The 144,179-nt window shown below is 41.5% G+C and overlaps 1 protein-coding gene across 2 annotated transcripts; it reads left to right on the top strand.

Moving 5' to 3' along the window:
• The first annotated feature begins 43,639 nt into the window (after window positions 1-43,639).
• Window positions 43,640-137,961, top strand: Eea1 (early endosome antigen 1). 2 transcript variants are annotated; one of them, XM_041666936.1, is made up of 30 exons: window positions 43,640-43,883; window positions 69,210-69,293; window positions 73,855-73,941; window positions 77,602-77,729; window positions 78,583-78,637; window positions 78,725-78,790; window positions 82,035-82,074; window positions 83,280-83,393; window positions 83,954-84,075; window positions 85,225-85,380; window positions 90,630-90,746; window positions 96,635-96,973; window positions 97,703-97,852; window positions 98,825-98,944; window positions 107,523-107,726; window positions 108,613-108,813; window positions 110,046-110,159; window positions 112,907-113,062; window positions 114,921-115,060; window positions 117,106-117,436; window positions 117,599-117,700; window positions 118,598-118,792; window positions 125,164-125,346; window positions 128,283-128,468; window positions 129,205-129,336; window positions 130,632-130,817; window positions 131,643-131,881; window positions 132,361-132,481; window positions 133,205-133,303; window positions 134,329-137,961. In XM_041666936.1, the coding sequence occupies exons 1-30, from the start codon at window positions 43,860-43,862 to the stop codon at window positions 134,449-134,451; spliced, it is 4,314 nt and encodes a 1,437-aa protein (XP_041522870.1). In that variant the 5' UTR covers window positions 43,640-43,859; the 3' UTR covers window positions 134,452-137,961. The 2 variants fall into 2 exon arrangements, with proteins under 2 accessions (XP_041522870.1, XP_041522876.1); XM_041666942.1 differs by lacking the exon at window positions 73,855-73,941 and having other exon boundaries at window positions 134,329-137,960.
• The last annotated feature ends 6,218 nt before the right edge of the window (window positions 137,962-144,179 follow it).

Below are 144,179 nucleotides of genomic sequence, written 5' to 3'. Positions count from 1 at the left end.
TCCTTCTCAATTGAGAATTCCACCTCAAGCAACTACATCTTCATTTACACCATGTTAAGGCCTAAAAGAAGAGGATTTAGAGAAGATGACAGACCCATAATAGTTACGACATAGTCAAAGAGAGTTGTTTCAAGTGGCTGTTTGTGATAGCTTATTATACAAGAGCAAACAAACACAGGGTCCTGGGGAGGCAGCCCAGTTGGCAAAAAGCTTGTTGCTTCACAAGCGTGAGGATCTGAGTTTAATTACTAGAACCAACATGAAATCGCTAAGTACTGTGCTGTGCCCTTGTGATCCCAGCACTGAGGAGGCAGAGACAGGAGGATTCCTAGGACTTGCTGGCTGGCCAGCCTAGCCTAATTGGTGAGCTTCAGACAAGGTATTCTTTCAAGATTTTCTGAGGCTATCCTCTGGCCTCCACACTCACAGACATGCGCAAACACATGCATGCACCCACTCAGATACATACCCAGCACAAGAGGTGCACATACATACATGCATTAAAAAAAAGAAGACAAAAACCAGACCCTCAGTTTAAACACAAACCCACACCCACACCTGATTTGTTACATTAGGTGGGAACTAGTGTTCCAAGGAGGGCACAGAACCGGTGACATCAGTTCATGAGGTTCCTCCTCCATAAGACATGCGGAGACTTTTTTCCCTGTTCCACCCTCCCTTCTTCTCTGTCCAGCCCTGACATGCTCAGCTGGCTTCGTAAATCTGTTGTCAGACTTTCAGTAGAGTTCAGCAATGGAGGGGGTAGCATAGACTCCTGGAGTTAACAAACTCTATTACACACACACACACACACACGCGCACACACACTCACACGCACACACACTCACACACACATACACACACACTCACACACACACACTCACACACACACATACACACACTCACACACTCACACACACACATACACACACACACTCACACATGCACACACACACATACACACACACACACACACACACACACACAAAACAAAAAGCAGAAACAAAAGCCAACAAAATGGAAACAAAAACCCATGGATCCCTTATTTGTGTCTTTTGTGCATTATTAGGCCAGGAGATTCTGTTTGTGTGGATTTGTTACCGGAGTGCCCTTTCTTTTATTTTAGTTGGCGTGGACCAGGGTCTGAAAGACATCTCAGTGGTCTGCCTCACCTCCAGAAATGAGAGAAAGGAAGAAAGCTCCTCTAATCAGACAAGGTTTCCTGCTGCTGGGAGCGGGGAAACTGTAGGCTAAAGGCTAAATTCCTTTGGTTGCGATATAACAATAAAGCTTTTTCTAAAAAAGATAAAGAACCAAGGTTGTACTTAAATGAATTGCATGGGTTGATTACGGTCCTGTGCCCCCTCGCTGTGCCGCTGTGTTTGTGCTGGCTGCAGCCTGAAGGGCTCCAGTGCTGGGTCTCAAGGGGATTGGGGCGGAGAGCTGATTCTGGGCCAAGAGGGCAGAGGACAGACAGACAGACAACATTCCAGGTCCCTCCCCACAAACCAAACAACCCTCCTGCCACTCCTTCTCCCTGGGCTCGGCTGAAGGGTACGAGGGTGTGGGCTTTCCAGGCTCTTCAGCCAGGGGGAAAGGAGGCAAAGGTGGCCTTCCTGGATGTTTAGTTGATGACTTTGCAGTGAGCAGCTTCACCTGTCAAAACACGATGACGTGGTGGAAAGAGACCAAAGGAGAACGAGGCTGAAACCATCGGGACAATGATGTGAACTGAACGAGGGCCCAAAACCCAGTGTGAAATGTCTGAGTGTATCTCATTGTGTGTCTGCTTTTCTCCTCTGTGCGGTGTGTGTGTGTGTGGTGTGTGTGTGTATGCACGCATGTGTGTGTATATGTGTGTAGGGTGTATGTGTGTGATGCCTGTGTGTTGTGTGTGCATGTGCTTATGCATGTTTATATTTATCTTCTACAACTAGCAAGGAAATGTGATTTGTAGATTAACGTATATGCCTCATATAGATACAATCATAAGTAACTAATTTCTACACATTAGAGATCAAACAAATTGGCGTGGATTGAATGTGTCTCCTGAAAGCCCAAATCTTAGAAGCTTAACCCCCAGATGGGGCCTATGAGAAATAATTCCGACTCCGTGAGCTCTTGATGTGAGGCCCCCGGGATGGCAGAGCAGCACTGTAAAGAGAGTTCTGAGTTAGCAGGCTCTATCTGACCCTGGGATGACCTCCATCCCATCCGGATGCAGCAAGAGGGCCCTCCTTCCTGGGACCACAGTGAGCTACGAACCAAATACATTTTTATTTTTTATAAAGTAACCTTTATACCTGTGAAACCCAGTTATAGCAACAAAGAGTTCCTCAAGATATGTACTAACTTGCTTCGCATGGTGTCTTCCATTATTATATTTAATGAACGATTTCCAGTTTTTTTAGATACAGTTTTGGACCAGTAAGATGGCTCAGTGGGTAGAAGGACTTGCTGCCCAAGTCTGGAGACTTGAGTTCAATCCTGTGGTAATTTGATTGTAATTGGCCCCCATTATCTCATGGGGGAGAGGCACTATGAGGAGGTGTGGCTTTGTTGGAAGGGGTATGGCCTTTGTTGGAGGAAGTGTTTCAGTTGATGTCCTGTTTCCTGCAAGATGTAGGAATCTCAGCTACTAGTCCAGCACCAAACTTGCCTGTATACCACCATGTTCCCTATCATGATGACAATGGACTGAACCACTGCAAGTATAAACGAGCCACACTAATGAGATGTTCTTCTATATAGGAGTTGCTGTGATAATGGTGTCTCTTCACAGCAATAGAAATCCTCAGATAGATCCCTAGAACCAGAATAAAGGTGCAGAAAACCAAGTTCACACAAGTGCCATGGAGATTGTACCCACCCCCATACACACACACACACACACACACACACACACACACCATACCACACCACACATGCACACCACATATACCTATACCCCCACCACATGTATACACACAATCCGAAAATTTAAAATAGAGCTGTATAAATGCAATACTTTTAAAATATCTTTCTCATCTAGTGGCCTGGACATTTGCTAATTTTTTTCTCTCTGGGGACCTGCAGAATTTTCACTTTTTTTTTTTTTACATTTTATTTATTTTAAGACAAGGGCTTGATGTGTATCCCAAGCTGATCTGAAACTGACCATGTAGCTGGCCTTGAACGTGCAATCAACCTGCTTCTATGTTTTCGGTGCTGGGATTACTGGTCATGTGCCATCAGGACAAGCTAGGGAGAAAGTGTTTGCTTTACATCAGAAAGTCTGATGTTGTAGGGAATAACTCCCAGCTGCCCTATAGAGGGCAGGGAAGCCGTCATGATGTTGCCTTGAAGGCGGGAACCAGCAGTAAGGGCTTGTTTCTGGCCTGCCTCTGCTTACCTTCCTACCTGCCAAGTAAGGAAAAAGGCTTGGGGTCATGTTGTCCCTTAGTGTCTCAGCTTGTCTTGACTGTTTCAAGTGTATTAAAACAGTCACGGTTTTCTCAGTGTTCAGTAAGTAGAGCATCAGCCCCTAGTGTCAAGACTAGCATTCTTACTCTTGCTCACATCTAGTAGGGAACAGAAGGCTTTTCTTTGTGCACATGTGTATGTACAGAGTGACCACATTAGGGAACAGAATGTTTTTCTTTGTGCACATGTGTATGTACAGAGTGGACACATTAGGGAACAGAAGGCTTTTCTTTGTGCACATGTGTATGTACAGAGTGACCACATTAGGGAACAGAATGCTTTTCTTTGTGCACATGTGTATGTACAGAGTGACCACATTAGGGAACAGAATGCTTTTCTTTGTGCACATGTGTATGTACAGAGTGACCACATTAGGGAACAGAATGCTTTTCTTTGTGCACATGTGTATGTACAAGAGTGAGCACATTTGGGGAGACACATGCATACATGTATGCGTGTGCATGTGAAGGCCAGAGTCAATAGTGTGTATCTTCCTCAATTAATCTCCATCTTTTTTCCTTTTTCTTTTATTTCACTTTCCTGATTGATTTATTTCTGGGACACGGTCTCACAATGTAGCCTTGGCTGGAATGGCATTCACTATACACACTATGAAAGGCTGGCTTTCAACTCATAGCGCTCCAACCCTGCCTCTGACTCTGGAGTGTTAGGATTAAAGGCATGTGTCGCCCCGTCCCGTTGTCTTGTTTTATTATTATTATTTTTAAACTAACATACAGACTATTAGATATCATGCCAGTTTAGAAGGAAGCATGTTTTCATGCATTCTCCTTTCTCCCACTCCTCTCCCTTCCCTCTGTTACTCCTAAGCCCCCTGGGTAGTCTCCCCCAGTCTCTTTTTCTCTTTTATGTCCATGGATCCAACTCAGTTCCAGATGCTGCATTGCAGGCACCTCACCCCTGAGACATCTTCCCAGGCCCTGAGAGATAAGGCTAAAATATCAGAGCGAGTTGCACTTTAGATCTTTGTAAGTTCAAATACCAGTGTCAAATGCACACTGTGCTATAAGATTAAGGGGAAATTTATACCAAGGAAATGTAACACAGACTGTGTTATTAAATGCAATTTAGCGCTGTAAATGTTTCTGTATTTGGATGAAACTATAAACATATTATTTTGAGTTCTCTGCGGTTAACAAATGCATTTCTTGGGAAGAGCTCCCTTTTGTTTTGAGTTAGGAACTTCCCCTTTTGTTAGTGTTGAAATATCCTTTCCTCTCTGAAATGGTCCTTTTGTTATTGTTATTTTTGGCAAAATGAATACTTTGGCAACTCTGGGGGCTCTCTCAAGTGCTCTGGGAATTTTTACTCTCCCCAAAAAGTGAAGCCTGGGAACCAATAGCCTAAGAATGCAGTCATTCCAAAATACAGGATAAAGAATACACGGTACAAACTCAGAAACCTTGTTAATATTTGTTGGTGTCTCACATATTCAATGTGTAAAATTTTGCTTTCTTTATCTACTTTCTTGCTAAGTTACTTTATAAGCACCAAATCTAAATAGAAAAATAAATCGCGGAAGTTAGAATTACATTGCTGGGTGGTACCAAATATCAAAATGCTTTAGAATGTGTTTTTTCATCCATTTATACGCTGTGGAGTTCTTGGTTGTAGTTGTTTTCCATCGTGTTGCTGGTCTGTGCCTCTGTTAGTACTGATATTTTTGCTCCTGCCATCTCCTGGACACGTTACATTAGTGAAAGCTGCAAGCGGTTTAAGAGTTCAGAGCTGCTGTGGGATACTCCTTTTGTACACTGTGAAGAAGTGTCTCTGCCAAGACCCCTGATGATTTGTTTAATACAGAGCTGAATGGCCATTCAGGTGGTAGAGGAGAGGCGGTACTTCCGGACTCAGAGGACGAATCTGAGAGGCAGGGATTGACTACCCAGACACAGAGGAAGTAGGAAGAAGAGGAAGTACTATGCTCAGGAGAGGTAACAAGCCAGCTGCGTGGTAGCGCGTAGATTAATATAAACAGGTTAATTTAAGTTGTGAGAGCTATTTGAGAACAAGCCTAAGCTAAGGCCAAGTTTTCATACTTAATACGGAGTCTCTTTATCATTATCTGGGAGTTGGTGGTCCAGGAAAGTTCGTCTACGCAGATGGTTCTGAATTCACGGGAATGCGCTACAGTTACTGTGTTCCTTCCTGTACGTTGTGTTTCGAAAGGGAGCCATTCCATTGATGTGTGAAGATAATTTCCTTGTGAATTGTGTGTCCTAGTTGCAAATTTTTGAACATATGTGCAATTCATTCTGCTCTAGCGCTTTCTAAGATGTAAAACAGGCACAGATTAGATCTTCCCCTCCTTTCAGCCCTTACCCCAATTTAGGTACGCCTGATTTAGCCTCGTTGGGAAGCAGATTCCTTTTCTGGGTCCATGCTGTCTCTCCTGTCTTAACGAGCTGTAGTGGATAAACAATCCCCTGACTCTCAGAGTTTCAGCCTTAGTAGGGTTTGTATCAGGGTGTTAGGAGCAAAAGTGGAAGCAGCTTCTGAGTATTCTGCACTTAGCCTGCCAACTGGAAGGCGTGATATTGAGTACGTCTCGAAACTTCTTTCCCTGTGGCTAGCTTTGGCATTCCACCTTTATTTAGAGCAGAAATTTTGCTCGTGGTATTTGGAGGTTTGTCACGGGTGGGTACCTAGCTAAACTACTGAACAGCTGTTTTAACTTAATCATGGCAGTTTAATTTTTTTTTTTTTGGGTTGGTCTGTTTGCTTGTTTGTGTGAGACAAGGTGTTGTTTAGGCTAACCTCTAACCTGTGAAATTTCAGCTTTAACCTCCTGGGTTTAAAGCTAGGAGCATAGGTGTGCCCCAGCACAACAGGGCTGGCATTCTCCATCTTCCCCTTCCCCTACCCCCCTCATGTGTATGTCGTATTTGTTTGTTTGTTTGTTTGTTTTGTTTTTACCATGCTGGTCTTAAACATTCTTTAACCAGACATGTCTTGAAATGGAATTCCCCTGACTCAGCCTCCCAAGTAATTGGAATTACAGGCCCCGTATCAAGTCCAACTTTTTGAGGGAGGGAAGATGGGAAAGAAAGATGGAGCAAGAAAGCGAAGGCGGGGTGGAGGGAAAGAGAGAGAGAGAGACTCAAATTGGAACCATGCCAAGCTTTAGACTCTCAAATAATGAAAGCCTTGTCCACAATTTCTTTGCAGGAACTATGGAAGTGTTGGTGAGGACACAATAGTGGAAAAGGCGACAGCCATAAACAAAAATGTAGCGTCGTGGGCATTCAAAGAAGGAGGAGGGAACGGAGATGGGAAACAAACGCTCAGAAATGATCTTCATCCCCAACTTCCCCAGTACGTACGGCCGAAGTGGCATGTGTTCATGCATTCATTATATTTACGTATTCAGTCCCTGATGAAGAGAAGAGGTTAATCTTTTTTTTTTTTCAGGAAGAAACCATTAGCTAATCCGCAAATCATACTTTTATTTATTCTTCCATTGTGAGGGGATACACGTTTGTTAGCTTAAGTGAGATCTCCTGCCTGACACAGTCTCCCTGTGGAAAAAACAATATTGACCAAGTCTCTGATCTTGCCCGACGTGAAATTGATACACACTCGGAATCATGGAAATTTTCACCGGAAAGTACCTTTGGGGGGAATTGAGAGGCATTGAAACCAATCGCGACCTTCATATTCGTTGTCATTTATGGAAGTGGGAATCCATGCAACGAAGATAGAATGTTTACACAGTTACCTTGATTGGCAACGTAAATGAGGTCCCGGTGACCGTGTCCGAGATGGCAGTCTGGCTCCAAAACTCTGCACAGCTGAGGAACTGAGACTAAAAACAGGATTGTTGGCAGCGCAGAGATTATGCAGTCCTTTGGGAACACAACTGAGTTCGGCACATACCCACAAAAATGATAAGTGTTCTGCAGACAGAATGTTGAGGACTCATTTCAGAGAAACAGACTTTTGCCAGAGTAGCTGCAGAGGAAGGGAGGAGAAAGAATTGGAAAACACTGAGGTAAAGTACAGGTGGAATCTTCTGTTCTACCAGCCCGCTCCCAAATAACCACACAGAGACTCACTATTGAGTATAAACGCTCAGTTGATAGCTTAGGCTTGCTACTAACTAGCTCTTACAACTTAACTAGCCCATCATTCTTATCTATGCCCTACCACGTGGCAGTACCTTTGTCAACACAGCATCTTCATCTTGCTTCTTCCTGGGTCTCCTGGCAACTCCACCCTTCTTCATCCCCATGCTCGCTCTCTGTCCACAAGTCCCGACTAACCTCTTCCTGCCTAGCTATTGGTCAGGTAGCTCTTTATTAAACAAAATCTTCCCCTTCCCACCCGTCCAATATATACACAGGCTACCAAAGAGAACCAAGCTTAACTACTAAAGGCACCTTGACACTGGGTGTGAGGACGTTCATCTGTAATCCCAGAGTTGCAAAGTCATCTGCAGACCACTTGTGGGTTTTAAGGCCAGCCTGAGCTGCATGAGACTCTATCTTAAGAATACAGATTCACCAACTTTGCTAAATGACTTTAATTCAACAGTTGTTTGCTTTTCCCATGTAACTTCCATTGATGGGCGAAATAATTTCCCGAAGCCTAGCGAGAATTCTCTTCTGGCAGGTACTGGCTCGGTTGCTGCCACTAAAGGTAGCTTTAACTAAATTTCTATCAGTATATTTATGAATAAGATTAGAGATTTGAATGTTGGGGTAAAAAACTGCTAGCGCAGAAAGGCTGGGTTGCAACTAGTTAATCTTTCCTTGTTGACATCACTGAAAGACCTGTGTTTCTGCTTTGCCAAACCAGAAAAAGCTGCACGACTCCAAATCCCTGTCAGCTACTTTCTGGAAGCCTTCTGTTGCTCTGTGATCACTTTCTGTTGCTAATGCCTCCTGACCCAACGTTAATTTTATTTAATTAACGCAAATGCAAACTTGGGATTCACAATGTAATCAAATATTCCCCAATATAACAGTAGCAAAATTACAGTTATGAAGTAGCAACCAAATAATTTTATGGTTGGGAGTCACCACATCATGAGGAACTGTATTAAAGGGTCATAGCAATAGGAAGGTTGAGAACCACTGCTTTAAGAGGTGGAGTCTGGCTAGAGGAAGTACATCACTGGGGAAAGCTGTGAGGTTTGGTAACTTCACCCCACTTCCTGTTCTATTTCCTGTGTGCAGCTAAAATGTCATCTCTCTGTTTTCTGATTACCCAGTCAGCCTCTTGTTCCCATGCCTGTCCCACCAAGATGGACTGTATCCATTCCAAAACTATAAGATGCTGTAAACCCTTTCCCTGCCTAAGTTGCTTCTGGCCATGGTACTTATAGCAACAGGAAACTACCTAATACAGTGTGTGGTACAGCAGGGTAGAAAAGTGGGCTTAGTTCATTCACAGATTTTATGGCTTAGTGTGTTATTGTTGAAATGACTCTGTTATTAAGTTGCGGAAATTTGAATGTAATTGGCCCCCATAAGCGCATAGGGAGTGTTGCTATTTGGAGGTGTGGCCTTGTTGGAGTAGGTGTGACCTTGTTGGAGGAAGTGTGTCACCAGGCTTTGGGGTCTTCTCTGCTCAAGCTATGCTCAGGGTGGTAGACAGTTCACCTCCTGTTGTCTGCAGCTCAAGATGGGTCAACTCTCAGCTTCTTCTCCAGCACCATGTCTGCTTGAATGCTGCCATGTTCTGCCATGATGATCATGGACGAAACCTCTGAAACTGTGAGTCACCCAACTAAATGTTTTCCATTATAAAGGTTGCTGTGGTTAGGGTGTCTCCTCTCATGCTGTGTCTAGCACATTTGCTCCTTTTCACCATGCTATGAGGCAGGAAAAGGATCCTCACTGGAGGCTGGCCCCAGACCCTTTGCTTTTTCAGATTAAAAAAACAAAAACAAACAACAAATAAAACTTTAATTGTTGTTGGTACTGCCTGGCCTCGCAGCTTCTATCATGGTTGCAGAAAACAGACTAAGACAACAACAAACTTACATTGAGGAAAGACTTCCCAGTTTGATAGTTGAGGATTGCTAAAATCCGGGCAGTTCCAGAATCTAATTCTCACAGCTGTTTAAAGCTGCAAACACTCTCCTGGCTCACCCTCAAGTCCAAGCTCTCTCAGCATAGCCGCCAACGCCCTTCAGAGCACGGCCTTTCTGTGTTGTCCCACCAGCCCTGGCTTGTTCTCATTGCCAGGTCAGCAACTGAAGCACCTGGGGCTGTTTTTCCTCCTTCCCACTGAGTGTGTCCTCCAACCTGCACCTCCACTCAGGTGATTGCTCTAACCTTTCTTGCCCACTTGACTTCTGTTTACCAGGAAGTGTTCTCTGCAGGAATCCCTGCCCTTCAAGTCAGCCTCCACAAATGATGATTCAGGCTCCACTCCCCCCTTGTTGACTCTGAGTTAGGGACCCATTGCATTCAGTGCCTATCTTTGAAAATCCGTCATTGTCATGAATGAGTCCTTTGAGCTATGCCTCAGGGTCTATGAGCTTTCCTGCAAGATTCCCCCAACTCTTCCTCTGAGTACTATGTACCCCTTGCGTTGCTGTGTATGCCATTATTTGTTTAGGTCTTCTGCATGAGCAAGACAAGGGTATACATCTCCTTGGCCTAAGAACCTCAAACGTGGAAGTGCTTGACACATAGGTCAAGGATGATGATGCTGAGCTCGGTCTTCACTCTAGGTCTTACCCACTTCCCAGAAAATCCACTCATCCTTAAGGGCCACCTTTTCGGGGTCCTGTAGTGTTTTGTGTGTGTGTGTGTGTGTGTGTATGACACACACAGTCATACCATTTAAACTGTTCTGTGTATGTGCATTTTGATTATGTAAGTTGTCTCTCTCTCTTTTTTTTAATCAAAAAAAATTGTCATGCCTGCAACCCTAACAGCATTTGGAAGACTGAATCAGGATTGCAGTGAGTTCCAGGCCAGCTTTGGCTATATAGCAAGAGCCTGATTCAAACAAGAGACAAAACAAAAGCCTTGTCTGTGCCTTTTTACTCTTTTAAATACATCCTTTCCCTGATGAGCAAAGTCATCTTCCATCTTAAGCCTACCAGGTTTGAATAGTGTTGTCTGGAGAGTGACCATAAAAACAAAAACAACAAAACAAACAAACAAAAAAAATTATGCATCCGAATTTAATGAAGGAACATTTTAAGTAATTATTATAGCTATTGTCTTCATGAGAACACTTCAGGAAACTGATATAAAATTAGTCAAAGATAGGAGGACAGAATATCCCTTTTCCTGGAGAAGGCAGTGTTGTGTATGATGGTTAGAAATTTGGCATCGACTCAAGAGTCTCTTCTGTGTTACCCTAATCACTAGGGGATCCAGGCAATAGAGAATCCTGTCCACCTTCAGCTCTGGGAACAAGGAGTCTGAGACTACTTACTACCTAGGGCTAGTGTCATGACAACAAAGACCGGAAGCTAGCTCAGCTAAATCAAGACTGGGGCCAATCAGCAATTGATGACATTTGTAATATGAAGCAAGGATTATATATTTGACATCTAGACTTCAATCTCATTTCTGCCCTTTATTAAACAGACCCTATGAAAGCTCCACTTTCCACAGTTATAAAATGTTGGGTGCTAGTATTTAAGAGAACTTCTGGGAAACATAGGAAATGCAAAGTACTGAACACACAGCACAGTTTGCTTTGTACAGTACTTGCTCAGTGTTATTAACAAACACTTGGCATTGTTTACATGCTTCCCTCCCTCCTCCCTCCCCTCTCTCCTTCCTTCCCTCCCTCCCTCCCTCCCTCCCTCCCTCCCTTCCTTCCTTCCTCCTTCCGTCTGTCTGTCTTTTGAGATGGTGTCATGTGGCCAAGTAGCTTCAACCTTGCTATGTAGTTGAGGGTGACCCTGAATTTCTGTTTCTCCTCTCTCCCTGTTCCATGCCCGGATTAGAGGTGTGCACCACCGTTGGTACTCAGCAACTCTTCTTTCTTGCTCCTCAAATTCAACCAGTTCCTCCTCTCTAAGGGTCATGACCCCACCCATGCAGCATCCCTTGCCCTCAGCTGCTCCTCTCTTTGTCCTGCCACAGAATACAGCACAGTGGCTGATAATTGATGACCGCCAGGTGCAAATATCTTGACTGCCACAAAAGCAGTTCCCCTCCACTCCTTTCAGTTCTGCGCCCATCCTCTCCCTTCCTGAGCTCCGAGGGAACTAGATCCCCTCTGGTGGAGCCTTCTGGGCTGTGTACCATTCGACTCATTCCCTAGACAGCGCCGTGACGACAGCGCCGTGACGAATGTGCGCATGACAAGATGACTCAGACCCACTTTCTGCAAGATTCCTCCCTTTGCAGTACTAGTATCCACATTTAATTTGTTGCCTGGCTCAAAAAAACAAACAAACAAACAAACAAACAAAAAAAAACAAAAAACCTCAAAAGAGAACATTTCCCGTGGGGGAAAAACTTGTCAACTAAATTGGTTTTGCTTTCCTAATCCCACGTTATGTGTCCACTATTAGCTCAGGTTTGCTATTTGCAGAGGGCTGTGGGTGTAAGGCGTTCAGAGTATTGTCCGGGTTATGAGATCTCAGTAGCTAACGCCCCTGTGATTAGATTTTCCACAACTGTGCTATTGGTGGTTCACGGATCAACAACTGTGGGCTTTTGCCACCTCTGCGCTCAGGGCTAAATATCCACCGCAAGCATTTTCCTTGACTGGGGGCCTGGGGGACGGATGGGGAGGGGGGGGACGGACACGCAACAAGCCCAGCACTGAAGCCCTGAATGAATGGCTGGCAGGGAGTTTCAGAGATGATTTCATCTACCCTCCTTTTGGACACAGCCCTGCTTAGGCTATTTCAAATAAATAAATCTGTGTGCTGTCCGAGTGGGTTTTAATCAGCAACAGTCTTTGAAAATGTCCCAGTCCTTTAGACAAGGGACTGGTCCTCCCCAAGCAGCCTGTGCAGTGGTGTGGGAAACCCCTCTGTGTGCCCTGAAAATGTTTATCACCATTGGCTAATAAAGAAGCTGCTTCGGCCTATAGCAGAGCAGAATATAGCCAGGCTGGAGGAGAGAGAGGAGGTAGGGGGAGGGAGAGAGACAGAGAGACAGAGAGAGAGAGAGAGAGAGACAGAGAGAGAGAGAGAGAGAGAGAGAGAGAGAAATAAGGCTTCCCAGACTGTGCAGGGGTAAGCCAGAGGTTCCAACCGAACTGTAACGACAGCAGAGGTTAGGATATAGATCTTTGATAATAACATTGAGCTGTGGGGTCTGCCCCACCTGAAGCTACCACCCCACTTCCTGTTACATTATATAGTAAAATCCTCTTATTTTTAATAGATTGGTGACTAAATTGGTGATTTTCATCCATTTTTTCTCCCCTAAAGACTGACATTGAACTCCACATAACCAGGTGAAGCCTGGGTAATGGAGCAGTATCTCACATGTGAGCACATAGTTCAACGAAAACAGTAGCATCTCCTTTGTAATCGCTGAAACCTCCCCCCAAGCCAAGAGTCGCATTTTATTCCTGAGGATTAGTAGATTCCATGTTAGGGAAAGCAGACCTCAAACATCAGGCGTTAGCAAACACCTGATAAAATCACTTGTGATGTTTTTAGTCAACAAGATGAGAAACTGTTGAGAGGAGATGTAGCGATGGAGAAAAACAAGAAGCCGGGGAACGAAGGAACTAGCTGACAAGCATGGCGTTTCAAGGGTTCTGCGACAACCTTAGGAAGAGATTCTGCCGCTTGTGATCGTACAGATGGCACTGGAGACGGAAAGAAATCATAGAAGTGAAAGAAGCCAAGCACACAGGGATAGCGTGTGGGGAGCCTGGCACACTCAGCTGCACACACAGAGAGGGGAATGGCGGTTAGGAAAGGCCGAGAGTTCAATGCCCAGACAATGGTCAGTGTTAAATCTGCAAATCAGGCTTATTCTTGGGTCTTACCTCTTCGTTGCAGAGTTAGGCTGCAAGAGCACCAGTGTGCCCACTGTAATGGTTTATTGTGGTTGTCAATCCAGTGGGACCTGGGATCAATTGAAAGACATATTTCTGAGTGTGTGTGAAGGTATTTCCTGGGAGGGTTAACTGAGAAATGACCACCCCTCTCCCTGAGTGGGCAGCACCTCCCAGCTGGTAGTCTAGATAGGAAGACAGCTGAGGGAAAGCTATTGCTTTTCATTGAGTGTCTCCCTTCTGGGGATTGTAATCTACTCTGTTCCTGCCACCACTGCTGCCACCAACCTTTGCTGACCTCAAAACCCAGTCTGTGCAGCCTTTCACTGTAGACCAAATCCTCCCAGGCCTCCAGTACCACACCTGAGGCTAAGAACTGAGGGTTGATCAGTCCCTGAGGCTGATGCTCAGTTCTTAGCCTCTGGTGTGCACATGCGGGCATAGGGGGGCAATTGTCCTTCTCTTCAATTCAGACAGCAGAAGCTGATCTGGTGCATCTCCTCTGTATGCCTTCTACCATCCACTCTGTCCTCTAGAGACCCCGACTAATACACTTGTAATCCTAGCCCTTGCGGAAGCAGGGAGACTGGAAGGTCAAGGTCAACCTTCCTTACACAGCAAGTTCAGCAGGGTTGAGGCCAGCATAAGACCCTGTCTCAAAATTAATGAATGAATGACTGAATGGACAGATAAATAAACTATGAGGTAGGAATAAATGTCAACTATTTTCCTCTAGAAAAAGAGTACATATTGGCGCTGATGACTGTGACAATTAACTTATCCTACTTCATATTCATAAAGTATCGTGACCCTTTGTACTGCATAAATATGTACAGTTACACATTGTTACTAATGATGATGCTATAATAGAGATATTGTGACACATCTCAGTAGATAGTGGGGCACAAAACACAGACGATGGAGGGAAGGGAAGGGTGTAATAAAAATGTTGGGACATAACGGAAACATGGTTGGCGTGGCTAGAATCAGCTGCAAATGACAGTGAGGGGCCGGGGTGACAGCTGACAGTACAGAAAAACCACTAATTTTACCAGCTCCTAAAGCAGTGGTTCTCAACCTTCCCAATGCTGCGACCCTTTAATACAGGTCCTCGTGTTGTGGTGACCCCCAACCACATAATTATTTCCATTATTACTACTTCATAACTGTAATTTTGCTACTGTTATGAATCCTAATGTAAATATCTGTGTTTTCCGACGTTCTTAGGTGACCTCTGCGAAAGGGTCATTTGACCTCCCTGAGGGGTCGTGACTCAAGGGTTGAGGAACGCTGTTCTAATGTTTGTACTGTAACCAAGGAGGTTACAATTTAAAGTACATTAAAAGACGTCAAGCTTGAACACCTTTTAGTGTGCTCCGGCTGAAAGATAGATAACAAGGCTTAAAGGGGATAGAGTAATTGAAAGAAGGGCTCCATGTCAAGAACTTGGTTCTTAGCTCTTGCATGAGGCTCCCTGGTGTCTTGAGTGGGGGGTAATGACCTAAGGCTGAGTTCTAGAGTTGTGTGGGGAGACCTTCAAATTCCTGGTATTGTTCCTGCGTGTGCGTAGGAGGCCAACTCCATAAATGGAGGTTAGGTGACCTCAGCTACACAGTAGGGATACAAAGGGAAGGAACCAGGAAATATCTTACCCAAACACTCTGGTTTAATCAGCGAGACAGTGTCAGTTCAGTGGAAAAAAGTTTTTAATTATTTGTGTGACGGTTTTCTCCATGACCCCAACTTATCCAAATATTTTCACTATGAACTTAAATGAAAGCAAAGATTATGGTAACCAGATTTGTAGCAACAGACTCGGTGGAGGGGAGAAACAGGTCCAGCAATAATAAGTTGGAAGGAGTGAAGCCTGTGGTCTTTCTCCAACTTCATAATAAAACACTTACGAAGAAATAAAAAGTCTTGACAGTTTTCAGTACCCTGTCCTGGGACCAGGGACAAAGACTGGTCTATCGTGAGAACCTCGGGGATGTTCTTATGAATGACTAAGATATGGGAACAGAAGGAAAGTGCGCGGCTTGTGTCCTGTGTAGGAAGCCGACCTGCTCTACCGGGCTTGCAGTTGCTCTGCTCTCTGTATCTGGATTAGCATCGAATCCCGCGAGAAACAGACCACACTGCAAACTTCTCTTCCCTTCCCCCCATGTTCCTGGGGAATTGAATCCAGGACTTAGTAACTGCCACACACGAGGCAGGCACTGGACCACTGAGCTATACCCCCAGCCTTCCTTTTGCTATTTGCTATATCTAAGTCTGCTGGCTGGTCTTAAAGTCACTCTGTGGCCCACACAGACTTGGACTTCTGACTGTCCTGTCTAAACCTCCAGGGGGGATGACAGGCTTGTCCTGTGGTTTTTGATAGATAAAATGCCTGTCAATAGATACATTATAACAAATTATGTCTAAACTGCCTTTTATTGGCAGTTTCAAGAATCAGGCAACACACAGTATAAAATAAACTGTATTCCCATGGACTGAGTGGAGGTTGGCTTTTACTGAAGGAAAGCGACTAGGGAACAAAACTGGAGAGATGGCTCAGAGGTTAAGAGCACTGGCTGATCTTTCAGAGGACCTGAGTTCAACTCCCAGAAACCACGTAGTGGCTCACAACCGATCTACATGGGATCTGGTGCCCTCTTCTGGCATATGGGCATAATGCAGGCAGAAGACTGTATACATAATAAATAAGTCTTAAAAAATGGAGCGTTCAAGCTTATTTCTCTCTTCAGGTTAAAGAGGCTTCCTCATTCTGGCCATAAGACTGCCTCCTTTGGTGGGCGGTCCTGGAGCAACCAGGGAACCCTGATTGCTCTTCGAGCTGATGAGGGAGAGGGACTTGATGGGGAGGGGGAGGGAAATGGGAGGCGGTGGCGGGGAGGAGGCAGAAATCCTTAATAAATAAATAAATTTAAAAAAAAGACTGCCTCCTTTGGGGATTTGGCTGCTGCTGCTCGCTCTCCTTGTTTCTCAGAAGGTCAGATAAAGGGCTCAGTTTGGGTTTGGTGCCCTGGGACCCCTGCCCCAGTAGCCCCACTTGGTTTCTGTTGAGGTTGGGGTGTGAGCTCCATTCAAACTAAGAGTGCCTATGAGTTTCCTCCCACTGCGTCTTAATATGTGTGGCAGTTTGACTGTGATTTGCTTGAATCATCCCACAAGGAGTGGTACTACTAGGGGGTGGGGCTTTGTTGGAGTGGGTGTGGCCTTGTTGGGGGGTGGGCTTGGAGACTTCCTGTGTTCAGTGTCTCAGTCCACTTCCTGTTGATTTCAAACTTCAGCAACCCTTCTGCATCTGCCCCAGAAAGCTGGCTTTAGAAGCATGAGCCTCCATGCCCTGCTCACCTGAGAAGACCTAAATGTCCACCCTTGGGCTCTGTTCAACCCTAGAACCACTGGACCAACACTTGCTTGTAAACAGCATCCCCATGTGGTTTATGTATCTATTAATATCCCTATGTGATTTGTGTGTATATTAAAATTGGGGGAATAGTATAGAATCTGTTTCATTTTTTGTTGCTTGTTTGTTCTTTGTGATGGGGTATTGGTAGGTAACTCACACACTGGTTTTGAATTCTCTCTGCAGCCCATGCTGGCTTTGAACTTGCAATTACCCATTCAGAGGGCAGAGATGATAGGTGTCCGCCCAGAACCATGCCTGTTGTTTCCACAAAATTTTAAAGAATTTCTTTTACCCCAAGAACTTGGCACATTTTTGTTCTTTTAATTCCTAGGTTAACAGAATCTATCCAAGCTCAAGTCCTCTTGCTAAATTACTTCAAACAACCTTTCTGTTAAATCTCTTGAACTTCCTGTGAATATATACATTACCCATAAATAATAACTTATGGGGTTGAGGCAGGCAAGCATAGGGAATAGCTTAGCAACCTGGGACACTTATATACAATTGGGCGTACTTATGATTCAACTTAGATGCATCAAGGAAGGCTCATATACAGCAGAAAAGGGGTTTATAAAATCTACATTTGACAATCAAAACAGAGAACCACCCGAACTGTACCTCTTCATAACCAAACCCCTCCATCTCTTAAACCCTATACCAGGAAGCCCCAAACCTATACCAGGACCCTCGTGCAGGTAGCATAAAGTCGCTCCTGACAATGTATTTCTTTCTGGTCTGTACTGTCACCTTGCTTTTGAATAGTTTTGACTCGTTTCCTTGCTACTTTGTAATCTGTGTGCTCTTATCCCAGCTGCTTGAATAAGCTGCCAGGAACCTGGAAAGGCACAGCCCAGCCCCTGGCTATTGTTAACAGGCTCCTCCTCCCATTATTCCAATAGCTATACTTCTTTTTCTTCTTTTGTTGGTAGAGACTTCTCATAGCACGTGGAAACAAGGGTCATTTAAAGGCACCCTCCTTTTACATTCAACCTTAAGTAAGAGGTTCTCATAAAGATCACATTTCTTTCTCATTTTAATCAAGTTTTTAAAAAGTGTTCCTCTTTTTCTCTTTTCCTACCTTTCCTTTCTTTTCTTTTTCCTCTTCCTTTTCCTTTCTTCCAATCCTGGGAATAGACTCTCTTGTAAGTGGAAGGCAAGCAAGAACTCTATCAAGGAGCTACATTCTCTCCTCCCCCCTTTTGTCTTTAGATAGGGTTTTCCTACAGTGCTGAGGTTGGCCTGGGGCTGGAGATTGTCCTGCTTCAAGTTCCACTGCAGCAAGCATGCATCTCTGCACTCAGCTTTTTAGAGTCTGCTATGGGTGCAAATACGGCTTCCTCTGTGTGTCGGAGAAAACCATGGGACTTTATCCTCTGGCTCATTAGTGTCGTGGATTGCGGTGCTCTACTTCCCGACTGTAAATGCTTCTCACGTCCCCGAAATGAACTTCAGGCTGTCCTCGTCTCCCTGGGATGCTGTTTCTTCCTAGACGATGCAAGACAAAGCATGCAGCTGATTATATCCATCTAATTATGGGAGCAAAAGTGCAACTGAATATTACTCAGAGAGTACTCTGGGGTCAGGGAGATGGCTCAGCAGATAGAGGCGACGCGTGCCACACCTGCTGACTTGAGTTGCATCTCCAGGTCCCACACGATGGAATGAAGGAACCATCTCCTGCAAGTTCTGGACATCCACACGTTCACTTCGGCACGTGTGCCTGTGCTCATGCTCGGACATGCGCACTGAATAAATAAGTTTCTCCTCCTAATTAGAACATGGAAAAATCACAAAACTCTCTGAAGGGGAAATTCCTTTTATGGGTAACGTCGATAAATACTTGTAGTAAAAGAATATATACCTTGCCGTTTTCTCCATGTCTCTCACACACAGCTACTTCCAGGGTTGGACACAGTCAAACTCTGCCTTTGTTCCTTATACCTGGAGACGATTCCCTTCACTCCAGTCCCTGTCTCCGTGTTCTTGCAGGGGAAGAAGACCCAAGTACAACAATCTTTTGGTATATTTTTACATGGTCCTAGTGTGGGTCATAGGTTATGTGTTGTGGACTGAAGCCCCCACTTCAAGATACCCCATTGCTGATGTGTAATGTGGTCAGTCCAGATCACACTTACCCTCGATGCAAAACATCAAGTATTCAGAGTCTATTCTGTGACTGATAATAACGGTGCTGCTCCTTGATCCCCAGTGTGAATGTCTGCTTTATACACTTGTTCCTAACCTTGCAAGTATTCGCTGTGAACTGTGGAGAAGGAGAAGAAGAACAAATTTGCATTTCCCCAAAGCACACAGACTTCCAAAGTCATCATACCTTAGTTACATTTCTCATTTTTTTAAATATTTATTTATTTATTTATTTATTTATTATGTATACAATATTCTGTCTGTGTCTATGCCTGCAGGCCAGAAGAGGGCACCGGACCCCATTACAGATGGTTGTGAGCCACCATGTGGTTGCTGGGAATTGAACTCAGGACCTTTGGAAGAGCAGGCAATGCTCTTAACCTCTGAGCCATCTCTCCAGCCCCACATTTCTCATTATTGAGGTCAACGACTTGACAACAGGCAGCTCAAGTGGGGCGGGGTGTACTTTGGGTCCCAGCTCAGGGGATGCAATCCCTAGTGCCGGGGAAAGGATGGCAGCAGGAAAGGCTGTTTTGGTAGGAACATTCCCACATCGGGGTGGACCAGACATTGAGAGAGGAAGATCCAATATCTCTGGCATTTGTAGGAATCTAAACACACACACACACACACACACGCACGCACGCACGCACACTAAAAATAAAAAGCTTTAAAAAAAATAAAGTAATGGCCGAGGTTGAAATATATTTTGTTTTTAACAGAAAGTCCTTTGTTGATAGGTAGATATCAGATAGTGGGTAATTTACTGGAATCATTGTAATTTATACTGATAAGTGGTCTACCAGGAAGACCTCCTGTGCGTTCAGACCCACAGAGAACAATTTTGCTTGTTGGGTTTGTTATTTTAAACTTTCAGAAATATATTGGTCAAAAAACCAAACCAAACTAAAACAAAACAAAAAGCTAGGTGGTGGCAGTGCATGCCTTTAATTACAGGACTCGGGACGCAGAGGCAGGCAGATATCTGTGAGTTCGAGGCCAGCTTGGTCTACAGAGCAAGTTCCGGGACTGGCTCCCTGGCTCAAAAAAACCAAAAAAAAAAAAAAAAAAATTAAAAAAAAGAATATATTGGCTAACTGTCTGTGTGGCACTTTCATATCCTCTTCAAAAACGGCATCCAATTGTTTGGAATGTAAGAAAGGGAAAACCAATTCTGAGTTGATACGACAGAAATAAACTCCAGTTCAACCAAGGGACATCTGATGAGAAGGTGAGGGACACCAGTCCTTCTTGTGACCAGCATCCTTACACAGAATGCCACCACTGATGTAAACATAACAAATACTACCCCACAGGTCACATCCACCTAACAATTAGGATGGGAGTATTAAGCAGCCAATAATGAAAAGAAAAGGCGTCATTTCTCGCTGGCTCACGGCTGCTGATTTTTGGAACTTTTTATTGCTTTCTTGATGGCTTGAAATGGCCACGGATCTTTTGTCCCATGTTTCTTCCTGGCTACCTCATCCTGAACTGGCCCCACACATTCCCAGAGTCTTTGGGGACCAGAGATGACCAGCCTCTGTTACACCTGCTTCCTTGACCTGGGTGGGGTTCATTCCAGGAAACCAGACCATGCCAGCTTCTTTGTTTCTCTCTTTCTACTGACGTAAGACTCACCATCTCAGGTGTATGGTTTTGATTGTGTGTGTGTGTCTGTGTGTGGTGTGTGTTCTGGAAGATTCCCCATTTGACTTAATGTCCCAGTAGTTTACTGACGATAACGGCCAAAGAACCCATCCTTGGCATGATTATCTGAACAGCTTGTTCTAAATAATCAAACAAAATGTCTGTCAGTCAGGCTAGTCAGCTTCCCGCTTCCCCAGGGGCCTTCAGCTTGGGCACACCCTGAGCCAGCAGGCAATTATTAAGGACCTTCCCTGTAAACAAGCTGACCTTCAGTAAAACATTCTCTGATCTTTCTTCCCTCCTGTCAGGTTACACTCCCAGCCTCTCCACCTCTCCACACCCACTTCTTGTTTATTCCACTTTGAAAGAAGAAAGTGTCTGCCTGCTCTCTCTCTCTCTCTCTCTCTCTCTCTCTCTCTCTCTCTCTCTCTCAGTATATGCATGTGTGTATGTATATTGAGTGTATTGAGAGCAGAGGCCAATGTTGAGTGTCTTCCTTTACCACACTCTCCAGCCTCCAGCCTGCCTCTTTTGTTGCCTGTCTCATCTGCAGCCTCATGTTGGTCCTCATGTCGTCCATGGTGGACAGCACGCAAGTGCTTCTCATGTAGCTGTTGAGCCTGGTAGAGGCAGGTAGGGTAGCTGATTCCGTTGTGGTGGGGCATGGTGGCAGACATGCCTCTAAGAGAAGGAAGGCAAGGCAGGGAGCTCTCATTACATGAGGGCCTTCAGAACTGAAGATCTCAGAAAATCTTAGAGAAAATTGCTCCTGTGTCTAGATCATACATGTTTGTGTGTGTATGTGTGCTCGTGCGCGCGCGCGCGCGCACACACACACACACACACACACACACACACGGCTATAGTGTAGAATTGACAGCAGTGTAGAAATGTATTGGTCCGACCTGGAAGAAACCCAAGAAGGTCTGTCCATTCTGACATTTCTTGGTCCCTTTGAGTGGCATTCCTTCCTGCTGGGTGTAGGGCATGACCCCTTGGGGACCTACTCAAAGACATGATAGGTTGGAGAATTCCTTTATTCAGCTTCTGTGCAGCAAGGTGGAGGAAGGTCCAAGTTGTACTTCTGTGCTTTGCATCTGCCTTGGAGGAGAGGGCTCTTCCAGGGTCTGTGGCCTTCATTTGTAAGAAGGAAGGAAAGGGGAAGGACGAGGGGGAAACCCTTGAGGCCTTTGGGGGGCAGGCAAAGTTCCAGGTGCTGAGCAAGCCAAACCAATGGCTTACTTTGGGGTCTTGTTGTTTTGTTTTTGGAGTATTAATGTTATTCAAAGACAGTAAAGTGTGCTCCCAAGAGACTGGGTGGTGATTCTACTTGTTGGTATTGGGGGTGGGGGCAGTGGGCTTCCATGGACTCAAGCATTTCTGTTTAGTGTTTTGAATACTTTGAAAGATGGTGGTTTAAATACAAAGGGAAGACTAGCTGAACTCCTGAAATGAAGTTGAATCCTTAAGGGAAAGAGAAGCTGAGAGGTCTTGAGAAGAAAGAATCTCGAGAACATATTTGAAAGGTAAACTTCAAACATGGTGTATGCGAGGGGACGTATGCGCACTAGACAAGAACTTTGGTGTCTTGTTTCACCTCCTGATTCCTTTGGTACAGGGTCTCTCGCTGTAGCTAGGCTGGAAGTCTCTCAGCCTGGTGGTCCTTCTGTCTCTGCCATTCAGTGTTGGGCTTACAGGTGTGCACAGTCAGGCTTGGCTTTTTATGTTAGCGTTATGTTATGTTATATTGGGATCCAGACTTAGGCATTTTCGCTTATACAGCAAATGGTCTTATTCACTGAGCCCTGAAAGATATTTTTTTTTTTCCTGTAGGAGTAAAATTTTAGGCTATTGTTTTATCTTCAAACAACCAGTTTAGCCACGGCAGTGCGTTGGGAAAATAGATGTTTTCCTACTCTGTAACAAAAGATGTGTTCTGTTGATTTTACAGGCAGCTGAGGGAGGTGACTGATGGTTTTAACGAAAACATTCTTTGACCTTCATGGCATTTTTTTTTTTTTTAACCTATCCGCCTATTTATTCTGTGGGTGGGTAGGGTGTTGGGGTGGGTGTGCAGGCCAGTGGAAGTCAGGGGACAGCCTGTGAGAGCTGCTGTCCTCCCTTTACTACCTGCATTCCAGGGATTCGACTCCGGTTGTCGCGCTTGGCAGCAAATTCGTTTACCTGTGAAGCTGCTCTGTTTCCCCATCTACAATTTACTGATTTTTGTTTAAAGTTTGGCCACCTGAGCTTCACAACAAAATGACTGCCACCATGCACGACAAAGTCAGCAAGCAACAGTCCCTGTGGTGATGAGACGCCTCACAGCTTTAGGGTTGTTTGCCTCGAACTTTCCCCGGGAAGGATGACTGTCACCCTGCACTGGGAAGGCTGGAGCGCATTTCCTAGTATGCCACTTGCTTCATTTCCTGAGAGGCATCCCCTCCCCTCTGTAGATCCAGACATCACAGAACCAGTTTGTCCACCATCACAAGCTCCCCATCCCTTCTGTGACAAACTGTTCAACTAATCCCCTCCCTCTGCCCCAGCTGTGGATGAGGCACAAGCCCTAGCAGAAGCCAAGCGTTGACTTCAGGGATGATAGTCTGTCTGAGCTGCAGCTAGCGCACTCCCTGTTCACAGGCATCTCACACTTGGTTCTGAAGTTCCCAAGGTCCCCATTTCCCAGCTTTACATAAGGATGGAATGGATATCGCAGAGACATGGCAACCCCTCTCTCTCCAGAACCTACATCGTCTCGGGCCTCAGTCTTAATGTTCACCGAGTACTTGCCTCCTCTCGGCTGTCTTCTCTTCTTCTGGCTTCTCCTTGCATTGAAAGACCAGACCCCATGCCATTGCTTTTCCCCAGGAGAGGGCTTCATGTGTCTCTAACATCTTCACGAATGGATGAATGGATTTATTATGTTAGTCTTTCATTCACTTTGTTTTTAAAGCAAACCATGTGAAACTGTAAACCTTCCTTCAGTTGTCACAGCTCTCTGATTGCCTCGGTCTCTCTTCCCAGGCTCCGGGGACAGCTCTTTCAGATTTTGTTCTTTTGAAGTGAGCTAGCACCCTCTGTAGGCCAACCTTTACAGAACATCTCCAAAAAAGTTGGGGTGGCGTTTCTAACGCCAAGAGTCTACAGCCAACGGATCCCATTTGTCAAACAACTCCAGCAGAATCCATTCAATGACTGAGGGACATCGAAGCAGAGAATTAGCTCTTTTGGTTCAGTTGCTGCATCCTTCTTGGGACAGTGGACCATTAGTGGAAAAGAAGATTGAACAAAGGTGCAGCCCCCGCCCCCACTCTATCTCTGTTCACAACCACGTGTTCTTCATTCCACGTTCAAATTCATTCATTCGGCAGCACCAGCCTCCACCATGAACTCCACCGTGGAGAAATAGATCCTGTTTCATTCTAATGAACAGGCAAGAGCATTAGATTTTAGATTTTAAAAAACCAATCCGTGGTTGGAGACAGTGTTGCCATAAAACTCTTCCTTGGCATGCATGGGGGTTAGATTTGATCTGTAGTTTCACACACACACACACACGCACACACACACACACAAATCAAAAATAAAATTAATAAGTTCTCTAGAAATATGAAACGGGTGATGTAGAGATTGCAGGTCGTCAGGGTTGTCACAGTGGAACTCTAGAGGGCGATGCTGAACAGAGATCTGGATGAAGAACGGACAAAGCTATCAGCAGCCTGCAGTCTTGTGACCCTGAGTCCAACCACCCCCAACTCCTAACCTCTGTGCTTACTCAGCTGCATCCTATAAATTGTGTGTTGAGCTACCCCGCAAGGACTCTAAAGGAGGAGGTAAGTTGTTGCAGCTGCCCACCCTAGCCTTTTTAGGACTTTGGAGATGGCAGGCTGGAAATCTGATCAACTGGAGGCCATGTGGCACGGTGGCACTGTGGTGGGGTGTTGTGTTGTTTCCTTACTGTGTGGAAGTGTTCCTGCTGTTCACCACTGACTAGAGAAGCAAGGAAATGGATTCGCTGTGCGAACAGTTCTGGGGGATTGAACCCAGGGCTTTGCATATGATCAGAGACTACCGTCCTCACCTGTCATGGCAGAACGACTGATGCTGGATTTAGTCCCTGTATTGTGAAAGGAATTTGGTTATATATTTATATATAGATACCTTTAAACTTATTTATTTCTTCCATTGTTTATTTAATCTTTTGTTTAGTTCTGAGACAGTATTTTTTTTTTTTTGAGCTCAGTCTGGCCTGAAACTCTCTATGCAGGTTGATCTTGAACTAAAAATGCAATCCTCCTACTTAAGCCTCTCAAGGGTTGGGATGATAGACATCAACCATTATGTATATCTATCATCTGTCTACCTTTCTCTTCATCTCTTCATGCATCTACCCACTGATCTGTCCACCCATCATCTTTTTACCCATTATCTATCTATCTATCTATCTATCTATCTATCTTCTATCTATCCATCCATCCATCTATCTATCATCTATCTATCTCTGTCTATCTATCTCTGTCTATCTATATCTATCTATATCTATCTATCTATCTATCTATCTATCCTCCCTAATAGCTCAGGCTGACCTCAGTCATGATCTTCTATCCTTAGCCTCCCAAATGCTGGGAGTAGGTATATGTACTGCCATGCCTGGCTTGGTTAAATTTGGAGTAAAAGGAACTGCTTTGACTATTAGGGAAGAGACTGAGAATACCATTCCCTACAGTCTCATTCTGTTTGAACTGCTGTTTGAAAGGTGATAGGAAACTCCTGAACAACGAAAGGGGCTGCGTGGTGTGGAGAACACGCCAAACCTGGTTTCTCCAAGATACTGCTAGTCCTAGGGCAGTAGATGGGGGCAGTGTTCCGAAGAGACATTGCTATCGATTGGATGTGGAATGTCCGCCAGTATCTACATGTTAAAGATTTGATCCCCACAGTGGCACTAGTAGGAGGTGGGATCTGGTAGGAAATCCTTAGGTCAAGGTGAGCTTGAAGGGGATTGTGGGACCCCAGGTCCTTCTTGACTTTCTAGCTTGCAGTGAGAAAATTTGCTGTTCCACGTCTTTTCTACACATGCCATCCATCAAGCCCAGCGGATCTACCGGATTTTGTACCAGAACCTTAACGTGAGCTTTATCAGTTAATTATTTCCTTCTTCTCAAGTTATTTATTACAATAATGGAAATCTGGGTAACCCTGGGGTCATCATTTGGGAATAAGGGGTACAGAGATAGAAAAGAGAGAAAACACTTGGTAGATCAAATGGGTCTTGGAGAGCTCATTTCCGTGCTCAGACGTGCTCGTTGCTATTATATGATAAAATTCATGCAGTCTCAAAAGACAGAGTGATAGAGCAATGCTAGATACATCATAGCTGACTAACAAATGACGAACTAAGATGACGGAAGCAAAGGGAACTGGAAATAGTCTCTGGGTCATTTTAGGCCATGCGTCCCGATTTCCAAAGGGTGTTTTGAAGTCATGCTTTAATGTTCATCAAAGTAAGAGCATAGTAGTGGTTTGAAACTGTGTTCCCAGGGGGCAGAGAGCTACTTCTGAGGCCCAGAGAGCATCTTCAAAGCAGCATCTATGCCTGGAAGGTGTTTTGGTATTTTTCCATACTTCACAACACATTTTTGAGATTATTTTTATCTGAGGATTTCTTCAACTTCTGGTGATGAAATTGCAAATTCACCCCTGACCTCATGTGAATTAGTATAATAGCTGATTATTCCTAATGACTAATAAATTCTATGCTGTAGAACAAACTGTATCATAATACTTAACTACAGTACCAAAATTATCTATCTATCTATCTATCTATCTATCTATCATCTGTCTATTTTTTTATCTATCGACCTACCCTTCTTTTTAGTCCTTGACTTCACTGATCAGGTATATTTCCCTGATTTGATTATTCTGCTTTTGTACAATCTTTTCCTGAGCATTTTTGATCTGTATTTGTATTTTTCCAGCAGCTGAACTGAACCCTGGTTGTCCAGAGTGTTAATATTCATATGGAAACTATATTATTGCTGACTGTATGAAAAATATAGGTAGGAATTGCCACCATGGCAAATTGGCATATCTTAAAATTGGTTATCCCTTATAGACTAAACAGAGACTTTGGTAGTATTTATTTATTTGTTTGTTGTTGTTTATTGATTCTGGGGATTGAATTTAGGGCCTTGCCTGTGCTAGGCAACCTATTAGAGTTACAACCCTAACTATTCAGTGGTAATTTAATAGTAAAGAGAACAAACCATGCCATTGAGTCATCTAAAAATGTTCTTACTTGTCATTTTTTGTTTATAATTTGCTTAAAACTGAACTTCTAGATACAATAAAATACTAAATACCCAGTTGAATTTGAATTTCCAAAGAAAAATATATGACATATTCATGCAAAACATTTACTTATTGTTCACTGAATTAAATGTTATCCAGTTGAGAGTATGCTGTCCATGATTTCTAACCTAGCAATTCTACCTTTAAAACAATCGGTTATTGAGGTCAGTGAGGCGATTCAGTGGGTACAGACCCTTGCCACCATGTCCAATGACCTGAGTTGGCCAACAAGTTGTCTTCTTACTCCTGCATACACCATGACACACCTGTGCCCTTCTCTCCACATACATAAAATAAGCAAATTAATTCATAACGCCAGCATTAAAGACAAAACCCAGACATGGCCCTCTGCAACAGTCCTGGAATGGACAACACCATGGCCCCAGGTGACAGTGGAGACCATTCAGATCCACTTGGCCTTGGTGGAGGCATGACTTTCAGGCACCAACATAGCTATTGGTTGTGGTCTACATCCCTGGCATCCATATGGCCTTTGGTAACAACATAGGCCACAGACATGATTACAAACCCCCACTGTGGTAGGACCATGGACCCGACATGGTCCTAGGAAGCAGCCTGGGCTCGCGTGTCACCATGGCTCCAGGTGACAGTGCTGGCTATTCAAATCAGCATGGTACCAGCAGCACAACCCCCTGACACCACCACGTCACAGATTGAGGACTGGATCCTGGGATTCCATGGGGCCTTCGGTGGCAACATGAGCCACTGGACATCAACACAGAACCCTGCTGTGACAGGACCATGACCCCAGACATGGTCCTTGGTAGCTGCCCAGGTCCAGATGTCATTGTGGCCCAGGTGGGAGTGCATGCCACTCAAATTGGCATGGTCCCCATGGCAGTGTGGCCCTTGGATACCAACATGGCTCCAGGTGGTAACCCAGATTGCAGGTCTTTGCTTGGTCCTCAGTGGTAAGAGAGGCCATAGTCTTCATCTCAGGCCCCCTTGGTTGCTTCATGGCCTAGGGCCAAGACTTGGCTCTTGGCTATAATCACCTTGGACTTGGGCAGCAAGCAGGCCGTTCATGTTGGCCCACACCTCTTCCGATCTGTCTCTCACCGGAGCCCATGAAATACTCTCTCTTCCTCCTTCCAACTCTGTACTTACTTACCATAATGGGGGCCTAAAGTCTGCTCACAGACCCAGGGCAGCAAGTGTTCTTAACCACTGATCCAACTCTCCAGTCTTCCACGCATTCTTATATTTTCTCCTTGGGTTCAGCTTACTATAATAATCTCTACTCCTCATCCAGGTCTCTGGTCATTTATCCAAGCATATTGTTTCATCCCCTGTAGCTATTGCCGTATTGTCTCCTTCCTCTCTGGCTGAGGCCCAAATAAATTTTTTTTTTTTTCTGACAGCTCTTCAGTAAGCCTGCAGAGCCTCTTTTCATCTACCTTACTCTGGTTCTCCTTAAGGCCCCAGCAAGCAGATCTTTACTCAGTAATTTTAGTTAAAGCCATTAATTAGAGAACACACACCGAGATCTTAACACATCAATTACAATTCTGAGGTTGTATCCAATAAGACACAGAAGTAAACAAGTTTGCAGTCTTACGCACAGATCTGGAATGTTAAAGAACACAGTGATCTTCGCGTTTCATCCACGTTTGGGAGACATCAGTTGCTATGTCACAGTGGTCTGCTTCTTTATCTTGTTTTGGGAAGTGTTTTCTATTCCTTGCTTCCGTTGGTGGTAGAATTTGCTGGGCCAGGTAGGCCGTCTTGAGGAAGAACAGAAGAGACGAGAATCTGTTAGCTGAAATCCCACCGACTACCTGGCAAAGCTTCCTAGGGAGTCTTGTGCCCGTTGGACTTTCTCTAAGCTCTTCACTTGAAAACCAACCAGGAAATTTTGTATAATTTTCCAAACTGAGGGGTGAAGTCACTGTTGTTTGGGGTGCTGAGGATTGAAGGCAGGGCCTTGCCCATGCTAGGCAATCATTCTAGTTCAATCATTCTCCCTCAGCTACTAGAGGCCTTAGGTCTTTCTTACTAGACTAATGCAGATATAGATGAGGATTTTTCCTGTTTTCCAAGAATTTAGACACCATTCCGGTCATGACAACAATGTGCAAGAATTAACCTATGTTTCAAAAAGGAGGGATACCTCCTGGGCTGCATTTGGATTACTACAGGAGGCAAGAGAGTCTGGGAAAGAAGTGGGAAAGGATTCCCTGGACTTTAAAGGCTCTAGAGAAACTTGAAGAGCAGGTTGGAGCTTCTGCTGCTGGGGTGGGACAAGGGGTTGACCTGCAGGTCATGCCACCTCCAGGCAGAACAGACACAGTGGGCTCTGTGGCTCAAGAAGACGTCATAGGGACTGCCCAACAACTGGAATAAATGCAGGCAGTTCCTTTCCTCCATTCTGACCCCTGCCTACGAGCTGCAGTAGAACAGGGAGGGAGGGCAATGTGAGTTGGGTAAGAAATTAAAGCTTAATTTGGACAGAACGGAAGCGTTCCTCAGCTGAAAGCGAGAGTCTTCTTACAGTGGAGAGCCACACCGCAGTGGAAGGATGGGTCTGAAACACCATCCAGGAGTTCTAAAGGGAGCCCTGCTTGTTAGAAGGCAGACGGGGAGAAGAGAAGCGGTAGGCTTTGACATTTCAAAAGACTGCCAGTTCCAGTTGACTCTCTTAACGTCTTGCTTGTGGTTCAAGATGTGACTAGCTGCCTCAAGCTATTGCCACCCCTTCGGGGAGGGCAAGTTAGGACTAGGGTTGGTATAACAGTGAGGTTTTTTGGTTTTTGTATGGTTGTTTGGTTGGTTTTTTGAGATAGGGTTTCTCTGTGGCTTTAAAGGCTATTCTGGAACTAGGTCTTGTAGGCTGGTCTCTAACTCACAGAGATCCACCTGCCTCTGCCTCCCGAGCGCTGGGATTAAAGGCGTGCGCCACCACCGCCCAGTTTAACAGTTTAGCTGTGCTGGTTTGTTAGACATGCTGAACCTGCGCAGACAGTCCAGGATGGAAAGGGCTACACAGAGAAACCTTGTCTCTGAAAAACAAAAGAGGGAGGGTGTAACGGCGTAAATGAATGCAGACAGAGTGTAAAAATATATATATAGCTTTAATGTAGAAATAGACTTACAGAACCACCGTTCCCGCGGAGACCAGGAAAGCAGAAGCGAGCAGCTCGGAGCTTGCTCGCCAAATTTATAGGCAGACATTAGCCCGAGGCGAACACGCCCCTTAAGGGGCGGGACTTATCCCTACAGGAGGGTCTATAATGCAAGTTTGCTCCACGCAGGAGGAAATCCAAGGCTCTAATTTTATTATTTTACATGGGGATAAACACTTTGCCTGCACTATTTGTAGAAGAGGCTGTCTTTTTCCCCAATGTGTGTTTTAATGCTTTTGTAAAAAAAAAAATATGTAGCTTCACCTAGGTGGATATATTTCTGGGTCCTCTATTTCACTCCCTTGGTCCTTGCTCTGTTTTTGTGCCTGTGTTGAATGGTTTTGTTAATGCAGCTATGCAGTATAATTTAAAATCAGGTATTGTAGGCCCGGCGGTGGTGGCACACGCCTTTAATCCTAGCATCTGGGAGGCAGAGGCAGGTGGATCTCTGTGAGTTCCAGGCCAGAATGGTCTACAAGTGCTAGTTCCAGGACAGGCTCCAAAGCCACAGAGAAGCCCTGTCTTGGAAAAAAAGAAAAAAAAAAAGGTCACTGGGTCACTAACCATATCCACTCCTAGCCTTCTGGGCAGGAAGCAGATATTTCATCCTTTGAGGAGGAGACAACCCTGTGTGACTATCATTCCTGGTTTCTCTAGTGACCTGTGTGACCCTAACAAATCATTCATTTTCTGGGAGGTCACACTATGTTTCATAACCTGTGAAAAAGGCTCCAAGGAAGAAGGGAAGAGGCAGGCCGCATATCCCAAAGTTGTTCTTTAATTGCCTCCCCAAATTAGCGTTTTATTTTCTGTCAAACAAATGTCCACCTTACATATTAACCTCAAACCTGTCAGTTGACTGCATTTTTTTTTTTTTTGGATCCCAGTTTTAGCCAACAAGTCTTTAATAGAATTTATCCGAAAGCTTTTAAAAAGGTGTCTAGTGCTATTTTTGACACCTTCCAAATGAAATTAATTTTTCTTTTTTGTGTGCGGTACTAGAGATTCAACCCAGGACCTGTACTGTTCTACTCGATCTTCATCCCTAGCCCCTAAAACCTTTCTTTTTCCTTTTGGGGTAGCGTCTTGCTAGTTTCTCATGCAAGTCTTTACTTTGTTCTGTCATCCGGGCAGCCCCAAAACCTGCAGTCAACTTGCCTGAAATTCCTGAAAAAGTTAAATTTATTTCAGTATCACTTATAACTGGTGAGGTAAGGAAAGATGGCTGCCCTGAGTTATCCAGCAGGGTTTTCTCCTTTAGAAGTCAAGCAGGCTTCTTAGTTTGAATGGGAAAAAGATGGGGAGGGGGAACCCGTCAGCCACAATGTTTTTCTTATCAAATAGCTTCCCTGTTAATGGACAATGCTAGCCAAACTCTTCACTCTTGCCACCATCTTCCTGCTTGACGTGGGCACCCCATTTCAGAATTAGTTTACACCAAGGTCTGTTCATTTGAGTCCTATTGTAAACAGAAGATTTCAGACTATCCTATGCAACCCCTGGGTATAGCCAGTGCTTTATGTGAATTAGACGGAGTGATGGCTAATCTCCACTGCCAACATGACCGGCTTAAGAATCCCCATGGAAGCCCATTTTGTGGCGCACCTGTAGAGATGTTTCTGGAAAGGTTTAACTGCTGGTGGACGACTCAGCCTGAACGTGAGTGGTGCTGTGTCATGGGCTGGTGTTCTGGGCTGAGCAAACATGAGGAAGAGAGTTGAGCGCCAGCATCTGCTCTCTCTGAGGATGTCCGGTACCAGCTGCCTTGTGCTCCTGTCATGATGCCTTCCATGCCACGATAGTGAGAAAGTAAGAAAAGTCAATGGTTTGGAGGTCTTGATGGATAGCAAAGACATGGTTTTGGGAATGGTAATATAAGAAAGGTGAATGATTGGGAATTAGTGGTCGCACAGGATAAACAAAACTGTTACGTGTAGGATTAGTGAAGGATTAGTGAAGGTTATTCCTACCTGATTATGTCTCAGCCACTATTAATTTTCATCTGGAGCAACTGAGCTCTGCACTTACAGTTTCAGTGATGGGATTATAAATCACACAAGAATACAAAGATTTTTGAACAACCTATTTATCTAAACAGTAGAAAAAAGCCTATTATTAAAAGATTCTACCTAAGAATTTTAGGAAAGGACGTGACAATATACAATATTTAGCAGATTTAAATTAATTTTTGAAAACCACTTAAATTCACTTTTATTAGCCTATGCCATTGGAATGTTTCTTGTATCATCTGAAATGCAATGTGGATAAGGAGATGGAAGTGTCTTTAGCACATGAATCATAAATAATCATTAATAATGTGTTAGTTATAAGTGTGATTTCTTTCATGCTCTATAAAGACTAATACACAGTTGAAAAAGAGAGGGGGTGGACATAGTATCTTGTTCCATCTTTCTAAATACTTTGTCACTAATATATAAACAATCAATTTTCTGCATTTTTAAAAGTCCTGCACTTAATTTCCAATAATCATTCTAGGTATTGCTTGTTATAATTCAAGGTTTGTGTATCCCCTTAACTCTCCACCAAAGACAAAGTTAATTTTGTGGTTTCCCAATCCTTCCTTACTTAAGCACTATTAAACAGTTTCACCCAGGGTGAACACTGATTGATTCTCTTGACTGGTGAATATTGGCAGAATAGTAGGACATAGGATTGCCGAATTTCAAATTTAAATAATGACGTTATGCCTGGAGGCCACTACCAAGTTCACATTTCATGTAGAGACACAGCATTAAGGGTGAGTTAGTATTCCATTTATGTATAATCAGAATCAGACTTAAAATCTTTTTGCCATCATTGTTGTACTCTTAGTTCTTACTCTTTTGGAGGCCCGCCATCCAGCTCCCACATAAATCACACATGGAGTCTTATTCCTTCTTATAAATGTCCAGCCTTCTTTTATCCTGTTTCTTGCCAGCTTTTCTTAACTTAAATTATCCTATCTACCTTTTACCTCTGGGCTTTTTCCTTTTCTTACTTCTGCAGTCTCACTTTCACTCTTCCTCCATGGTTGGTTGGGTGGCTGGCGCCTTCTTTTCTGGCTTCTTGAACTTTCTGGTTCTTACTCTTTCTCCTCCTTGTTCCTCCTTCTAGTTATACCTTTGCTCACCAGCCCCGCCTATCCTTTCTCCTGCCTCACTATTGGCCATTCAGCTCTTTATTAGACCATCAGGTGTTTTAGACAAGCAAAGAATCACAGATTCAGAGTTAAACAAATACAACATAAACAAAAGCAAGACATTTTTACATCATTAAACAAATGCTCCACAGCATAAACAAATGTAACGCATCTTAAAATAGTACTCCAGAACATTTCCCCCATTTGGTTTAAGTAAAAAGAAAGGTTTTGACTTTAACATAGTAAAACTATATACAACAAAAGTTACCACAATAATATTCCACAACACTTTACACAAGGTAAGGCTTTACAAAGTGCAGCGTGTTAATGACATCAATTCACAAAATATGGTTAGGGCTCCAAAGTGTTGAGCGTAGAGACCCAAAGACTACCCAGCATGACCAAAGTCTGAATTGGGAGTCTGTGTTAAGACAGCCTGTGACTGCCTGGAGAGAAACACTGCTCAAAGAGCCACCTTAAATGTATATTACAAGGAGTTTTTAGAGACAAAGAACACAGAAAAACTACATTATAGTTGCTTCCCATGGTGGTGTGGGGGGGAAGCAAGCAAGCAGTTTAACAGAAGCCAGGAACACACAGTTAGGTTGAGCATTTCAATCCCTAGTTTCCAGCTGGAACAAGATGGAGAAACCTTTGCCCTGTCACATTCCCCAGTGTGTCAGGAGCTATAGATCTCTGGCTCCTTGACTTTCTTTACCTGCAGCTGCTCTGAGCACGAGACCTTGATGGTTCTGATGAGACCTGCAGCTGAAAGATCCCGAGAGCTGGGCGTGGCTAAGGATCCCTATATAAGCTTCCCCTGAGCACTATGAAGGGGCATTGGCATTCTTGTATCAAGGATGACCTGTGTCCACGTGTCTCTGTCTCTGTGTGTCTGTCTCTGTGTTTTAAGTCTCCAGCTTAGTACCTGGCTCGCCCATGGTCTTGTAGCGGCACGGGCGCTATAGGACAGTACAGGACTATTCAGCTTTTTACACCATTGATCTTATGAATGACTCAAATTACGAACTTATCCTACTCCAAAGAGGTATAGTTGGTCCTAAGGATCATTGATTGACTGTATTAACATTTATTTTACATAATTGACCATGAAATTTAAAATTCAGGACCCGCTCAATCCAATCAAAATGACATTTAGAGGCCCAGACAGTGCTGGTAAAAGAATAGTTAGCCAGCAGGACCAAGAGAACAGAGACTAATACAAATTACCTGATTCATATCTTTCTGTCTCTAAGTTTCCCTCAACCATGGCAAGATTTTCTCTAAGTACTCCTGATTGGTTAGCACAGAAACAAGAGGTTTCTCTCAAAGCCATACATAGTCCTGTTTGTCTCCTGAGAAGGTCAAACCTCTTGAACCTTGTAGGACTTCTTCTGCAGTGAGTCTGTTGTTCCGTTTCAGAAATGGAAACTTTTAATACCTCTAGGTTCTGATCAATTTGTTTACTTAGTTCCTTAAAGTGTTAATTTCCCATGATCAAGGTTGATGTTGTTTAATTTCCCATGATCAAGGCTGCTGTGCCTATGGCTGTTGAGCCAGCTTTGCTTGCTCTGACCAAGAGTAGGATGAGCACTGGTGAAGTTCTCTCTTTTCTCTTCATAGTTCTGAGACTGTATTAAAATACATTCTCCCTTTTTCCCCATCTTATAGGAGTACCCAGGGCAGAATGTGTACAGAGGTGCATTCAAGGAATTTCCCAGTTCGGAAAGCATTCGAAGGGCCACATGCAGTCAGACCATTAGTACATGTCCTCCAACAGGTATCAGGGGCTCAGTAACATTGCTGTTTTCCAGATGAATGAACCTGGAGGGCAGAATAGCAGGCATCATAAGTGCCTAGGTTAAAGGTTTTGGATATTAGACAAGTTCAATTCCCTCCTAAGCCCTCTAATGTTAATTCTGGCTGTTCCCAGTCACAATGGATTTTACAAATCAAAGGACTATTTGTCTGGTTAGTTCTTATCCCTTTGTAGTGTGGGGGCTAGGGATCTAGGCATAACCAGAAATCATTGCCAATTTCGGGCTGGAAAAGATTTAATAAGTGGCCGATATTGTTGAAAGCGGGAAATAGGGATGGGGATCCCCAGCTTCCTGGAAGCAGGAGGTGGGACTCTGGTCCTGGGTTCGAGCTGTCCATCCCGTCTTTATGTATGCTCTATTTCCTCTTGGTTGTACACTGAAATCTCAGGCAGCACCAGGTAGGGATATGTTACCAGAATATCAGTAGACCCCACTGGTCGTAGGGCCTCTCGTTGGGCAGCCAGGGCAGCAGCTCAGTTACCTCTTGCTTCAGGGGAGTAATCTTTTTGATGTCCTCAGCAGGTGAGGATAGCAACTTCTAGGGGACGCCAAATAGCCTCTAGGAGGACCAAGGTTTCCTGTTTTGAATGTTTTAATGTCCTTTTCCCTAGCAGTGAGGAGCCCTCGCGTCCTAGGGATCATAGCAGTCATACCGTACATATGTGTGGTAGCGAGCGCATAGTAACTGTTTATGTAGAAAGCCACAGACTTTCCTTTCCCTCATCTGAAAGCCTGGGTTAGAATGATCAATTCTGCTTTCTAAGCTGAGGTATCTGATCCTAAGGCTTGGGCCCAAATCATTTCAATTGAAGTAAGCTCCTGAGTACCTGGTTCCATCTTTAATGAAATTGCTCCCACCTGTGCAGAGTTCTCATCAGGATCTTTTAGGAGGGGGTCCTTTGGGTATGGGTGGATCCCTGAGACCCTTGGTTACCTCAAGACAGTCATGTATGAGCACCTGCAGAGGCAAGAGGGTAGCGGGAGGTGGGGGTGGGAGGATTTTCAAAGTGGACTTGAGGGTCCAGGAGCAGGGCTCGTTAGTTTCATGGCAAGACAGCTAGTAGCCTGGTGTTATTTGGAGAAGGGTCTCACCTTTGGGAGGTGCTGGGAGTTTAACATTCTCATTGGATTGAAATGTCTTGCTTCTTTCATTAGAATAGAAGTGGGCACGGCTGCTCTTAGACAAGTGGGCCATCCCAAGGCCACAGGGTCCAATCATTTGGGCAGGAATGCCACGGGGAGTTTTCATGCCCCAAGTTTGGGTTAAAGTTCCTTTTGCAATACCTTCTGTTTTGTGGACAAGCAGACCAAAAGGTTTTGAGACATCTGGAAGTGCTAGGGCTGGAGCCAAAGTCAGTGTTCTTTTTAAAGCCTTAAATGCTTTTCATTCAATCTCAGTCCAGGTTAGGGGCATAGGGCCTCCCTCTGTGCTGGTGTGTGGAGGCTTTGCTCTTTCTGCAAACTCTGGTATTCAGAGGTGGCAATGCCTCACCACACCTAAGAATTCTCGAACCTGTCTCTTTGTCTTTTGGAGTTGGGATCGGAAGGATGGCCACAATCCTACTCTAGGACAGGCTCCTTTGGCCTCCCCTCAGTTGGTAGCCAAGCTAAGTGGCTTCTGAAGCACAAAGTCGGGCTTTTCTAGTGGACCCTCTGTAGCCGAAGGTCTGTCACCCTTGCAGCGGTCCCTCAGTGGCCCCTTTACAATCTATTTCCGTTTCGGAGGCTAAGAGGAGGTCATGCACATACTGTAAAATTATGGTCCCAGGAAACTTCTGACGGGAAGACATGAGCTCAGCACTTAGCTTAGCACATTAAACAGGTTGGAGAGTTTGTAAACCTGTGTGGCAAGTTGTTCCAGATGAGTTCCCCACTATAACCCCTGTCCATTCCAAAGCCAAGGTGGATCGACTCACGTCTCATTTTCCAGGTCCAGGATAGCATATACCTCTTTCTCTGAAGGACTCAGACTCATGAGAGAGTGTGGGTCTGGGACTGGGACCTATTCACTTCCTCCAGATCCTGGACTGGTATAGAATCAGAGGTCCCAGGTTAAGCCACAGGCAGGAGAAATGTATTCTAGGGTGGCTGATGACACCAGCATGCCTGTCTCTCTAAGTTGGGCAAAATAGCCCCCAGTTCCCCTTTGTGTTTCTTGATCTGGGTATGACTTGATCTGGATAGGGGTAGCCGAACTAGTGAACAATTAGGGGAACTTGGTGTTGGGTCAGTCCCAGGAGTGGTCCCCCGCCCCCCAAGCCCAGGAATCTTTGCTGCTAATTTGAGAGACAGTGCAACTGTTTGATTGTGGGTAGGACCTTCAGCTGGAGGCTACTTTTCTGACAAACGACAAGACCCCCAAATTTTCCTGGTTATTTTTAAGTCCGTGTCTCATCATCAGAAACGATGGTGGCTTTCCGTTTAGGTTTGAGGAGCTTGAGGCAATCAAGCATGACCAAGAATGAGTGTGTTTCTGCCTCCTTTCCTTGTGGTACAGGGCTGGGGCTGTTCAGAGAATCACCAGTCTGACCACAAAGCAAATTTTAACAAGGGAGAGTCTTTATGCAGATATTGGTGCCAGGACTACAACCTGAGATTTGGGGTTTTCAAGATGTAATTCCAAGTCACATTAGGCAAGAGTTTATAAATACGAAGACCACAGGGTTCCATCCTGACTGCCTGTGAGCCACGCCTTGCCTGGAGGCAAGCATCCTGTGTGTGTAAGCAGGAGCTCAATTTAGCAAATGTGGTTCTCCTGAACAAGAAAAGCTGGTTTACAAAAGTAACAAGCATTGTGGCTTACAGAATGTGGTAAGCATTGTGATTTGATACCTTGTAAGAACAATAGTTTCTGTTAAAATGTACAAGATCAAGCAACTATAGGAATAGCCCTTAACATTCCCGGACATTTCTTGTTTTTGAGCAAGCTGGCTGAGTACAGGTTCTTCGGGCTAGAGGCCGACAGGTTGCAGGTATTTGTCAAATCTCTTAAGCAAAGTAACAAAACATAAGCCATCACAAACTCTTGACCCTGTGGTGGGTACCTGTTCATACTGGTATCTAATATACATAGTTAAGACATCACTGATGCAAAGTCAACATACAGTTTCCACACAGTCTGCTACAGGGCAGAAGGCACAACTACAGTCTTGTTGTTTCCTACGGTATTTAGATGAAACTTCCATGCTGTTGGGGTCAGCTTTGTTGGTACAGGGACTGGGGATGGTTATTTGGATCCCAGGAAAAAATAGGAGGGCATATAGTCAGATAAAATAACAGCAATAGCTTACAGCTATGTCAGTCTTTTTTTTTTTTTTTTTTTGGTTTTTTGAGACAGGGTTTCTCTGTAGCTTTGGTTCCTGTCCTGGAACTAACTCTTGTAGACCAGGCTGGCCTCGAACTCACAGAGATCCGCCTGCCTCTGCCTCCCGAGTGCTGGGATTAAAGGCGTGCGCCACCACCGCCCGGCTGTCAGTCTTGTTTTTAGTGGGTCCTCACACGTCTTGGTGATGGCCAATTTCTCTGGAACTGTGTTGTCATTTCCTGTGACATTCTTGACCTGTGGCAGGGATATATCCAGGTATGGATGCCATCTACCTTGACAGCAATGAGGATGCTCAGGGTGACCAGATATGGCCCCTTCCGTCTGGGTTCCAATGTCTCTGCTCAATGTCTCTTGATCCACACCATATTTCCTGGCTGAAAGGGGTATGGATGAGGCAGTGGAGTCTGGAAAACAGCCTTCAGTGGAGGAGGCCGTGGCCTCCCGCATCTTCTGTAGACTCTGTATGAACTAAAGTAGTTGACAGCTTACTAATTTCAGTGGCTAGTTCTAACCCTACTAGAGGGAGAACGGGAGGAGGTCTCCCCAAAAGAATTCCAAATGAAGTTAAACTTTTACATAAGGAGTACACTGAGTTCTAAAAAGGGCAAAGGGAAGGAGGCCCACCCACCCCTCTTCTGAATCCAAGGTTAATAATTCAGTCATGGCTTCCTTCAGGGTCTGATTTATCCTCTCTTTACCTGCCCTGAACTTGGTGGATGATGGGTACAATGCAACTTCCAATTGATCCTCAGAATGGCAGAACCATGCTCAGGAATTCTAAATATAAAGGTTGGTTCATGTCTGATCCTACGGACAGCAGCAGTCCAAACCTAGGTATTAAAAGTTTTTTGACTGTGATCTGAGTAGTCTGTCTTAGTGAGAACTTCCGCCCAACACCCACAAAATGCATCCACAAAGATAATACCTGTATCCATGTTGCTCTGGTCTTGATCTCTGTGAAATCTACTTCCCAGCATCACCCTGGACCTGAGTCTCATTCCCTGACCCCTGGGGTTTTTGACTACTGACAGGCTTGACACCTGGAGACATTGTCTGGTCCATTCCTGTGAAAAGGAATCTTTTCCTCATGATTTCAGCTAACTGCGTTTTCCTAGCTGGAGTCCCTTGGAGGATTTGACATGCCAAAGTGTCTTCCTAGTGCTTGTGGGGGCACTATCCTCTCACCAGTTAGCTTGAGTCATGCTTTGGTGCCCGGCTTTCTTCTCTGTGCCCAGTTTTTCAGCTGCTCTTACGTCATCTTCCGAGTATTGGGGTCTGGCAGGTACGATGGGTTCTGGGGCGCAAGGCAGGCATTTTATTGCTTATAGGGCAGCTTTCTTGGATGCCTCAGCGGCCACCCTGTTTCCAGTTACCTCATCTCCTATTTGGTGTCTGGGACAGTGGGTGACAGCTGCAGATTGTAACTAGTAAGTCCAGGAGTCTTTGTTTTTCATATCTTTTCCCTCTGTTGTCAGAAGGACCCTCTTCAGGTAAGTTGGCTCCATGCATATGTGTGGTGGCAATGGCGTATCCAGTGTCAGTATACACACCATGATTTCTTTCTCCAATTTTAGAGCTTCATTGAGTGCAATTAGTTTAGTTCTTTGAGCCAAGGTCCCTGGGGGAAGGGCTTCCACCCAGAGGACATGTTCTGCAGTTGGTACAGCTGTCTGGATACCTGGTGCCTTCCTGGATAAAACTGCTACCGTCTGAGAACATTACCAAGTCTGGCTGTACCCATGGGCTATCTGTCAGGTCTGGCCTTAATTCTTAGAATATAGTGGCTGTCTCAAGGCAATCATGTTCGATGGTAGAGTCGCTGGTCTTTGGTAGCACAGTTGCTGGACCTAGGGCAGTTATTTGAGAAATCTTGACTCTCGGTGTAAGAGCAAGGTTTGATACTGGGTTATATTTGAGTTTTAGTCATCCATATACCTGCAGTGGTCCTCAGTTTGGACTGGGTGTGGGGCCATGATCAACAGATCTTGCTCCAGAGTCAATTTACCAGTTTCCTTTGTCAAGAGAGCTATGGCTGCGATAGCCCTTAAAGCATGCTGGCCGCTCAGCTACCATTTTTTTTTTTTTTTTTTTTTTTTTGGTTTTTCGAGACAGGGTTTCTCTGTGGTTTTGGAGCCTGTCCTGGAACTAGCTCTTGTAGACCAGGCTGGCCTCGAACTCACAAAGATCCACCTGCCTCTGCCTCCCGAGTGCTGGGATTAAAGGCGTGCGTCACCACCGCCTGGCTCAGCTACCATTTTTTAAAGAGAGGCAGACGACAGGCTGCTACCAGGGCTGAAGTCTTTGTGTTAGGAACCCCTGAGAAGTGTGCTTTACCTCATTCACAAACAAGTGGAATGCCTTTGTAATGTCAGTTAAGGCTAATGCTAGAGCTGAAGCCATGGCCTGCTTTAACTCCTGGAAAGTGTGTCTCTTTGTTGGGGACCAGTTGAAGTCCTGTTCAGTGTGCTGGGTAGCCAGGTAGAGGGGCTTTGCTAGCTCAGCAAGCCTGGGTATCCAAAGCCTACAATATCCCGCAGCCCCACGAAATTTCCGGAGTTATCTTTTGGTCTTTGGTTTGGGGTTGGGGTTTGGCAATTGCCTGGATTTTGGGAGAGGCAAAGCAATCTCTTTCATATGGTTTACAGCCCAGATATGTTTGTTGCCTTACGGGTGCAGAATTGGGCTTTCTCTGCAGAAACTCAATATCCCTTGATGTTGTGGTGTCTCTAATAGTTGCTTGGTGGCAATGGTGACAGTCTTTGTGTTTCAGCTACCAACAGGTCACCCACATGTTGCAGGAGAGTTACAGTCCCAGCAGTGAATGCCTGCACATCTCTGCAGCCCATCAAATAAGGCTGGGTTTTTTTTTTTTTTACAACCCTGAGGCAGCCTAGTTCAGGGAATTGGCCACTGGTCTCTTTGTCCATGTCCACCCATTCAAAGCTGAGCACCAGCTGACTTGATCTGGCCAGGAGCATGCTGAAGAAAGCATCTTTTAGATCTAGCACAGTATAAACCTGCTTCTTGGGATAGATTGAACTCAAGAGGGTATGTGTATACTGGCTGGTTTTGTGTGTCAACTTGACACAATCTAGAGTCATTGGAAAAGAAGGAGTTTTAGTTGAGAAAATGCCTCCATGAGACCCAGCTGTAAGGCATTTTCTCAATTAGTGATCAGTGGGGGAGGGTCTAGCCCATGGTGGCTGGTGCGATTCCTGGGCTGGTGGTCCTGGAGAGAGCAGGCTGAGCAAGCCATAAGGAAGAAGCTAGTAAGTAGCATCCTCCATGGCTTCTGCATCAGCTCCTGCCTCCAGGTTCCTGCCCTGTCCCAACTCCCTTCAGTGATGAACAGCAAAGAAATATAAGTCAAATAAATTCATTTCTTCCCAACCTGCTTTGTGATCATGGTGTTTTGTCGCAGCAACGGAAGCCTAAGACACTATGGGTTTGGAACCGTTGGGTGGATGTCCTGTACTCTCCTGTCCACTCCCTGGAGATCCTGGACTGGCCTACAATCACCTGTTGCCAGTTTTTTAAGAGGCAATAATGGAGTGGCCGGGGACCAATATGTCAGCTTCAAGAAGCCTATCAATTTGCACTTTAATTCCCTGTTTGGCCTCCATCGTCACAGTGTATTTCCTTACCTTGACAGGAGTAGTGTTGGTTTTTTTAGTTCCACTATTACTGGGGTGACCAAGAACCTCCAGATCAGGATGATGGGGGGCTGGCCGGGGTGCCTGGCTAATTAAAGTCTCCATTTTGCACTTGGTGAGGAAGAGAAAGATTTAAGGATGCTTAGGTTGGCCAGCCCATCTGAAATGAAGACCAATCAAGGGAACAAAGAGTAGTTAATTTTTTCCTATATGGGCCCATTCTTTGGACCTGTGGGGCTTTTCTTCGGAAAGCCTTAAACTGAGACTTCATCAGGTTCAGGGGAGTTGTTTGGGTAGAAGAATTCTGACCCATCGTTTCACTTTTCTCAAGAATGTTAAACAATCTGCATAATACAAAAAAAGATCAAGTTCTACAATCTGGTAGCCATCCAGAATTCTGAGCAAACAGAGAGGGCTGCTTGTATCCTTGAAGTGCTACTAACTCTGAAATTGACACTGTGTTCAGTTTTTTCACAAGTCCCCAGTATTGTGAACTACAGAGAAACCTTACCTCCCGAGATAAGATACCTCTTTTTGCACAAGCTAGGCATTGGGAACCTGCCGCAGGCATCCCACAAATCTCAGCTCCCAGGTCACTGGGCACCCTCAGGATCCCAAGGCTCTGTCGAGCAGTCTAGGCATGAGAGCCTCTCTCAGAGGCCTCCCAAGCACTGGGACTGGCTGGACTTATAACAAAACAACCTTAAATGTATATTACAGGGAGTTAAAAGACAAATACAGAAAAACCACCTCCCCCCGTTAACAGTTGCAGGGGGAAGCAAGCAAGCAGTTTAACAGAAGCCAAGAAACACACGGTTAGTTGGGGCATTTGGGCCACAAGTTTCTGGGGGGGGGGGGAGTAGAAAAGGGGGTTGGGTCAGTTTCAATTTACATCATAGATAGCTCAGGTTTAATAAGATGAAGAAACCTTTGCCCCATTACAAAAAGATAAACCCAAACCCTCTAGCTAATTCAAAACCCAGCCTCCTTCCGTGCTTTATTATGGCTCTAGGTGCCATTAGAAGCAGGAAGGATGCGGATAACCCTGGGACTGGCAAAGCAGAGGGAAGCCTAACACAGTGAAGGAGGCCTCGGTTTCTCTGGCCCACGTTGGCGCTTAGCGGTCGAAATCAGTCTTTCCAGCCAAGATCAGGATCCGGCTCCGGGTCAGCGCAGTGTCTATCTAGAGCGCAAGCAAACTTCCATCTCAGGCTGGCGCTCGTCCGAAGGTGGCTCTGCAACCCCGGGTAGGGACGCCTCCAGGCGGGACGCCTCCAGGCGGGACACAGGGATCGCCGCCCAGCTCCTCCGTCCGAACTCAGCCCTCTAACGTCCCGAACACCGTCCAGCGCCCGGACGCCCAGGCGCTCGCCGGAAGAAGCCGAGGTCCCAGCTTCCTGCCACCCGTCTGTCACGCTGTCCCCGCTTGCAATTGGTGGGAGCTTCGGGCCGGCCCTCCTCCGGCCCCGCCCTCCCCGCCGCTGGCCAGGCCGAGGAGGCGGGGCGGCGGCGACTCCGCCCCCCGGCCACGGGCGGTCCCGCCCAGCTGTCAGTTACGGGGGCGGCCCGGCAGGCGGGCGCTCGCAGGCTGGGTCCTCGCTGGCTCGTGCTTGTCCGCCGCCTCTCGCCGCCCGTGGGGAAGTCGGGGCCGCCAAAGCAGCGTCCACCGCCGCCTCGCCCCCGCCCTCCTCCCGGCTCGGCTGGTGGCCCTCGCGCCCTCCGATCCCGAGTAACCAGCGCAGGGCGCGGAGCGTCCCCGCGGCGGCGGCGGTGGCGGCGGCGCCGGCCAAACCATGTTTAGGAGGATCTTGCAGAGGGTAAGAGTGAAAGCGTCCTTCCGGCAGCACGTGAGCGCGAGCGTCCGAGCCCGACCCCGGGCAGCCGAGGCGGGCATGGTGGACTCCGGGCTCCGCTAGGCCCGGGAGTGGCGGCTGCCGAGGCCTGCTTGTCCTGCCGGAGCCGGGCCGCGGGTGGGGCGGGGCGCAGGCTGGAGCCCGGAGGCCCCGGGGCCGGCTCCCGCTCCGGGCTGTCACCGCGGGCTGGAGGGTGTGGTGTCCGCGTGTCCCACCCGGCTTCCCGGCTGTGGCTGCGTGGCTGCGGGGGTCTGCGGGAGGCTGTGGGGGACTGTGGGGCCCTTCCCTGTCCTTTCGTGCCTCCACCTCCCCACGACACGCACCTGCCTCGCCTTCCTCATCTGCACCGCACAGGGGGGTAGTGGAAGACCCGGCCTAGCGCGGGCCCGAGTCCTGAGACTGAAGATGCTTAACTGACAAAGTCAGCGGAGAAGGAAGGAAGATCTTACTCACTGTTGGAAACTTTGAAAGAATTACAAGTGCCTTTTCCTCTCCAAGCCCCAGGGGGAAAAAAAAACAACAAAAACAACAACAACCCAAAAAACCTTATTTAGTTTTCCAAGAATAAATGGATCGAACGGCAAATGCGCTCCAGTTTAGTTCCTACCAGCGACATCTCAGTTTAATATCTGGGAAATGTTGAGGGTAAAAAAAGGTTAAGAGCATTGGAAAGCTGTAGGTGTTTTGTTTAGGTACCAGTTCCTAGAATAACATAATTAAAATCTCTTCTAATAAGAGTTGCCTACTCACGTTTTTTTTTTTTTTTTTTTTTTTTTTTGGATCGCTTCCATTCGCTGCCTTCTGAGACTAGTACCTGTGAAGAGATGTTACTCAGAAGGTAGAAGTAGTTCAAAGGACAAGAACTTAGTGCATTTGTAGAATTTGGTTAAGGAATGTGCCAAGGAGTGTTGAGTCACCCAGTGTACAGGAAGGGAAGGTTCCTGCTTAGCCAGCTGCCGTCAGAAGTTGAAGTCGTCTGAAACTCGGTCCTGTCTCAGAGGAGAAATGGTTAACTCACGTCTCTGACCCTCTGTATTGACATTTGATCCCCTCCCTCTTTTTTGCAATTGTTTAGTCAGGTTTTTTGTTTTTTGTTTTGATTATCAGTGATTTGGCAGCAAGGAAAGTCATGCCCTTTGAGTCTCCTCCGCGGTTGATTGATTCCTTGATTTACTTAAGGGCCTTTTATCGGTCAGGGAGTCACTGATTCCCTCGTGCCTCAGGCTGTATTTTTGTCATAGTTACCCCAGAAACAGGAGTCTGCCTGTGGTTTGCTTTAAAGTTTTATAAACAGCGGTTTCTGATTGGGGAGTTGTTCCTGGCAGCTTCAGTGTGGCTTTGCAAAACTATGGGATGCTTTGCAGTACTCTTGATGCTCTGAAGCACTGGGTCCATGTGAAGGTCGTTTTTACCGCTGTTGTGGTGTCTATCTGTCCAAGAAGTTTGTGCCAAAACTTAAAAAATGGTATTGACTGTGGCTATTGTTGAGATGTGTTATTGAATCATCGTATTTGAGTAAGTCAGATGACAACTGGGCTTCCCAGCCTTGGACCGAGAGATTCTTATGAGCAACCCTACTCTTTGTTGTAGGGGTGCATTTGTCGATGGCTAACATTGTCCCTGGCTTCTAGTGTGTAAATGATAGTCACATTCCTTCCAATATTGTACCTGCCTTGAGGCAACCAAATGTATCTCCAGACCTTACTAAATGTCCTCTAGGAACTAAATTGCTCCTGAATGAGATCCACTGTGTGAAATGTTTATATTCTTCAATAGAGCATTTTGAAATATGTCTCATACTTATCTTTGTCTTCTACAGTTTAAATGTTGAGCTTCAGTAGAATTCAGTCATTATACTAGGAGCTGGGATATGGATTAATAAGATGTGGCCCTCCCTGTAGAATTCAGAACCTGGTTGGGGAGGTGAACATCAGAAAGTAATTGCAGTGCTGTGAAGAAGAAGGAGGAGTGCTCCGGGAGCCCCTTCGGAGGGTGTCAGGCAGTTGTGATAAGCTTCAGGAAGGAGGGCATATTTATAGCGTGAGAGGGAAGGACGTGTCAGGCAGAGGGAATAACGTTTCTGAAACTATGAAGTGATAAAAGGAGCAAGTGATGGGGGGGGGGAGATGAAGAGTGAAGTTTAAGAAGTGAGATGTATTCAGGGATGGGTGGAAGGTGAGGCTACTCTAGTGGGCAGTGACCAAATTATGAGAGGTCCTGCATCTCTTTGAAGGAGTTCAGGTTTGTCTTGTGTCTATTCTAATGCTTACCATTTCATAGGGGTACTTTGATGAATCTTAAAGCTTGTGATTTATATTACTAATATAGATCATAGAACGTATGTTTTTTATTAACTCTACAGGTGGCTTTTGCTAACAGATATAACATGAAACTTTAAATTATATAAATATCAATTCTTTTATTTATCTTACCCTGACAACCTTTTTTTCTCAGCACTGATACTAAGATATAATATTAAAACTGCTGATTTTTATGTCTTAAAATCTCTAAAAGTGACTGATTTTAGAGGTTTGTTTGGAATGGTCTCCATGCTTTGAGTTATAGTTTACGTCTCTAACATTCTGTTTGTAGAAGATCTTTCATTTCGGCAATTATAATTTTCTTCTGATTCGATTTGGATAGTATCGTAAGAAAGAAGAAAAGGGCATTGCATGTGTAGTTGGGTGTAACTCCGTCTTTGAGTGTTACCAGTAAGGCCTCAGGGCACTTCACATAATTTTACTCCTCCTCTTCTGTTTCTCTCTACTTTTCCTTCTTACCTTTCTTTAGCTTACTAAAAGAAAGGTGTCATTGAGACTTAGAAAGGTCTGGGAAAACAATAACTGTAATGAAGGTACTCTGATATGTATGTATTAAATGTTTTGTTTTATGGTATTAGGATCTCATTTACAGACAGGTGGTTGTGAGCTGCTGTGTGCTTGCGGTCAGGGCTCTTAGCTGCTGAGCCATCTCTCCAGCCTCTAGCTTGGTTACATTTCTGTTGCTGAGATAAAATACCACGAGCAAGGAAACTTAGAAAAGAAGGCATTTAATTTGAGTCTTACGATTCAGAAGTTAGAGTTCATGATGGTGGAGCAAAGGCATGGTGGCAGGAACAGCTGAGAACTCAATCTTGATGTATAGTTTGCAGGTGTAGAGGAAGACACTGGGAATGGCTTGAGTCTTTTGAAACCTCAGAGCCCAGCCCCAGGGACCCACCTCCTCCAACAAGGCCACAGCCCAAACAGTTTCATCAGCCAGGGACCAAGTATTCAAACCTATGAGTCTGTGGGGCATATTCTTATTTAAACCATCATGGATACTTTGAGAAATACTTTAACTTTTAAGGCTCTAAGTGGCCAGAAAGATGATCAGCGTTTATGACATTAGGCAGTTTGCAAACTCTGTGCCATTTCTTTCTTAAAGAATATAGAATCATTTAGTAACAGAGATTTGATTTTCTTTTGCTGATAAATATGAAAACATTTCTAAAGAAACAATGGATTTAATTCAGAATCGTGTAAAAGGACGGGCTGCTTTGCTGGTCATTGGGTTTATCTCTTTGGTTTTACAAACCAGAAAGTAGAAAGTGAATGAGATTGTTCTTGAATTCTCAGTATTCCTCATTGTCCGCTATGTTCAGCTAGTCCGGATTTATCCCATGCTTTTTCAGACGTAGGCCAGCTGGCCTTGGTGAGATCCCAATAGAACATCCCCATTGTCTTAGTGTGTGGGTGCACCCCTCGTGGTCCTGAGTTCCTTGCTCGTGCTCCGTCTCCTTCTGCTCCTGATTTGGACCTTGAGATTTCTGTCCGGTGCTCCCGTGTGGGTCTCTGTCTCTGTCTCCTTTCATCGCCTGAGGATGCCTATGTGTTTGTCTTTGGATTCACCTTATTTAGCTTCTCTAGGAACATGAATTATAGGCTCAATGTCCTTTATTTATGGCTAGAAACCAAATATGAGTGAGTACATCCCATGTTCCTCTTTTTGGGTCTGGCTTACCTCACTCAGGATAGTGTTTTCTATTTCCATCCATTTTTTGAGTCAGTTGAGGATCATTCTTATCTCATTGACTCTTAAAACTTCAGTGAAGAAAATGAATATTTTCTAATATTGATTCTCCTACTCTTGTTTCGGAAACTGGAGTTAGAGTTTATGTTTTAATGTTTTAAAAATTTTGTCACATTACTTTGATCTCTTTTATTTAATTGTTATACTTATTTATTTAGTGCATCTTCTGTGGAGGCCAGAAGGACAACTTGTGGGAATTGGTCTCCCCTTCTACTGTTGTGGGTCCCAGTGTGGGGACTCAGGTCATTAGGGTTGGTGACAGGTGTCTTTACCCACTGAACCATCTTTGCTGACTCTACTTTGATCTCTTTTAATCTGGGATATTTCCACAGTGTTTATTTGTATTTATAAAGTGCTTTAAAAACACGTTTCCCCATTTTGTTTTGTGTCGCTCTAATGAAACAGTTTATAAAGAGAAATTTACTGGAAGAAATCCTTAAAGTTCTGTAGACTGGGAACCCAGGATGGAGGGACTCAGCATCTGGTGAGGGCTTGAGTTCTGTGCTGTCCTATGTGGATGTGGAAAAGAAAGAGAATGAAAGAGTGAAGGAGTGTGTGTGTGTATCATACATTCCCTCGCAGTAAGGACATCAATTCCATGGAAACGGAGCCCTCCTGATGTATGGCCTCACCTTAAAGTATTGTTGCACTGGGGATGAAGTTTCTTTGTGGCTTTGGGGAACACATTCAAGCCATAGTACCTTCCTGCATGTTTCTCTTTTCTTTTTCCTCTTTTTAAACTGGAGTGCTTCCATGTTGCATTTAATGTTTGCTTGTGCTTCTATTAAAATTTTGCATTCTTGGCAAGGATGTTGTTATGCTAAGGAATGTTATGTCCTCAGGTTGTCACATAGAGGTTCATAGTGTCACTTTGACATTCATACATGACGCTAATTTCTTTCCTTCTTTCTTTCTTTCTTTCTTTCTTTCCTTTTAAACAAAGTATTTATCTGTTTGGTGTTAAGAATCCAACCTAGGGGCAAGTATTTTACTGAGCTACATCTCAGACCTGGTTTTTAATTTGGATTACTTGTCCAAAGTGTTGCTTAGTTTCTCCACTATACAACACTTATTATTATTTTTCTTCTTTTGCAACCAATAAATAGTGTAGGGAGATACTTTAAGAAAGTATTTTCCTCCTAATAAAAAAAAAATTTCTTCTAGACTTACATTGTTGATTCTTGCATAATCTAGTCAAGTATGGTGACTACAAACTAATGATTTTCTCCTCCCCAGCTCTCCCCACATTTGTCAGCCCCCCTTTCTGCCTCCTTTCCTTCCTTAATCTCCTTCCTCCCTCTTTCCTTCGGGTATGAACCACTGTATTTAGCATTTGTAACACTTGCTACGCCCTCAGTGTTCTGACTGTCTGGGTGCTTGCCCTGCTTTCGATGTGAACACACAGGGTTTCCTTACAGTGGTTCCTGTGCACCCATAACACATGTTCTGAGTACTCTGACTTTGTGGCGTAGAAAGTATCACATTTTCCTGTACCTACTGAAATCAGTGCTGTCTCTGAGTATACTTACTTTTTTTTTTTTTTTAATGGAGACTTTTCTTTGAGTTCAAGGTCTTGAGTTTCTTTGCTTGTTTCTTCCAGCATACAATTCTTACCTTCAGCTTCATTCTGCAAGAAGAGGAAGTCAGTATCCCTAGTAAATGAGAAAGTATACACGGGGTATAGGAGGAGATAGTCATTGTTGACTAAGCAGCGAGAGGGTTCTTTTAGGAACATGAACTTGCCAGTGTTTTTTTTTTTTTTTAAAGATTTATTTATTTATTATGTATACAACATTCCTGCAATGTATGTTTGTATGCCAGAAGAGGGCTCCAGATCTCATTATAGATGGTTGTGAGCTACCATGTGGTTGCTGGGAATTGAACTCAGGACCTCTGGAAGAGCAATCAGTGCTCTTAACCTCTGAGCCATCTCTCCAGCCCCCTTGCCAGTGTTGCATACAGTTAAAGCTACAGGAAAACAGAGCAGAAAACAGGAGTGATCTCTAGCATTTCAGGCAATAAGTAGTTACCATTGCCTTAGAGTGATCCCTGACGACAGAGAAGAGGGGTGATGGATGGGGAGGCCTTCATTCAAGTGATGCAGTTCCTGTTCATCTACTGTAGGCCTGCCATGTGTGCCAGACACAGTGATGATTAAAGCAGATACAATCCTTATGGGATGTGTGTGCACTGGAAGAGAGGCTTGCTTGAAGAATCCCTAGCTACGATAGGACTTACTTGGATAAGTACAAGGAGGGAACGCATGGGGAGCCTCAGGAGTGCCCATTTGGGGAACCGTATTTAAAGTGATATACTGGGAGGAGTTTCTCGGGCCAGCTGAGGGCTCAAGTCTGATGAAGTTATTACTAATTTATTGAGGTGAATTTTAAAAAGAGCAGTAACTATGGGGTTGTTTTCTTGTGTAGATTTTAGTGTCTGTATGTGTACCGTGTAGTTGTTCTTTGGCTTTGAGAGAGGGTCTTGGTCTGTGTCTCAGACTGGTCGTGGGCTCTTGCTCCTTCCTTACGTGTTCCTCCTCCTGCCCCTGCAACTTAACTGCTTAGTTTTGGGCAAGTAACTTTTTCACGATTTTTCTGGAGCTCTTTGTAAATATTAACTATTAATAATAAAATAGCTGTTTTGTTGTTTATACATTCTGAATTTCTCAGGGAACTCTTAAAAAATTCTTCTGTCCCTACCCAAACTCAGCTTGAAATTTGATTCTTGCTGTGTTGGTGTTGGAAGATGTGGCTTTGGGAGGTGATTCTTAGTATGTTGGTGTTAGGAGGTGGGGCTTTGGGAGGTGATTCTTAGTATGTTGGTGTTAGGAGGTGGGGCTTTGGGAGGTGATTCTTAGTATGTTGGTGTTGGGAGGTGTCACTTTGGGAGGTGATTCTTGCTGTGTTGGTGTTAGGAGGTGTGACTTTGGGAGGTGATTCTTAGTATGTTGGTGTTAGGAGGTGGGGCTTTGGGGGAGTGATTAGGTCACAGGAGTACTGCCATCATGAGTAGGTAAATGGCTTTCTCAAGAGGCTGGGTTAGGCTGTGCTTGCACACCCAGGTAGGAGGATTGAGTTTCAGGTCAGCCTGGGCTAAATACTGAGTTAGAGGATAGACCTGTGTTACCTATCAGAGCACACCTTCAGCAACGTATTTCTGTCAAGTAGGCTCCACCTCCTGATAGATCATTCAGCTGTCAGTTAATCCATTTATGATGTTAGTGAGTGACTTTATAGTTACCTCTGAATACCACCACCAACTGGGGACAAAGCTGTCAATACATGAGTCCTTTTGCAATATACTTCATATCCAGATCCATAACATTCTATAGGAGATGTCTACTTTTAGTCTTGGGCACAGGACCCTAATGCTCTGGTCCTTTCATATCGCTTTGGACCTCTTTCGACTGTACACATACAGACCTGACCGTCTCTCACTAATCATGCTTCTTACAACTTACGTGTTTTCTCAGATATTCTTTTTTCCAGTCAAGTCATGCAGGGGTTATTTGCTTTTTGTTTTATTCTCCCAAAGCATCTCATAGTACGTAACTATTATCATGGTAATAATTTAATTTTGGGGTTGCTTCTCATGAGGGTAAGCATGGTTAAATGTTCAGACACTCTGATAGCTAGTTCATGTATCTGTAAGCTTGAACATAATATCTACTTACACTTTATGTTGCACTAGATGAAACAGTGTTCATGAAGTGCTCGCCACACTGTCTGACAGTTTGACAAATGTTAAAGAATCTTAATTATGTTATGTATCTTCAGCAAATACATTTCTCCTTTGCTTTCCTTCTTTTTCTCCTCCTCCACTCCCTTCATTTTTTTTCCTTCTTTCCTGTGCAGTTATATAGCGGAGTCTGGCTTTCTTCTTGAGGTCTTTCTGCCCCACCTGCCTAAGTGCCGGATCACAGCTCATCCAGGTGTTACTGCACCACCTTTGCGATCTGTCTATTTCATCTCCCCTCCTAGAGTTTGGAGTGCTTCAGTCTGGAGATTTTTCTTTCTTAGTTCACACAGAGTCTAACAGTGCTTGCTGCATAGTGGTCCAGTAATGTGACATGAAGATTTGTTGGCTGTGTAGAGAGGATGATTTCATTAAGGGAAGGCCAGCGAGAATGTTATAATATTTCCTAAAATGGGAATCACTTGTATTCTTAAGAAATTCTTTCCCTTTCCTTTTTCCTTTCATTTCCTTCCCTACTCTCTCCCAACCCCCTTCCTGATTTTGTAATTCTAGGATCAAATTTCAGATTTTGTTCATGGTAAGCAAATACTTGCCTACCACTGAGCTATACACTTGCCAAAAGATTCCAGAGTTTCTCCATGAGTAAGAACTTACGGACTTCTGATTGTTAAGTCTAGTAAATGATGAGAGCTTTGGGGATAAAGATTGACTTTTCAAGAAAATTAAGCAATAGAATTGATAGTGCTTTAATATTGTATTTTATTATTATTACTTTAATTATATGTATATGTCTGTGTGGGTTTGTTGTTTGTGAGTGCAGTAGTCATACCCAGACCAGGGGAGCATGGAATTGCCCCCTGTAGCTGCTGTTGTGAGCACCCTACAGGAGTGCTGAACTCAGGGCCTCTGCAAGAGGAGAACTTGTGCTCATTATGTTTTTGGGAGAGTCGATGGATGCCTTGCTTCCACCTGTGAGTTTCAGTCACCATGTGATTGAACTCAGATCAGCAAGCTTGGCAGCATGCATCTGTATCAACTGGGTCACCTGTGGCCCTGTTGTACTTGTGGTCTTAACAGTTGAGTTAGCCTCCGACCTTTTGTCTTTATTCAGCATTGTGAAAATTCATTGCTACCAAAGTATTTGGAACTGTGATTGCTATAAACTTGGTGTGTTAGCTGTTATTATTAGTTTAATACAAAATATTCCCTCCAGTCAACTACCTCTGACACTTTAATGTAAAATTCAGTTTTTTATGTAAATAAGTCCTGAAAATGCAGATGATATAGAGGAAGTTGATATGTGTGCATTGTAATAAGAATATTGCTTCAAAGTTACTTTGATTTTGTTAAGCTTTGATTTCAGATCTCAGAGAAAGCAGAGTAATCACCAAGTTCTGGTTTTTACCTTACCACTAATATGATATTAGAAAAATTTTCATCCTTTTTCTTCTTTGAAGGTCCTGCCTGGCAGAGCTTTAAAATAGTTTTCAGGCTAAAGGTTTTATTTGAAAACCAAGGAAGAACAAGGCTTTTCACAGGTCATTTGCAAACCTACCAACATAGAATCTTTTGTATGTTAGATATAAAAATCTTGACATGTTTGTTCTTTTCTGCCTCCTTTACTGAGAAAAGACAAACTGTCTTCAGAAAGTAAGGCTTTACTGGAAAAAAATAATCTGATAACTAATGTAAGCTGACTCCACAGCACTTGTCCCGTAGTAAACTCCAGAAGGTATGGGCTCCCCCTGCCCTAGTCTAGCTCTCTATGGTATCCCACACAGTAGTGTGACACCCACCTCTCCATTTAGGGTGAAGACACACCCCTAGTTGCCCAGAGTTATGGCTGCTAGTGACTCATAACTGTCTCACCTCTGACCCCCCAGGGTCTGTCATAGCAAACCGAAAGCTGCCCTCCCACCCCACCCCTACCAAGATCATATCCTCTTTCTTGTCTGATGTCGAGGACATAGAGGACTATCCCTTTGCTTTAGTGAGGGACTGGATTGTGCACCAGCTGTCATTGTGGTTCCATCGCTGGTCAGTACTGCTCAGCCTCTCCCTTCCCCAGTCACACTTCTGCCTCTGTGTACACACAGGTGTTGCCCTCAAGATCACGTCCCCATGAGCTTCCTGCATGTAGAGTTCACTCCAAGTCTGTTTCCTTGGGAACTGGAATTGTGACAGCCACCTACAATTTGGGTAGATGTTGATTTTATTGAGGTTTTTTTTTTTTACTTTTTGAGTTGCGTCTTTTTTTTTTTTTTTTAAATTGGAGATCAGGAATTGCCCAGGCTTCATGGATTTGCAGGTGTTCCGCCACTGAGCACCTACTTCTTTGTTGATGGTCTGTGTGCCTTTATACAGGGTCTATAGCCAGTGGATTGCAATTCGTTAGTTATAAAGTGTTGTGTAATAGTTTTCCAGTTCTGCTCACAGGGACTTTAAACAGACGCACGCATGTCATGTTCTGAAATTTTTATCGTCAGGATCTTTCTCTGTTTAGTCCCTTATATTTCTGAAAAGCATTTAGACAGGATCTTACTGAGGAATCCAGGTTAACCTGGGACTTAGGATTCTCTTCCCTCGGTCCTACGAGTGCTGGTGGTATGCACCACTTGCCTGAGCCTTAGTACACTGAAGGCTTTTTAAAAACGAGGTCTCTCAGAACTGGACTCTGAGTCCTTATTTTGGCTGCTGTGTGTCAGTCTCTACATACTTGTCTGCTTCGTTTACTGCACTACACTGAGTAGGTAATTGCTCTCCTGTAGCTCTTAATAACCACTACCTTGTTTTAAAGATCTGAAAATGACTCCAAGAAACTAAGCATGAATAGAGACTGGGCATATATTTAGATTTAGTTTCTGTGAACAATGTGTAAATTAACTAAGGGCTCAAACGAGTCATAAAGTGAGGCTGTTGAAGCTGGGAGGTCTTAAGATCTTGCCCGTCCTTAGCTTATTAATGAAGGAGCTAAGATCACAGAAATTAAATGTTCTATTTGCTGTGTTAGGTGAGCCATGAGAAATGGAAGGCTATGAGAATTAGAAACCCAAGTTTCAGCTGCAACCCCACCATTAGGCAGCAGGGGGCATTCTTTCTAGGAGACTTAGTTATTCTTTCTAGGGCATAGTTTCTCCCCTAGCAGATGACTTTTGCTCCAGCCCCCAAGTTTGAGACTTTATTTTACTGTTGAGACGTGCCATGTACCCTAGACTGGCATCAAACTCACAGTGATCCTCCTGCTTCAGCCTTCTCCAAACCAGATTATTTCTGACTATCTTTCTGACTTTATAATTTAACGGTAGATATTTTGGGAAGGAGAGGTGTACTTCATAGTAAATGTTTACTATGTGCAATTTATCTATCAGTTAACCAACCAGGTGCTAACTTAAACATCTTATATTTTATTCTATACTTATTTGCTTATTTGTTTGTTTGTTTATTTTTGAGACAAGATCTCACGTAGCCTAGGCTCACCTAGAGCTCATTCTGTAGTTAAGATTGGCCATGAATTCCTGATCTTCCTACTTCTAACTCCCAAGTGCTGGGATTGCAACTGTGTACCTCTATACTCAGTTAACATTTTATATTCACTTTTTTTATGTGTATGTGCACCTGAGTACATGTATGAGCTCCATTCACCTGCAGGTGCCCTTGGAGGCCAGAGGAAGGTGTCAGATGCCCTGGGGCTAAAGTTACAGGTAGTCGTGGGCCTCCTGACATGGTCACAGGGAGGCCAGAGGAAGGTGTCAGATGCCCTGAACTGGAGGCCAGAGGAAGGTGTCAGATGCCCTGGAACATTAATAATTTTACAGTATTGGTGGCACTGATAGATTATTGTTAAAGTTGTAGATGACTCTTAGGTTAAGTGCAGTAAAACAATAGAGATTATATTTAAATGAGAGTGGATAGAGATGAGTTGGAGTTAAACGCAGTGAATTTGTGCAGACGCTTGCTATCCATGCTTTATAGTGAGCTGTGGACGCAGCTGTGCAGTTACGGTGCTGTTAAGGTTTCCAGACCAGGCCATGTTATAACAGAAGTCTGCATAAGCCTACGTGAGGATTCAGTGTTGATCAGGATATAGTTAACTGTAAGAAGAAAGAGATGAAAGCGCTTTCTATAAAAAGTAATTATTAAACAAGTTCAAGAGTGCTATGAATTAATGATGATCAGCTTGAAGAAGGTTAGTTTCTAAAGGGAAAATTAGAATAGAAACTAAAGGACTTAAGCTTATAGACATGCGACACTTGATGCTGAAATCCAGGGAAGTGCGGGTCATTGCTAAGTCTTTGCTAATGTCTTGCATATTTTCCATGATTGCTATTGCTAGTTATCCAGTAATATTATATAAACACAATCATGTTGTTGTATACGAGATTTTCATTTTCCCCACTTGTTTGAAGCTCTTTCAGTGTCAATTCTTTCACTAATAGTGGTACTGTTTTATTTTAATAATGATATTATATTGTAGCCATCATTGGTTCTCATCCTTCCCAGTGTGGTGACACTTTAGTACAATTCTTTATGTTATGGTGATCCCCAGCCATAAAATTACTTTTGTTGCTACTTTATAACTGTAATTCTGTTATTGTCATGAATCAATGCAAATATTTGTGTTTTCTCATGGTCTCAGGCTACTACTGTGAAAGGGTCATGGAGCCCCAAAGGGGTTGTGACCCACAGATTGGGAACCACTGGTATAGATTATCAAAGAACACTTAATTCACTCCCAGTTTTCTGGTTATAAATAACTTTGCAAATAACATGCTTGTTCATATGTGAGTTTATTATTATGGAACTGAATAGCAGACAGGACTCAAAGTACTTTTGTGTGTATGTGTTTGGTTATACTCTCACTAGAGAATTGATTTCTGCAACCCAGTGAGCACAGATACTTGGAGGCTGAAGTAGTAATGGGGCCTCTGACCCTCCCACTGGGGGAAGCTCCCTAATTTAGGCACTGGCATCCTCCAACAAGTCTGCCCCAGGCCAGACTTTAAGGCAGTTGTCGTTCTCTATGAGCAGGCCTGGTGGGAAGTGGACTCTGCTTCTTCCAAAGAAGGGAGGACCCTGTAGGGTGGAGCTCGTGGCTGCAGCCAAGAGAGCTTGGTTTCCCTTCCTTCTTTTCCTCTATTGGCCCCCGTAGCAGTTCTGGCTCTAGCTCTGGAAGGTCCAAATTTATGGCATTACCAGGGTGCTATCCAGGCCTTGTTGGCTTGAATGTGGGTATGCAAATGTGGAAAAGTAGGACCCAGCAGGGAAGAGTTGTCAAACCTGATGGGGGAGGGAAAGAACCCTGAGTTGGCCCAGAGTTGCTAAGCATTCATAATCAGTCACTGTGAGTTTTGTCTCTGCAGAGGTAGAGAAACTGTTAGAAAGTTTTAGACTGTTCTTGTCTAGTGACTTGCAGGCTGCCAGTTGCTTCCCTGCTTTCTTCATCTAGAGAAGAGAGAGAGGGGGGGGGGAAGGAGGAGGAGGAGGAGGAGGGAGGGAGGGAGGGAGAGAGAGAGAGAGAGAGAGAGAGAGAGAGGGGGAATTTGCACACGTGCCTGTGTGCTTCTTGTGGCTGCTGCTGCTACATTAACATTTATCAGCACTCTGCTTTCTCTAGCTGCTTTGCCCTCAGAACTTGAACCTGCTAGTTATCAGAAAGAAAGCTCTGACAGACAGACAAACACAAGCACGCGCACTCGCGCGCGCACACACACACACACACCAGCCTATGAAAGTACATATGAAGTCTTCTGTGTCTCATTGGCTGTTCTATTGTAAGCTGAAGAAAACTGCATGGACAGCTTTGAATTGATAAGAGAGCACTGCATACGAGAGTTACAAGGGTATTAAAACACAAATGAGATCTGAATCTAACACCACTTCGGCTTTGTATTTTAAGTATGTCTGCCGAGAAATATAAATAAACTACATAGTGGAATTTAAAGAATTTAATGAAAGTGCTTCTTTTTAAACTTACACACATAAGTATTTTGCCTGCATGTGTATGTGGCATTTGTGAAGGTGTCAGATGCCCTGCAAATGGAGTTAAAAGATGGTTGTGAGCTGCCATGTGAGCCCTCTTGAAGAGAAGCCCTCTTAACCACGGAGCCATCTCTCCAGCCCCCTTTATTATTGAAAGGAGAGAATCAGATTTTTTTTTTTATGTCATTTGAGTCAGAAAGACTGATTTCACCATAGCGAAATAGCAGTGAGTTTTCATTCCTTCTATACATATCAGTTGAAAACTTTCTGTAAAGAAATCTTTAACACTTAGGACACGAAGGCAGGAGTGTCATACATTTAAGGACAATCTGAACTATTCCATGAGACTTGCCTCAAAACAAACAAACAAGCAAACAAATAATGATACGACTTTTATCAAACGACAGAGCTGCTTGTTTATCTTGGATTTCACTGTATCCCAGGAAGACAGAACAAATGAGTAATTTCTTCTAATTACTAAATTTTGGATAAGAATTGGTATACTAGCCTTTTAGTGCTGATCACTTACTTCTCTATTTTAAAGAGAACTCATGTAGTTTTAGAATAGAATACTGAGTCCCGAGGGGAGGGATCTGGTGTACATCCTATTTCCGGCTGACCGTTCCAAAGTCTCCCACTTTCTGTATAAGATCTGACTGTGGGTCTCCGCAGGGCAGAGCTTCTCTGAAGATGGTTGAGTAGGTGCTGCTCTGCTTCTCTGGCCAGAGGCCCCTTCCTTTGTTCTTAGCTCTTAGCAAACACTAATCTTCAACTGGCTCCATCGATTTTGCCTTGTCCAAAGCATTATGTAGTCAGAATCATACAGTATGGAGTCTTTTCATACTGACCTCTTTTAAAAAATTATTTATTTATTTATTTTTGTTTTTCGAGACTGAGTTTGTCTGTGTAGTCGTGGCTGTTCTTGAGATTCGCCTCACAGAGATCAGCCTGCCTCTGCCTCCGAGTGCTGGTTAAAGGTGTGCACACCACCACCTTAGTAACACCCCTTTGCTTCCTCCATGTTCTCTCGTTTAGAAACAGTGAATATGAAGGGCGTTGTAGTTGATCCCACGTTTGGGCAGCTTTGACTAAACCGCTATAGATGTCTGTGTTCTGATGCGGCTAGCCGTTTTCAGATCATTTAGATTCCAGGAGGTTTCCACTGCACCAGGCTTCCAGAATACCCCTCCCTCATACACCATGCCCCTCAGTTCCAGCCTTCTCTCCCTGCACTCTCCCCCTCCTTCAGTCTGACCCTCACCTGGTCTCTCCTGCTGCCATTTCTACCCCTGCATCCTTCCACAAAATCTGTTCTGTTTCCCCTTCCCAGGGAGATCCATGTGTTCCCCCACCCCCACCCCTTCTTTTTACCTAACCTATCAGATTATATGAATTATAGTGTGATTATCATTTACTTAATAGCTAATATCCACTTATAAGTGAGTATATACCATATTTATCTTTTTGGGTTTGAGTTACCTCACCCAGAATGATTCTATCTAGTTCCATCCATTTGCCTGCAATTTCTTGATGTCATTTTTTTAAGGAACTGAGTAATACTCCATTGTATAATGCTCCACGTTTTCTTTATTCATTTTTCTGCTGAGGTTTGTTTAGCTTGTTTTCAGGCTCTGGCTATTATGAATAAAGCTGCAATGAACATAGTTGAGCAAGTATCCTTATAGAGTCTTTTGGGTATATACCCAAGAGTGGTATAGCTGGATCTTGAGGTAGATCAATTCCCAGTTTGCTGAGGAGCCATCATATTGATTCCCAGTGACTGTCAAAGTCTGCACTCCTACCAGCAATGAAGGAGAATTTCCCTTGCTCTACATCCTCTCCAGGATGTAGAGTCACTGTGTTACTGATCTTCGCCAGTCTGACAGATGTAAGATGGAATCAGAGTCATTTTGATTTCCTTGTCCCTGTTGGCTAAGGATGTTGAACATTTCTTTACATGTTTCTTGGCCATTTGAGATTCCTCTGTTGAGAATTCCCTGTTTAGATCTGTACTCCATTTTAATCGGATTACTTGTTTTTTGATATCTGGTTTCTTGAATTCTTTGTATATTTTGGATATTAGTCTCCTATCTGATATGGAGTTGAAAATCTTTCCCATTCTTTAGGCTGCCTCTTTGTCTGATTGATGGTATCCTTTGCCTTACAGAAGCATCTCAGTTTCATGAGGTCCCATTTGTTGGTTGTTAATCTTACTATCTTGTGCTGTGTTCTGTTCAGAAAGTCTTCTCCTGTGCCAATGAGTTCAAAGCAATTCTCTACTTTCTTTTCTTTAGGTTCAGTGTATGTGATTTCATGTAGAGATCATTGATCCAGTTGGTCTTGAGTTTTGTGCAGGGTGATGGATCTATCTGCAGTCTTCTATACGCTAACATCCAGTTTTATTAGCACATTTGTTGCAGATACTTTCTTTTTTTCCCGGTGTGTGTTTCTGGTTTCTTTATAAAAAAAAAAATCAGGAGTCCATATGTGTATGGATTTACATCTGGGTCTTCAATTAGATTCCATTGATAATTTGTTCTTATACCAGTATCATGCGGGTTTATTACTATAGCCTTGTGTAGTTTGAAATCAGGGATGGTGACACCTCCAGCAGTTCTTTCATTGATCAGGATTGTTTTTAGCTAGCTTTCTTTTGTTTGTTTGTTTTTCCATATGAAGTTGAGAATTGTCCTTTAAAGGTCTGTAAAGATTTGTATTGGATTTTGATGGAGATTGCATTGAATCTGTAGATTGCTTTTGGTAGGATGGCCATTTTTACTGTGTTCAAATTCTACCAATCCATGAGCATGGGTGATCTTTCCATCTTATGATATCTTCATTTCTTTCTAAAAGACTTGAAGGTTTTATCATATAGGTCTTTAACTTGCTTGGTTAGAGTTTCCCCAGTATATTTTATATTATTTGAGGCTGTTGTGAGTTTAACGCTTCCCCGATTCTTTCTCAGTCTATTTGTCATTTGTATGCAGGAGGGCTATTGATTTTTTAAAGTTAATCTTGTATCCAGCTACTTTGCTGAAAGTGTTTATTAGCTTTAAGAGTTCCCTGGTGGAACTTTTAGGATCACTTGTGTATACTATTATATCATCTGCAAAGGAAGGTACTTTGCCTTCTTCCTTTCGAGTTTGTATCTCCTTGATCCCCTTCAGTTGTCTTATTGCTCTAGCTAAAACTTCAAATACTCTATTGAATAGCTATGAGAGAATGGAAAACTTTGCCTTGTTCCCTGATTTTAGTTGAATTGCTTTGAGCTTCTCTTCATTTAATTTTATGTTGGTAATAGGCTTGCTTTAAATTGCCTTTATTATATTTAGGTATGTCCCTTGTGTCCCTAATCTCTCCAGGACTTTTATCATAAATGGGTGTTGGATTTTGTCAAAGGCTTTTTCAGCATCTAATGAGATGATCATGTGTTTTTTCTTTCAGTTTATTTGGTGGGTTATATTTGCTGATTTTTGTATATTGAATCATCCCTGCATCTCTGGCATGAAGCCAACTTGATCATGTTAGATGATCTTTTTGATTGTCCATGGATTCATTTTTGTAAGTAATTTTGAATCTGTGTTCATAAGCGAAATTGGTCCGTAATTCTCTTTCTTTGTTGTATCTTTATGTGGTTTGGGTGTCAGTATAACCATGGTGTCATAAGGTGAACTGAGAAATATTCCTTCTGTTTCTATTTTGTGGGATAATTGAGGAGTATTGGCATTAACTTTTCTTTGAACATTTGACAGAATTCTGCACTAAAACCATCTGACCCTGGGCTCTTTTTGGTGTTGGGAGACTTGTAATGACTGCTTATATTTTACTAGGGGTTATAGGTCTATTTAAATCATTGATTATCTTGATTTAACTTTTCTAAGTAGTACCTATCAAGAAAATCATCCATCTCTTTTAGATTTTCTTGGTGGAGTATAGGTTTTAACGAATGTACTTGTGATTCTCTAGATTCCTTGGTGTCTGTTGTCATGTCATCCTTTTTGTTTCTGATTTGTTAATTGGAATATTTTCTCTCCATGTTTTAGTTGATTTGGATAAGGGCTTGTCTATATTGTTGATTCTCTCAACTCTTTGTTATATTGATATTGATTCTTTATATTGTTGTATTTTATTGAAACAGAAACAGACAGCCCTGGGTTGCTTACTTCTTGCTCTCTACCCCCTGGGTGTGCTTCCTTTTTCCTGAGCTTTCAGGTGTGGCACTCAGTGCTCTGAACTCTCCTCCGAGTACCACTTCCATTGCTTCCCAAAGGTTTGTGTATGTTGTGTATTCATTTTCATTACATTCTAAAGTTTTTAACTTGTCATTATTTCTTCCTTGACCCATTTTTCATTTAGTAGAGATTGTTCAGTTTCCATGAGTTTTTAACTTTCTGTTGTTGATAATCCAGCTTTAAGGTGGTCTGATAGGATTCAGGGAGTTATTGCAACTTTCTTGTATGTTTTGAGATTTGCCTTGTGTCAAAGTATGTGGTCAGTTTTGGAGAAAATTCCATGAGGTGGGGTGAGGTAGAGTTGATTCCTGGAGCTCATTGGCCAGTCAGTCTAGTTGAATCGTTGAGCTCCAGGTTCAGTGAGAGAACATGCTTTAAAAAGTAAGATGGAGACAAAGTGATTGAAGACTTCTACCGTCTCTGCACTCAGGTGTACACAGACATTAACACGCACACACATACACACATGTGCACACGATTTAGAGTCCTCTGCCCTTGCCTTTCCAGTCAGGCACAAACAGCTATACACACTTATAAAGGAAAAAATTATAAAGAGCAAAATAAAATTAATGAAAAATCAATTTAAAAAGCATAACATATTATAAAATTTGTACTTTTGTTATTTTATATATAAGACTCAGTAACATTAATTAAATTTACATTGTTGTATAATAATTATTATTTCATCTTTATGTGAAACTTGGCCCTGATTAAACAGTAACTTCCCAGTCCTCCCTGCTTTCTCCAGCACTAACCAGTGCTCCACTATTACTGCATGTCCTGGCATTGATGAATGACTAGTGTTCTGAGTCGTCCCACGTCAGCACAGGCGTGTAATATTCGTCCCCTGTGTCTGACTCATTTCATGCAGCATGATGCCTTTTAGCTTCATGTTGAATATTTCAGAGCTTCCTTCCACATAAAGCCTGAATAATAATCTCTCAAAGTATTGGCTGTATTTTGTTTCTTTACCCACCTTTTATTGCTTCTGCCTTTTAGCTATTTCCAGTGATGCTGCTGCAGTGAATCCTGGTTCATAAAAATCTGTGTTGTGGAATGTTTGTTTAGCTATCCAAAGATGTGTTGTATTAGTTTAATTATGTGCAGAGATGTGTTGCTGTTTTACCTCGTCTGCCTAAGGCACCTGCTTGGGAGTTGGTTGTTTCCACCTGGCCCCTGCTAGTCCAGGGCCCAGTTAAACCTGTCACATTTGGTTCATCCGACCGAGCAGCAGCATTTCTGACTCTTGGGTCTGGCACAGCGAAAAGGGCGATGACGATGCTCTTCACATGTACCGGTGCCGCTCACTGTTTTGTTCTTGTCATGAAGACACATGTATGTGATGGAGGAGGGTCATCTGTCTATGTGTTGCTTTCATTGGTTAATTAATAAAGAAAACTGCTTGGCCTGATAGGGCAGAACTTAGATAGGTGGAGTAGATAGAACAGAATGCTGGGAGGAAGAAGGCAGTGGGGCAGACGCCTCAGGCAGACCCTATAGCTCTCCTCTCCAAGATGGACGCAGGTTAAGATCCTTTCCGGTAAGCCACATCTGGTGCTACACAGATGATTAGAAATGGGTTAATCGAGATGTGAGAATTAGCCAGTAAGAGGCTAGAGCTAATGGGCCAAGCAGTGTTTAAAAGAATACAACTTGTGTGTTGTTATTTTGGGTGTAAAGCTAGCCATGTGGGAGCCGGATGGGACGAAAAGCAGGCCTGCTCACCTCATCATTACATGTATGTGTTATTCACAGTCTGCCTTCTACTTAACACCATTTGCCAGGCTTTTGGCTCTTAATAAATAGGAAGGGAATCATGCTGGTTACATGATATACTCAGATAATGTATTTAATGTTGTCTTAGTTAGGGTTTCTAGTGTGAAGGGACCTATGACCACAGCAACTTTTTTAAACTTTTTATTCTTTATGAATTTCACATCGTGTACCCCAATTCCTCTCATCTCCCCATCCCTCCATATCACCCTCTGCATTTGCAACTTCTCCCCAAAGAAAACAAAAATAAAATAAAAAGTAAAAATGAAGAAACAGATCTGGCCGTGGTGTGTCACCTAGTATACCCTTGTGCCCACACAGCTCTGATTGCAGAGGCTTATCGCTTCAAGATACAAGTGTTTAGTCTTTATGGAACTCTCAACCTCAGGTATTTGTTACAGCTCAGGTTACCAGTTCATCCATAAGACCACCGTCATGGCTTGGTCAGCCTCTGAAGGTCCTGACTTTTAACCCCATCATAAGTGTCAACATACAAATTCTCAGCTTATCCATTTAGACCTCAGCAATAGATGATCGTGTGTTTTTCAAAGAACTTGTTTTCAAAATTGAAAACTTATTTTTAGCATACTTACCATTTTCTGTGAGGTTAGTCTCTCTCTCTCTCTCTCTCTCTCTCTCTCTCTCTTTTGCCAGTTTCCTTGTTCTTTCAGACGATATGGGCTGTGAGTTGCTAACTCATCTTTTCTTCATGATAAACACTGTTGTAGTTACCATCTCAGTCAGTTTCATTGCTTTCAAAGAAGGGGAGATTTCCCCAGGCAGTTCTTTATCCAGGCAGCTCTGTCTGTTTCTACCAATTAGACTGTGAAAGCGACTTGAGAAGAATTTCACACCGAAGAGCTTGCTTTTCTCTGCGTGCTCTTCTCCAGAGTCACATGCAGAGTTAGGGTACCATGGGAGATCTGGGAAAGCTTCCGTAATCGTATATAGAATATTTGTGTGTCATATAACTAGATGTTTGCTTTGTTTCTGCTAACTCCCTGTTATTAGTTGAACATTTTCAGTTATGTTTGGAAGCTGATGCTGTTGGTTTCTTCATATTTTTTATGATAACTGTCAACCTACACAGCAGGCAGAGAAAGAGTCTCCACAGAATCCTTATCTTTTCTGTGGGAGTAGATTCCCATTGTGGTGGGAATACATGTGCTGTAGTAAGCTATAATACACTTGAAGAGGTTGAGACAGACGGAGCATTTTAAAGGCAAAGGCATTGGGACTATTGAAATTACCTGGCGGGAGTGAGAAGGAAACGCAGAACACGCAACAAACCCACTTAGTAGTTTATGGGGGTGGTGTACAGGCCTGGTGAGGTTGGTGTGCGGGGCTGGGGGAGCGAGCTGAAGATGGTGCCTCCAGCTTTTAAAGGTTGCCTAGTGCATGTGCACAGGGCCATGACGAGGCTGTGTCATACGCAGATGATGGAGCTCACGCATGCGCCCAAGGGCTCACACTGTAACATCATACATAGGTGATGCAACCATGCTGCACGTGGGTCATGCCTGAGGCCTTGTCCACACATGCGTGGCCTGGAAGCTGGAAGTGTCGGCCATATTGTGGCTGAAATCATAACAAATATTACATAAGATATTTTGAAATAAGAATTTATGGCTACAAAGATTAATCCCAAGGGTGATTTCAGTCTAAGTTGCCGGGCAGATGTTTTTGCAGGAGTATTTTGTGTTTGTTTGTTTGTGTAAAGTTGTGCTAATCTTTGTGCAAGGTTGTGGTTCTAGTCACACCCTGTCTTGATAATTATTACAGGGTGTGGGAGAATTCTTCTTTAATAATCTCACAGCTTTATTTTTCTTAGGGTTGATATAAGTGACTTCATTTTGATTCCGACAACTTTCTCATAGTGGTGCTAGTATGATTCTGACATGGAGATTATGTGTGTATGTATTTTGCAGTGTTGGGATCTGGAACATGCTTAAGCAAGCACTGACCATTGAGTGATGTCCCTAGCCCAGATTATAAACAGTTGTAAACATGCAGTAAACAGCTAAGCTGAAGCCGATCAACAGGTTGTTTCAAAGAAAACCTCTGCCTTAACTTTTCAGGGCAGTTGTCACCTTTTAGGTGTTTCTACAGCAGGCAATGATAACAGCCGTGTTTCTTTTTGGCTAAAAAGTGTTGTGTTATGTTTGCTGGCTTGCCTTTGTGTTTCAAGCTTGTGTTTCACTGATAGCAGTCTTGTAGAGATTAATGCTACATTAGCTTAGTTTTTAGTAATACCAGCCAATTGTATATTACTAACAGTCTAGGGTATTCTGCGTATTGTAATCACTTGTTATTTATTTGAATAGTGTAAATGTTTTTGTTTCCTAATTGCAGTTACTAATGTGATGTTATTTGTAAGAAATGTAGGGTTGAGTCCGTCCTAGTGTATGGCACAGACTATTAAAATCTTTGGGAGTCCCTATAATAGGAGGGACAGTAACTTGCTTCTTCCCTGGGTTATAGGAAGCCCTTTTCAGTTTCACCTTTAGTTCACCTTAATGAGGTGAAAACACACACACACACACACACACACACACACACACTCTCTCCCTCTCCCTCTCCCCTCTCTCTGTGTGTGTACTGGGGATTGAACCTAAACCTGCCTGTGCCAGGCAAGTGCTCTACCACTAAGATACTTCTTCAAACCCTGCCCTTCTGTTTTGAATTTTTATTTTAAAACAAGGTTTTGCCTAATAGCTCAAGCTGGCCTTGAACTTGGGACAGTCCTGCCTTTTTATCAGGTCTAGCAAGGGTGATAATTGATGCTCTGTTACTGGACACAGACAGGCTGGGAGGTAAAGTGAGAATACGGTGCGGAAAGGAAGGCAATTTGAGTGGAAACCGCTCAAGGGGAAGACAGGCTCTTGTTAGACCCCTGTTACTAAAGCCTTGCTACAAGTTTAGCCGAGACGCTGATTTAGGGATGGTTTGCATGGGATAGTTAATTACTTCTCTTGGCAGATGAACCAGGAGAGGCAAGTCTGATCCCTTACCACCTAGTCAAGATAAGTTTCAGTTTTGCAGATTTCAAGAACAGAGATCATTATCCCCCCCCCCATCACTGGTTAGTGTGCCCACTGTGCAGTGACACATTATACAAGAACAAAGATCATTATCCCCCCCCCCCATCACTGGTTAGTGTGCCCACTGTGCAGTGACACATTATACAAGAACAAAGATCATTATCCCCCCCCCTCCTATCACTGGTTAGTGCGCCCACTGTGCAGTGACACAGTACACAAGGGGTAGGCTAGAGTGGGTAGTTTGTCCTGAGGATCTCTTGCTGCAACTAAAGAAAACACCCATAATTCTTTGCTTCAGCTGCCAGAGGAGCTAACCAAAGCTTCTAATTTGGAACTGTGAACTTAACCTCAAGATGAACAGGGGTTAGAGGCTGAGTTAATCAACAATGGCACTGATTTAATCAATCACGCTTAAATATAGGAACTTCCATAAAAATCTTAAATTTGGAAGTCTGGAGTTACTCAATGCTTCCATTACTTGGTAAGGAGGATTGTTCCAAATGCCACTGGGACAGGAGCCTTTGCTCAGGACCCTTCCAGATCCAGTCTTAAACCCCTCTTCATCTGGCTTTTCATTTGTAATCTTTATAGTGAAATGTTTCTCTGGACTCTTTGAGCCTTTACAACAAGTTACTGAACCAGACGGTTGTGGGAACCCTTGACTTAGGGTCAGGGACAGAAGTTTGGATAACTTCCCAGTTTATATAAGAGCAAAAACTATAAATAAATGTGTACAGTATATAAATGAGGAAATAAAAGGAAATGTGGACTACTTGGTCAGCCTAAATATTTTTACTTGATCAGCATAAATATTTTAAATATAAAAATAATGAAAATATGATTAAGGTTGTGAGAAACAGAATAGCAATAGCAAAAACTGAAGTAAACTAAAACCCAACCCCCCAGTAATTGTGTCTTGCTATAGTAATCATTATTTGCACTTTGAAATATTTCTTTTTAATGTTTTTATTATATATATTGTTATAAAGCATATATGTATTGATTTATAAAGGAACTATATATATGCATACACACACACACGGTGATATCTTATTTGTACAGATACAGCTTGCCTGAAGATCAGAGGGCAGAGCTAGCCACTAGTTAACCATAGAGGTCTAGAGAGCTGAAAGACAGACAGGAAGAGATGTGGCCAGGTGGAGAGAGGAAGAGATTTGAAGTGGAAGGAGACAGGGACTCAGTCTCTTTGGTGTCTGTGGTTTTGCTCCTTCATCTCTCCGATCTCCCAGCATTTTCCCGTATATATGACTCTATTAGAACTCATGCTACACACACACACACACACACACACATGCATGCACGCGCGCGTGCACACACACACACCCGTACACATGCTCGTGCACTTGAAGTGGATCTCAATATATAACTGTAACTTGCAGTAACCCTCCCTGCCTCAGCCTCTTGTGTGCTGTGATTTCAGCTATTTTATGTTTTCTAATATAATTTTAGTGTTTTAACTGGTGAATTCAGATAAGCAGGACTTCATTTTTGATTTAGTATTTAGATAAAATATATACTATTATGTTCAGTACATAAGTAAGGTAAGAAAAAGAAATGTGAACTGTCTGATTTGTCTTATTTTAAGTATATTTTAAAGTATAAAAGTATTTTTGTGTGTTGAAGCAGAGTTGTATGAGTTGTTCTCAGTCTTGGGTACTTGTACATTTCTGCACTGACTTTTAACAGAGAAGCAATATTGAACAGGGACTTAGAGCCACATAATTCCAATGAAACCCTTTCCCTCTATTTATTAGTCATATGTCCTCGGCAGGTCTTTTAGCCTCTGTGCCTCACATACATGTATTTGAGGACAATGATTGAGTTAGTTGTTGTCCTTTGAATCTCTTTTTAGTGTTTCACTAGATTTCACATTAATTTACTCTAACACGTAGGTATTAATAAGCAATGTTGGGAGCTGAAAAGACATTGAACTTGTGCACTTGTGCACTGGTGGGCCTGGTGGTGGACGGTGGAATGGGTGGGCAGACGGTCTGGGTGGTTTCCCTCCACGCCTGTACTGACAGGTTATACAGTAAAGAGAGCAGTGCTGGAGGAATCAGAAGACAGCATTTCTGTTGTGCTTCTGTTTTCTTCTGTTTGCCACTGTAGTCTTGGTACTGGTTGTTAACCATGAAAAGCAAGTGTCACAGGCAAGTCATTTAGTCACTTGAGATAGTTTCTCTCCAGAGACAAGATGTCTTACCTGTCTTAGAGATATCATTGTGATTAAATATGTTTTATGAAAGTGGATTGAAGGTTATGAAACATTGTATTTAGAAGCTTTATTTAAGAGAATGAGAATTGAACCTGCATAGAGACCCTGCTAGGCACAGAATGAAGGTCAGTCCCCAGAAGGGATGCCGTTGCCACTGCGGCCTGTTATGAAGACACTTAATTTCCTTGTTTGACATTCTTTATTTTGTTGTACAGCTTATGAATGTATTCACACATACTTTGATTTTTTTTTCCTGTTTCAGACTCCTGGGAGAGTTGGCTCTCAAGGCTCCGATTTAGATTCATCAGCAACTCCTATAGATGTCAACAATGAAAGTTCCTCAGAGGTATGGAAATATAATAGAGAATAAGATTCACTGTTATTTAAGGAAAAATAAGCAAATACTTATAGTAATGATTGAAAACTTAAATTATGTTCATAGGGAAAATTCTCATAAGTTGTATTATTAGAATGTGACTTTTGGGTTATGTTTATACAAATATATTAATGTTTGGTTGTAATAATGAAAAACTGTCTATTAAGATTGAAAATTGAAATATTACTAGTTTGTCTTTTTATGTTGTCATCTCAATTTAATGAAGCATATTTTAGTCTTTTAATAAAGAACTTAACACTTAATGTGTATGTGTGTACCATCATAAACTGGGTTAGATTATGTATCACATTTTTTACAATATTTTCTGTTTTCATTTATGATCTGTTAAATTTTATATTATTTTTCTTAGCTTAGTAAAAACTAGTGAAAATGTAAATGATCTTAATTTCAATTATGAAGCCTTCTTAGTTGTATTACTATTTTTAATTTTAAGAAGAAAGTGATACTTGTTCATTATAGAAAAAAGAGATAAAGAAAATCCATGTTTATTATCACTTAAATGTTAAGGTAAAAGCTCTAAATGTTAGGTTAATCTTCCAAGTCCAGGAACAAAGCAAGGTACCTGCTGGCCACAACTCTGCTAGATCTCACAGTACTGTATATGCTGCCTGCCGCCTGCCCCTCCCTCCTCCCTTCCTTTTTCCCTTGAATGGATCTCACCTGTGCAGGATGCTTTTTCCACATGTACTGACATGTGGGTGCGATTCTTTCCTTTTGTTCTGCAATGAAGTACATACATTGAAAATAGTATTGGCATACCCTTGTATTCCTAGGGTATTTGTAATCTCACTTGACAATGTTGTGTTGTTATCACTATTTTAATACGTTGTTTGTAAAAAGCCGGGTGGCCCGTGCCACTACAAGACAGTACACAAGCCGGGAACTAAGCTGGAGACTTAAAAACACATAGACAGAGACACAGAGAGAGAGCCAGGGACACGGGTCATCCTTGATACAAGAATGCCAAGTTTATTGTGCTCAGGGGAAGCTTAGATAGGGATTCTTAGCCATGCCCAGCTCTCTGGATCTTTCAGCTGCCAGAACCCTCTCCCCTGCTATCAAGGTCTCGTGCTCAGAGCAGCTGCAGGCACAGGTGTTTCTCTCTTCACTCCAGCAGGCGAAGGGTCTAAAGCAAGCAAAGAAAGTCAAGGGGTCAGGGGTCTGCAGCTCCAACAGTTTTTGGATTTTATTTGTTAATTTTTCAAGATGTTTACATATGTTTATGATAATGATTTACTATTTTTTTGGGGGGGGGAATACAGCCCTCACTCTGCTCCTGGATGGCCTGGTATTTGCTATGTAATCTTCTAAAAACGTACCAGGATAGATAAATTGGTGTTTATTTATCTACAAAAATATAGTAGGCAGGAAGCTGTAGAACATCTTTTGTGTAGCTGTCGTTTTATATAGTTTTCACTATGGAGTCCTCCAGTGGAAAAAGGAGGTGGTGGCTTGCCTTAGAACTGAAGAAGGTGAAGAAATGAGCCAAGGACAAGGGATAAGGCAAGTGATGTCCTAGATATGAAGGACACACGGTAATTCTTAGCGCCAAGAGCATGTCTGGCATGGTGTAGACCAGCTAGGACGGTAGTGTAGCTCTAGAATACTGAGTGAGCACAGATTGGCTCAGGGAGGCCCACCTCTTGCAGGCCTTGTGGACGTTATACTCACTGAGTGGTTGAGTTTCTGGGAGGTAGAGAAGCCAAGCTGCTGGAATCTTGAGCATGGAAATGGTAAGATTGGCTCATATGCCTGTTGTAGAACAGTCCGTGTAGCTGCTGTCTTGAAAATAAACTTGGTGGTGTAAAGAGTGGGAGCACAGGGGCCACCTGTGTGCAGTGTGATCCTTGTGGCATCAGGGTGTGACAGTGGAGGGGCTGAGCCTGTGGCTTTGTTCTGAAGGCAGGTGAGGAGAGTTTTCTGCTTTTGTGAAGTCCAACAGAATTTTCTTGGTAACTTTCTCCAGAAGTCTATAAGTTTCTTGATGTTGGAGAGTTTGCCAACTCTCCAACACTGTGTTTTCAGCACCACATCTAATAGCTCAAACACAACAGTCACGCAGTAATGTGTTTTAATGAAGGATTAGATGACTGGGCGAGACATTTGCCACTGACAGCTGTGAGCAGAGTAAAACCCACTTTAAACCTTTAGTGGCTGAAGAAAGTGAAGCAGGCAGGAGTCACCCTTATATAAGTGCTGTTCCCCAGTTCTAGCATTGGGCTGTGGGTGTCTGGAAGGTAACTCCTTGACCAAAGGTAAATTCATGTTTCTTGCTTTTACCCTCTGGGTAATTAGTTTTTAAGGGATGTAAACAAAGGAATAATGAAATCTGTAGAGATCGCTAAGCTGGTAAAGTACTGGAACTGAGTTCCATCATCAGAATGTTAAATTAAATGGTAGTGATGTGTGCTTGTAATCCTAGCAGTAGGGAGGTAAGACAGGCAGTCTGTGGAGTACGCTGGAGAGCCAGCGTAGTTTGAGTCTGCATGTGAGTGCTAGGCTTGTGAGAGAACTGTTTTAAAATATAAAAATAAAAATTCTCTTTTAACTTCCACAGGTACTTGCATATACATGTATGTATTCCCCATAATATACCACACATGCCCCCTCATGCATATACTCATGCTCATAACACACACATGTACACATGCATGCATGCACACTTACACACACAGAATAATGATGGTGGAACTAGATAATGTTTACCAAAGGGTTCCTTTGTACTGGGTGATATGTGTGCTTTACATGTTGTGTTAGCTTTTTATTACCTGAAATTAAACAACAAAAGAGAAATGTCTTCATTGGTGTTCTATTGCTGTGAACAGACACCATGATCAAGGCAACTCTTACAAACGAAAGCATTTAATTAGAACTTGCTTATAGTTTCAGAGGTTTTAGTCTATTATCATCATGTAGGGAACATGGTGGCGTGTAGGTAGTCATGGTAGCTGAGAGCTTTACATCCAGATCTACGGGAAGCAGAGAGAGAGAGAGAGAGAGAGAGAGAGAGAGAGAGAGCTGACTTGGGCCATTGAAACTTCAAAGCCTAGTGACACACCTCTTTCAACAAGGCCACACCTACTTTCACAAGACCTCACCTCCTAATTTCTCTCAAGTAGTGCCATTCCCTGGTGTTCAAATATATGAGCCAATGGGGCAATGGGGAACCATTCTTGTTCAAATGGTCACAAGGAAGATTTTTTTTTCTTTTCTTTCTTTTTGGCTTATAGCTTTAGTGATCTCAGACCATGATTGTTTAACTCTTTATTGAGTTTGTATTGAGTAGAACATTGATCAGAGAGAGCATTACTGAGCAAAGGTCATTATCTCATGGTGTCAAGAAGTGGAGAGAAAGACAAAGACGGAGTAACAGGACGGTGCCAAAGACAAGTCATACCCCTCCAACGCATGCCCCCACTGACCTAATACTCTAGTTACATCCCAGGGCTCCAGGTCTGCATTTGTTTTTACACAAAGTTACAAACCTTTGTTCCTACTGCTGTATTTTCTTTACTTTGTCCATCATATTCTCAACTCCTTTATGTTCTTATCCTTTCACTATTGTATGACATAACCTCAAACTTTAAATCAGTGAGATAGCCCTCATTTTAAAATGTGGTGTTGTTAGGGATAGTTTTTGTCTTAGTCACTGTTCTGTTGCTGTGAAGAAACACCATGACCAAGGCAGCTCTCACCAAGGAAAGTGTTTAATTGGGGGTTTGCCTACAGTTTCAGAGTGTCAGTCCATTGTTATGGCAGGCAGCGTGGTGGCACACAGGCAGACACTGGAGCAGTAGCCGAGAGCTGCATCCTGCTCTATGGGCAGAAAGAGACTGTGGCTGGCATGGGCTTTTGAAACCTTAGAGCCCACCACAGTGGCACACTTCCTTCAACAAGGCCACACCTCTAATTCTAATCCTTCCCAAATAGTGCCACTCTCTGGTGACTGAGCATTCAAGTGTATGAGCCTGTGGATCCTTTCTCATCAAACCACCACAGACTGACTTAGCCCAAGAATCAGAAAGAAGCATCCTGCACTGGGGATTATTGATAGGGGAAGATGTGATCTTTGCTGAGTGGAACATAAAGACTAAAATCATTTTGATTAACATAATTTCTTTGTTGAGAATATCACATAAAATATCACAGTATTTTTGTACTGGCTGGAACTTCTTGATCTAAAATAAAACCTAACTTTTCAATACTGGGGTTCAGGTAACTATGGACAAAGTGCTTCAACAAAAACAATTTAAAATGCATAAGCCAGAGTATTTGACTCAAACCAGCTGGGTACCACACTGAGCAAATGTCCAGGGGAAATTTGTAATGTGAAGATGGCACGAGCTTTTAAAGTTCTGTTTCAGAGACTCCTCTCGTCTTTTGCAGCTACACCGTGAACTCTCCCTGATCCATACCAAAAAACGATTGTTTAATCTCTTCTTATACATGTTTGCAGTTTGCATGCTCATGTTTTGTTTTGCTGAAGACGAACTGAAGTTGTTATTCACAGGGTTTCATCTGCCCATTGTGTATGAAAAGATGTGTAACTGCTATTGACTTGTCGGAACATTACCAGGAAGTTCACACTGGACACGAGGCAAGAGGACAGGAGCTTCTTAGTGACTCCACTGTGACTGTGGGACCTTACCTTTTGCTTTGACACCTTGGTTCTGGGTTGCTCAATATCGCTTTATTCCCCTGCCTTGGTGTTGGTTCCCTTCTATGCTATAAGGGAATGCGGATGGTTTTAGTTATGCATGCTTGAGAAGAATCAGTAAGGAAGAGGCTCTTGGGTCATCTGCTTGGTTTCTTCTATTGTTTCCAGCCATCTTCTTGTGAATGCTTAATATGTATACATACGTTTTGTCATGAAATTTGAAATATAAAGCGGTATTTCAATATTTGTAGAATTATCTATTCATGCTTTATTAATGAATTATTAAAGCACTTACGTTAAAATGATTCTTGCATAGAAACATTTTGTGTCTGAATAGCATTAGAACCTGAATCTAAGACTGGTTTCATCTTTGTTTCGCTTTATTGGAGGTGATGCAATGCGCATCCTCACCATGGTGACATGTCGAAACTTCCTCTGCAGCAGTGGTCCTCATCCTCCTAGTGCTAAGACCCTTTACACAGTTCCTCATGTTGTGCCCCCCCCCCATAACATTATGTCATCGCTACTTCATGACTGTAGTTGTTGTTACTGCTCTGAATTGTAATGTGAATATTTACATTTTCCAGTGTTCTTAGGCGACCCCTGTGAAAGGGTTGTGTGACCCCCAAAGGGTCATGGCCCACAGGTTGAGAATCACTGCTCTGTAGGGTAGCCCTGCTGCATATGTAAGGCTGGGTGGGCGCAGTATCAGGGGAAATTATATTTAGATTGGAAAGAATTTCTCTGATGATCTTGCTTGCTAATATGTTTCTTTTTAAAATTTGGTATTAAAAAGCAAAAAAGCATAACTTTTTAGTTCTTTCACAAATCTTATAAAAGAATGAAACTTGGTACTATGTAAACCTATGAAGTATGACGAAGTATGACTTTTTCTATGAAGCATTTATACATAGGAAATGAGTCAGGCCTTAGATTTACTACTTGTGGAATGCAGTAAGTAGGGATATGGTTTCTAGATGTACAGACCCAGAACTGCCCTATATAGTGCTGGCTGGATGTTTGGGTTAGCGTGTAGCTGATAGTTTTCCCTGTTATAATAGTGCAGGTGACCTTAACTGAGTGCTGGTGGGAGAGCATAATGGGGCAGCTTTCTTTATTAATCTTTATTGTTTATGGTGTGGCAAGGACACTGTCTCCAAAAGCGAAGTGATAGTTGTGGTTAGCTATTGTAAAGAGAGCAGTGCACTGCTTGAGCGAGCATACTCACAGACAGCAGTGGTCTCTTCAGGGGATGTGGTAGTTTAGTTTTTATAGAATGAATAAAAGACGGTTATTCCTGTATCTCCATAAACAGACTCTAGTCACATAGACTCCTCAGAGTCAGAGTGCACTCACCAGTTCCTACCGTGCAGCTGTGCACCCAAGTGCCATCCTCGTAGGCTTTCTGTGTAACCTTTGTACTGAAATAGAGGAGCGTTGAGACTCGCCATGCACTTACTGGACACAGTGATTTATTTCTTCCAGTCAAATTAGTGTAATCGTATAAATGTAATAACTTCATGAGGTTTTCACTGATATTCATCTTTTATTCAATGAATTTAAATATTTTTGGTATATGACATACTCTTGCAAAATGGATTGCATGAGGGGTCTTCTTAGAGTTTAGAGTGAAGGATGGGTTGGGCTGGTTGAGCTGGGAGTGGTTTTTGAATTGACATCCTTTGGTAGTTTTTACGAGTAAGACAGCCTCAGAACTCTTGTGGGGTGTATGTGGGAGTGCAGAGGGTGGGGACCTATTTCTTCATTATTCATAGGAACTTTTGAGTGCAAAAATTTCAGAGATTAAAAGTTGAGTGAGACTTCTTTTGTATATTGGTTAATGCTAAAATAAAATAAAATTTAATACTTTGAATGCTACTAATAATTTATATACCTCTTAGACAAATAATTCTCAGAGAACCATGAGACCATTTCTCAGAGTTTTTGTAGCCTTTAACTTGCTAATATAGTTTGCAGTTAGATAGCCATACAGTGATAAATTTAATGCCATTTGGTTAATCATTGATTCAGTTCCATGAAAAGATACTTTTCCATATGTCCTTGATTCTTTTTTTTTTGGGGGGGGGATTGGAACAGTATTTTACAATTTGCATCTTCCATAGAACTACTATTATTACACTCAATAATGAATACCTGTTGAATCAGGTCATTGTGAAGTTAGAGATAAAGGGCTTGTTTAAAGGGTTAGGTCATCGAGTTCAGGAGATAGTATAATATTTTGGAAACATGGTAAATGTCCAACAGATTTATAGATATCTTAGTCATTTGTGACCTCAGGAAATTAATTTAGAATTTTTTTTAGTTTCCTGTTCTATAAAATAGGGGTAGTAACACTATAAATAAATGGGCACGAGTTTTAAATTAGATTGTGCAGGGTAAATATTTGGTACATAGTATGGATCCAATGGAAAATAATTTTTCTTATTCTAGCTTCCTCTAACAGTTAATCTGTAAGGATGCTTCTTAAATGTTTTTGATGATACCCACTGTAATAGATATCCCTTTTTTGGTCATTGTTCAAAAAATTTAATTAAATGCTGTTTAGTGTTATTAAATAACTCTATTGTATTCTACTGTGGAAAATTAAAGTTAGAACCGAGTATGTCGATTTTACTCTTCACTCCCGAACTGTAACCCCAAACACAGGTAGCCTGGGCCTACAGCAGCATCTTTACCACTGTTGGTGATAGTTGATTGATAATCATATATTAATTCTAGGATCACCAGGTTTTCATGTTATATCAGGCTTTACATTAGCTTTAGACTTTTTATCATGTTAGTCTACTGCTAGCAATTTTTATTTATTTATTTATTTATTTCGAGGCAGGGTCTCATGTAGCCAATGCTGGTCTTAAATGCACTGTGTAGCTGAGGATGACTTGAAACTCCTGCTCCTTCTGCTTTGCTTCCAAAGTGCTCAGATTACAGGTGTGCGCATCGCATTTGACTCTACTTTCTGATTAGAACACTTCTCTGCAGAGCTTTGTGTAAGACACTGACAGTCTTGATTTTTTCCTTTTAGTGACAAGAATATTCCATCATTTTACTCTTTTTCTATTTCTGTGAACTAGATTAGAACAAATGTTGCTTTATTAATGGGAATCTACAGAGAATGAAAGATTGATGAAAAATGTTCTCAACTAATCTAGACTAGACAACATTTTAGCTGTCTGTGGTAGCATGTATCTTTAGTCCTTAATCCTAACACTCTGAAGGCAGAGGCAGACTGATCTCTGTGAGTTCAAGGCAAATCTGATTTACATAATGAATTCCAGGCTACCCAAGGCTACCTAGTGAGACCCTGTCTAAAAAAAATAAAAATAAAAAAAATAAAAATAAAAAAAGGAAGAAAAGAAAGAAAGAACTAATATCTTGTACTAGAATTCATTTCTTTAGCTATTAGGTGCAGCCTAAAAAGATGGCTGTGGTTTGTGAAATACCTTTGACTGATATAAAAACTGGGGCTTAACATTATAAATTACGCTTTATTTAATGACAATTGACCATATTTCATAAATACAAAGTGTTATTCTTCAAAATGAAATATTTTAAAATCTTTTTTTGTGCTTATTTTTATAGGGTTTTATATGTCCCCAGTGTATGAAATCTCTTGGCTCTGCTGATGAACTTTTTAAACACTATCAGGCAGTTCACGATGCCGGTAATGACTCGGGCCTTGGTGGAGAGGCCAATCTTGCTTTGACACGGTACAGTATACTAGTTTTGAAACGGAATATTGTCACAGAATGTGCACGTGTTATAAGATTTATTACTTCCTGAAAATTGTAATGTCTTCATATTACTTAATTTAAAGCCGTCTGTAACACAAACTCTTATTACTCATATTGCTTAATTTAACTAGCACAAACTCTGCTCTGCGTACTATGTGCTATGGTTTGCATATCTGATAAGGGGCTGGAGATTGAAACACACACACAGACACACAGAGACAGAGACATGGGTCACTCTGGAAACAAGACCGCCAAGAATGCCCCCTGGAATTAAGAATGCCAACTTTACTGTGTTTCAGGGCAGCTTATATAGGAATCCTTGACCAATGGTCATGACCTAACTTGCAGCTGCAAGCACAGGAAAACAAGTTGTTTACAGGAAATTCAGGGTCTGGGGGTCGACAGTCCCCAACAGCCATCCTTATTTAGCATAGCCTTCCTCCCATTTCTAGCCCATCTTGCTTGCCTTGTTGTCAGTTTGAGTCTTAGGTGAGAGTAGCAGAATGGGAGAAGGAGCAGAAGCAAGTCAGTGTTGCAGCAGCCAAGTGAATGAGGGGAGAGCCCGGCCAGGCCAGCCTGCACATCCAGAGTCCTGCTGACAACTGCCTTAGGAAGCCGCTCATGCTATTGTTGGTAAACAAGCAGAAGAGAGTTTGTTTCTGATCGTGATTTATGTGCTTTAAGAATAAAATTATTTTTATGAAGGCTTTCATACATAAAGCTTTCAGTGTTTCTAAAGACTCGAGAAAGCTACGACATTAATAGGTAGGTGCTGGTTGCCTGTGGGGCTTGTAAAAGAGGCTGTTTCCTCTCTCCCGTGCACCTGCAGAGATGACATAACACTACTCAGACAAGAGGTCCAAGACCTACAGGCCTCCCTCAAGGTAAGAAACCTGGAAACGCTTGTTTATTTTCAAAGTTTCAGATTAAAAACTGTTTTCACATTTACTAATTAAAATCTTTTTTATTAGGAAGAAAAATGGTACTCAGAAGAATTAAAGAAAGAATTAGAAAAATATCAAGGGCTACAGCAGCAAGTAATTGCATTTTAAATTCTTGAAGCATGTTTATTGTTTATTTTCACTTTTGAAAACTAAGTATTACATTCTTTTGTAAGGGTCTTGATGTAAATGACTTCCTATTTCCTTGTTTAACAGTCTGTTGGATAGTCTGTATAATTCTAATGAATGGAAGCAAATATGGGGGTAAAGATAAAGCATCTTAAACATTTTCCTTAAGAATTTGTTATGTCATGTGTGATAGTGCATGTCTGTAATCCCAGTACTTGGAAGGCTGAGGCCGGACAGAGAATAAGTTCAAGGACAGCCTAAGGTATATAGCAATACCCTGACTCAAAAAGGTGTCAAGAAGTGTGTGAGTGTGTGTGTGTGTGTGTGTGTGTGTGTGTGTGTGTGTGTGTGGAGATGGCTCAGCAATTAGATGTGCCTGGTGCATTTGTAGAGGATCCAGGTTCAGTTCCTAGCATCCGCATTAGGCAGCTCACAAGTGCCTGTGACTCCTGGTCCAGGGGATCCAGTGCCCGATTCTGCACACATGTGCTCATGCATTATATAATTTAAAAACATGTCTGTCTGTCTATATCTACCCATCTACCCATCCATCTACCTAAAGCCATATAAACTGCTTTAAAAAAGAAGCAGTTAGCAGTTTTTAAAATATCAAGCTATGTTATTCTATTTTTCTGACAATATACTTAAATGGCTAAAAACATTAGCTCAAATCAAAATACAGGCCTCTACTTTCACGTCTCGTCTCACTGGAAGTGCAGTCGACAGTAACAGTGGAGTTCCCATTTCTTGTGATAACAAGGCTGTCTTCTGGGAATGTCCATCAGAACTTGCATGGTGATTTTTCACTCTAAACTTTGTTTTGATTAGACAATATATTCTGAAATACCAACAAAATATAATGAACCCATATACTAGCCACAGTGGCTTGTAAAATTATCAAATCTTAAGTACTACACATAATCGTATGCCAGTGATAGCGCGGTAGGTTTGCTTTACCAGGATCCCAAGCCAGCTTGGGCAGTCACGTCACCAGGATGTTGCTCTGTCACTGGGCCCTAGAAAAGGTTCAGCTCCGTTTTTCTTTCACACAGTCAGCTGTCGACTGAAATGATACGTGGTATGGAACTGTTGTATTCTGTACAGGTTTATCTGCATATAAATTCTTAATGAAAAAATGTTGATAGGGGATTATCTGTGGGTTCTAGGTACATTATCAAAATGTGATTTTATGAAAAATTTCTATCAGTTATATTTTGGAAAAAGAATAATGAATTTTTATAAATCCAGAGATAGCCTGTTTTTTAAAAATAAAGTAGATGCCTCTCAACAGCCTTTATAAAGTAATTAGTAGTCTGCTTACGTCTTATCTCAGCACACTGTAGCTTTCAGTTAGGACTTTTCTTCTTCAATCTTTGTGCCAAGAATTACTGTCTGGATTGACAAAGGTAGACGCCACTCCGTGAATAAAAAGATAGCAGTCTTATTTCTGTTCAAAGACTTCAGTGTTAGTCAATTATTTATAGTTCACTGGCCTATCTAACATGGAAACTCCTGCATTAGAGATTGTGTGTGTGCCTGTGTGTTAAACAAGGTCTCAGTCATTTAGCCCAGCTGAGACTAGCCTTAAACTCCTCCATCTCCAGAGTGCTGGGATTATAGGCCTGTACCAGTGAGTCATATTTCATAAATCTATATAAATCCTCACTACTGTAAGTTCTAACTTGCCTTTCAGTGACTTTCATTTGGAAGCAGATACATTTCAAATATTGATTATTATTGGCAGCCAATAGGTCTAAATCTAGTGTGTAGTAAAACTTAGGATCTTGTTTATTGGGAAATCCTTTATTCTTTGAGGATAAACTAGGAAAACAATGTAAGTGATATTAATTTTTGTTTCCAGTTCCAGGATGACTTTAACCTTAAGGGTTACAATCTTTTCTGCTGTTTGTTTTCTAGTGTTTGTTTGTTTGTTTTTGAGACAAGCTCTGGTTTTCCTGGAACTCACTATGCAGACCAAGCTAGCCTCAAACTCTCAGTGTCTGCCTCTGTTGGGATGAAAGGCATGTACCACCATGCCAGGTTTTCTAAGGGCTAAAGTCTTTATTTCTATGTTTTACATTTATTTAGTTTGTGTGTGTGCATACATATATACATGTGGGTACCTTCTTACATATGGAGGTCAGTTAGCAACTTGTGAGAGTAGATTTCTTTTCTTGGGTTCTGGAAATTGATTTCCGGTCTTAAGTGACAGGTGTCTTCACCCAATGAGCAATCATGTTAGCCCTTTATTTCTCTTTTACAGCTGATTGATGATCCTGAAAAAAAATTATCTTTAATTAAAAATTTAAAGTGCTGGGGATGGAGCTCAGGGGCCTTTTATGCTCTGCAAGTCTGTAGCACTGACCTGTGCTCCCGTGTCAAATTGCCGCCCCCAAACCTGACACACACCCTCTTTGGTTGTGATAGTTGATGGCACCTATAAAGTTATTAACTTTGAATTATTCTAGGTGTTTTGTGTGCTGATAGGGTATGATTGGGGCAATAATCTCTTAAATCACAGTGTATTTTTCCCTTTAAGTTCACAGTGCTTAAAAGAGAGAATACTTCGAACAAATCTCACAGGGAATACACTCAATAGATGAACATTAGCCATGTAGTGAATACCACAATTATTAAAGTCTTTTAATAATTTCTCAATGGTCGTAGAATCAAGTTCCATGGTAAGGAAAATCTCATTAAACTTTGAGGTATACTTTATGAGTAGTTTCCTAAGAATGACACTTTCCAAAGACAGCAGTAATGACCGGGGCCCCTTCCTGATGGACAGGGGCTCTTTCTGATAGTGCTTCCGGCCTTGGTGGGCAAGACTAAAAGGCTAAGCGAGTGTGACCCGGTCACACGGTTAGGCTTGTGTATTTGCAGGCTAGCAACGGATGCTAGTAGCTTACATATGGAAGGTGAGAGAGAGAACACTGCGTTCTGGAGGTGGGGGGAGGTCTGTTATTCATTTCCTACTGAATTTATGAAATTCTGCATGTCACCTAATGCACAACACTAGATAGTTATATACAAACATGAAAAGTTCTTGGGGCTGGCCAACTGCAGTGAAGCCATGCTCGCCCTCTAATGGCACCGTATAGATCCGAAAGTAGAAGAACTACCAGATCTGAGTTTTACCCCAATCCCGCTGCTTACCTTGACAGACATGGCAATTGTGTGGTGTTGATTTGTGTGTTCTGTTTTAATTAAGGAGGCCAAACCTGATGGATTGGTGACTGATTCATCAGCAGGTAATTAAGACTTTTTTTCAGTTGTCTTTTTCTTCCTTCTCATCCTGCTTTTTATTTAATACCTGGTAAAGGAATTTTGTTTATACTTATACTCGATGTTTATAAAACAGTAAAAATATTGTTTATGCTTTAGGTTTAGATAGCTGTGTCATAATTTAGTCAGTTAACTAGTTCATTATATTCTGAAGTTATGGATAAACTGGTATTTGACTACAGTATGATTGCTTAAAAAAATTCAAGTTTATACTGGGAATATGTCTGTACCTCTTGAAGTAACTGATGAGATTAGTGTCTTGATAGCTGCTTTTAAGTGGATGGATGTTCAGAGAACAGTCGAGGTTAGACACAGAGATTACCTGTTCTAGTTAAGGGTTTATGTAAGAATGAAGTGTTAGTGGTGGATGGATGCTCAGAGAACAGTCGAGGTTAGACACAGAGATTACCTGTTCTAGTTAAGGGTTTATATAAGAATGAAGTGTTAGTAGTGGATGGATGTTCAGAGAACAGTCCAGGTTAGACACAGAGATTACCTGTTCTAGTTAAGGGTTTATATAAGAATGAAGTGTTAGTAGTGGATGGATGCTCAGAGAACAGTCCAGGTTAGACACAGAGATTACCTGTTCTAGTTAAGGGTTTATGGAAGAATGAAGTGTTAGTAGTGGATGGATGCTCAGAGAACAGTCCAGGTTAGACGCAGAGATTACCTGTTCTAGTTAAGGGTTTAAGGAAGAATGAAGTCATAGTAATAGGCCTTGACTGCACATTTTGATTAATAAGTTTTAAGGCCATCATTGTTCTTAGTTACTTGAAGATTCACTTTCTGCCTTTGTCTGAAGAACATAATATATTTTAAAGTGGGTGTGATGGTACATGTCTGTAATCCTAGCACTGGGAGGCTGAGGTTCCACTTTATCCTTTAGCTGGAAAGTAAGATCTTAATTTTAAAAAAGCAAAAGCAAACTTCTAACAAATATTTATAGATATTAGAGGCTATCCTAATTATTTTTTCATTTATAAATAGTTTTTTACTTGTACTCTAAATGAATTGCATATGCTCAATATTTTGAAATGTGAAAATATTCTTATAAAATTATAATTGGATTTATATTGATTGTCTTTATCACTACATGATTATGATATAAGTACTGAAAATTTAGCATATGTAACTGACATTACATTTAACACATTGCTGTGGTCTTTTTTAGAGCTACAGTCTTTAGAACAACAATTAGAAGAAGCCCAAACAGAAAATTTTAATATTAAGCAGATGAAAGATTTATTTGAACAGAAAGCAGCCCAACTTGCTACTGAAATTGCAGGTATATTAAATCTGATTTTTTTTTTAGCCAATAAATAATCCTTACTACCATCTCCTTATCATATGCCCCAGAAAAACCATTGAATATTTTAAGTGTAGTGAAACATTTGTTGTGGACTATGGAAGTGATAAATAGAGTTTGATAATATGAGTTTATGTGTAAATTATTTTGTTTGTCCTTCAATTTTTTGATAGATTCTTCTTGAAATTTAAAGAAGATAAATTTTCTTTTTTGATATGTTTGATAATTAAAAAGTAACATTTTAAAGAAATTGATCATATAATCTTTAAATTTAATGCTTGGTTATGCTATCAATTATTTGCTCTGTATTTTTAAAAATTATGTGCTGTTTGTAAAATATTGCATGTATGTACATAAAATGCATAGTATAGTATTTGGTAGAATTTAACATCATACTTTTGGGAATATTTGTCGGTACTTAAGGAATGCAAATTGGACTTAAGTATGTTAAAGTTTATAGATTAATATGTGGGAATTTAAAAGATCACCTTCAGAGTTAATATTATGAAACTAATATTTGTGTTGTGATCTTTAACTAGATATAAAGTCAAAATATGATGAGGAGAAGAGTCTGCGGGACGCTGCTGAGCAGAAGCTGACATATACGACAGAAGAGCTAAGCAGGCAGACAGCTGTCATTCAAGATCTGAAAACCGAGCTGGTAATTTAGGAACATTTATTACCTTGTTAGTTATAGCTTCCTAATTAAAATGCCATCTATATGATGCTGGGCTTACAGTTAGGCGATAGAGTGCGTGCCTAGATATATAAAGCTTTGAGTTGAATATCCAAGGGAAGAAATGTCTAGAAAATAGTTTAATGAACTGGAGGCAATAAGAATTTCCTTATACCCTTCTACCTACATATGTACAGTATATGTTTTAAAAAGAAAACAGTTGTTATGAAGCTGTGTCTTTGAACTCCTTTACCCATTATTGTTTCTGTCCAAATGTAACTGTTCTCTTCCTTAAGCATCTCCTGCATCCGCATCCCTGCTGCTGTCCTTTCCTCACTATGCCGTCTTTGTTGTATTTGAGACAGGATCTCACTATGCAGCCGTGGCTGGCCTAGAACTTGCCGTGTAGACAAGGCTGGCCTCCGACTCATGGAGATCCTCTTGTCTCTGCTCCCCGAGTGCCGGGACTAAAGGCTTATGTCTCCATATTAGATGTTTCCTCACACTTCAATTTTATAAATCCAGCTGGTTTTAGGATTGCATCCAGTTTGATTTCTTGCTTTCATTTCAAATTCTACAAGTATAAAATTCAAGTTGCCATATTCCTTCCATGACTGTATTTGTCTTGGTACCATGACAGTGTCCATGGCTCAGTGCTCTCCTAGGGCTTTGCAACCTTGGACCTGTCTTTGGCATCTTTATATAGCACTCAGTAAACACATGGATGAATTATTTATTGCACCACAAGCAATCAGCTAGAAACCCTAAACAGGCTTACGTCTGTCTCTTCTTCTTCATTTAAACTGTTGTGATAGCAGTGCACAGGGTTGTCCCCATGGCTCCATGCTGGGCAGGAGCTCCACCAGTAGCTATCTTTATTATCATTGTCATGTTCCATTTATCCAGTCATTGATTAATATGCACAGTCTGTGGAGGAAAGCAAATGTGGGATGGTCAGGATACTTGTTCATTTGCTAGAGTGCAGCTTGATGATTCTGTTAAATGGAATGGAAAGCGGGGGCCAACTTATTGGCGGAAGGTATCATTGTTTGATAAAGTTGTTCATAATGATTGTTTTTATTTTGATTTCTTTTTAGTGAGTTATTCTAAAATGTATATTATATGGTTTCACAGCTTCAGAGACCTGGCATAGAAGATGTTGCTGTGCTAAAGAAAGAACTGGTCCAAGTCCAAACACTAATGGATAATATGACTTTGGAACGCGAGAGAGAATCGGAAAAACTCAAAGATGAATGCAAAAAGTTACAATCAGACTATGCTAATTCAGAGGTAATGAAAACACTCAGAGAGGAATGCTTACATTATAGATCACTATTTTACCTAATAAATGATATATATATAGTTAAATATTGAAGGCTAGATGGTAACTGATGATTGACTTTTTTTAATTTGGTCAAAATTAAGATAAAACAAACGAGATGTCATTTTCTACAAGTACAGTAACAATTTTGTTTTGGAAAACTATTTAGAAATAATTTCTTTTCTTTCTTTCTTTCTTTCTTTCTTTTTTCTTTTTTTAAACTGTTTTGACATGTGATCTCTCCAGGCTCAAGTCAGACTCGGTCACCTGAGTAGCTGAGTTGTCAGGAGTGTACCATGGTCCCTGGGAAAAGATTTCTTTTTAAATAGTCTTATTTCTAGTTGATAGACATTGAATGGTATGGATGAAATAATCTCTACATACAGTGTTCTCACTGGGACTGGAGAGATGCCTCAGCATCTAAAGCACACACCGCTCTTGCAGAGGACCAGGACCAGGATTTGTTTCCCAGCACCCACATGGTGACTCAGGAGTCTCTGTAACTTCACTTCTAGAGGATCTGATGTTCTCTTCCTAACCTCTGAGGGCATCTGGCACACGTAATGCCCAGACATACATGTAGGCAAAACACTTATCCACGAAAAATAAGAGTAAATCTTTAAAAAAAAATATTCCAATCTAGCTGGACAGTGGTGGCACACACCTTTAATCTCAGGAATCAGAGACAGGTGGATCTCTGAATTCAGGCCAGCCTGGTCTATAGAGAGTTCCAGAACAACCAGGTCCACACAAAGAAACTCTGTCTCAAAAAACCAAAACAACAACGAAAAGAATATTAGCAAAGAAAAGAAATTTTTATTTATATTTGAGAGATATACACAGGAACATGCTACAGCTTGATAATGGGAAGTAGTTCTGACTAATATTTATGAATTACTATAAATTTAAGGGTTTTTTTGTGAATTTGTACTTTTATTCATTTAAATTAAAATAATTTGGAAAGCAATAAAGAGAGATACCTCAAGGCAAAAATGTTATAACTGCAGTTAAAGATCTGGAGTGGACTCCAGTCCTTTTCCTTAAGTAGACAGGGATAGTTGAGGAACCAATGAAATTGTTTTCTAGGAAAAATGTGCCTGGGTGAGAGGAGACTGGAACTGGGGGAGGGGATGCACGTGGCTGCGGCAAATGCCTGAGCGCAGAACGCAGGCACAGGCGGCGCCCGGACTGTGAGGACAGCCCAGTCTACCTAGTGAGCTCAGATCAGTCAGGGCTGTAGAGTGAGACCCTGTCTGCGTGAAGACAGACTTAAAATGAGGAATAGGAGGAGAAAAATGACTTATAATTTAGTTCTTTGCACTCAACTTTGCTCAGGTTTTTACAAAAACTATGTCAGCCATTTTGAAACAAATTTAGAAAAACATTTATTCTTTTTGATTAATTGAAGAAGTTACTTCCCACTTAAACTGTACGTTTAGAGAATCAAGTTCACATTTAATTGACTTTGTTCACAGATACATAGTGGTGAGTGGGGTGCCCAGGCACGCCAGGTTTCTTAGTAATGTGAAGAGTTGGACTGAAACTGCCATCAGACAGAGGTTCTCGACACCACTAGAGTCTGCATGCCCCACTAGGTCATTTCCGATACTGTGTTAGCTTTAAACTATCTAATTTGATCCTATGAAGTTACTCCATCTGTCTTACCTGTTAGGAACGTGAGGTTCAATGAGGTGTAACTTGCTTTCAGGACACATACCTAAAATAGAGAACCTCAGAGTTCCTCAAGCCCAGCCTTCCTCCTGGAGCATCCTGTCTTCCGTTTCATCTCATAATTGCCTCATAAGGGACTTTGTGCTGCTAATCTTTTGTTTGCTTGGTGTTTGTTTTTATTTTGAGACAGGATCTTAATCTAGTCCAGGCTAACCTGGACCTTACTGTGTAGCCCTGGCTGGTCTCAATCTCGTGTGTGTGTTACTCTGTGGCTGGCTGTGTAGCTGTGTAGCTGTGTAGCTGGGTGACTGTATAGCTGGGTGACTGACTGGTTGTGTAGCTGTGTAGCTGGATGACTGTATAGCTGGGTGACTGACTGGTTGTGTAGCTGTGTAGCTGGATGACTGTATAGCTGGGTGACTGACTGGCTGTGTAGCTGTGTAGCTGTGTAGCTGGGTGACTGACTGGTTGTGTAGCTGTGTAGCTGGGTGACTGTATAGCTGGGTGACTGACTGGCTGTGTAGCTGTGTAGCTGGGTGACTGTATAGCTGGGTGACTGACTGGCTGTGTAGCTGGGTGGCTGGCCCGTAGCATTCTCCTTTCTCTGTTCTCTCACTCGTTCCTCTTCTTGCTCCACATTTCTCCTTTTTATTCTCTCTGCTGCCATTCCCGCCTATCCTTTCTCGGCCTCACTAGTGGCCTTTCAACGCTTTATTAGACCATCAGGTGCTTTAGACAGCAATGTAACACAGCTTCACAGAGTTAAACAAATGCAGTGAAAACAAAAGCAACACTTACATCATTAAACACATGTTCCACAGCATAAACAAAAGTAACACACCTTAAAATAATATTCTGCAACACCTGGGCGCATCCCTCCTTCTATTCTTCTCATCATGTTCTTTTTTCTCCAGTTTAGATTCCTCTTTCTCTTTATTCTCTCTCCCTGCCAACCCTGTCTGTCCTTTCTCTGCCCAGCTATTGGCATTCAGCTCTTTATATCAGCTTTTTATAATTATACAAATCCATCATAAATAAAAGTAACACACCTTTACATAGTTAAAGTAATATTCTGCAGCAAAAAGTACAACACATCTTTGCCCAGTTAATATTCCATAACAGTATATTAATGAAAAACTTACTAGAAAAAGTATAGATGTGGTTACTTTAAGTCAGAATAAAGGCACATTAAAAAGCCATTAAGGAAATTAGAGAGATCAAATATTTTCTACCTGGGATTGACTCTCTGTAATCTGAAATACATTATTACTATTATTGCATTATTATTATATATGCCTTGGTTTATTTCTATTGAAACTTACATACCTTATGAACTCAAATTTTTGTCTATGTTTATGAAAGTATATTTTTTCATTCTAAAGCATTTGAAGTATTTATAAATGGTTGGCTGTTTTATATATTGGAAATAAATGTTTAAGGATTTAAAATTATTCCTAAAAGCCTTCATTGAGGTAAATACCAAAGAAAGCTGCAATGATCTTAGATGTGGTGTGATATTTAATGGAAGTGATTTTTAAAGAATCTTATTTTATTCCAAATCATCCTACTTGAATCCTAATTTTATGAGCAAAAATGTTTCTGCAGGTATGGAATAAGTGTGATTATAATTATACATAGCTATTTAAGAGTACATTTTAATATTAAATGTGTTAGTCTGAGAGCATTTGTGTGTTTGGACATTTTATTGTGTTCTCAGTGTGCATGTTTGTCAGTACTGCTTTCCATCTTTCATCCGTCATTTTATTATTTTTTTCTGCTTTCTCATGGAGATGCTTAAATGTGAGGTAATGTGCTTTCGGAGACTTGTGAATTTTGGTGATATTTTCATCTGTCACTTCCTTTTGTCATTTGCGATCTTAGAACTTCACAGACATGTTCATTTTGTTAATCAAACAAGTTTTTATTCTTTTTAAATGATTATTTCTTGATAGTAGTAGAATATTTAAGCAATAATTTTAATTCTTTAGCACTAGCAGAATGTCTGGTCAAAATAACAGAATTTTTATTTTCCTTCATGCTATGTTACTGAACTTAACACAGTATTTTTAGTAGAACCTTTACATTACAAACAATTAAACAATTGTTGAGGAAGATCTTGAGGCTTGAGTAAGGAGAGTATAGTGGTGGGAATCCACACGAAGTCCCGTGCAAAGCCTGGACCGACTGCAGCGGGTGCTAAACTGCACCCCAGATGCGCTTGAGCTCTCAAATGGCAGGAAGGTCAGCACAGGCAGAGAAGGACCTTGGTGTGACAACTGTGGTACTCTCTGCAGAGAAAACATATTTATGTCCTTTGAATTTCTCTTTAATCATTATTTTCCCCAAATCAGAACATTATCCTTTTAAAAGGTAGAAATGCCTGATATTGTGGACTAGGGAAGGGGAAAGTCTCATAGCATCCTCCTTCCCTCCATTTCCTTACAGCTAATGTCTTTCTTTTGGTATATACTCTTCCCACATGGTTTTTCTTAGTGATCACATTTAAACAGCATTCTAAACCAAATGTGTTTTCTTAATTTATGGTTATCATAATAAATCCAAGTGCTTAATCATGCAATATAGTCATTAGTGTGCTTAATTAACTTCTGAAATTTGAAACCATTGTTTTCTAAATGAAGATACAGCACACTGAAAATACTTCAGGAAATAAGTCTGGACTCTGGGTTTGTAAGAAAGCAATGGAAGGGTCTGAGCAGAGCTATTACTGCCTCAGCAAACCATATCCCTCACATATTATAAAGTCTTTTCATTATAAAGAACATATGCAATGGAAATTGCTAATTTTAAGTATGTATAAAGTAGAACCAACAAGAAATATTAGAAATACAAACTTGATTTGTTAATATCACCTGTAGTAGCATTCTGATGTTTGAGCTTTTGTGTATTACAGGTGTGGCTTTCCAAGATATTTGCCCATCTGACTTTTTTTTTAACTGTTTTTAAGTGATCAAGCGATCTGAACGATCAACATTAATTGATTTGTTATGAAAATGTTTAAATTCACTAAGACAGTTTTCTTTTCATCTGTTACACTTGACTATAAGGTCATGGTAGCTTGTTTGGATAAATACACTCAATATAATCGTAGAGGTGATTCACCCAAATCAAACCATATTGTATGTTTGAATATGCGTGTCTTAAAATGAAAAGTTTTTGCTGTGGAAGCTTGGAGAAATTCTAGACATAATTGTTTTTCCTTTTTAAATTTGGGAAGTTCAAAGTATAGATTTAATACCATGAAATTAAAAATGCAGTTAGATGTTAGTTCAGGCAGATAAAATGCCAGCATTTCTCTTGATATATTATTAAATAAATGAACTTATGCATCTTGGCTGTAAAATTAATTTTAAGCAAAACGTTTTAGGTAGGAGTATTAATGGTATTAGAATAGTTTTATTAGAATAATGGTATTAGAAAAGTTTCAAGTATTACTTCAATTTAACTGCACCAGCGAGAGAAAGCAGACTGTCTTCAAATCTTCATGCACCTCCATTTTGTTTGCATTAATCTTCATTTTACTTTTCAGGCTACAATAAACCAGCTAAGAACTGAACTTGCCAAAGGCCCCCAAGAAGTTGCAGTATATGTTCAGGAAATACAAAAACTTAAAGGTTCAATTAATGAATTAACACAAAAAAACCAGGTAAGAGTTTTAAAGCCGCATATAGTGGTGAATAGATTTTATCTTCACTGTTTTATTTATACCACAGGTCAAGATATCTATTTCTCTCTCTCTGTTAGTAATAAACGTTCAGAACTCTTCATATTGCAAAAGTGCGTCTTATAGCAAAATAAGGACATTCCCCACTGTCCCTTTTCTGAGCTCCAGGCAACCACCATTCTCTTGTATTTTCTATGACGTTTACAATCCTAGGCCCCTATCTGAGTCAATTCATAAGTATTTGTGTTTTTATAACTGACACTGTGTAATATAATACTCTGCAGGGTTCATCTGTGTACCTGATGTCTCTCTATGACTGAGTGATACTGCAGGTTAAATTTGATGATATATTATACATTCATTTGTCTGTCAATAGATACTTGGGTTGCTTTCATCTTTCTGGTTATCATAAATAATATGGCTTAGAACATGGCTGTATAAATGTATTTATAACACTGTCTTCAAGGTACTGGGCCATATGGTAATTCTATTACATATCTGTGCTTACATATACACATTTATAAGGTTTATTAAAAAACAGACCTTACAAATGAATAAAAATATCACACATCAAAATCAGTTAGTCCCAAAGTTCATACAACTGAACAAACTATACAGTTAGAATAAGCATTCAGAATGTAAGCTGTGGAGTCTCATATTAAACTTTATATGTTCAATATCAAACATTTTATCCATGACAGAATTAGAACTAGAAACACAATTATCTTTATATCCCCCTTTATAACTTGCATTTCCTTTTATATGTTGAATTTAGCCAATAATACATGTGTGTTTGTGTGTGTGCATATGTGTGTATGTGTGTGTATGTGCATGGGATGCAGTATAACATGAAGACAAGGAGAAAGGCTAAAGGTTAGAAGATGAGGATAGACTGAATGCAGATACATATGTATTTGTGATGATGGGAATCAAATCCAGGTCCTCATGAATGTAGTATTAGATAAATATTTGACCACAGAGCTGTATCCTAGCCTTATTTTCTGCCCTCCCTTCCTTCCTTCCTTCCTTCCTTCCTTCCTTCCTTCCTTCCTCTTAAGAACTACTATATTGATTTCAGTTGGCATTGCGTGTGTCCTTTTACATTCCCATCTGCAGGTCATACGCTCTCATCACAGCCTCACCAACATGTGTTTAGGTTTTGCCCTTTTACTTTTTTTTTTTTTGCTTATGCTTTAGGTAACAAATGGAAGAGATTTACTGACAAATTCAATTTCATAATTTTTTTGCCTCTATTTCATTTAAGAATTTTATTATCTTAGGTGTTATGTGTATGTCTTAGCTTTGGGATAATCCTGTGCACACATATGACAAAAGTCTGGTTTCATCCTGTTGCATGCGGGTACTCACTTTTCCTGATGCCATTTCTTGAAGACCCCTTCCCCTGTTGTGTGGTCATTTGATTGCTGCCTTAGTCTGTTTTAGCTCCTATAACAGCACCATAAACCGAAGAACTTAGAATTAGCAGACATGGATTTTTCGCTGTTATTTATTCTAGGACATCAAATTTAGGACAAGATCTTCCATCTTGGCAGACTGTGCTGTCTGGTCCATAGATGGTATGGTGCCTTCTTGCTGTGTCCTTGCACGAGAAGGATCGAGGGATCCTTTTTTTTTTTCGAGGGATCCTTTTGAGTCCTTTATTTTTTTTTTCTTTTTAATAAGGACACTAATCTCATTCATGAGGCTTTGGTCTAAACTCTAATAACCTCTCAAACATAAAATCTCCTAATACCTTTCCCTTGGGGGCTTAGGATTTGAAATGTGATTTTGGAATCGCAGGGGATACAAAGCTTGTGACCATAGCAGCCATGTATGTGAATGTCTATTTCTGGGCACTCGGCTCCGCTCATCTTTCTCTTTATGCCAGCATCACTGTGTGATTATTAGCTTTGTAGTAAGTTTCGGAATTGGGAAGTGTAAAACTGTCAGGTTTTTTCTTTTTGTTTTATTTTTGAGGCAGGTTCTTGTTATGTGGCTGATGCTGTCCTAGAACATGCCACGTAGTCCAGGCTGGCCTCAAACTCATAATATTCTGCATTAGTCTCTCAAGTGCTAAAATTATAGGCATGTGCCATTATACCAGGAATCTTTGTGTGTGTGCATAGGTGTAGATGTGTGTGCCTTTGTAGGTATGTACTGAAGCCAGAGATTGGCATAGCTGTCTTCCTCAAATATAGTCCACTTTTTTGCGGGGGGTGGGGCAGGGTTTCTCTATGTAGCCCTGGCTGTCCTGAAACTCACTCTGTAGTCCAGGCTGTGCTCAAACTCAGAGATTTGCCTGTGGTAAGATTAAAGGTGCACACCACCCACACTCAACTTTGTTGTACACCTTTTAAAAATACTTTGTGTTTTGTAGTTAGGTACTTATTACAGGTAGTTCATTTTAAATACTAACTTTTGGTTTTTGGAAGTTTTATGCATTCATGCCCTATATATTGATAATACCCGTTATTATAAGTAGACACTGTGGAAGGCAAATTTTTCTTTATCCTTTTCTTGTAAAGGTATAATGAAAAAACAATCTTTAAATAAATAAGAGGCCATCCTTTTGGCAATAGAGAGGGCAGAGGAATTACAGATTGTAGAGGTCCCATAAGTTGACTTACCTTGTTGACAGCTCTTAGATCTGTCACCATTCTCCATTTACCAGATTTCTTTTTAACAACAAATACAGGAGAATTCTAAGAGCTGGTTGATTCTTCAATATGATAAGCATCTAGTTGCTCCTGTACCAGGCTGCTTTGTGGTATAGGGACAAGATTTGTTCATCGCAAAGAGCTCGAGCCTGTGGGTCAGCCTAAGTGCCTTCACCAAGGATTTGATCTTGGGAAGTCTCAAGTCCTTTTGCTTTTCCCTGTTGTTCTAAAATTTTAGCCTCTTCTCTGAAAGAACATTTATACATCAGTTGAGGCCAGTCATCCAGGACTGCTGAAACTAACTGAAGTCAGTCGTGTGGTGTCGCTTTAATACTAGAATCCTGTCTTTATCATCTCCCTAACAAGTGTGGAATGCAAGCCATAAGTTATGATAGCTTGCTTAATTTCTTTTAGATCATTCATTCCTATAGGTATCCATCTACCTTCTTTGGGTCTTTTTGGGTATTTAGAACTTGATGTTTTGTCAGTGTATATTACAGGATAGGAAGCTAAAACCCTGGGTAAGTCATCTCTGGCAGCTACTGGTATATTAAATCCTGTCCTTGTACCTTCTTTCCCGGCTCATCAGCTCCAATAATTTCCTCAGTCGTTTTGAATCTTTTTACTACTGCTTTTTGTAAAGCCTGAATATCCTGGACTGTATATATTTCTAGTAATTTAACTGAGGCACCTAGCCTCTGGTTCTCATTCTGCACATGTGATTCCAAGGTCTGAAGTTTTCCTTTTAAAGATAACACCTCATCCTTGGACATTATTTGGATAGCGTGCAAATTGCCATCCTGGAGAGATACTCTATCTGCTAGCCTATCATAACCTGTAAACAAATTTTGATTGCCAAATTCAACAGTATGATGTCTTTCAGATAATTTCTCAGTATCAACTGACATGGATTCAATTTGTCAAATTAATGTTATGCTTTTCAATAGTATTAATTTTTTCAGGTAACTTTTGATTTTCAATGGTATTAATCCTGTCAGCTAGCTGTTCATTATTAGTCTGTAAAGACTGCATCATTTCTAAAAGTGCCACATTCTTGGCTCTGTTATGAAACCATTTTCTTAAGGATATAATGTGAAGAAAAAAACTGAGTCCCAATATCCAATAAATGGATGTATCACCATAACCATATAAGCCTTGCAGAATACAATCCATAGTCTTAGCAAAAAAGTTACTAAAAGTTTCAATGGTAATGTTGTCTACCATTATATAACTTTCAAGTTTATTGATTTATTAACTAACTTATGAAATCCGGTAAATTGTTTTAGATGTATAATCTTTATTGTCCAGCAGGTGTCGTGGTTGCAGAGTCGTGCCTAGAGGCACAACCTGGTGCCAGGAATAGTCCTGAGCTGCTTAGGTTTCCCTGCCTTGGTGCTGGTTAGATACTGAGAAATATGCATTGCTTGACAGATTAAAAGCAATTAAATCAATTCTGTACACGGAGCAAGAATCCCAGAACTCAGGAGCTGGGAGTATAAACCAGAAGTTGCAGCAGGGAACATGCCACATAGGGGGTGGCACTTGGGAAATTTCCAAGTTGCAGCAGGCGGTTAGTTCCACTGTGGTGGGGGTTTTACAAAAAACCGCTTAGTAGGTAAAAAGTCAAGCCAGTGGGGGTGGGAAAGTTTCTGGGCTGTGACAGTTTAGGCCTTTAAGCTGATCCACCAGGTAAGTGTAGAGTTTGGAACCACGTGGGTGCTAGATGAAGAAGGACATTTAAAAGAAATCCCATACTAGGTCAGAATTGAGAATAATAGAGGGTTATTTATTTAGGGGTAGACTTACAGATCACAATCCTCTGCTGGAACCGGGAACAGCAGCCGAATCCAGCAGCTAGAAAAGAGGCCGGACGTGCACTTTACATCGGCATAAATAGTATAAGAGGCCACGCCCAAGAGGGCGGGCATAAATAGTATAAGAGGCCACACCCAAGAGGGTGGGCAACTTAAAGGCTATGGGCGGTAGGAATTCCCACTGCAAAGAAGAGACTGAACTTGAAAGGGAGCAGGGAAGACTTTGAAGGAGCTGGGGAGAATGTGGGTAGGAAATATGTGATGGAAACACAGTTCCATGCAGTGAGTTCTCCCGGTGTTTATCTGCTTTCAAACTCAGCTTTCTGCATGTTAAAAAGGTGTTTGGCTGCCACTGATGACATGCCCAGTTCTTTTAGATCTGTCTGCAAATTATTTTACCTAGTTTAAAAGGCTTTTTTAAACACACTGTCTAATTTATTTGTACAATAGTCTCTAAGCTATGGTGGGTCAGGTTGTGCGTATTCCTGCGCCGTCCCTTCTTGCACAGTGCATAGCGAATGTCCAGTGTCCAGTGACAGATGAGGCAGAGCCTGTAAGTTAAAATTGTTCTTAATTTACTTGTTTAAAAATAGTTCATGTCAGTTGTAACAGCAGTACTGAGAACAGTCTTTGAATTCAAGTTGGTTAATCCAGATCTGTGATTGACGGTGGTATTTTATGTTTATTTTGCTAGTTCAAGTAAAATAAAGTGTGAGGCAGAGAAACCCAGAAAGAAATTTGAATTCGTTTTGGCTTGTAACTCAAAAAAACAATGGTCTTTATCAGAAGGGACAAAAAGGCAGCAGTGGATCAGACACTGGCAGGGCACGCGGCCTCCCTGCTGCGCTGAAACTGCCCCTGCCCAGGAAGCAGCAGAGCCCACGTCAGAGCATTGCAGTTCCCTAGTATTCGGAATAATTTTTACTGAAGGAAAAGTAGTTTCAACTTTTTTTTTTTTTTTTTTTTTTGATTTTTCGAGACAGGGTTTCTCCGTAGCTTTTGGTTCCTGTCCTGGAACTAGCTCTTGTAGACCAGGCTGGCCTCGAACTCACAGAGATCCGCCTGCCTCTGCCTCCCGAGTGCTGGGATTAAAGGCGTGCGCCACCACCGCCCGGCTTAGTTTCAACTTTTTAACTTAAGTAGGAACATTAACATGTTCCATTTTTCCCAAAGAATACAATATATATGCTTTCAGGTTATGACAGTATTTTCTTGGTAATTTTTTTTGTCTTATCAGTAATATTTCAATTATTATGACTAGTAATAAAGTTATGTCATAATTCTTTCCTAAAATATTTTCAGTTTTACACTGTAATACTGATATATGTATATATTCCAGATAGAGAACCTGGAACAGTAAAAAAGTATTAAAAGGTAAATTTTTAAATTGCTCCTTCAGAACTTGAATGAGAAGCTGCTGAAGAAAGACGCGGACTACACTCACTTAGAGGAGAAACACAATGAAGAATCAGCGAGTAGGAAGACTGTCCAGGCAGCCCTGCATCAGAAGGACCTGGACTGTCAGCAGCTGCAGGCAAGGCTGGCTGCCTCTGAGGGCTCGCTGCAGAGGGTCCAGGCAGAGCTCAATGAGAGGGCAGAGGCTGCTCAGAAGCTCAAAGAGGAGCTGCGGGAAGTGGAGAGCAAGCAGCAGCATCTCAAGGCAGAGTGTAAGCAGCTGCAGCAGCAGCGTGAAGAGAAGGAGCAGCATGGGCTGCAGCTGCAAGGGGAAGTCAGTCAGGTAGGCACCGCGGCAGCCTCAGCTCCTCGTGCTGTTTCTCACCAACTCTGATGACCATGTGATAGTAATTTGTTCATGCTAGAAAAAAATGGCCCCCTCCACAGTTTGGCTTTACGACCTGTCATGTTAGATCTTTTTCATTTTAATTTCCCTTAAGGAAAAAAAGGTATCGTTCACATAACACCATTGTGAAGCATTTATTAATTAACAAAAATTGCTTAGATGGTCCCCAGTATAGGGGATGTATGGGTCTTAGCTGTTACAGTCAGTTCAGATTGTTCACTATTCTTTATTTAGGAATTCTTAAAAAGCTTGAGATGAAGCTTTATTGTGTGTGGGTGTTTTGCTAGCACATGCATGCCTGATACCTGCAGCGTCCAGAAGAGGGAGTCACATCCCACAGACCTGGAGTTACAGGTGAACTGCTGCTGGGAATCAAACCAGGTCCTCTTAAACTGCAGAGCCGTCTCTCCAGCTCGAGTCTCCTGTGCTTTTTAAGAGAAAATAAAATAGGCACAAAATATGCAGTGCTTACAGTTTTATGTGATTTATTATAGTTTGTGATTAAAATTCAGTTGTAGTTGAAGTTATTCTGCAGTATAAGGTGTGAAGGGCTGTAAAATGAAATGGTGGCCTGCAGTTAACTGGTGGAAAACAGTGTAGTAACGTAGGTGGCACTGTGTGCGCTTACACGTACATACACACGCGGGCTTCACTTCTCTTTTAAAGTTACATAGCCGACTTCTGGAGACGGAGCGCCAACTAGGGGAAGCGCATGGAAGGCTGAAGGAACAGAGGCAGCTCTCCAGTGAAAAGCTGATGGATAAAGAACAGCAAGTGGCTGACTTACAGCTCAAGCTCTCTCGGTTAGAAGAGCAGGTAAGCTAGCACAGTAAATGCATTGATACTAGGGCATTTTTAGACTTGATGCCGCTTACGCATAGTAACAGTCAGCTTTGTGTCAAGAACTTTATCTATAGTTGTTATTTGCCGTTGAAACCTTTCTTTCTCCCCAGTTAGAATATCCTACTTATTCACTACATGTTAAATTTACTATGTCTTATCGTTACTGTGTTCCTCAAAGCTCCTGATGGAAATGCACAATGTCCATTTTAGCTTTCGTCAGGAAGCCTTCTTGGCCTGGTCCTCCCCAAGGCTGCTGTGTTCCTCATACCCAGGAAGAACGGCTTCCTAACATGTAAACACTTAAGACTTCAGTTTTCGTAATTAACCCCAGAGGGCATGTAGTGTAGCTCAATGGGACAGCTTGCCTAGCTGTATCAGGCCCTAAGTTCAATTCTAGTACCACAAACAAATGCCTCCACGCCATCTCGTTGGCTGTTACCCCAGAGGAAGTCATGGTTGCTCAAGTGGCGCCTTATGTGGTTAAAGTAAATGCTATGACTGAATCATGACTTTTATTTGAATTGAACAAATACTCTGATTAAAATCTGTTAATTCAGCTGTAGGCTTTTGTTTTAGAGGTAATATTTTAAATGTAGTAGATTAGATTCCTTCCTAGAATGTCTTTAAAAGTAAAGGAAATGCAGACACTGTGGTTTAGATTATTATTACACATAAATTGTGTATTAATTGCTTTAACATATAGGGATGCAGAACTACCATGCTGAACTAATGCCAGTCTGGAGAAAGATTTGTTTTCTTTTTAGGATGAGATTGGATGGGTAGAGGATGAAATTAAGATTCTATAAGCAATGAGAAACTGCGTTAAAACTATTTCCCATATTGTTTGAATTTTTTTTCCCGATTTGAGAATTGGCGTAATGCCAGCTATTTATGGGTGATCACATTATGTCTCCAGTTCTCAACTAACCATCCACATTTTCTAAGTTGAAGGAAAAGGTAACAAATTCCACCGAACTGCAGCATCAGTTAGAAAAATCAAAGCAGCAGCATCAAGAGCAGCAAGCTCTTCAGCAAAACACCACAGCCAAACTCCGAGAAGCCCAGGTGAGTGTGCTGTAAGCCTGAGCTTTGTCAGCCAAAGTGGAAGAGATCCGCATTCTTTGTTGTGGTAGAACTGCGATGCAAGTGCTTTTGATGGTCAGGAAAGCCTTACTTCTGATTTCTGTGAGAGCAGTTCAAAACGGTGAAATTTATTGCAAGCACATTTGTTTTATGTGATTCATAAACTATTCAAACATATTAGATTTATCTATTAAATGGGCTAGTTAGATATAAAGATGGGGAAATGGCTCAGCTGGTAAAGTGCTGGCTGTGCAAGCTTGGAGCAACTCATAAAACTTGAGTTCATATCTCTGCTGTCCACGTGACAAGCTATGCATGGTAGCGTGCAGTCACCTGTACTCTGCTGTCCACGTGACAAGCTATGCACGGTAACATGCAGTCACCCGCCCTCCCAGCGCGAAGAGGAGGAACATGCTGTCCTGTTAGTCATTAGTCAAGAGAGATCCTGCCTCACAAACTGAAGTGGAGAAAGTAATAGAGGAAGACTCCCAGTGTTGCTTTCTGGCCTCCACATGCGTGTGTAAACACATGAACATGCACACTCATGCACATAGTATTTAGTACTTGTGTAATATAATTAACATTGCCTGAACACTGAAATTATGGGTACAGAAAATATAATTGATTGGGTTAAATTAATATAGATTCTATTATTACATGGCCTAGAAGGTAAGAGAAATTAATTTTGTTATATAAAAGCAGGATACATGTTTGAAGTGAATTTGCCTTTCGTATTCATTTATTCCTCCGTTTATCATTTGTTGGCTATTACTGGGTGTGGTATAGCACTGGCTGTCAGGCCCTGCTCCCAACTGAACATGAAGTATCACAGTGCCCACCTTCTGGAAAGCACAGCCTCGTGGTGTGTACATAGGAATTTTGTGTCTGTGGGGGACAGTAAGTCATATCTGCAGTATGTAGTTTTCCTTCTGACACAGGAGTCAGACACAGAGATAAAAATACTAGGTTTATTTATCACTTCTTTTGTTCAATAAGTGAACATCATTATGTCTAGTCTCAGCCAAGGAACTAATTCTGTATCTATTTATGGCAGTAAGTGAAACACACAAAAATGTCTGCTATCATGGAATGCTCACTGAGGGAGGCAAACAATAGGCATGATGAATAAGCAAAGCTCAAGTTACTAAGTGCTGTCATCCTGTACAAAAGGAAGGCCGAGCCAGGAAGCATGCATAGTGTTGGAAGTGTTAGGGTTTCTAGGGGAGGCTTCTGTGAGATGAGAGGTCTGGAAAGGGAGGATGTAGGCACATCAGGAAGAAGAGCATCAGGTGTGCTAACAACTCCTTAGATCACGGTAAATCTCAGAATTTGGAGTGGAGTGAGCAGTATTAGTTAAAAGGGACAAGATCACAGAGATTACATGGCTCAGAACATGTAGAACTTCATAGGTAATTTTAAGGTCTTAATTTTATTTTTGTCTTTTTGAGAAAATGGGAGGCCCTAAGGAAAGGAATGCTGTATCGGCGTAAATAAATGCAATGCAGATACTAAACAATATTCACACTTTAATGATAAACTTACAGAACCGAAGTTCCCGCGTGGCACAGGAGGTAGGAAGGAAAAAGGGCCTCTCCGCCTCTCCGCCCGCCCATTTATTGGCAGGCATTCGCCCGAGGCAAACCCCGCCCCCTAAAGGGGCTGTCTTAACCCTACAGAATGCTGTGATCCAGCTGTCTTCCCAGGACTTCTGTACTGCTGTGTTGTGAGGAGACTGAGGAGAGCATTAGCAGAAGCATAGAAATTGGCTGGGAGATTACTGTCATTCAGACAAGAAATGTGATTTGAGCTGGAGCAGAAGCAGTACAGGTAGTGAAGAGATGACTGTAGGCAAAGCTGACTGCTTTGCTGATAGACTGATGGAGAACCTCGAGAGAGAAGTGTGGCTAAGGATTTTTGCCTGAGTACCAAACTACGAAAACTGGGGTTTGTGTTGTGTTTGTCAGCAGGAAGGTCTTGGTCTTTGACCTTGGTTAGAGAACTTTGGATAGAAAGATGATGAGCACCACATGGGAGATTCATGAGAGAGAAGGGTCACTAGATTATGTGACTGTGGGTTATGCTGGGACTCTACTCTTAGGAGTGGGAGAGAAAGGGAGCATGAAAACTTTCGGAGAGGTCAACAGCTAAGAGGGCTTTCTATAGTCCCTCCAAATTAGCATATTCATCTAGTGTATAGACCCCACTGGAAATGGCAGCCGACTCTCTGAGGGAGAACAAGGGGCTTGGGTGAACATGCTCAGTTCCTCATTCCCTACTCAGAATATGGCCAGGAAAAGCCTGAAGAACTAAAAACAGTAAATATAGTTCTAGTCTTTCAGTCTTTCATACATTTAAAAAGTAATTATGGGAACATAGAAGACAGTTACCTGGCCCAAACAGAGTCTGGAAAAGTTAAGTTGCAGGAGACTTCTTAGAAATGGCAGCCCGAGTCACTGAGTCTGTTATTCCTGGGGTAGATGTAGAGATGATGATAGAAGTAGATCCCAGGTAAAAGTTGCATGGACACGGGGCTGGAGAGGTGGTTCAGTGGTTAAGAGCACTGGCTGCTCTGTCAGAGGACCGGGGTTCAATTCCCGTGTTGAAGGAGCTGCGGTGGGCTGCGTTCCCACCCAGCTCCGCACGGCTAGCTTTACCCGAAATAATTACACGCAAACTGTATTCATTTAAACACTGCTTGGCCCATTTCTATCTAGCCTCTTCTAGGCTAATTCTCACATATTAATTTAGCCCATTTCTAATCATCTGTGTTGCACCGGTCTTACTGGGAAGATTCTAGCCTACGTCCATCCTGGGTCGGAGCTTCATCACGTGCGTCTGCCCGGATCGGGAGCATGGCGACTCTGCTGAGGAGTCCTACCTCACTTCCTCTTACTCCCAGCATTCTGTTCTGTTTACTCCTCCCACCTATGTTTTACCCTGTGAGGGCCAGCCAAGCAGTTTCTTTATTGCTTAACCAATGAAATCAACAGATTGATATATGACACTCCCACATCACTTCCCCTTTTTCTGTTTAAAAAAGGAAGGCTTTAACTTTAACATAGCAAAATTACATATAACAAAACAGTTATCAAGCAAGAATTACAGTTACAATATTTATATCTATTTTATCTTTTATCATAACAATGGAAAACTATAACTACCTATCCATTCTTCAACTCCATCAAAGACTCCAGAAGGATATAATACTACCTAAGCAAACAAGAAATCCAAACTCTAGAAATGACAGAGACATCTCGCTGCCTGGACAGTCACCCAAAGTTCCTCTGTACAGTTGGGGCATCCATCTTCAGCCTTCAGGCCCATTGTATCCAGCAGACATTTCCATGAAGCAGGAAATTTCAAAGACAGTTCAGTCACTTTCTGCTGTATCCTGCAGAATGTCTCGCAGACTCTTTCATGAGTCAGGAACCCCGAAAGACCATCTCACCTTTAGGCAAGTTCAGCAGTCCTCTCTCTGTGGGTTCTTTGTGTCCAGTTTATGCAACAGTCCAGGCAAGAGCAGTTTCTTGCCCAAATGGCTATCCAACTCCATAAGGATCCTCTTCGATGCCCATCTTCCTCTCGAAGTAGACTGGTATTGCCAGGAGCAGACGTGTCTCATTTTTATGAAAAATCCTAAGTTATTAAAACATTAAATGCCATATTCTGCAGTCTTTGAAAGATATGAAGAATGTCTATCTAACTGAAATGTATCTCTATATATCTAGAAAATCTAACTAACATGACTACAAGCTTGACTATTACTGATGATTATCCATTAACAACCTATATTTCCTATTATACATTACATTTTAAATGAACTACACAATCACAATACCTTAATATCAGAAATACATATACATATAACAAAATTGACCTTAAAATCCATACCAATGCAAATTATTCATACCTATATCATTTCCCCTTTAAATGTAAAAAAACATTTATAAACAATATTTTGGGAACATGGGCGCAGTTTTTTCTCTCCAAACTGCTTCCTGCTGAATGGGGGCGCTGTTAATCAGATCATTTAGGGTATAACCTGTGTGCCAGGTTTATCTCAGTTGGCAGGTGAGTGAAGTAAATTTTTGAGGGTGTTCACATGAACTTCTGGAGGTTGTGGTCTATCACACCAAATTGAGATAGAAGAAATCCACAGGGTCTGGTCCTCTGTGAAAACAAAAGAAGACCCTCTCCAAAGCATCATATCCTTAGACCCAAATTTTGAAATCGTAATACCCTTATATCCATTCTGGTTTAGCTTGGCAGCCCATGTAATGAAATGTCTGTCTGTACTTAGCTCCTTTTTACAGTCAAAAATTTTAAAGAAAACACAATGTACATAATCCAGACTCTGAATTTTCCATTTTCACGTGGCTTATTTTTACTTTATTTCTTTTTATCTCTTAACTATCTGTACTCTGTCTCTTTAAAGACTTTACCTTTTTTTTTAAACCATTAACTTTATTCTCTATATTCTTTTTCTTCTCTCTCCCAAGCCTACGTACATTCATCCAACAGTGTGACTCATTTAGTGGTCTGAATCTGTCCTATTGTGATTCTGCAATTTTTTACTATCCAGGAGCACTTTTGATTTGTGCCTTTAAATCACTAGGCGCTTAAGAATCTAAGCTGTGACATTCCTAGATCAAAAACAGGTACTGCCTGCTGGCCCCGCCCACTCCAACATGGCGGAGCCGCTCGTGCCTCTGATCCTTGCACACTGCACCACTAGCATGGCGGAGCTGCTTGTGCCTCTGAGCTGCGGCACGCAATGTCCCCCTTTTAGGCACATAGCAATCTAGTTGCCATCAAACAAATCGTAGCACTTTACTCCAAATGCTCCATTCAAAAGCTCTGTCTCCCGCAGGAGCCAGACAGAGATTGCAATGGCGGCACAGTCCAGAAAGCCAGCATTTTAAAACAACCAGATTTTTTTCTGCTGCTGAGTCAGGAAAATTTCAAAATGGAGGACGTACCATTTTGTGCTAGCTCTGGGGCCGCCAGGTAGGAGCGGCACTCAGCACTTTAATTCTGAGACTGAGCATGCAGCACAGAAATTCTTTTCATCCAAGTTACATCCAAATCTGACAAGCAGAGCACTGCACAGTCTGAAAACACTGGCAGGAATCCGTCATGCTCTTCCACCGGCCTAAGCCTGATTCTGCTGTCTGCCCAGGTGCAGGTGGGGAGTGCTGAGCCAGCGGCTTGGTCTCAGAGCACTCTCCTTCCGATCCCAAGTGGGAACACAAACATAAAATCCATTGAAATGCCTTAAAGCCAGAGTTCACGCTGGCAGCACAGCCCCAAGAAGCTGCACTTTAAAATGACACAGCGTTTTTTCTGCTGCTGTTGCCGAATCAGGAAATCTCTCTACAGCACGCCACCAACAAACAGCAAAAATCTGTGTTAAACTCTCTCTCCCTTATTTTTAAGCCTTCTCAGGTTTTTAAGTGGATTCAGTCCATCACGTCTGAGCGCCATTCTGTAGTAGTTGGAGCAGCGGGCTGTGTCCCCTGCACCCCGGCCGCCTGGCTAGCTTATACCCGGAAATAATTACACGGAAACTGTATTCTTTTAAACACCGCTTGGCCCATTATATCTATCCTTTTCTCGGCTAACTCTCGCACCTGGACTAGCCCATTTCTAATAATCTGTGCAGCCCAAGAGCTGGCTTACCAGGAATGATCTTAACCTGCGTTTGCCTGGAGTGGGAGAATCATGGCGACTCTGCTGAGGCGTCCTACCTCACTTCCTCTTCCTCCCAGCATTCTGTTCTGTTTACTCCTCCCACCTATGTTTTACCCTATGAGGGCCAGCCAAGCAGTTTCTTTATTGCTTAACCAATGAAATCAACAGATTGATATATGACACTCCCACATCATTCCCGTACCCAGATGACAGCTCACAACTGCCTATAAATCCAGTTGCTTGGGATCCGACACCCTCATACAGACATGTATGTGAGCAAAACACTAATGCACATACAATAAAAATAATTACTTTAAAATTGCATGGTCAAGGATACTAAATCTAGTATAAATTAAACTGTTAGACTTTGCTGGAGCTTAAAATCTAAAAACTGTAATGTAGATGAGTAGAGATACCCAGTAGATAAACCTTTAAAATAAACTAAGAATCTTGCTTAGTATAATTTTAATAAAGTGATAGAAATGAAATATATATATATATATCTGATAAGTGAGAGATGTGTGGGAGCTAGGAAAATAAATATGTTATGTTTGAAACTTAAATGTGAATTATATGAAGAGTGGGTAGAAACTAGAGGGAAACTTGGTTCAGGGAGAATTTGAGAAATGAAGAGATCTGACTTCATGAGTTTCTTGTTCATGATGGAGCCTGAGAGATTTCAGGGGAAAAGAAGTGGCTAGGGAATTAGATGATAGGAAGCTTTGGTCCCGTACACTGTGGGGAATATACTCAGTTTACCCACTGAAGCTTAGAGGAAGGGAGAAAATCTGGGCACATTCAGGGAAGGAGGTAAATATCAGCCATCTACAGACACAGTGCAAAGGGAAGCGGATGTAAAACCAAGGTAGATCATCTCCGGAAAGTCCTACGTGTCAGGATATATTTGTAGATAGAATAGCTGTGTCAGGCCAGTAGGGGCTGAGCGTTTGGGGGGGTGCTGAAGCTCAAGGAGTTACAGAGAATGTTGAGGTGAGAGTCTTATTCCAGTAAAAACATGGCTGGAAAGATGATCCTAGCTGTTTAATGGAGATTGGTGCTTTAGTGATACAAATCTGTGGAGATTTGTGTTTTTATTCTAGAAATGTTCAGAAGTTCGGGAGTGAGGAAACAGATGAGTACTGATCTAGTTGGTATTTTGTGGGGTGGTTGCCTGGGATATTCTGAGGTGACAGGAAATGAAGGATGTGACTGCAAGAGTACGCTGCTTTCATGTATGAGGCTATGTGGAAGCAAGGCTACAGGGAATCATCTAGAAGGAAATTTCAGACTAGTAGAAAATTTTGTATGTGGGTGATTGCAATATAGAGAGAGTTCAGCCCAGGAATGCAGGCGATGTGGGTGTTGAGGCTGTGTTCTTAATTCTGTGTGCATTTTATATTTTGTAGAAATTTGGCAGAAATTGAGATTAAGACAATGACTAAATCTGGTCTGAGTTCTTCAGTGAATCAGGTAGGGATTTGCAGATCCCAGGAGAGGGTAGAATAAGGAAGAATAGTGTGCTTCCATACCAGCATGGGGCTTGTAGAAGCAGGGACGGCAGTAAAAAGGCAGGGGAAGGCCAGCCTCCTGTCCTGCTGGCAGAATAGCCTGACCACATAGAGGGGAGATGGGTGGTGGAGTCTGCTCAGTGAAAACCAGATCTCAGTGCTGAATGGAAGCAGTGATTTCTGAGGAGAGCTCTGCCCTGGCACTCGGATTCCAGAGTAGTAGTAAAACAGGAGACAATTCCGGGTGGGGGGAGGGGCAGGAGCAGAGAGCTAGTAGGCAGCGTGGCTTTTCATGACCGAAACTTATGAGAAACGCACTTGAAAGTGACTGAATTTTCAATGTTTCAACACTAACAGAAATTAGACATGCCGGGCATCATCTACTCGTCACTAACACGCATGAACTACCGTAAAGGTAGGCCTTTATTCTGGGCAACAACTGCTTGACTGTTACAGAGAGGAAGGCAGAGCCAAAGGCTTTGGGGCCACATAACTTGAGAAGGTGGATATTGTAGGAAGAAGAGGGCTTTGCTGATTTGAGGTCCTGTTGGGTATAGAGTGAGCTTGCATACTTGACCATGGTGAGAGTGCAGTGATCTTTTTTTGAGAAGTGTGGTGGCTCAAGATAGGGTTTCTCACCTGTGGACCAGGCTGGCCTCGAGCTCAGAGACCCGTCTGCCTCTGCCTCTTGAGTGCTGGGATTTAAGGTGTGTGCCACCATACCCAGTGCAGCGGTCATTTCCATTTAGTGTTTATTTTATAGCATCTATGTCATATCTCAGATATATAATAAATAATAAAGTCAAGATACTCACTTGCGTCGCATGTGTTCTACTGGGATGTGGAAGGAGGTAAATAAACACGAGAGAAATAAGCTATATGAGTTAGAGGTTAAGTGCAAAGCAGTGAAAAACCAGTATAGAGAGTATTGGAAATGTAATGACCAGGGCAGCTGGAGCTAGACATTTGAGCAGACGTTGAAGAGGAGGGAGAGAATCATTTGGCTGTTAGGGAAGCATTGCAGGCAATAAGGTCGTTAGTTTAATGGCTCTGAGGTAGGAGTGTGCTTGGTGCAGGCACTGAGTAAGTTCTACATCTGGAGAGGATCCGATGCCTAGGAAGTAAGGTCAGAGGACTAGGGAAAGTGAGATGTAAGCTTTTCTGTTAAATTTGTGTGTGTAAATAATGTAGAGTTGTTATTAAATATGTGATTTTGATTAATTTACCACAATAAAGTGTAATAGTTTTTAAGATGTAGGACCCAACACTTTGGATGATTAAAATTATTATCAGTCTTTTCATGTTTTAGGAATAACTTTTTAAATTTTTCATCCTTAAAATAGTAGTTTAATTCTTTACAGAATGATTTGGAACAAGTGTTACGTCAGATTGGTGATAAGGACCAAAAGATCCAGAACCTTGAAGCTTTACTGCAGAAGAGTAAAGAAAATATTTCCCTGCTGGAAAAGGAAAGAGAGGATCTTTATGCAAAAATCCAAGCTGGCGAAGGAGAGACTGCCGTTCTTAAGCAGTTGCAAGAGAAAAACCACACGCTGCAAGAGCAGGTACGTGTGCAAACTGCCAATGTGGCTCTGAGCTTTGCTCAAATCCCTGTGAATTATATTGAATGTTTTATAAAAACAGTTCATGATCCTGGCTTTTCTTGTTTTAAAATGTTTTTTGTACCATCTTATTTGACATCAAGGCTGCTACCATGCTCTGACAACAGATGTCCCAGGTGATCTATTACCTGTGTGACAGCAGGTACGGCACTAGGTCTCTGGAAGACTGGAGATGTGACTGATGGGACAGATGTGTCCTTTGTGACGTTTCAAAAAGAAATGGGCAACAAATCATTAAGTTAAATGTAGTAAACAAGTGTTAGCTACTACTGAGTATTGCATAATATTTCAAACTCAACAGCTGTTTATATTTTGATAATGTATTTGTCTTTAGATAATATATAGTTTCATAGTAGCTTTAATAAATTTTTACTCCAAAATTCATATGCAGTTTAAGAGAAATGTACAAAAATTTTAACTGAGGCTGGGTGCAGTAGTGCACGCCATTAATCCTAGCACTCGGGAGGCAGTGGGAGAACTGGGGAATGAGAATAACAAGGTGCTTGTGAAAATAGTTTTGCGTAATGAAGATATGCTTTACCTTGTGTCAATATTGGGTGTACACCTTTATCAAATCTCAGATTTTATACATAAGGTAGGTTAATTTTATTGTAAGTTAATTTTATTATAAGTTTTAGTTGAATAGAGATGATTTAAAAACAATATAACTGAATTTGATAGTCTAAGATTTGGAATACTAGATTGACTTGTTTTGGAAGATTGGAATATTTTAATGTAAAGAGCTTGATATTACCTAGTATAGAGCAGTTCCGTCTTCATATCGCTGTGGTGGGCACACTTTGTAATTAGAGTCTCTCATGTGCAATAGCTGGCTCAGCTCGTGGAGAAGCTGAAGAATCAGTCGGAGAGCCATAAACAGGCCGAGGAGAACTTGCATGACCAGGTCCAGGAGCAGAAGGCACATCTCCGGGCTGCACAAGACCGTGTTCTTTCCCTGGAAGCCAGCATCAATGAACTAAGCAGTCAGCTAAATGAAAGCAAGGAGAAGGTCTCTCAGCTTGACATCCAGGTAAGTGTGCTGTCCTATGAGTGTGCGTGCAGTAAGCATCAGTTTTAGATTTTACACGTTGCACTTTCTTTGCTCTTTACCTGTTAGTGGAAAATGAGACTACAGATTTAGTCCCTTGAGGTTTCCTATGTCCAGATATTTTTGTTCTTTTTCCCTATGCAAAGGTGATTTCTGTAACGTAACTTTTGATTCCTACTTCCAAGGTACTTGCTAGTAGGATAGTCTGCAGTGTGAAGGTAAATTAGTACATTCGGTGAGCCTGCTCTTGGTGCCTTACTAAGTAAGGGCTTCAGTGCGTAAGTGACAACAGTGTAAGTTGCAGCAATGGCAGGATCTCTGATCTTCATGCATTTGATACCTTATCAAACATTATTTCTATGAAGATCAAGTATTGAGTTATTGAGAAATCATTTGGAGTTTTTTCTGCTAAAATTAGTTATTATGTACATTTTAGATTTTTGTGTTTGCTGATCTTTTGATTTATCATTTTATTTAATTTCAAATGTATATTTTTTCTATTCTTTGCTTTTCTTACTAGTGGTGGATTGTGCTAAAGTTATTTCAATACTTACACAGGTCACTTGATAAAGAAGACACAACTTTTAGCTCATTTGATTCTTTAAGAACTTATTGTGGAAAACCTGAGGTTTTAAATGTGTAATTTCCAGGCTTTTTATGAGCATCAAAAATAAAACTTTTTATATGAGAAATTACCTGGAGAGAGTGAATTTTAAACATGCCTCTAGTTTTATAGTTTGAACTCCACATTGATGTCCAGATCTGTGGCGCCATCATTTCCTGTGGCATAGATCAGATTGTGATCCCGGGGAACTCTGACATTTCTTCCTGAATACAGTGGCCTAACCCCTGAAAATGTCTTTCTAAGACAGGGTCTAAGCATGTAGCATGAACTAGAACTCAGTCCTTTCACCTTTGCCTCTTACATGTCAGGTCACAGACCTGTGTCCGCAAGTCCTGGAACCATTTTTCCACAAAGGGGCCCCCACGATGGTGTGATGGTGTCACAGAGGGACAGCTTCTCGTTGTCACCTGACCAGCACCAGGCGTCTCCTCCTGTACTTGCTTCTCTTTGGGAGACTTTCACGTATAACTTTTTCGGTGTTGCAGTTATGTAATTTTTGAATAGTTTTGTGACAAAACTAATGTGTCTTAAAGAGAGAGAAGGACAACAGTCAAATATGGGGTTCAGTAATCTGTAAATTTTGTTTCAGATTAAAGCCAAAACTGAATTATTACTGTCGGCAGAAGCCGCAAAAACCGCGCAGAGAGCTGATCTGCAGAATCATCTGGATACAGCTCAAAATGCATTGCAAGACAAGCAGCAGGTGGGGGTCTAGTAATGGCGCAGTGTAGCCTCGTGTTTCGTGGTTAGATTAATTGCTGATTTGTTAAAACAATGGCCCACTTTCTAATCTTGTAACAGTCTCACCCTCTTTTTTTAGAGTTTTTAGAACCAGTTGGGCAGGTACTACAGGGGCCAGAGGAATGGATATAAAAATATTATCTGTTTTTTTATAAGACTACTGTGCAGGTGTGGTTGGGCTTCCTAAGATTGTTTTGTGTATCCTAGCTAACCTAGGCCATAGTAAGAGATGAAATGTTACTTCCAAGTGTGGGATTGTTGCCTTTTCACCTCAAGAACCAGTGGTTGGGGATGTGAGGTAGGCCACCATACTTACTTTTAGCAGACAGACTGCCTGGGGCCCAGATGTGCTTGCCCCTGAAATAGAGGAAAATGGTACTGTTTCCATCTTGGCAGTAGGAGGAGTGAGGACGGTTAGATGACAGCTTCTCGGTCAGTGTCAAAGTGCTAGTGACCTTCCTCAGCTTTTGTGAGGGAGTTTTTAGACTCTGCTTACTAAGATATAGTACTGAAGTTTTAAGCCCATTTTAAAGAGAAATTCAGAAGTGTATCAAATTCTAAAAGCAAATCAGTTTCCTATATTGACCCTCTACTGTAATTCAATCTTTCCTCTTAGGTAGAAATGTTTCCGTTAGAGTTGGTATGTATCATTCGAGACCTCTGTAAAGCACTGAAAGCATAATTATGGATTTTGGTTGTTGCACACACACTATTTTCCTTCATACACATGAAATCACACACAAGTGGTTATGGTGCTTGAATGTACTTACATTTGGAAAAGTGTTTTGTCAGGTATATGACCAGAGCTGGAAATGATAATGTGGAAATATTTATAAGAATGACCATGTAACAGTCTGTATCTGAATATTGCCAGAGCCATTCGTGAGCAAGAAAAAGATAAAACAATAGCAGTTTCTGTAACATGCTGGATGAGGTGTTAATATCCTTGTTATTTAAAACATTGTAAGAAGGAAATGAGCCTCTAGGGAAATTCAGACTGACCATTGCTTATCTAAAAATACCCCAATACAAAAATTTTGGAGCAACAATGATGGATTTAGAGCAAATAGAATTTTAAGTTTCCTACTAAGGATTATTAATCTGTAAAATCTATATTCCAAACCTGAAGTCTCAAAAATTCTGGTTCTGAGCATTTCATCTGTAAGGAATACTCTACTTGTGTACAAATATAAATCTATATTATAAAATATTCAGGTTTCTTAAGAATGAGTTACAAGTTGAGGCAATAATGAGATAGATACATTTGTCACTATAGAGAGAAATCGTGTGTGGGTGTCTGTCTGTCTGTCTGCACAGAGATATACAGACAGACAGGCAATACAGTATGTATATCTTTGCATGAAAGTGTGTGTATGTGTATGTATATTGTGTGTGTGGTATGTATGTATATCTCTGTGTGTTTCGAGAACTTGAGAATTGGGTGGAGAATGGGGAGCAAGTCTGTAAGGACGATCAAAGCAAAGTATTTAAGAAAATGCCATAATGAAACTATTACTTTGCTAATTAAAAGTAAAATAACTAAAAATACTTCAGAATTTCCATATTTTGTAGTCTTTCATCCTAAGGGAGTAATAGTTATGAAGATTGTATTTGCATCTCGGGTAGTAAATGCAGAAAGTGTAGTAGTAACCTAAGAATTTAAACTAGATTAGTAAGAAGTAGATTGGCTAAAAAGTGAGTCATACCAATAAGATGGAAATTTATGCACTTATAATGTAGAAAACAATATCAAAAAGTTAGATGGTAAATTATTGTGATAAAAATAAGGACTTTTAAAAGCATTCAAGGTAGGATTCTATTTTTAGTTAATGTATATAGTTATTTGTTCATTTATTGTAGTGTTGGAGATTGAACTGAAGGCCTCACACTTGCTAGGAAAGCTATCTACTACTGAACTACCTCCTCAGCCTGTTCTTATAAGCTCATAAAATAAGTAGAAGACAAATTAATATGCAGACAAGAAGGAAGAGTTATCAGAGTATTAACAGTGATTATCCATGGGTGGACTTACTATAATTTCTGTTGTATTATTTCTGTGAAACTGTGTATTCTAGTGATTTTGGTAAGTGTTACAGATGTAACAACTACAATTTTATAGAATATAATTTCTAAATAGTGTTTTGGAAATTGAAAATATTCAACTACAGTATAGTAATCACTGTTATTAACTCATTCAATGATCTGTCATATGTTTCAGCTTTTAGATAATAATTCTAGAAAATTATTAAAACTGACTAGAGAAGTAGCCCAGTAGCATTGCACCTACATAGCATGTATGAGGCCCTGGGTTTGATCTAGTTGAGCCTTTGTTGCTCTTGTAGAGGACCCGGGTTCAATTCTTAGTACCCACATGGCAGCTCACAACTGTCTGCAACTCCAGTTTCAGTACATTTGATACCCTCTTCTGGCACCAGGTGTGCATGTAATGCTTACAGGCAAAAAAATCTCATGGACATAAAATAATAAATCTAAAAAATGTTTAAGTTATTTAACTATTACACAAATAAGCTTGGGACCTTACATTATGTACAACTTAATGTTTTTTGTTAGTGGGCATGGATAACCTCTGATAAGTCATTGGATGTATCTGAAGTCTTACTCCAGATATTTGCCTATATAAAATTACATTTTTCAGTTTCACTTTGAACATGGGGTGCTCTGGCTTTTCTTCCGTGTGTTTTTCTGCAGGAGTTGAATAAGGCTGCTGCGAAGCTGGATCAGGTCACAGCGAAGTTAGTGGAGAAGCAGGAGCACTGCAGTCAGCTGGAGAGCCGTCTAAAGGAGTACAAAGAGAAGAGCCTCTCTCTAGAACAGAAGGCAGAAGACTTAGAAGGCCAAATTAGGGTTTGTATACAAACAGCTGAATTTGTCGTGGTTCCTACTCGGCCGCTGTGGAGTCTGATGAGCTCCACAGAACCAGAGACTTACGTAACAGAGAAAGGTGAAGTGGTGTCAGACTTCTAAACTGCTGTATCAATAATCTTGAATTCCATCTTCATTTTCCATTCCTTCATTAATGGGTGACTTGTCTAAATAACCATTAACAGAGTGCTGTTTTCATTGTAAAGGGTGAGCTATGTCCAGGAGACACCAGATAGTATAATTCTGTTGGCCCAGACTCTCCGTTTTGATATTTTCCATTTCCCTACATCTTATTCCAAAATAATACTGTGTATAGTGACTTCCCTTTCAAAACTTAGTTACTTTTTAGATTTTGCTTCTACTTTAGTAATGTATTTAAACTATTATAAGCTGAACCTTACCTTCAGATAATTCTAAATGACGTGTTGATTTACTAAAATGAGATAATTAGGCATATCAGAGAGAAATCTGAGTTTAGAATTACTAACAGTTAAAACAAAATATTCTTAGGTTTCCTGTTCACCTGCCCTTCCACAATCAGTCGAAGCATGATGTATGACTACAGAATTATAAGGATTACAGAATTATTATTACATGGATAGCTATACCAGTATAATATGAGAGAATTCTGTTTATGGGATTTTTTAATGTCAACAGTAATCATAATAACAAATTAGATATGGTTGAAAAGAATAGGTAATGATACGTTATATAAAAGTGAGCAGAGAGAACTCTTATTTGGGAACCTTTCTCAAATAGCTCTAATTGGGGCAAGAATCTCTGGGGGCCGTCACATGATGAGTGGCTACAGACAACATCCTGCACATTTCAAAAACCAGTTTCAGCAGAGAGAAAAGGCAAGCAAAGATATGTGTCTACCTCAATTTAAGTGTAACATTAGTAGGTGCCCAGTTGGCATGTATAATGTCTATGTTTTGTGTTTCATTTAGGAAAATAATTAAATGAGGGCTAGGGAGATTGCTCAGTTAAGGCCTGCCATGCGAGCATAAGGACCGGAGTTTGGAGACTTGACATCCATGTAACATGCCAGGCATGATGGTAAGGGCAGGAAAGGAAGGGTCCCTGGACTTAGTGCTTGGCCAGGCTAACAGTGTCTGCAAGCTTCAGGTTTAATGAGAGATGCTGTCTCAGAAATAAGGTGCAGAGTTATTGAGAAAGACACCCAGTTTTGACATTTGTCTTCCACCCCCTGAAGGCACGCAGACACACACACACACACACACACACACACAATGATAGAAAGCACATTGCTTTTATTTAAATCGGTTTGATTTTATAAATTTGAAAAATTAGACACATGGTAATATGTATGAACTGCCTAGTAGTACACTATAAAGATAAAATCTAAGACACTAATTAAGCAAAGTCAGGAATTTTGAATACTGTCTAATTAGGGTAAGTGGATGTCAGTTCGAGGACTACATGGCAGACCTGTTTATTTTTATGTTAAGCATCTTGCTATTCCATGGTTGATAGCTGCATATGCATAGATAATATATTTTAAGTGGGTATAGGAATGACCTGTTAAGTTTTGTTCAAACCTGAATTAACAGACTTTTGCTTTTTTAATAAATATTTATAAGTTAATTCTTTATCATTAATTTTAAAAATAACCACTGACTTATGTAAAAAGCCTAATCTAGATTCTCTGACAGATTCTAAGCAGAATAATTTCCTCATTCAGTAGTGGTTTCAGAAAGTGTTTCTGTAAATATAGTTTATTTTATCAATAACAATTCGAATGCAGACTAAATGTTATAATATTTGATAATAGATTAGTTATTGTCAAATTCAAGTAGATGCTGTACTTCACCCACAGAAGCTAGAAGCTGATGCTCTTGAACTTAAAGCAAGCAAGGAGCAAGCTTTGCAGAGTCTACAGCAGCAGAGGCAGCTGAACACCGACCTGGAGCTCAGAACTGCAGAGCTGGGTAAACAGCTCGAAGAGGAGAAGGAAACGTAAGATAACTGTCCACTTTATTGTAACATGGGGGCCTGTTTGTTGGGGTTTCTGTCCTGCCCAGTTCTCACAGCCAGTAAGCCCCCAAAGAAAATCACACCAAAGTCTATATTAGATATAAACTGATTGGCCCTTAGCTCAGGCTTCTTGTTAACTCTTGTAACTTATATTAATCCATTGTTCTTATCTGTTAGCCACATGGCTCAGTACCCTTTTTCAGCAGGGCAAGTCACATCCTGCTTCTTCGGTGGTCTGGGCAGGACTGCAAAGGGAGCTTCCTTTTTTCCAGAATACTCCTGTTCTCATCGCTCCGCCTCTACTTCCTGTCTCTTTGACCTGCCTATACTTCCTGTCTAGCCAATCAGCGTTTATTTAAAACATGATTGACAGAGTACAGACAGTTCTCCTGCACCACTTTGTCTCTTACGATTCTGTGTGTTCTCACTGTTCTGAGAGACAGTGCTTCTTTGGGGTGTGTGTATGTGTGTGTGTGCACGTACGTACGTGCGTGCGTGCGTGCGTGTGTGTGCACGTGCGTGTGCATGCACATCCACTGGTTTTATATACTACTGATGTTAATGTAATTGAAACAAAGTCATTGTTACTTAATTTCATTTCTCATTATTCACTTAGTTCTGTAAAATTTGGTTTAGTCATTTTTCAGCAGTAATAATGGTACCTGTTTTTCATGAGCATTCATTTTGAGTTGTTGGCCAGTTTGAAATAGTTGATATAAAATTTTGAAATACTGGAATGTGTATGTTTCACTTAAGAACAGTCAAGTTTCTGCTCTGAGATACTAAGTACAGAATGAGTTCTCATTAGGAATGATTTGTTTTTCAACTCTGTAGTAAATTTTTACAGCTTTGATGTTAATTGAGTACTTAATTAACTTTAAAATTGTTATTTGTGTACCACTAACAAAATTTAAACCACTGACAATTGCCTTGAAACATCACATTAGATACACAGTTTCCTTAGAAAGGGAAAAGTTATTTATACTTTCTAATTTAATCCAGTTCTGTTATTAATAGTAAGTCATCAGAGAAATTCAGCTGTGCTGAAACACTGAAGAATTTGGAGAGGAAAAGGTTTATTACCTCTTACAGGTTAGAGTCATCATTAGTGGAAGCCAGAACTGGAGGTCAAGGTAGGAACCAGGAGGCAGGAGCTGAAGCAGAGGCCATGGAGGAGTGCTGCTTCCTGGTTTGCCCCCAATAACTTGCTCAGCCTACCTTCTAGTACCACTAAGAACTACCTGCCCAGGGCTAGCACTGCTCACTGTGGGCTAGGCCTTCATACATCAGTCAAAAGCTTGCACCATAGACTTACCCACTAGTCAGCTTGTGTCATGTTGACAAAAAGTAATAGTAAGTACTTTGAGTGTAAGGAGAACTCCAGAATCACTGTTCATTCTTAAAGTTGGATTTCACTTCTCATTTGTGGAGCTCATTCATTCTTGTATTAACAACTTGTATTTACAGATCAGTGCTAGCAGATCACTCTATAATCTCATAGATTTGAGTTAAATAAACAATTTGTCTTTTTTTTTAAGTAAAATGATTCCTTTAAAAATATCTTACTATATTATGGTAAATGCTTGATATTCAGATTCATCAACATGAATGTTTTATATTTCTAAGGGAACAGGCAGAGTTCTGTGTCTGCTTAGGTAATAGCACACTGACTAGGTTCTTTAGGGGGCTAGAAAGCCTTTGCTGGTTGTTGTCGACTTTGTATGATTTGTTAGCTGAATTTCTCTGATGACTTTCTAATTTAATCCAGTCCTGTTATTAATAGTAAGTATAAATAACTTTTCCCTTTCTAAGGAAATCGTGTATCTAATGTGATGTTTCAAGGCAATTGTCAGTGGTTTAAATTTTGTTAGTGGTACACAAATAACAATTTTAAAGTAGACATATGAGCCATTAACATTTTAGAGAAATAAACATTTCATTGATTTCCTGGTTCTTTAAATTATTTCTTCTGGGACATATTTGATTGGTAAATTCTACATTAATTTAAAAAATTCTTTAATGTCCAGAGTGTCCAGTACAAAGTTGGATCTGCAGAATAAATCTGAAGCCCTTGAAAATATTACACAAACTCTTACCAAGAAAGAGGAAGAAAAGGTGATATTGAAACAAGAATTTGAAAAGTTAAGTCAAGATGCTAAGAAGCAGCACAAGGAGCTGAGTGACAGACTCCAGGCGGCAGGCTCAGAACTGAAAGCGGTGGAGGCCCAGAAAGCAGCTCTGATGGCAGAGCTTTCAACGGCGAAAGAAAAACTCGCACAGGCTTCTGACTCTTTGAAGAACTCCAAAAGTGAATTTGAGAAAGAGAACCAGAAAGGAAAAGCTGCTATCTTGGATTTGGTTAGTGGTTTGCGATTACTTCCTTATGCAGAAATCATTATTAAAATGCCAGCTGACGTGTGCGCTGCGGTGGGGGCTGATTCCCTTCTATTTCTCTTTCTAGGCTGATAAACCACTTGTAAGTTCTTAACTGACATTTTCTGTGTAATGTTCCTTTATTAGGAAAAGGTTTGTAAAGAATTAAAGCATCAACTTCAAGTACAGACAGAAAGTACACTCAAGGAGCAGAATGAGCTGAAAAAGTCACTTGAAAAAGAGAAAGAGGTAGTTTTCTTTTCTTTACTATGAATATGTAAAGTGTAATAGATCTCTGTACTTTCCAAATGCTTTCATCCTGATATGGACATCAAGGGAATGTTTATTTCTCTAAAATGTAATGGCTCATATGTTTATTTTAAAATTGTTATTTGTGATCTATTTACCACTAACAAAATTTAAACTTGTGTAAAATGTAAGAGCCAAATTAAGGAATATAAGTAAGAAAAGGAGGAAATTGAATCAACTCACCATGAGAATTTTAATTAGATAGGGTTAAAGAACATTATAGTTGAAAAAATTAATAGCTTCTTAAACATGATTAATTTTATGGCTTTCCATAGTTTTCATTTTTAATGCTGTGATAAACACGGACCAAAAACAGGGTGGGAAGGGAAAGATTGTGGCCTACACATCCTGATCACAGCCCACCCTTGAGAAAGCCAAGACTATGGAGAAATGCTGGTTACTAGTTCGTTCCACAAAGTTTGCTCAGTTTCTTATATACCAAGGACCACTTGTCCAGGGGTGGCAGCACCCACAGTGGGCTGGGCCCACACACATCAATCCTGTATCAAAACGCCCACAGATTTGCCCACAGCCCAGATTGGACGCAGGTCCTCAGATGAAGCTCTTCTTTACAGATTACTCCAGTTTAGGTCAAATTGACAAAAAGCCATGTAGACAACGATAATATTTGATGATGGCTAGATAGCAACAAAAAGATATTTCTGTACACTTAATACAGTTTCTAGTTATTTCCTATTGTTGTTTGTAAAATAAGTCATGTTTGGAAGGTGACCAACAGGTTCAGCAGTACCTGCCCAGAGCAGTGTGTTCCTTCAGCAGATGCTCAGAAGATGCCTGAGTGAGTGCATGAGTCAGACAGGTTTTCATTTCCTTTAGACTTCTCAGCAGTTGAAGGTGGAGCTCAATTCACTCAAGGAAGAAGTCACACGGGCTCAAAATACATTAAAACAAAAGGAAGAAGAAGAACAGCGGCTTCAGGGCAGCATAAATCAGCTAAAGCAGTCGGCCGAACAGAAGATAAAGCAAATTGAAACACTTCAAGGAGAAGTTAAAAATGCTGTTTCACAAAAGGTATTGATGAAAATTTGTTTTATCATTTTAGTAGGAAGAAAAAATTGGAAGTGATGGTAAAAATTGAGAGATTATAAATAAGTTAGTATATATTTAAATTGTTGTTAAATATATGGCTCATGTTTGATACATGATTTAAGTCTGCCTGTTCATTCATTGAAAATGTCAGCTAATTGTTTAAAATTTTGATGCTAATCATTTGTCTACTAGTTGATGCTTTGTATAAAAATACATAGATATAATATTTGACATGGGTCAATTATTTATGCGACACTTCTACTGTCTTAAAAAAATCAAAGGAATTCACAATAAATCATCTTTACTTATGGGAAAAATAATGACAGAAATCATGATGTGAAATGTATTTTAGAAATTCAGCAATGTCAGATTTTGCATAGTATAGTTGGCATTTTGTATTATACCAGAATGTTATTTCCTAGAATAAGGGGCCAGTTTATTGCTGATCATCTGGTTTACACTCTTAAACACATTCTCATCTTGTCCAGAGCGAGTTGTAAAGCAGACCGTGGTTAGTGTGAAATCCTGGAGCCACACAAGCTCTCTCCTGAGTGTTAGGTCTGCATATTAATTGAGAAAGAGGGTACAATCTTTAGTCTGTAGAATAACCTAAAAATGTCCTAGAGGAAAAAGAATACAAATTAAAAACAGTACGTATTTAGCTTTATGTTTACTAGTTTTTCTGTCATGCTATATTACATAAAATTAGTTTTCTAAAAATATAGGCAAGTATGGAAACATTTGTCCTTTTGTGCTTTCACATGTAATCAGAAATTAGGATATAATTGTATTTTTGAACTGTTTTTTTTATTATTTTTTTTAAAAAAATCTTTCCTTATTTTATATACCAATCCTAGTTCCTACTCCTTCCCCTCCTCCCACTCTCTCCTCCTTCCTCCCACCTCACATTCATTCAGTCTTCCTGTGGGGAGTCAACAAAGTCTAGCTCATCACTTTGAGGCAGGACCAAGGCCCTCCCCCAATATCTAGGCTGGGCAAGGTATCCCTCCAAAGAGAATGGGCTACAAAAAGCCAGTTCAAGCAGTAGGGAAAAATCCTGGTTCCACTGCCAGTGGCCCCACAGACTGTCCCAGCCACACAACTGTCACCCACATTCAGAAGGCCTGGTTTTGGTTTCCTCTCTCAGTCCTAAATTAGTGAGCTCCCCTTAGTTAGCTCAGGTAAGCTGTTAGGTGGGTATCCCCATCATGGTCTTGACCCCTTTGCTCATATTATCGCTCCTCCCTCTCTTGGACTGGACTCTGGGAGTTCAGCCCAGTGATTTGCTGTGGATCTCTACATCAGTTGCTAGTTGAAGGTTCTATGATGACAATTAAGATAGTCATTAGTCTGATTACAGGGGAAGGCCAGTTCAGGCACCCTCTCCTCTATTGCTTAGGGTCTTAGCTGGGATCATCCTTGAGATTTCTGGGAATTTCCCTAGTGCCGGGTTTCTTGCTAGCCCCAGAATAGGTCCCTCAATCAAGGTATCTCTTTCCTTGCTCTCCCGTTGTCCTTCCCCCATCTCGACCATCCCATTCCCTCATGTTCTCTCCCCCTTCCCCTCCTCTTCCTCTTCCCTCCCTTCTTCCCAAACACCCATGCTCCCAATTTTCTCAGGAGATCTTGTCTATTTCCCCTTCCCAGGGGGATCCATGTTTGTCTCTCTGTACCTAGCTTCTCTGGGGTCGTGGACTACAGGCTGGTTATCCTTTGCTTTACGTCTAATACCCACTTATGAGTGAGTACTTTTTGTCTTTTTGGGTCCAGATTACCTCAATCGGGATTTTTTTTATAGTCTCATCCATTTGCATGCAGATTTCAAAATGTCATTTTTTTTTCCTTTTTTTGCAGATGAGTAGTGCTCCATGTGTAAATGTGCCACATTTTCTTTATCCGTCCTTCAGTTGAGTAGCATCTAGGTTGTTTCCAGGTTCTGGCTGTTACAAATAATGCTGCTATGAACAGAGTAGAGTAAATGTCCTTTATGTATGATTGAGCATCCTTTGGGTATATGCCCAAGAGTAGCATTGCTGGGTCTTGGAGGTAGGTTGATTCCCAATTTTCTGAGAAACTGCCGTACTGATTTCCAAAGCAGCTGTACAGGTTTTCATATCCATTCTGTTAGCCTGTGTCTTTTTTAGGTGAATTGAGTTCATTGATATTGATATTAATGGCCAGTGATTGTTAATTCCTGTTATTTTTCAGTGGTAGTGTTTGTATGTTACCCTTCTTTGGGGTTTGCTGGTGTGAGGTTATCTGTTGCCTGTGTTTTTATGGGTGCAGCTAACTTCCTTGGGTTGGAATTTTCCTTCTAATGCATCTGTCCAGGACCTTCTTGCTTTCAGGGTTTTCATTAAGGAGTCAGGTGTAATTATGATATGTCTTCGTTTATATGTTACTTGGCCTTTTTCCTTTTCAGCTCTTAATAATTTTTCTTTATTCTGTATGTTTAGTGTTTTGATTTTTATATGGTGAGGAGACTTTATTTGGTTCAGGCTATTTGGTGTTCCATAAGCTTTTTGTGCCTTCATAGGCATATCCTCCTTTAGGTTGGGAAAGTTTTCTTCTGTGATTTTTTTGAATTTATTTTCTGTGCCTTTGAGCTGGAGGTTCTCCTTCTATCCCTGTTTTTCTTAGGTTTGGTATTTTCATGGTGCTGAATTTCCTGGATGTTTTGTGTTAAAGAATTTGTTGGATTTAATATTTTCTTTGACTGATAAATCTATTTGCTCTATCATATCTTCAATGCCTGAGATTCTCTCTTCCATCTCTTTTCTGTTGGCTATGCTTACATCTGTAGTTCCTGTTCCTTTACCCAGATTTTCCATTTCCAGAATTCCCTCAATTTATATTTTCTTTATTGCCTCGATTTCAGTTTTCAAGTCTTGAACTGATTCAAGTGTTTGCTTCACTTGTTTTTTTTCTTTTCCCCTTGGTTTTCTTGGCTTTAAGAGATTTATTGATTTCCATTTCTCTTTTCTTCCATTTCTTTAAGGGGATTTTTCATTTCCTCTTTAAGAGTCTCTGTCATCTTCATAAAGTTATATTTCAGGTTTTTTTCTGCTTCTTCCGGGTTAGGATGTTCAGGTTTTCCTGTTGTGAGACCACTGGGTTCTGGTGTAGCCATGATGCTTTTTGTGTTGTTGAATGCATTCTTGCATTAGCGCCTACCCATCTCTTCCTACAACTGATGCAAGCAGCACCTTTGCCCCTTGGTCCAGTCTTTATAGTCAGTGTCTGTCTCTCGTGGACTGATCATTGCAGTTGCTGTCTGTGTCTCAGGGAGCCGCTGAGGTCTCTCGGGTTTGGGGGTAGAGTGGGACTTGAAGATTACAGGGTCTGATCGATTAGGGATGAGGTGGTGTTGGAGCAGCCTGTCTGCAGAAGGCTTGCCTGCTGGCTGGCTAGTGTAGCTGAGGCTGGGGCCTAGGGCCTAGAGACTGGGGCAGTCCAACAGGGGAGTTGGTCACTCACCTCTTGATCCACTCTGTGTAGTTGCAGCCCATTTTTTTTTTGAACATTTTTCTGAATCTTTTTAGTCTTAAACAATTTCACACACATATCTAATCTATTTGGTCATGCTTGTATACCTTATTCTCATCTTTCTCCATCTTAACTTTGCCACATCTTCCTAATAGGTTCCTATACTGTTTTTTTCCCTTTTTTTAATTATATTTTTTTGAGCTTATAGTAACATGATCTTTCCCCTCTATCTCCTTCCCCCAAATCCTCTCATATAACCCTCCATGTTCTTTTTCAAATTTATTCCCTTTTTTCATTAATTGTTGTTACATATATAGATGTGTAATAACAGTTAATGAATAAAAGATATGTCTTTTTTAAAAATGCCAACTGAGTTTAATTAGGTTCCTGGCATAAACACGAGTGTGGGTTACTTACTGAAGCACGGGCCACTCACCAGTGGCTATTCCCCTGAAGAAAAATGATTCCCAAGCAGCCATTACCTGCCAGTGGCTCTTCAGCTAGGGCCAGGGCCTTAGGAGCTGTCCCTGTCTATGATGGAATGTTGAAGGAGTCTATCTTGTACAGGTGTTGTTAGCTACTTTAATGTCTTTTTTTAAATTTTGTTTTGATCATACACATTGATGTTTGAAGTCTTTTTTTTTCCTCAGAATTTAGTGTCATAACCAAGTATTTCTGAAACTTCATCTTTATATCATCAGAATTTAATGGATTAAAATACAACCATTTTGCATGTTTTCTTTTTATTAAATGATTACAAGATTTTTTTTCAGATTTAGTGTTAATATATATTGTATATGCTCTATCAGCTTCACTAGATGATGCCAGAATCAGGTATATGACTAACAGGAAATGCAGGAACGAGGAGAGGGCGCTGGGAATGCGCTGCAGTGAGCAGACAGCGCTATGCTGGCGAAAGTGTGGAGGAGAATGGGCCGCAGCGTGGAGCCTTCCTGTAGATAGAAGAGTCAAGGGCGGCGCTAGGTTTGAATTGGTGCACGTGGATAGTTCAGTGCCATTTATTGGAATGAAATAGTGGGGTTTTTGGTGGCTGCTGTTTGGTTTTGTTTTTCTTGGTCAGGGCTGCTCTCGAGAATCAGGAGTTCAGGTTGAGATAGGTACCTGCGGATTGTTCAAGAGGAGATGTCATGGAAGTTCCTGGATAATAAGAGTTTGAAGTTCGGGGAGAGAGGTTAAAATTACTTGTTAAATAAAGGGTTTTTAAAGTTGTAGTTCTAGAAGAGATCTTCTTTTTTCATACATACTAGAATAAGCCAATGCCAGAAGTTTGGAGTTCTACAATATTGAGAGAGACAGTTAACTAAAAGCAACCAGTAAAATAATTTGAGGAGAAATGACCAGCAAAATAGGAAGAGAACCTGTACTATATGTCCTGGAAACTAGGCAGAAGAAAATCCTTTAGAAAGGGACGCAGTTAACTATCAACCACCACTGAGTGACCAGTAAGATGTGGATAATGGCAGGGTTTTGAAACGTGGAGGATACTGATGCCATCAGCTACGTATTTACCAAACTAACGCATCATTTTATTTTTATAGAAGTTTAATTAATGGATGCAGGGATAATTCTATTCTTGTGTATATTTTTTCTTTCATTGAAAAGTTTTTTCCTCACATATCCTGATTGCGATTTCCCCTTCTTCCACTCATCCCACTTTCTCTCCCCTCCCCTCCCATCTGGATCCACCCCCTTTCTGTGTCTCATTAGAAAACAAACAGGCTTCTATGGGATAATAATAAAATAATAAGATAAAAATTTATGTACAATTTTTAATATTCAAATTAGATAAATTAGCATTTCTGTTTCCTTTAAACATCATTTATTCATGTTGAGAACCCCCAAACTCTTACCGTCTCTTTGTAAAATACAGTAAATTACTATAAATCATAGTCCTGGTGTTTGTTTCTCCTACAATGCCCCATCCTTGTAAGCCTCTGTCAGAGCTGCCTCATTCTATCAAAGATATGTATTTACTTTAAAAAGCCAGGCATATTTTTCTAATAGAAATGCAGACATATTTTAAATGCATCATATTTTTATATATCTCCTAGATATTCTTAAAGATAAGTTGGTGTCTTAGAGTTTGTATCGCTGTGAAGAAACACCGTGGCTACAGCAGCTCTCATAAAGGACAGCACTGAATAGGCCGCCTTACAGTTATCATCGTGGCAGGAACATGGCAGCGTGCAGGCAGACATGACGTGGAGGAGGAGCTGAGAGTCCCGCATCTTGACCCACAGGGAACAAGATGTGAACTGACTCACTGGATGTAGCTTGAGCAAAGGAGATCTCAAAACCCATCCCCATAGTGACACACTTTCTCCAGCGAGGACACACCTCCTAATTGGGCCATTTTCTTTTAAGACACCACAATTGGTTTTAGAGTAGTTTGAACTTACGTGAAATTTTCATTCTCTGTCTTGTTAATAATGATGCCTTATAGAAGTTCCCAGAATTACTCGAGTTTAAGAGTAGAAACTACATACTCATTACAGCACAGTAATGACTTCTTTCATGCAGAAATTTCTCTTAGTTGAGCCTTAAAATGTCATCCAAGAAATCCAGCACTGTGTCCTCTGTCTCAGCATTGTTTCTGACCTCCAGACCAGCTCCCACTCTTTACTGGTGGAATCTCTCTCACTTACTGTGACCGCTTTTACGTTTTAAACTGGAAGTTGTTGGTTTTGTAATTCTTTGACTTTAGTGCTCTACTCTTTATTAAAATCTAATTTAGGACATGGATGCAGTTTAACTGGTTTTCCGACATTTTAACCGTACAGATTTTGTTTTATATGTGCCTGGCTTTGCGCTTGCATTCTCCTTTAAACAACGGCTGCATGTTTTAGACAGAGCTGGAGAACAAGCTGCAGCAGCAGTCCTCGCAGGCAGCCCAGGAGCGTGCAGCGGAGAGAGAAAAGCTGTCGGCGTTACAAAGCACCTATGACAAATGCCAGGCAAACCTGAAACAGCTTCAGTCTGATTTCTACGGCAAGGAGTCGGAACTTCTAGCCACAAGGCAAGACCTTAAGGTATGGAAAACTGGTGTGTTAGAACAAATCCCAGCAAGCTGTTTGTAGATGCCCATTGCACAAGTTCCTGAGGAAGCACAGGTGTTTGTAGACCAGGAAGAGAGATGCTATTGACCGTTACTATCCCTTGCTTCCCTGAGCTGGTCTCCTGTGTGAGAAGGGTGAGAACATTCTACAACATGACACTTAACCACGGGAGGGAGTCCTGTTGTGGCTGCTGCCGGTGTATACCTCAGGGTGACAGTATGTACTTGGACACAAGTCTGGCCTGATCTGCATCGTGAGCCCCATCTGCTGGATCGTTTATAAAATCCTTTGCTCATTGGGTATTTCTGTTGGCTACACTCTGTGCTATTTGCCCAGAAAGAACAGAAATGGAATTCACTTATAAATTTGTGCCCAGGTAAAGTGAAAATTGTAGGACTATCCAGAATTAAACCTAAATCTTCTCATCCCAATACTTTCTTTTATGTCACTTTATCAGACATCAGAAAAAAGAATTAACACTGTAAAGGTTACGAAATATGGGAAAGCTGACTTAATGAACAATAGGAACGACAAGGGACCACAATTTATTCCCAGTGGGATGCTATATTTGGTGCAATCACTCTGAAGTTGGTAGCTGATGCACTCAGTGATTTACCTATTGCCGTGGGTGTGGCTAGGTTACAGGTAGTAAAAGAACAAAGATGTGTACCAGGAGGAGCGTTCCAAGGGAAGCAATGCTGAGCAAGTGGGAGTGTTTTAGTAGATGTTCAGACAGTGGGTAGACCAGTAGCCCTTGGCATCTCCAAAAAAAACTTCATGACAGTCTTTCACCTTGACTTCAAAGAACTGATTAATGGGTTTCATAAATTTAAATTTTTAGAGGCCATGCATTTGAAATCTTATAAACTAATGACACTTGGAGTGTTTTGTGGGCGTTTTGACATTATTACAGAGTTTCTTAGGGGTTCTACTGCTTTTTAGGATTTAGCAAGCCTGTTGGGCCAGAATCTCTACTACCCAGTTATAGTTGTAGTAGATTATACAGTAGGCTTTGAGATGCACTTCTTTATTTCAGTGCTGAGATCAGACTCATGGTCTTGGTATGTCAGGCAAATATTCCACACTAAACTATGCCCCAACCCAGTAAATCTTATTCTTTTAAAAAACCTTTCCTTGACAACATCTAAGCCTGATGTGGGATTTCTCTATGTATGCTGTGAATACCATTGGTCAATAAAGGAACTGACTTGGCCTGATAGGGTAGAACAGAGCTAGGCAGGGAAAACTAAACTGAAGACTGGCAGAAGGAAGGCAGAGTCGGAGGAAAAACCATGGATCCGCTGCCAGAGACAGACATGCTGAAACCTTGCCGGCTGTAGGCCATGAGCCTGGTGGTAAAATATAAAATAATGGAAATGGGTTAATACTAGATGTAAGAGCTAGCTAGCAATACACTTAAGTAATTGGCCAAGCAGTGATTTAAATAATATAGTTTCTGTATGATTATATTGGGTGTCTGGGTAGCTGGAAAAACAAATAAGCGGCCTCCTCCAGCACAGGCCGGTTGCCACACTCCTCACTTTGCACAGAGTCTTACACTGTTTTCCTGTGTATCTGGGTGGTGAGCATTTGCTCAGCTTCTCTGTTCAGTTTCTGCTTTACATGCCGCTCTTCTATGCTAAGGACCATGTTATGCAGGGTATTCCGTTAATAATTGATTAATTATTTAAAAAAAATCCCAAGGTGACTCTGGGTATTACCTGACTAAATCTGAAAGGGTTTAGACTTCTACTGGCTGTTATTAAAGATTGAGCGTTATACTGAAAGAATTCTGAACTGATTTACTGGTAAGAAGTAACCTTCCTTTTTTAGAAGCATAATCTTCAAATTAGATATTATTTACTTACTCATTTGTTTAGTTATTTATGTTTGAGTCAGTGTTTCACCGTGTTTTCTAGGCTGCACTCAAACTCATGTGCAGTCCTCTTGCCTCAACCTCCCAGTACTGAGATTATAGACATCCATGCCCAGTTTCACTTAGCTTTTTATTAACTATGCGTTAGGTGCAATCCTAGCTGGCAGAGATCCTTTCTTGAGTTGCATCATCTGCCTTGTTTTCAAGGGAAGTGTTTCTCCAGTGAGAACTGGGTGCTTCCATCAGTCAGGTCTGGTGAAGTATGTTACCTAGTCTTCACCTCCTGCAAATTCTTAGCAGAAGCAGCTGGGATAGGATTTCACTTTTCCTACATTCTCCTCCCGAATGTAACTAACAGGCACTTTGGCTTTCTTCCACCTCTGCTTCTCAAGGACGAGCCTTAGTAACTGTGATAGAAACGGACCTCATTGGTCCTTATTGGTTATTGTCCTCATTGTTCTCATAAAAGCAGCTCAAGAACGGAGGGTTTATTTTGACCCACAGTAGAACACCATAATGGGAAGTCCTGGACCCAGGAGCTCAGGATCAAGCCTCATTGTCTGTAGAGACAGATGCGTGCTGCTGCCTGGCCCCCTTGCTTTTGTCCTTGCCATTCAGTCCAGGAGTCCCACCCATGGAATGGTACTACCCCCATTTAGATGGGTCTCCCTGTCTGAATTAACCTAACCTAGAAACTTTTACAACATACTCAAAGGTTGGTTTCCATAGTGACTCAGAATCTATTAACACGACAATATTAACTACCAAATGAGGGACTTAGAGCAGTCAGTGGCTATGACATTAACTACATCCTGTTACAGCCCCAAGAAAGGCAACTCAAGAAGATGGGCCTTTGGCTGGTCAGAAAACAGCTTTAAATATAAGACTAAGTTCATTTCCTTAAGTTTGTTATCAGATTGACAGTTTTGAAATATTCCCTGACATGTGATTATGTACTGTTTGCTATTGTATAACTATTATGCTTGTTTAAATTTACTAATCATATTAATTTGAGGATATAACTTTTTATAAGTCTGTAGAAGAGAAGCTCTCTCTGGCACAAGAAGACTTGATTTCAAACAGAAATCAAATTGGAAACCAAAATAAATCAATTCAAGAACTGCAGGCTGCCAAAGCTGCTTTGGAGCAGGACTCAGCAAAGAAAGAGCAGCTACTGAAGGAGCAGAGTAAAGCGCTGCAGGACGCCCAGAGGGAAAAGGTAAGCTCCTTTGGAGCTGGACTTGCACAAGTCTTGAAGACCAGCTTGTCAACCCCCGGCTCCAGCATGGTGGCTCCCAGCGGGTCTGAGACAGAGAGCGTGTGTATCGGAGCTTCTGTGCTTCATCGCCTCTTCTTGCGGTGTCTATCCAGTCTTCTTACTGCTTTTTGAGGGTCTATAAACATGTTTTTCACACAATAGAATTTTTGTTATGTTCCCCAAATTGAAATTTTCCCTTTAATTATAGAAATCATGAGTGTTTTTAGGAGTGGGAATTGTGAAGCAGGGACAGCATTCAGGATTTATGTCTCAGGTTCTGACAGGCGATATTTAATTGGTGCTTAACTGCAACAATTTTAGCTCAAACATCTTGTTTTAGTGTTAACTCTATCCCTAGTAGATTTTTTATAAAAATTATATTTAAAACCTGAAGATTGAAAAGTCTACCCAAATTAGAGAACCGTATATAGAAAGTGATAGCAATAGCAGTTGTGGAGGTGAGTGGTATCGCTGTATGTCACAGCCTTACTCTGCCGAGGCGCCGTTCATGTCACAGGGTTTACTGTAAGTCTTTAACCTCAGCGGTGACATTGCCAGGTTAGGTGGGAGGGGAAGATGCATATTCTGCCCTAGTTAACCTCGTTAGAGAGGCACAAGCGGGGTCATAAATAAACATTTTAGCATACTAACTTTTAGGAAAGTAGATGCTTTAAATTTATTTATAATTTCTCTACAGTCGGTAAAGGAAAAAGAACTAGTAAGTGAAAAGTCTAAGTTGGCAGAGATGGAGGAAATTAAATGTAGACAAGAAAAAGAAATCACTAAACTCAATGAAGAACTCAAGTCCCACAAACAAGAAAGCATGAAGGTAAGTCATAGTATCTTTTCCTTGTCTAGGCTGTGTGTTTTCCTTTACATTCATCTGTAAATGTATTAAATTAGATATTGAGAAAGGACTCACCATGTGATAGACACATTTTATTTACATTCATCTGCAAGTATATTAAATTAGATTGAGAAAGAACTCATTATGGGATAGACACATTATTTTATTGTTTTTGGCAAATACTATGGCCAGAGTTTTCTTTATTGCATGATATGCATGTCCATATTGAAACTCCTTTTGTTCTCTGATTACTGAATAGAGCAAAGCAGACACAGAATAAGTTTAGATCTGAAATGATGAAGTATAACACTGTTTTAGAAAATTATGTTTACTAGTAATTTATAAACTTGTAAGACTTTAGATTTAAGAGAGTCTGGTTTTTAAATTATTTTTCTTCTTTAAATTCCTCAATAATCTTATGGTTTTAACATTTTATCCCTTAGAAACTTAGCTAGGATTCCAATTGGAGAAACTTTGTACCATTTGCTTTGTGAAGTGACGCAGTTTCATGGGAAAGCTCAATGCTCTCTCAGGCTCCCCTCAGCTTCTCCTTGTCTTCCAGCGAGTGTGATTTTGTTACTCACAGAGTGGATCTTATTCAGTATATACTCGGAGTGTAATGCTATGTTTGCTGACTAAATGATCCGACAAACACGTTAAGTGAGCAAACTGAAAGGTGGAGAGATCTGTTTCAGATAACATAATTTACACACGTGCATGAAAAGTATGACCCGCATGAAAGACTAGTGAGTAGGAAGTAAATAATCTTGCCCTTCGCATCAGTGGTTGAAAATACTGAACTTCAAGACTTGTATGTGATGTTGTGAAAAGCTGCATAGACTTTAGCTGCCATTTGACATGGTGATTAAAAGTTGTCTTAGTGGGCTTTCTGTCGCTGTGATGGACACCATGACCAAAAGCAGCCTGGGGAGGAAGGGGCTGTTTCATTCTATGACTCTTGGTTCACACTCCATCACCGAGGGAAGTTAGGACAGGAACTTGAGGCAGGAACCTGGTGACAGGAACTGAAGCAGAACCATGGAGGAACGCTGTTCAGTGGCTTGCTCAACCTGCTTTCTTATAGCACCCACTGGTGAAACCACAGTCAGGTGGGCCACACCAGTCAAGAAAATACCTCCCAGGTTTCCCACAGGCCACGTGGGGGTGGCGTTTTCTCAATTGAAATTCCTTCTTCCCGAGTGATTTTTGGCTTGTGTAGACTTAACAGAAAATGAGCTCGGGCACAGGGATGAATTGTTTCTGGCTCTTTTCAACAGGAAGTATCAAACCTCAAGGATGCCAAACAGCTTTTGATTCAGCAGAAGCTAGAACTTCAAGGCAAAGTGGACTCGCTAAAGGCGGCCCTGGAACAGGAGAAGGAAAGTCAGCGGCAGCTGCGAGAACAGGTGAAGAAGGAGGAAGAGAAGCAGAAGGAGGAGTTTTCCGAGAAGGAAGCGAAGCTGGTAGGTGAACCAACTTAATGGTGGAATACGTGCTTTAAAGTGGAGCTTTGAATCAGTCCAGGAAGATTTTCTACCTAGAGACTATGATTTTTATACTAAAATTAGAAAAGACATCAATTTCATTCAAATTGCTGATGTCTTAGGAAAGGTTTTATTCTGTAGTCACATTTTAGATAGGTGAAAATCCAATTAGATATAAATACCAAAGCATCTTTAGTATAGAAACAAGCAAGCAAGCACACAGCCGTAGACATGGAGGTGTGTGAGCGAAACTGGACACGCTGGACACTCATTCAGAGTAATGTTGCAGACTGGGAGCAGACACTTAGGGTTGGAATTACGATGCCTGGAGTCTGCTTTTCCTTCCCTGCATTGCATTTACCTCCTAGGAAGCATCTGGCTTTCCTTGATTGAACCGACTCAACATCTCACCAGATAACTTTGCCGATTTTTTAGTTGATCTGGAGGGTTTGTGTTACACCTTTGGTGGGTTGATGAGAGACAGAGCATGCATTGAGGCAGGAGACTGTAGCCTTGTCAACAGGGCCTCTGCTTTCTTTCTCTTAGCACGTGCCTATTGCTTTGTTCTGCCCGACTACAGGGTCTCCAAATTGTAGCCTGGCTGATCGTCATTGCTGCATTATGACATCTGAGCAAACCTACTTAGGTCACACACATGTGCAGAATCAGGATTTTAGTGTGTGATGTAATACATTCTCCTGCCTCCTTTCCAAGCAGTATGATTAGCATCTTTGGTATTTTAATTTCAATATGTAGAAATTTTATTTCTCACTATAGCTCTCCCTCTTCCCCCCTTTCCCTAAGCATTCTGAAATAAAAGCAAAGGAAGCAGGAATGAAGAAACACGAGGAGAACGAGGCCAAGCTTACCATGCAGGTCACAACATTAAACGAGAACTTGGGCACCGTGAAGAAGGAGTGGCAGTCCAGTCAACGGAGAGTCAGTGAGCTTGAGAAGCAGACGGACGACTTGCGGGGTGAAATTGCTGTCTTAGAAGCGACGGTTCAGAATAATCAGGATGAAAGAAGAGCACTACTAGAAAGGTGATTGACGCCTGATAAAATTAGTTTGCCCCTGCTGGCGGTGGTGGCTGGTGCAGGCTTTTAATCCCAGCTGTCAGGAGGCAGAGGCAAGTGGATCTCTGAGTTGAAGGCCAAACTGGTCTACAAAGTGAATTCCAGGACAGCCAGGGCTACACAGAGAAACCCTGTCTTGAAAACAAAAATTTAAAAATTAGTTTGACCCTATTATAAGTAATAGATTGTCTTATGCCACATTTCCCCACTAAACACGGAATGGAGGAAAGTGTATAACCTCTTCAGATATATATATATATATATATATATATATATATATATATATATATATATATATGCAGCCATTAAAAAAATCACTTTAAAAAAGAAAATAGTTGAAATTAATGTATATTTAAAATTACCAAAATAGTCCATTAGCTCTATTCCAGAAAGGTCCTTAATGGTTTCTTAAATGTTGATGATCTCTTTGCAATCTGTCCCGTAAGATGCCTTAAAGGAGAAGGTGACATAGAAAAGCTGCAGAGCAGAGTTCTGGAGCTGCAGAGGAAGCTGGACAACACGACCGCAGCCGTGCAGGAGCTGGGCCGGGAGAACCAGTCCCTCCAGGTAAGGTGCTGCTGCTGGACGCTGCACCCATCCTCCCGTTTCTCTCAGGGAAAAATATTCCTGCCTTCAGAGCTAAGAATGTAGCTCAGGGGTGGAGAATTTGCCTGTCTCCAGTACTGAATACCACAGAGAAGCCACGATGACAGTAAAGCCCATGTTGAAGAAATATTTTCAGATAAATACTATCCATGTAGAGATAGCCTATGGATTTTTTGGGTGATTATATGAAATATAAGACATTCCAGATGTCTCCCACCTGACAGTGACATCATTCATGGATTGTCACAGAGAAGGGAATTGAAACATTCAGGAATGCAGAATAACAAGCCGGCTGGTAAGTATCTGAAGAGGTGATCTCAAGCAGACTCGCTGGTGCAGACTTTAATCCCAGCACAAAGGGGGAAGAGGTAGGGAGATTACTTCGAGGTGGAAGTCAGCCTGGACAGGGTCAAGACCTCATGTCAAGGAAAAGAGCATGAGGAGACATTGATTACTGTAACAATGAATGTGAAATTGCCAGAGCTTTGTAATTGTCAGCGTCTCTGAGGAATAAAACTATTAATTTGATTTTGTCATTCAGATTTAGAAATTAGCTATTTTTGACAACTGGAAGTTAATTAAAGCATCTGACTTTTAAATTTTTGTTTCAACAAATTAGAAATAAGCAATTCATCATTCTGCGAAATATTAGTATTTTAATGTATCAAAACTTTTTAAAAACAGATCAAACACACGCAAGCATTGAACAGAAAGTGGGCAGAAGACAATGAAGTACAAAACTGTATGTCCTGTGGGAAGTGCTTTTCCGTCACAGTGAGACGGGTGAGTGACCCCTGCAGAGCAGATCCCTGCTCACTGTCTCCCGAAACTGCCATTAACTCAATCTTTGTTCAGAGGACTGAGTTCTTGCTCCGCTGACCCCAGTAAACCGAAGAGGTTTTTCTGTTGTTGGACTCAGGTCGGGAGAGGGACACGGAGAAAGGAGGAGGGACTTAGGACTTTCGCTGGTCCATTTGGATCTTGGAAAAACAAGGGAGGGTCAGCTGGGCTTTTCTCCGTCGCCTTTTGGATCCACCAGGTTCATGCTCTACTGTCTGATTCCCAAGATTTTATTAATAATTGAATAATTTAGATAACTTTACAGTTCCTTTTCTTAGCGACAGATTTTCTAAACATCAGTCGGTGCTTGCTAGTTTCGGCTTATCATATGTGTTTGACTTTAGTTTTCATTTCCATCACATGTTTCTGTTATCCTCTGAACAGTTGTTTTCTGAGGGAGAGGGCAGAGAGCACACTCTCGTGTTTCAGTTATATTTGAGATGTTTTTTGTTTGAGACAGGGTTTCTCTGCATCGGCCTGACCATCCTAGAACTCATTATGTAGACCAGGCTGGCCTCAAACTCAGAGATCCGCCTGCCTCTGCCTTCTGGGAGCTGGGATTAAAGGTGTGCGCCACCACCGCCCAGCATATGAGTTCTTTTAAAAGAAGCAAAAGCAGAGACTTAATGAAATGTGTATAAACAATTCTCTTATGTTTCATTCCGAGTGAAGCTAGAGTCCCGAGACTGTCGGGGACCAGGACTAGTGTTCCATTTGATAGGGATGCTCTAGTGCACTAAAGAAGGTATCCTAGAGTTCCTCGGGGAATTCTAGGATGTAAGTATTCTAAGGCTACCTAGAATGTTACCACAGTGTTTGATCAGTTTAAGTTTTAAATTACATAGGAAATAAATTCATGTACTGAAATCAGTTAGCACACTTTGATGGTGTGGTTTGTAAGAGACGTGTATTTTATAATGCTCTTGCTATAACTTGTGCTTGAAATGGTTTAATTTTTGTCTTAACAGCATCACTGCCGACAGTGTGGAAATATCTTCTGCGCCGAGTGCTCAGCCAAAAATGCCTTAACCCCTTCTTCGAAGAAGCCTGTCCGCGTGTGTGATACATGTTTCAATGACCTGCAAGGCTGACAAGCGTCCCGGCCGCAGGAGTGCACACTAACGCTGGACTTGCAGTACAGTTGATTCGGACTCTGGGTGCACAGCAGGCCAAATGGGAATGCGTATATTTTGGAATGTTACCAGTATCAAGTAAAACTCTATTTTTGTGAGACTTTGGTTTTGATTACTTTTCTCCATTTAATCCCCCAGACAGCTTTCATGCCAAGGTCAGAATTAGCCAATGAAATGTAAATAATCTTTGGATGGAAAATAGAAAAGTATTTTTTTAAACATAATTTAATTATTCACAAATGATGAACACAATTCCTTAGTTTCTTCCTCTCAAATTATATGTACAAAGTGTATGGATGGTTGGTATCATTTGTTGTGCTTTCTGTTGCACAATGACACAGTGACTTTATTATGTGTCCTCTTGGTGTTCACTCTCACAGGAGTGTAAGATTTTGTTTTCTCCTTGGTAGGTCTGTGGCTCAATGATGGTGTTAACTTTATACACTGATTACTTGAGTGTCCTAAATGCAGTTTATGCTAAAATGACGTGCTAACCATGAAGTCAAGCATCGTTTTTGTTTTGGCAGTATTGATTAAATTCAAGTAGATTTGATGAACACTTTATGTAAAATTAAATGGTTTATTTTATGGTACTTCTAGGGTTGTATTTCTAAAACTAGAATTACTTTCTATTTCTTTATCTTATTTTAGACACCCACACACTGTCCCCTAAAATATTGTATAAAACTCTCTGTCCTGAGCTGGAGGGTAATAGCACTGTGTGGTGGCCTGGTCTTGTTTCTGCTGGCGGAAAGTCTTCTGGAATTAGCTCACACTACAGCCTTACTTTGTTCTTCTAGCCTTTTCATGAAGCTGCTTTCTAAATGAATCTTCTGCCCCTTACCTGGCTCGGTCTTGGTTAGTGTAGCTCAGCTTCACTGTGACTGTGTTATGCAGTTTAGCCTTTTTAAAGATGGGGCCGATACTGCTGTTGTCCTGTCTGTAAAGACCCTATAAAGTGTTGAGAACAGATTAGAATTCTTTACACTTTCTCTGACCAATAGGAAAGAAAGACTACTTGAAGAGGTGCAAGGTGGACTTCATGTTTCTGATGAGGGCTCCGTGTTAACTGGGAAATCTTTTAACTTTGTATAACCAGTGCTAATGGAATTACATTACAGCTAAACAAGAGAGTGGACATAGCCCCAAAATCCTAAATAATGACTAAAATAGAAACAAGGTGGTTAGACCCTGTCAGGGTCATCTGTTTGTCACCGTTGTGAGTTTGAGCTCCACCGTCCTGTAACCTGGAGATGGGGAGCGTCCGAGGACTGAACCTACCACATATGGCTTTCAACTTCTGAAGAAATACGAAGTTCCACATTCAGTCAGTACAGTCATTCCATAATAGCAGAGAAAGCTAATATTTCACCTACAAGAAAGAACTTACAATACACACTTGCTGTCAGGGTTATGCATACTTACTTACAACATGTACAAACAAGAAGAAACCAAACATGTATCTTTATTAAGCAAAGTTAAACCCTGCCGTCAGTAATTGATAAGGAGACCAAGTCCCAGGACTTGGGATAAATATACATCCTTGAGCTTATATAATACAGTGATGCAAGGCTCCTCATTAAAAATAGTTGGATAATATAAACTGAGCTATTCGTGCATTTTATATCACTGTAAATCCTTTCAAGTAGTCCCATGCTTTTGGTGTTTTTTTTTTTGCTTATGAGTACTTTGAAGTATGTTTTTAAAATGCAGACATTCAACAGCACTGCTTCATGAAAATTCATCCTTTAGTTGAAGCCACTGAAGCCTTCCCCTTTGTTTCCCTCCGCTTCACAAAAAACGGGGCAGGTGGCAGCAAATAAAACCATGTGTTTTTAGGTAGTCTTGTTTTGCCCTAAGTAATCTCATGTCATAGGTCCCAAATAGCTTCCCTCCCACATGCTACTATACCAGACATTGTTTTTTCTTAACTATTGCCAATTTAGTATCTATTGAAAACAAACATTTAACATTTTTCTCGTTTAAATAAAAAAATCCTCTTCTTAGTTCCTTTTGGCTGCATACTTTAGATGTTTGCTAGTAGCGTTCTGTTGTCTGTGGGTCAGAGCTGGCACATACAGAGTCCCAGCTCTTGGCTACAACGCAAAATGTATTGGCATCAGGCTTGCAAGCTGCAAACCCCGGCACGGAAATCAAGATGCGCTGGTTTGTGTCCAGTCAACTGTTATGTACAGAGCTGTTCTAACAGAAAGCAGGCAAGGCTGCTGATACAGGACGTGGTCCTTCTGAAGAAAGAAAAGGAGGAAGCACAAAAACCTCAGTGCAGTGTGCAAATCAACATTTTGTTCAACTACCTCTGAAAGTGGAATTAGCTGGTTTAATAGTTTCCTCACGGTGACGTGAGATAGCAACTGCCAAACTTAGGTTCCCACCCCACTTAAAAGTCTTTACGATTATTTTATATAGTTTCGAGGTCTTTCCGGCTACTTTACTCTTGCATTTGCATACGATGTCTAGCCTGCAGTGGAAGGCAGATGACAGCTGTATATTTTGATATTTGTGACCTGCTTAACTCTAGCAGTTTTTAATGCACTTTGGCTATGAAAATCACAGGTAACTTATCTGATTTAAATGTGCCATCAATTTAGTATTCCTATACATAAGCTTGATGAATGATCTGTCATTTACAATCTGCCACATGTTGCCGTGTCTTAATTGCCCTTTGCCTGAATTTTAATGATCAAATTGTTCTTGTTGCACATGTGAATACTGTGTATAAACTTTCTGAATTTATGTAAAATTGTATAAAATAGAATTGAAAAACCACTGTTGTCTGTGAGAAGTAATGAACTTACTGTAACATGGTCCAGCCACAAGTCTGACATTCTGTGCTTTTCTGAACTGGGTGGGGTCATATATCCATAGCCTTTGTACAGACTTTTGCATGAGTATTTTCTCCTTTAAGTTTTGGGGTTCATTATTTTATTGTTTATACTTGTGATCATGTAGTTGTGCCTTATTTTCTGAAAGAGTTTGGCTCAGTCAATACTGTAATTTCTAATCCCAGTGATTAGAAAGTTCCTGCTTACAACTGGCATATTACGAGACAGTGTTTAGGTCTGTGTAAAGTGGAAGGACCCTTGCCACGTGGGTTTAATATGTCAAAGATGATATTAAAGACCGTTTCTTTCCAGCAATGCTATCCTATGACTATGATTGTTTGGCTTGCTTTAAAAGAGAACATGCTGTTAGCTGTTTTTTTGTTTGTTTGTTTTGGTTTGGTTTGGTTTGGGGTTTTAACAAATTCACCAAATATTAGGAGTTTGCACTTCAATACAGAGAGTGGCCATGTTTTAATGTTGTCTAACTTAAGATACCGATTAAGTTCCCGATCAAGAATTCATTAGTGTCATAATTGGTTGAGAAGTTCTCTTATCATTCAGACTAAGTTTGTGAAGAATCAAAGCCAAAAAGAAATATTAAAAATATATTTGATCCTTTCTTTCACTGTGTGTATACAATTAATAACTACCTAGACATTTAAAGATACTTTTGTGAAGATCCAGTACCCAATTGTTTTTGTTACTGTTTTTCCTGTATCCTATTGTCCTGAAATGAATTATTTCCCTATTTAATTCAAATGTTCGTTAAACTCAGGAATTTAATATGCACATTTAAAGCATGTGATCATATAAGTTCTATACAGCACAGAAAATGTTTAATATATTTCCATGTGACCAGTCCTTGAGCTATTTTTATCTTTCCTCTGTACTTTTATGCTAACTTTCTCCTTAATGATATTCACAGAGAAAACCTATTTGTGTAAATGTGTGATTTCTGGGCCAAAGTAATTCCGAAAGTTACCTCATCTAGTTTATTGCCAAAGCTCCATGAGGAGTAAGCATCACACTTCCTTCCTAAAGCCAATTTATACAGCCGTAAATTCCCTCATAAATCTTACCTTGCAAAAATTGCTTTAGCCTTTCTTTGGATGTAATAACTTTAGCTCCAACCAGATGCCGTCTCTAGAAGCTCACTGGATGTGTGTTTTCCTCTTCGCCTATACTCCCCTCACTCGGTTTTCTGTTGAATTTTTAAAGCTCCGTCCAAACATGTTCTCATACTTCATTCTCACCCATCCTTTTCCCTCCGCTCCCTTGCTTCCCCTCACAAGTCAATGTCCCCTTAGTGTTTCTTTGGTTTTCCCAGGACTGACTGGCACTCCCGTAGCGACTGGGTCTCCACCGTTACAGTGCCTGGCCCTTGCACAATGGCCTTTCCGCGCTCCTGGTCCAGGTGGTTAACCACGCATGCGTTTTCCTCAGACACCGTCACTATCCTTTACTTCAGTTTCATTATAAATAAACCCACTAAGACTTTGGCTGTCCAGCAACCAAATTGGACAAATTTGTCATTTCCGCGCTGTGAATTACAAAAGGTAGCATGCCTACAATTGAAATGTGTAGACTTCCATTGGTATAGTCTGACCCTAAGACCTAGTCTCTTGAATGAAATTAGTAGCATATTCCTTCCTGATAAAGATGTAGTGTAGGAGGCAAGAGTGAAGAGGGGCGAATGAAAACGAAGCATCAGGAGGGAACACATGATAAATAGATTAGTTCAAGTTGCTTCTCTGGATAATTCTAGTGATGTTGTAAATCCTGCCAGACGCTGGGAAGCTACTGCGGTGTTAACACGCATGCGCAACTCCAGTCCGGCCCGTCATTTTCTGACGAACACCATTCTTCAGAAAATGAAGTCAAGACAACATTACCTCCCTGTTCCAACTCTCATGAGAAAGTGCTAACTGGTAAATGGAAAACAAATCCTTTTTCTTTCGACAGTTTATTTTCCCCTTGGAGTTCTCTACTTCCAAGTTAGAACATTTTAAATATACCTAAGATATACTTGGAGAATATACTTGAATACAGAATATACTTGGAGAATAAGAATTTTAAAACTGTTACTAAAGCATATACATTTATTTCTTGTATTAAAAGAAATGAAACCTTGTATCCAACATGCCCATTGTGTTGGAGGTAGAACTATAAAACACGCGATTTACAGGTATGTACAACCCTGGTATCACTGGGGACATCTGCAGAGGGGGATGGTGGATGCACTGGACACAGTAGTGGGCGTGGCTTTCCTACTGGTACTTCGTATCATGCCTCAGACTGAATCAGACTGGAGCTTTAAAGACTGGATAGCGGTATACATTCACTAAGAGGCGTCGTTATTCTCTAGACTTAGGACTCTCCTGGCTCAAACTCTCAAGTTGTGGAGTGCATTTAGAGCACATGATTTTTTTTCTTGTCATCATAGATGAGAGTTGAGAGTGTGAATGAACAAACACCTGGATGCCTAACCTGTAAGAATGTTTACCACTTATTTTAGGTCCCTCGGTTTGACTCTTGGTAAAGCTAGTGGTACTGCTGTTATTTGGGCCATCATGAAACACGTATAAACACCGATTTGAATTGTAACTGAAAATTTCTCACGTGTTTGTATCGTTGCTACTTTGCTGGTTCTCTTTTTGGCATCTACTAACACTCTGATCAGACAGGAGATTGCAGATGGGGTAAGCTAGTTTGGTGTGTGTGAGTTGGACAGGCAGACTCGGGCAATTAAGAGCTGCAGTATTCAGAGATGAGCAATTAGGAAAATTTGTGCTGAGAACATAAACCATTGGAAAGCTGAATTTCTTGAATGCCAATGACAAAGGAGTTTATTTACTAATGCTGTAGTTTTTAAAACACGCTGGTGTAGGTGAATTAGCAGATTGAATTCTTGGGAATAATGCAAACGAGGAATGATTTTAGCCCTTGGGAGTGAGGCTGGAGGATCATGAGTTTGATGCCAGCTTGGACTATGTAGCAAGTTTCTAATCACTTGGGCCACATGGTGAGACTAGATCTCAAAAAAATGTAATAATAATAATATATTGCACTTATTATCTGGCCATATTGTTGTCTTGGTGGAAAGCTTAACAAGACAGACAATGACAGGAACCTTTAAGAGATAGTGAAGCTGATGGAGGAAGGTCATTGGCTAATAAAGGCCATTTTATTAGTTAGACCCTGGCCCATTTTATTGGTTAGAGGATAGGTCGGAGGAGAAAACAGGACAGAACACTGGGAGGAAGAGGAAGTGAGGTCAGAGACTCGACAGCTCTCTCGGGAGCAGACGCCTGAGAGAGACGCCATGCCCCGCTCCCGGGATGAAGCTCGGACCCAGGATGGACTAGGCTAGAATCTCCCCGGTAAGCGCACCTTGGGGTGCTACACACAGATGATTAGGAATGGGCTAAATTAATATGTGAGAATTAGCCTAGAAGAGAATGGGCCAAGCAGTGATTAAAAGAATACAGTTTGTGTGTTGTTATTTTGGAGCATAAGCTAGCCATGTGGGCGGCCGGGTGTGGGGGACGCAGCCCTGCCGCCCCATATTACTACAGTGAAGCTGGGGTGAGTCAAGTGCTCACTTCTCCATAGCTGTAAAGCAATGGTCTGATTTCTGGTGTAGCTCCTGGCTGTCTTGGAGCCTTCCATGAACCCATTCCACATGATTTCCCCTTTAGGATTGATTGTGGCAGCTAAAAGTGAGTTATGTGATCCAAACGCATTTGTTTCCCTTAAGAAAGGAACTGGGGCAGCAGTTGGTTGTGTGGCAGGAGAGGGTAAGAGCCCATGTGCGCTGCCCGTGAGGTTTCTGAGCAGGATATGGACTGGCTATCTTCCTCTGCTCCTCCCAACACCCGCTTTCCCCAGAGCTGGGGGGAGGGGGAATGCACAAGTCCCAGTTCACCGTTAAGAATGAAGGCCTTGAAAAGTGAACACATGCTCTGATGTTCTCCATGAGGACTGTAACAAGAATGCGGCTATACGCTGTCCATACCTGTTTCCATATTGTAGAAGAAAAGTGTTTCTCGGCCCAGACACTAAGATACTTAAGAAGACTGGAAAATCATTTAATATGAATGTCAAGCAATTTCTTGGTACAAGAAAGTGGTTTCCCCTTTTCTTTGGGTCTGTTTTGTTTTGAGAGTGGGATTTCACCTAGGTTGCATAAATAAATTTGAATGAGATTTATGTCCTACAGTTCTGTCTAAGTTGACGACTGACCAGTTCTCTTCCTCAAGAGGGCACCAGATCACATTACAGACGGTTGTGAGTCACCATGTGGTTGCTGGGAACTGAACTCAGGACCTTTGGAAGAGCAGGCAGTGTTCTTAACCACTGAGCCATTTTTCCAGGTTACTGTTTAATTAATTTGGTATTTGTGCTAATGAATATAATTCTTGGTAAAGCAATGCAATTGGATCCAGTGCTTGAAATGGTCTCATAGAACAAGCTAAGCATGATCAGGTGACTTTCCTGCTTGCATGTGTAAATTTGCACGGTAGAAGGATGGTTATGTTCTCAAAAAATAGGAAAACTACATTCTGGAAGTGAAAAAAAAAACAGGTTTTATTTGGTTACATTATTACTTTAAGATTGGAAGAAATTTGGAATCCCAATCTTAAGTCTCAGGTTTGAGCCTGGAGTCTGCTGCCAGGTGACTTCATGATTCGGAGGGGCCCTGGAGCTAATGCTCTTCACCTGCAGGTGATTTTAAGCGTACCATCTCTGTATTCCTCCCAGGAAGGAGACAGGGATGGAAACTTCTTGGGTAAGAAACACTGAGCATCTCTGCCCCTTCTGTATTTGACAGCAGTCAGTGCTGTTAGTGCTAGCCATCCCCCAAACACAACGACCTTCAGGGCCTGTGCTGAAGAAGGAATTACTCCCAGAACCTTCTCGTAGGCTCTCATAAATAGGCACCGTTGCATCCCTAAATATTTCACTAGTAGGTGGCAAGTCAAGATTTTGTGTAATAGAAAATGAGTATTTCTGACAGGCAGTCCCTCTCACCATTATACTGCCTATGGAACACAGACTTTGTATCCATAATTTTATGAAATGTTTAAACTTTTATGCAATTACTCATTCCTCACTACAAAGAGGGAGGCTGAAGCAGGGTAGGCCTGTGACTGGCACAAGGTTAGACCACGAGAAGACTGGTGTGTGAGTGGGCAGGGCGGGAAGCTGAGCATTCCTGGTCTGTGCACTCTGTTAAGAGTCCCTTCTTGGGCCAGGTGCTGATGACGCACGTCTTTAATCCCAGCACTGGGGAGGCAAAGGCGTCTTTGTGAGTTCGAGGCCAGCCTGGTCTACCAGGAATAATTCCAGGACAGGCTCCAACACTACAGAGAAACCTTGTCTTGAAAAACCAGTCAGTTCGTGGTTGGCATCTGCCTAGCATCACCTACTGTGATCCTCATCTTCCTGTCTTCTTTCTTATCTTCTGGCCAACCCCATCTTTCTGGTTCTCAGAGCTCACCTCTCCCCCATGTTTAAGCCTCTGCCAGGCATTTAGGGTAAAGACGCTTACGCTGCACTGCAGTCTGATAAAATTAGGATAGACTTCCCAACTAGAGGGCAAGTATCACATGGAGTCATTATTTTGTATTTTCCAGAGGTTTCTGCTCAGTCCAGTGTGTGGTATTTAAAGCATCCTCAGCAAACACTTGGTAGCCTGATTGCCTCTGTCACTGGAGGAGGTGCTTGCTGACACAGAACGCCGTTTACTGTATGTCAGACTTGAGGTGAGTTCCTCACGCATGTCCTTCTCTTCCAGCAATGATTTAACAAACCAAATATAATGATCTTGCTTTACAGGGGAAAGTGGAGTGCACATAGCTACATTGTGATGCCTGTTCAAGCTGGGCAGCGTCCAATTCATGCTTTTGATCACCTTGGAACAAGGTGTAGATATAGTTTCTCCTGCACACCAACCTATAGCCATGGAATAAGCTACTAAGGAGGCAAAGATGTTGGCTTTTAAAAGGAACCATTTATTTATCCTTGAGAGTTTGTTTTCCTTTCTAGAGAAGGTGCCTGTTGGTTGGCGCCAAGAGGTTTTCTGTTGGGCGGTCTTTGAAAACTTGCTTCAACCCCTAACAAAACAAGGGAGAAAATAAGAACTCGATAGTAAATGAAAATGAACGTGTTCAACAAACTGGGACAGTACTCCATCTAGAAAGTCCAAGATACTCGGACATTCTATCAGGTAGACATGGGAATGGGATAGGATGGGAGTCGCTCAGTCCCGAGAATGGCATGACGGTATCACTGTCCCCACATCTGAGACCACGTCAAGGATGAGTTAAATTAGACTGTTCAAGTGGACATCTGATGTCTTTCAAAGACTTCTCACCCGAGCGTCAGACACCAGAAAAAAGGACAGGAGTTCTAAGCGATCCTTTTTGTACCCTCTGGAATGACAAAATCTTTTCTCTCTATCCCGAAGTAGAAGGCATACTATAATCTCTTGTAGATGTTCAAATTTTGGGAAATTGTCAAGCCACTTCACTTTTCCTTCAAGATCCTTTGAAAGCCAAGACGTTCCGAGTGTATTTTTAAATGCATGTTAACATTGGAGCATAAAATTCTAACACATATACTCTGCTTGCCCCTAGAGACACCATAATATAGGTTCCTTAGCATAGTCTTTGCTGTTTACATTTCTTAGGAAACTTACTGAAGTAAAACCAGCTGCTTCTGGAAAAAAGTATTACCAAAAAAAATTTATTGATATCTTTATAGACCACATTGCAAACCCTGAAGGGTTAAAAGACCAGGGGACTGAGAGAGACAAGTGTAGCATTTTTAGTCTTGAAGATT

This window comes from Microtus oregoni, unplaced genomic scaffold, assembly GCF_018167655.1.
Source record: "Microtus oregoni isolate MIOR12 unplaced genomic scaffold, Mior012 000001F_ref0000356, whole genome shotgun sequence".
Taxonomy (NCBI): domain Eukaryota; kingdom Metazoa; phylum Chordata; class Mammalia; order Rodentia; family Cricetidae; genus Microtus; species Microtus oregoni.
This window is presented reverse-complemented; position numbering and strand designations above follow the sequence as displayed.

What these genes read in the sequence shown, in the direction of transcription:
- Eea1 (XM_041666936.1), top strand. Translation starts at nt 43,860, where the DNA reads ATGTTTAGGAGGATCTTGCAGAGG. An exon ending in GCCAATCTTGCTTTGACACG is followed by an intron (nt 77,730 to 78,582) that starts GTACAGTATACT and finishes GTGCACCTGCAG; the next exon opens with AGATGACATAACACTACTCA. An exon ending in AATTAACACAAAAAAACCAG is followed by an intron (nt 90,747 to 96,634) that starts GTAAGAGTTTTA and finishes TTGCTCCTTCAG; the next exon opens with AACTTGAATGAGAAGCTGCT.